Genomic DNA, 144,179 nt, shown 5'->3' on the forward strand with positions numbered 1-144,179 from the left:
AAAGCACGAGCAGAAGAGCAGGTGGAAATGAAGCCTATTGAGAGGGCACAGCTGTTACGTACACTTTAGAGTATAACACTTCAAAATAGTCTCGAGTCATATTTAATACAGAGAATGTTGGTGATGTCTGCTCATAGGCTTTTAACGCATCACAGAAAACCAAAATTTCAAGCTTAATAATGGCAATAAGAGGTAAATATGTATTTTCTATGGAAAATAACTTGCTCAAAAATAGGAATGCAAAAAAAAAAAGGAATGCTTTAGATCTGACATTAAGAATCTGTTAACTTGCTGAAAGAAAACTTTAGGGGCACCTGGGTGGCTCAGTTAGTTGTGCAGCTGCCTTCAGCTCAGGTCATGATCTCAGGGTCCTGGAATTGAGTCCTGAGTGGGGCTCCCTGCTCAGCGGGGAGTCTGCTTCTCCCTCTGCCATTCCCCCTGTTTGTGCTCTCTCTCTCAAATAAATAAATAAAATCTTAAAAAAAAAAAAAGAAACCTTTAGCCTCTGTCTTGTATTATGAAGAAAAATAGGTCATTCTTCTGGAAGATTTGAAATATTTTATTTTATTTTATTTTATTTTATTTTTTTTTAATTTTTTTATTTATTTATGATAGTCATACAGAGAGAGAGAGAGAGAGAGAGGCAGAGACACAGGCAGAGGGAGAAGCAGGCTCCATGCACCGGGAGCCCGATGTGGGATTCGATCCCGGGTCTCCAGGATCGCGCCCTGGGCCAAAGGCAGGCGCTAAACCGCTGCGCCACCCAGGGATCCCTGAAATATTTTATATAATGACTGACTTATGTCATTCAGCATGAGGCCCTCAGAGTCCATCCATATGGTTGCAAATGGCAAGATTTCATTCTTTCTGGGGCTAAGTATATTTCACTGTGTGTGTGTGTGTGTGTGTGTGTGTGTCTAATCACATTTTAAAAACCATCTGCTGATGGATGCTTAGGTTGTTTCCATATCTTGGGGTTATAAATAATATTGCATTGAACTGAGGATGCAGCATCTTTTGGAGCTAGTGTTTTCATTTCTTCAAGTCAATACTCATTAGTGGAATTTCTGGATCACATGGTAGCTCTATTTTTAACTTCTTGAGGAACCTCCCTACTGTTTCCAGAGTGGCTGTACCAGTTTGCATTCCCACCAACACTGAAAGAGAGTTCCTCTTTATCCATATCCTTGCCAACATTTGTTATTTGTTGTCTTTTGATTTAGCCATTGTGATGGGTGTGAGGTGATCTCTCACAGTGGTTTTGATTTGGATTTTCTTGGTGATAAGTGATTTTGAGCATCATTTCATGTACCTATTAGCCATTTGTATGTCTTCTTTGGAAAAATATCTTTTCAGATCCTCTGCCCGTTTTTTTTTTTTTTTTCTCTGCCCATTTTTTAATCAAACTGTTTGCTTTTTGCTCTTGGGTTGCAGGAGTTCTTCATATATTTGGGATATTAACTCTATATCAGGGATATGATTTGTAAAATCTTTTCTTTTTTAAGATTTATTTATTTATTCATGAGAGACACAGAGAAAGAGGCAGAGACAGAGGCAGAGGGAGAAACAGTCAGGGAGCCTGACATGGGACTCGATTCCTGGTCTCCAGGATCACGCCCTGGGCTGAAGGTGGCGCTAAACTGCTGAGCCACTGGGGCTGCCCAGGTATATGATTTGTAAATATTTTCTCCCACTCAGTAGGCTGCCCTCTTATTTTATTGATGGTTTCCCCTGCTGTGTGGAAGCTTTTCAGTTTGATTTAAACCTACTTGTTTATTTATGCTTTTGTTGCCGTTGTTTTCATTGCCAGATTAAAAATCATTGCTGGGATCCTTGGGTAGCGCAGCGGTTCCGCGCCTGCCTTTGGCCTAGGGCGTGATCCTGGAGACCGGGATCGAGTCCCACATCGGGCTCCCGGTGCATGGAGCCTGCTTCTCCCTCTGCCTATGTCTCTGCCTCTCTCTCTGTGACTATCATAAAAAAAAAATAAAAATAAGAAATCATGGCCAAGACCAATGTCAGTGAGCTTACCACCTATGTTTCTTCTAGCAATTTTATGGATTCAGATATTACATTCAAATTCATTTGGAGCTAATTTTTGTGTATGATGTAAGAAAGTGGTCCAGTTTCATTCTTCTGCATGTAACTGTCAAGTTTTCCCAACATCTTTTGGTTACCTTTTGCATGAAATATCTTTCCTGTCCTTTGAGTTTCTGTGTGTTTCTTTAGATGTGATGTGAGTCTCTTGCAGGCTGCAGGGAGATAGGTCCTGTTCTTTTCATCCATTCAGAAGCTCTATCTCTTGTTAGGATAATGTAGTCATTTACATTTGAAGTACCTACTGATAGACTTATGCTTATTGCCATCTTGTTACTTGTTTTCTGGCTGTTTCATATTTGTTCTCTGTTCCTTCTCTGCTCTCTTCCTTTCTGGTTTGAAGATTTTCTTGAGTGGTGTGCTTAGATTCCTTTCTCTTCTGTGTTTCCACAGTGGGTTTTTGCTTTGTGGTTATCCCAAGGCTCATATAAAACAACATATTTATAACAGTGTATTTTAATTTAATTTGATTACAACTTAAGTTTGAATACTTCTTATTTTGTATTTTCAAAGATTTTAATTAATTAATTAATTTGAGAGAAAGTGTGAGCAGGAAGACAGAGGAAGAGAGAGAGAGAATCTGAAGCAGACTCTGCACTAGGTGCAGAACCCAATAAGGGGCTCAATCCCACGACCATGAGATCATGACCTGAGCTGAAACCAAGAGTCTATACTTTTATTTGGGATGTATGTTGATGTGGGGTTCTTTGTGTCCCTCTTAGTTGGACACCCTGGGCTTCTTGGATCTGGATTCTGTTTTCTTCCCCAGGTTAGGGATGTTTTCACCTATTATTTCTTCAAGTGAGTATGTTGCCCCTTCTCTCTCTCTTCTCCTTCTGGGACCCCATGCTGCAAATATTGACTTACTTGATGTTGTCTCATAAGTCCCTTAGGCTATCTTCATTTATTTTTCATTCTTTTTTTTCCTTTTTGCTCTTGTGATTGGATGAGTTCCACTTCCTTGTCTTCAAGGTACTGATCTATTCTGCTTCATCCAGTTTGCTCTTGAACCTGTATATTGTATTTTTCCAGTTCAGTTATTGGAATTCTTCACTTCTTTGACATCTATTTGGTACTTCCTTATATTTGTATCTCTTTGTTGCAGTTCTTACTGTGTTCATCTATGTTTCTCCTGTGTTTGGTGAGTTTTTTTTGACCATTACTTTAGACTCTTTATCAGCTAAATTATTTGTTACTATTTTATTAAGGTTTTTTTTCTGAGATTTTTATCTTGTTCTTTTATTTGGAATATATCCCTTTGTTTATTCATTTTGATCGACTCTCTGTTGGTTTCTCTGCATTAGATGAAATAGCCAAATCTCTCAGTCTTGGAGTGGCCTCCTGCAGGAAGAAACCTTTTCATTTAACCCTATCTTTGCTCTTGGTTGTCTCTCAAACCTTCATCTTTGTCCAAGCAGCCTATTTAATTCTTAACAACTCTGAGTATGTGGGGATGTCTAAGACTTATTAATGTCCCAAAGGGAAGGATCTCAGTCAGCCCTTAAATGCAGGTTGACTGGAAGCCAAATCTTCAGGAAGCAGCTTTCAAAGTATGCAGGTATGTGGGAGTGAAAGCATGAGCCCCATGGAGCTCTAGAGCCAGGCTATCTGGAGGTGTTCCCAGGTGGCAGCTGCAAAACTCAGAGTTCCAGATGAGTGTATTAAGTCCTTTCTGGGAGATACCAGTGGGCTGTCACGAAGCAAAGGGAGAGTGCAAAGATGGTAAACACCAGCCTACATTCCCTGAGAGTAGCTGTATAGGGTCCTTGATGTGTGCCAGACCTGAATCTTGTGTCTCAGGCTAAAGTTCCAGGCCAAGCAAATAGGCCTCTTTCACAGAAAGACAGCATGTGTTGCACTATACTATCTGTTTAGTGACCTGAGAGTGGTAGCCTGCCAAGAATTGTCTCTCTGATTGTTACAGTCCCATGGGACCCAGTAATGCATGGCCTCCTGGTCTTCAGAACTAGGCAATCAAGGGGAGTGCCCTGAGAGGCAGCCACAAAAACCAGGGCACCAGATGCATGTAAAGACTTCCATCCAGGAGATATTGGCACTCTGAAATGCAGCAGGTAGATTGGGGGCACAAAAATGGTACCTGCCAGCTCCATCAAGTCATAGTGGGAGCATGCAAATAGTGCCCACTGGGAGAGAAAGGATTGTGCCCACCAGCTGGAGCAAGACAGAAGACAGAGGGAGAGCATGAAGATGGTGCTCACTGATCTCTATCCCTGGAAACTATCCCAGCAGGTATATATATATATATATATTAGATACCTGCCCAATGGCTTACACTTTAATATAAGCAAAACTCATGCTTCACATAAAGTCTAGGCACAGTTGGTTGTTCTGCCCTGGGTGGGTCTAAGCATATAAACCTTTTAAGAGCCATTTCTGGGCGCCTGGTGCTCAGTTGGTTAAGCATTGGCCTTTGGCTTGGGTTGTCATCCCGGGTCCTGGGACTGAGTCCCACATTGGACTCCTCATAGGAAGCCTGCTTCTCCCTCTGCCTATGTCTCTGCCTATCTCTGTGTGTCTTTCATGAATAAATTAATAAAATCTTAAAAAAAAATCATGTTTCACATAAAGTCTAGGTATAGTTGGCTGCTCTGCACTGTGTGAGTCTGAACTCTGTGTGTTGTGATCCCAGAGTCCTAGGATCAAGTCCCATATCTGGCTCCTTGCTCAGCGGGGAGCCTATTCTCCCTCTGCCTTCCCCTGCTCATTCTCTCTCTCTCTATCTCTCAAAAAATAAATTAAAAATTTTTTTTTAAAAGAGCTATTTCTTAGTTCTCTCTAGCTTTATGGCTATTACGGAAATGAGTCCCATTGGGTTTCAAAGCTAGAAGTTTTGGGTGCTCATCTCTTAGGTGCAAGGCCTAAAAGTTGGAGTTCCCAATGTGAGGTTCAAACCTTTCACTCCTCAGAAGAAGCTCCAGGTTTTGAGTCCCTTTCTGATTGTGGGTCACTGTACCAGGGTTGGGTTTACTCAGTCTCCCTAACCTGCTTCGGCGTGTTCAGTGAGCATTTGGCCAATGGGCAGGTTCAATCTGCTAGGTTTTAGGTTTATTTCAGAGGAAACTGTCCATATGTAGTTGTAGATTTTGTGTCTGTGGTAAGAGGTGAGTTCAAGATCTTCCTATGTTGTCATCTTTAACTAAAATCCAAAAATATTCTAATCTTACAACATTAATCAGCTAGGAAAAAAGTGTCTATAGAACTTTTGCAGCCAACAGACAACCCATTTTTACCCAAATGTAGTTCAAACCTCTAACTGTAGGTAAATTCATGAAAATGTAACAAACCTACAGATAGTAGCCCCAAACTCCAGACATACTTGGATTTTATAGGTGTATTGAACCTCACTAGGAATAGGAACTATATTTCTGAAAATGTAGGTACCATGCCAGACCAGTGAAAGAAATATTTTGATTGTATGATTCATTTTTGACTTCTGAAGGTGTATTTTGTAGTCAAATATTTTGTTTCAAATAACCTAATTAAAATGTAAATAATTGAAACTATTGTCCCCAGAGGCACCTGACTGGCTCAGCCAATAGACCATGTGACTCTTAATCTCAGGGTTGTGAGTTTAAGCCCCATGTTGAGCATAGAGATTACTTAAAAATAAAATCTTAAAAAAAAAGAAACTATTGTCTCCTGAAAGACTCTAAATTCCATCTTTTTTATTATTCTCTCCTATTATTTAGCATAGTGTCTATTCTGTTGAACAGATTTAAGTAAATATTTCAGATCTTTAGACCAAGAGTCAACAAATTATGCTCCAGCCAAATCCAGCCAATATCTCTTTTTGTAAATAAAGCTTTAATGAAAAACAATTATGCCCAATCATCCACGGATTATATGTGGCTGCTTTCCTGTTACAATGACAGCGTTGATTCATGAACACAGAATATATGGCCTGCAAAGGAAAACGTTTGCAGACCATGCCATACTTGATCCATATAATATCATTCATCAGCCACACCAGCAATTAAAACTTGAAAAACAAACTAAAAAAAAAAAAAAAAACAAACTAAATTTCCCTTGTTACCTTTATTCACATAAATTTGATGAAATTAGATTTTTACAACCAAAAATTAGATCAAACTAAGCTGTTTTTCATTGTCTTAATTATAGTAATTGTGATTTATTACACATCAGTAAATGGGAATTGGCAATCCAAAAAGTACATTACTGACTTATATGCTTTATGTACCATCTCAGACATGAAAAAAATATATATTGGAAAAATGTACAATCAAAACCACTCATTCAGAGAAAAAAAACTTGCTTTCAAGGATAGCAGTTTACTCTGTATGATGGTCAACTTTGAGGGTTAATCTTGCTTGAAAGTAAGCATAATAAGTATCCAGCATGCCTTCTGACACCCGGAATATCATTAGGGATCAAGTTTTGAAAACATTAAGTAATGATGTCCAGTTTCTAAGTGTAATTATGTGACTTGTAATCACCCATCAAGTCACAAGAAGTAGAGTCAAAACTTGCCAGATCCTAATTCACAGAAAAGTATTAGAGTCAGTTTGAGAGCTTACAAAGCCTACTTCTGGCTGACAATGATCACTAACTGAATTAGGGGGAAGTAGGAAATCCCAAGTGAACGGCATCTATTGTTAGCACAACAGGATTCAGAGGGAGGAAAGTTTCAACCCAAGTTGATAGTCAAGAGGGAAGAGTTTAGATTTGACCTGAAACTGACTAAAGAGCTGGCTAGAGTGGGCATGGTTTAAAAGAGAGTAGGAAAAGGAAATAGAAAGAATATAAATATCTATTTATTATTTATTCATGAGAGACACAGAGAGAGAGAAAGAGTCAGAGACACAGGCAGAGGGAGAAGCAGGCTCCATGCAGGGAGCCCGATGTAGGACTCGATCCCAGATCCTGGGATCACACCCTGGGCTGAAGGCGGCGCTAAACCGCTGAGCCACCCGGGCTGCCCAAGAATATAAATATCTAGATGGTTCAAGAACCAGGAGATAAGGAAAGGCCTGCTCCAGAGCCAGTAAAGTGTTAAACAGAATCTAGTGGATGCCAAAGTTCAAATCGCAAGCAATGCACAGGGTTCCCATTTGTTGTGCTATTCTATCTGTACCTAAGGCCTCAAGGACATTACTTGTATTAGACAAGTAAATTTTTCTCTAGAAATTGGGTTCTCTTTCCCAGGGTTTGAGTCACTTCCTGGCCACCAATTCTTTCAGGCTGGAGGCGTACTTACCCTCAACTGCATTGCTTCCAGGCCATGCAATAAGTAGAAAAGAAAAAAGGGTATGGTTTGGTGCATGTGAAGCATTTCATAAAATAGGTTGAGTGAAAATGAAATGAGTGGGTGACTCTAGATCTTAGTGATACAGACCCAGAGAATATTTGAAATTGTTGTGTTTTCTGAGTTTTGGTTTCTTCACCTGGAGAACAACGATCGTGAAGTTCCCCTCTAATTCTCAGATTCTCTGAGATCCATGGGTCTATCAGTTCTCCTTGCATTCTGAACCTCAATTGTTTAGAATGTCATTATAGAAAGCAAGCCACACTCACCCAACTTTTTAAATTTTAAACATGCCCAACCCCCAAAGATACATAACTGGGAGGGATACGTGAAGAAGAGAAATGTTTTGGCTTCAGCACACAAAGGCATGGGAAGCATCAAGGCTTGGAGTATGGCTGATTGGAGCAAAAGACGCTCACTCGCTCTTAGCTGCTGAAACTGCACACTTCTGTAATGTTGCGGGTCTCAGCACCTCATTTCCTCCTCCTGGTGTACAAATGAGACTCATGAAATCTCTGGGGTACATTATCATTATTATCATATAAGTTACTCTGACCAGAACCATTTTTATTTTCTCATACTGTGTTTTAATATTTTTACAAGTTTGAGAAAAAGACATAGTTTGAGCAATTCCTGCTTTAAAATAATAGCTAGGATTTATGTAGCTTTATAAAACATTTGACATTCATATAATCTTGATTTATCATCCCAACGGCCTTCCAAAACTGCTATTTCTGGATTTCACTGAATCCAAGGCACCATCTTTAAAAAATACAATTCTGTATCATAGCCAGAAAAGAATACTACCTTTTAAGCTATGATACACTGTGGCTTAAAACTGATAAAAAACAGTATTTCTCACCTTTTTCAGATGAGGAAATTAAAGTGGCCAAGGTCAATTAGATAACAGTGGCAAAATTGGGATTTTACTTTATACATCAGACTCTAAATGATGTATAATTTACAATTAAAACACAGACCATCCTTATCCATTTTTCAATGCCTTAATTACAGTATTATAATTTACTTTTTTACAGCAGTGAACAGGAACAAGCAACCCAAATAATACTTTATTAACTTATATGCTTTATGTACCTTCTCAGAACTGAAAAAATTTTATTGGAAAAATGTAAAATGTACATTCTACAAATGGCTTTATATGTGTGTAGCAATGTATACCCACATCACAGCTCTTCTGAGCTAGAAACTGCTAACTCCCAGAGTGGGAAGAAGGAAAACCTCTGATTTCCTTTCCTTTGCAATTTAATGTCCTAGACATCGTATTCTGTCTTGGCACCATCTTCTCACACGTCACCACCAAAGAAATGCCTCTTCTCTTTGTGTTTCCAGGAGTTGATAGCAGCTTGCTAATTAGGAAAGCAACAAGAAAAGATTAGAAGATTTCAAAATATTGAGCACATAGGCTCCCAGAGAGGGGAAAAGATGCAATCTTTACAGTTCTCTTGGAGACACACCAGGATGGGGAGCCCTTAACCCTATTGTTGAGCCATATGGTCTATTTGTTTCTGCATGTGGTAGGTGAGAGCCAAACCTCAGCTTAAAATGAGTAGGGAGTCACTGCTCCCCAAATGTTTCAGGCTTCCCTCCCTTCTCTGTCCTATATCTTTCTGTGGGACTTCCTTTAACCAATGAAATGGAAACAGAAATCATGCATATCACTTCCAAGTGGAAACATCAAAGTCAGGAAAAATGTACAGTGTCTCTCTAGTCCTGCTCTGTCATGAAAGAACCTGGAGTCCCAGCACCTCCTGTGAGCACACAGGGTGGAGCCTTCCAGTTCAGACAAGATGTGCATGTGGCAAGACCATGTAATAGTGATCTCTCTTTCCAGTGACAAACATTTCCCAGTTGTTTGTCAACATAGCATAGTCTGGCCTGCCTCAACTCATGCTTTGTTATCTTGTGCCAAGCATTAATACCAATTTTTTGTGAAATTTGCCACATCTGCAGTGTATGCTTTTGGCATGTTTTACTAAGACAACAAAGACAACAACAAAAACATTGTTGATCACACAAAAATATTTACAGAGAAGAGCTGTACAATGACCATGATGCAATAATGCTGATAATAACCAGCTCCTCTATTACTAGCCTCCCCCCAGTGCCATTCTGAATATTTTACATATATTAACTAATTTAATTTTCACAACAACATTATCTTGACTACGTTTACTGCCATCAGCTCACACAGCAGGCAGGTGGCAGAGCCTGGACTCAGAGAAGCTGGCTCTTGAGCCAGCCTCTTCCTGCAGCCCCTGGAACAAGAGGATGTCATCCCAGACCATGAGGAGAAGCGAGAGCCTACTGCAGAGGACATAATACATTTTCCAGTTCCAAGAGCATCGTATATGCAAGTTTCTCTGGCATTTTCTTTGCTGATTTGCTGAGAGCATTATAAGATTAAATGTTCCTCAGTGACTTTTCACATCTGCTAATGAATTCAGCAAAATGTTTATTGGTGACTTTGTATGCCTAATTGTGGTAATAACTTAATATGATTAAACTTCATCGAATACCAATGAAGCTATGTCTTTTCCACTGATGAAATTCACAAGTGAGATATCATGCCCTATATGTTCACTTTAAGTAACTTTCCAGAATGCTTCTTTTGATGTGTCCGCAAAGTTACATAATTAGGAAAATTAATTGCGCAGCATGTTCAACAATTTTGAGCACATCATCAGATTTCCCAGAATGGGAGTGGCGTGAAGGCTGTTGGGCTGGGGCGGTGGTGGTGGACATGGAGAGTCACTTATTGATCAGTGGGCATGGGTTGCAGTCATGCAGGATGGCCAGTTCTACTCTGCGGTACAACACCATGCCTGTCATCAACAATACCGCCTGGCGCAAATACAAATTTCACTCCTGAGAAGCATTTGCCTGTGAGGCTGGCATTTCACGTCTAAAGCCAGCTGCATCAGTAGCCACACGAAGCACACTGTGTTGATTGGTTATATTAAAAGATCCAGCAGATTTCCTTACATGATGCTAGCTGTGAAATTCCATTTTTACCTTTCCCTTATTGCTTGCGTAGGCCTTGGGGCGCTCACTGGCATCTCCTCTGCCTAGTGTTCTGCCTTCATTTAGCACATTTGTGCATTCAAAAATGCAGTTGGCATTCCTCCGGAGGATCTCATTGAATAAACACACCTACCTCCCCTCGTGGTGTGGCCCTGAGACACTTTGTTTGTCAAGATGTTCATCTAACTGGCATAGTCTGTTTCCGCTGGGGGAGCTACACCATTTGAAAGGATTAAGCAGGGTTTGTTTTAAGTCTCTTTTATATATGGCTCAAATGTGCCTTTGTATTTACTTTAAAGCTCACAAGACCCTTCCTGCGTGTTTAAACAGATGACAGACCAAAAGGCCGTTTGGGCTGCCAGCTGCTTCCTGCCTTTAAATCCCAACCTCATCAAGTTTATTTATACAAGGTGTTTTCTCAACCTACGAAGCACAATTGTGAATGCACACAGAAAGTAACATTTGCTGCTCACCTCCAGTTGTGTGTGGCCAGTTTATTGTCCATGAGCTGCGCCCCAAGAAGAGAGTTCCTACAGATGCCACCACTCCTGTGATCTGTGGGATTAATATTGTCCGTGGGAAAAATACTGGGGGCTTGAGAGGAAAAAGTCGCTTTGCTGCATCATTGTGTAAAAGAGAAAGAAATGCCACATGTGAGAAAATACAAAGTCAGGCTTGTCACCGTTGGAGATACTATGAGCCCGGGACATAGAAGGTTGCAGAAGAGCCTCCTTAGGGGTGTGCAGGAAGAACCATGACCTGACATTCCAGCAGAGGAAGAAAAAGACCCAAGAAAGTGTCCTCCAGATGAGTTCGGCAGTGAGGACACCATGGAATGAACCCAGTAACATTGTGTTTGGATGCAGATATACACACACTCGCGTATATGACAAATTGTATTATTATATATCATGATGATTAGGTAATTGTGTATAATATAGTTCTACAACTATGTAATTTATAATATCATATAATATGTAACTATATAGTTATTACTGTATATTGCAAAATAAATGACATGATAGATAATAATGATATTTAATAAATATTTAATAAAGATATTAAATGTACTATATATTCTATGTAATATATGCCATATATACTGTATATTATACTGTACATATTATGTACTATGTATCATATATTGTACGTATACAAAGTATTTATAGTATAAAATATGGTATGCAGTATAGTTACCTATATTATTACTATAACAGGCTATTGTATATAAGTGTAAAATATAAATGTAAATATAAATACATTATATAAAACATTTTAAAACATATTTTAAAAAATTAAATGGAGAAAGCGTAAATATTAGATATTTGATCTTCTCAACAAAGAAGAGTGAAATAAGACCCCAATAAAAGCTACAACTGAGTTCTGGTTCTCTCTAACTGGATGTGAAGTATTGGAAAATCGCTTGAGCCACATGGTCCAGTCTTGACAGTGAATGAACCATGAGGAGGAACCACCTCTGGAGGTCCTTTCAGAGCTTTCCTGCCACGCGTGGCCCAGTGGAGAGGGCAAGCCCAGGATTAAGCTATTCAAGAAGCAAATTATGCCCAGCTCGCAGAGTCAGCTACCCTCAGTTGGCTCCTGTGAATTACCTGTGCTTCCTCACTGAGACTTCCTCAGCCACCTGTCCTCTTGGCCTGAGACCACCAACAGGCTGAGGGAGACCCCCTCCATCTGCTCCATGGCCCCAGTACCTTTCCTTGGCTCTGGCTTCTGGAGGGATCTTCTCTACAGCCTGCCCACCTGCTGCAGGCTGCTCCATTCAGACCCTGGTTGGGAATGTCTGCAGGAATTAGATGCTTCAGGAGGTCCCTCCACCTTTGAGCCCAAAGCTCAGACTCTGCTTCAGACTCTGCTTTCCCTAATCTGGTCCCCAAGGTAAACCTGCACAGAGAATAGTTTCCATATGTAGAGCACAGTTTATCAGAGGCCAGACAGACTGAATCAAAACAGGCTTTTCTGGGGGCACTTGGATGGCTGAGTTGGTGTCACTTAGACAGAGCTCCCAAACCAGGGCTTAATACCCAACCTAATTCCAGTTTCAACCTCTCCCAGAGCTGTGGCCTTAATCTGTCAGTCGGGAAATGTTTCTTTTTTTTTTTTTTTTTTTTGGGAAATGTTTCTTTCCATCTGTTGCCCAGGTCCCCTCACCACCCCAAGGAGAGATGAGGTCAGGCGGGTGGCCAGACCCCCAGGGAACCACCTTTTCCTCTTGCTCTTAGGTCCTCCCGTTCTATAACCACCTCCTCCTGCCTGCCTGGAGGCAGTGGGGAAGGGGCTGCTGCCCAGATCCAGAATCACTGAATAAAGCCAAGGGAGGTCTTCAAATTCACCTGATCCAATGCTGTTATTTCACAACAGAAATGCAGATTCTTGGCTGAAGAATCACCCCCATAGAACCACAACTAAACAAAGTCAGGCATTGTAGGGCGAGAATGTACGTGTCCCCAGGGTGGAACATGAGCCACTGGAGCTTGCTGGAAAGAAAGCCAGCACCCCTTCCCGCCAGACGGACAGTGTTCTCTCTGGGCGCCACACATCCTGCCCTATTCTGCAAGGTCAGTTACTTAATTAAGATGGTTTATGATGTCAATCTTCCTGCATCACCTTTTCCCCTGTTGCAGATCGACAGATAAAAGTTTTCATTGTTTTGAGATAGCTTTCTGCTCTCCCATCTTCCTCTCCCCCCTTTTATTTCTTCTGTCCTCTTCTTTAAGAGCCTCACGGGCCCGCACCCTTTCCCTAGGGTCTCCGTAGCCATCCGTCCTTGCCCCCACGGCCACTCTGCCACTCTGCCGGCGTCCAGGGCAATGCCCCAGGTCTGTCCAGCGTCAAGGACTGCGCTTCCCAGCGTGTTATCCCGGTGCCTCCAGCTTCTCTGGTGGCAGACACGTCGGTGATTCTCCTCCCCTCATGCGTGAGCCAGAGCAGCTGCTTCCTCAGTCCTGTTCTGCAGCCCCCCCAGGCATCTGCTCCCCTGCCCTTGGCATTGTCTGCATCTGATTTTGTTTACTGATCCTCACTCTGATTTTGTTTACTGATGTTGTTCCTTTTAATGATTTATTTCTTTGCCTTTTTTGTAATTTTGAAATGAAAACAATTTTTTTTAGAGATACAGGAAAAGTACAAAGAATCTTTACAAAACACGGTCATATTCTCATAACCCAGATTTACATAAATATCTCGTCAGATGTGTTTCTAGGCTTTTTAAAAGAAAAGGAATAGGGGCCCAAGGCTGGTACAACTGGTGGAGTGTGAGACTCCATCTCAGAGATGTGAGTTTGAGCAATTACGTTGGGGGTAGAGTTTACTTAAAAAATTAAAACAAAAACAAAAACAAAAACAAGCAGCCCCTGGGTGGCTCAGTCAGTTGAGCGCCTGGCTCTTGGTTTCAGCTCAGGTTGTGATCTCCGGGTCGTGGGATTGAGCCTAGAATCAGGCTCTGTGGTCAGTGCAGAATCTGCTTGAGATTCTCTCTCCCTCTGTCCCTCCCCCTACTTGTACATGCGCTCTCTCGCAAATAAATAAAATCTTTTTGGATCCCTGGGTGGCTCAGCGGTTTAGCGCCTGCCTTTGGCCCAGGGCATGATCCTGGAGTCCTGGGATCAAGTCCCACATCAGGGTCCCTCTCTCTCCCCCTGTGTCTCTCATAAATAAATAAATAAATAAATAAAATCTTTAAAATAAATAAATAAATAAAATATTTTAAAAAATAAAGATTTATTTTTATTATTATTTATTATTATTTTTTTATTTATTTATGATAGTCACATAGAGAGAGAGAGAGAGGCAGAGACATAGGCAGAGGGAGAAGCAGGCTCCATGCACCGGGAGCCCGACATGGGATTTGATCCCGGGTCTCCAGGATCGCGCCCTGGGCCAAAGGCAGGCGCCAAACCGCTGTGCCACCCAGGGATCCCTTTTTTTTATTTTTTAAAAGATTTTATTTGTTTATTCATGAGAGACACAGAGAGAGGCAGAGACATAGGCAGAGGGAGAAGCAGGCTCCCTGTGGGGGGACCTGATGTGGGACTCGATCCCAGGACCCTGGGATCACAACCTGAGCCAAAGGCAGACGCCCAACCACTGAGCCACCTGGGCATCCCTAAATAAAATCTTTAAACAACATCAACATAAAGTCTCATCCTTATTCACATGGTGGTAACTGGTTTGGTATGTTTTCTTTCTATATTTTTACTCCTTTTTAAAAAATGTTAGGTACTTCCATGTATCCATTATATAAAATTGCATTTTGAAGGTGTTACTTTCAGGACAGGGCACCATGCTATGTGTATTATTCTGCTTTTCCTCTTTCACACGATGTTAACCATTTAAAAAGTCCTATGTTGCCTATCTTTTGTCCTACCAGTTTTTGGTTGGTCACATTTAGGCTTTTATTCATTTTCTATGTAACCAAGAGTCTTGTTTAATGGGATTTCTGAATATGGAACTCCACTCTCTTACCTTCTATATGGAATGTGCCCAGTTTCCCCACGGACTTGGGACACTACCTCCGTGGAATCACCAAATTCCCAAATACATCACATGCCATATGTGACTCTACCTGTATAATGTGTTTGCTTTCTCTTAAATTAATTTTTTTTTCTTCAGGAAAAGTTTTAGCTATTATTTCTTCATAAACTTTTTAAAACCTTATATTACAGAACTTTTTAAACATACCAGAGTCAGTGACCTCCTGTGTGCTTACTGCCCGGTTTCAAGGATTATAGGTTCATGCCTTCCTCCTGGTTTCCACGCCCCCCCCATTCTTCTGTTGCAAATTCCAGGTATAATATCATTCCAGACATTTCTTAAGCTGCTTTTCCACACATATTCTTCCGTATATGCTGTAGAACCATATATGCTTTGGAACTTAGAACCTAGGTTCCCCATGTATTTCAATGGAATTCGGATTTAATTTTCATTGAATATATATATTTTGGAGAATTCACATAAAATACTGAATCTTCCTTATCCATGCAATTGACATTTCTCACCATTTACTTAATGTTTCTTTTATATCTTTCAATAAGTGACAGTTTTCTATAGGAACTTCATGACCTCCATGAAGTGAGATTTTGCTGTAGTGACAAACGAATGACACATTTCCAATCGCATTTCCCATCTGGTCTTTGCACTTGTAAAGAAAATACTATGGTGCTCGCTTCGGCAGCACATATACTAAAATTGGAATGATACAGAGAGGATTAGCATGGCCCCAGCGCAAGGATGACATGCAAATTCATGAAGCTTTCCATATTTTTGGTTTGAGTGGGAAGAAGGGGCATGGATTCATCCAGATGTCTGTCTCTGACCTGTTCCAAATCCCTGCCCCTCACATTATCACTCTGCATTTTCTTTTCCCTTAAAAAAAATACTATGAACTTTGTGCATTGCTCTTGATCTCTGCAATCTTGCTGAACTTTTACTAATCTCAGTAGTGTATGCATAAATTGTCTTGGATTTTCTATGTGGACAATGACATCGTCTGCAGGAACATGAGAGTCTGCTCTACCTTCTTCCCTACAGTGCTTGCTGTTCTTGCTTTTTGGCTGCGAAGAGTAGTAATAAACGGCAGCCTGGTTTTGTTCCTGTCACGGTTGGTTGTGTAGGCTCTCCCTCTGCCTCGTGTCTTTTTCCTGCCTGATGGTTTGAGGTGTTTCCAGGGCCTTCACTTAGCCCCAGGCTGATTTCTACCTGCTTAGTATTGATCTTTGAAGGAGGCACTACTGAAGCCTTAAGCCTTAAGACCAGTGGGAGGGAGCAGGACAGCAGAATCAGCCGCAGAAAGGCCACCAAGTTCAGGGGGGCTGTGGCAACCTCCCTTCCCCTAGCCACTTGCTGTTGGGCAAACTCTCAGTTGAAATGTTGGATTCACCTTAGTTGTACCTCCCACCGTGGAGATGGTGATGGCCCTGCCTGCTTCCTGTTGGAGGGCCCATCAGCCTGGATACCCACCTGGCCCCACCACTGGGACAGAACTTGTCTCTGGGGCAAAGATGAGCCTTCTCTCAGATTGGGTGGGGTGGCCCGAGCGAACTGATGTTTGGGTTTGCCCTCAAACCTCATCTCTGGTGTGTCACGGGTCCTCAAGTAATCTACGTCTTTCCCTTTCATTCCTGATCTTGCTCCTGGGCCTGCTGTGTCCTGGAAAAGCCAAGGAGGGGAAGGCGGCCCTGGGGTTTGGAAACCTTGGGTACTCTTGCTTCATGAGCACCTTCCCATCCCTAAACCTGTCACCAAGCATTTCTGGGTATGAGAAAGCCTCTGATTCACATGACTGCAAAATTCAACTGAACGTACAATTGTATGAGAAGTCCCCAGGAGTCTGCTTTTTCCCGCTGTCACCTCAGGACATTTAAACAATTAATAGTTCACTGGTAGAGAAATAAGCCACTGTATAAGCAGTAAGTTTCTCAGTTAGAAAACAAGCCATTAGAGGAAAAATATTTTTAAAAGAGAAGAAATAGTGGGTGAGCCAAGTTTTCTTTCTCAGCTGGTCGATGAATGGCTATATGGCAACCCAGCAGTAGGCTACGATTTTCAAATAAGACCTAAGATTCAAGAAAATGCAGTCCTCAATTTAGTACTATTAAGGGTCATCAAAAAAAGTCTTTGAACAATAGAAAAGTTTCATTAACTCCTGTGTGGTTGGAAATCACTGATCAAGAAAGAGAAAGAATAAAAACTCTAATTAAAAACGTCAATTAGGAATTAAGTTACATTAGTCAGGTGAATTTATAGGTACTGTGTATGTGCTAATGGAAACGGGAAGAACCTTTATAAAGCACATTAGGTGGTAAAACTTGAGTAGGGTGGGGTTGGGAAAACATCCCAACAAAATTGTTGTGTCTTCTAGTTGGAACATGGGAGTAATTGATGTGCCCCTTTCAGTACCTTAACTGTCAATAACAGTAGAGGTAACAATAAAAACCAGTGGGCATCAATAGGACTCGGAGACCAAGCTGGCTGATCCTAAAGCTGTAGATGACAGTGCTTGGCTAGAGCCAAGATGGGGAAGGAAGAGGCAATAGCAAAACTCTGGAGGCTGGGCTGTTCCTGTGGTGGATGTGCCCTAATGTGCCTAAAATGTGCCCTAGCTTCATGGATGAGGGAGATGTAGGTTTTAAGATTGGCCTCCCCTTGTTTGGATTTCATAGTTCCAAGTAACTTGATAATAACTTGGTTTTCCATGTAACTGCTTTAGGAAGAACATGCACCATTCATGCTGATATAGGTACATCAGTCTGCATGGTAAAAGTTATCCAACTTACTACAAAATAATAAACTGGCTGGTTTATAATGTGAAAAAAAAAAAAAAAAAAGACCTAGGATTCAGTCTCTGCTCGTGTTATCTACTGGTTGTTCCTATAAGCTCTGGCTTCCAGAGGGCAGCTCTCCAGTAAGAGCTGAGATGGTTATCACCCCAGTAGTCACAGTTGACTTATTCATTAAAGTGCTAATTGCCACACATCCAAGATTCTGGATCCTGCTCGACCTTCAACGTTTTGTTCCCGTGGGAATCTCCTCAGACTGTTCCAAGAAAGTGGAGACAGTGTTGGGAGTTCCTTGCTCCTATCTCAAAGGCCCCGGTGACCTGCTTGGGGTATGGGGAGTGGGCACCATGGCTCCCTGTCTCCTCCCAGAGGTGGGTGATTTAGTGCTTTTATTTCAGGGTCAGCAAACTTAGTAATGTTTCTCTCTCTAGAAACAGATTGTTTGCTCCTGACAACTTGTTATTACTGTTGAAATGGACCTCAACTTAGGGTCGAATATCCCTGTGGTGGTACCTGATGGTCACTGGGTGTGAGGAGTAAGGACCCCATGCCCGGTCCATGTGCACCACATGTGGTATGGACAGACTCAGCACAAGGATTGAGCCCACCCCCTCAGGATAATCCGTTGCTCAGCCTCTACTCACTTTGTGTTTCTATTTTCTTCTTCAAAGGTTTAAATGACATTTATATAAACCACACCGACACATTTTTTCAAAACCAGTTTCCCTCCTTCCCTATCCCAGAAAGTTGTAGTTCCTGGCAGAGATCCTTGGGTGACATTCGTGCTGTGGTATCAGCATGAACATGGCTGACAATGGTGGTGAGAAGAATGAGAAGTGTGAGGTTCAGGGGTTCATGCACCTGCTCACCATGCCCTGCTTTACATCTGAGGACAAGTGACATCAGCACACACAACTGAAGTAGGGAGGTACCACTGTTATCCTTGTTTTACAATGGAGGAAGCCGCGGTCCACCTGGTCACAGAACCGACCTAGGGGTTGTGACTTGAACGCTTGCTCTTGTCACCACCACATCCTGGGTGATGGCTGCTGATGGGAAGTCAGAAGCTGTTGGGTTGATCTTGCCATCCAATGAGGCTCAGTGGTCAGGCATCAGTTTGGTGGCACGCTCACTGTATAGTGCACCTCCTGCTGCCCATCATCTGCTATTAATCTCCAGATGGTCAAGCCTTCGTTCAATGGGTGACCTATTCTTCCAGTCACTTGTTCAACAGATATTTGCAGAGCACCTGCTAAGAGCAGGTTCTAAGACTTTGAAGCTCCAGCGGGAACAGAACAGAAGCATATGCCCTTGGAGAAGGTATAGCCCACCTCGGACACGTGGACTATGGGACAGTGACCTTGTCCCATGTCTAATAACTAAAAGGTTATAAGTAAGATAACCACTAAAAGGGAAGAGTCTGTGGGAAGCCTGCTCCAGGCTGTGACGTTGTATGGCATTCTTGTGTATCTCAACGCCTGTATTTATTTTGGGAGCTGTGTGGCACCAACAGGAAACATACACTTATAGATATTGAGTAAACTGTGCAGGGCGCAGGGTGGGTGCCCCATGGAGCTGGGAGCACGGAATTGGCAGCTGATGTGAGGATCTGGGACAGCCCTGCCTCAATGGAAGGTGTCAGACCCGTCACAGCAATGTTCTCTGCCCTCCTCCCTACTCTGGGTCGTGGGCAGGACCATTGCTGTCATGAAGATCAGTAACCCATCTGTGCTTGGGGGAATAGGGCCCCAGAGATTTCCAATGCCTCATGCCCAGAAACAGTGATATGTTAGGTTATATGGGGGAGGAAAAGCAAGATATTTGGGCTGCCAGTCAGCTGACTGTGAGGTGGGACATTAGCCTGGGTTATCCATGTGGGCCTCACATAATTACAGGGTCCTTTCAAGCCGAAGGTAGGAGAGAGCCAGGACCCCAGGATCATGACCTGAGCCGAAGGCAGACACTCAACCACTGAGCCACACAGGTGTCCCTCCTTATTAAGCTTTCTTTAGAGAGATCAGATGTGTAGCAAAGACTCATTGCCATTCCCTTCGGCAAAATATGCCATGTAATTGCTCAGATGGGCGTGTGGTCTTCTATCTTAACCTGGACGGAGTGAATACGAGAAGTTCCATTCAGCTCTCTCTCTTTCTCATCTTCTTGGGAGAACAGAGCACAGAAGGAATGTCAAAGCCACAAGTTATATTACCTAGGACCCACCTCTGGAAGATGGAAGACCACAGACAACTCTTGTGTGCAACATTCCAGGCATGGCCCGGCCATAGGGTTTTATTTTTTTTTCTTATTTTTGCACATTTCTTAACAAAAATGCTGTCTGAAATACTATCATTTTCCTCCTGGCACAGTGGGAAGTACTCTGGAAGTTGACAATGGGTTGAGCGTACAGGGATAATTTAATAGTTTGCTTCAGAGACTGTGTTCGTGGTGAGCCCGGCAGCATTTGCTGGAGAAGTCCTCTTGTTTGGTGTCAGAAACCAACACGGTTAATAGGTGTCAAGCAAATGTTTCCCATGCACACAGCAGTGTTTACAGAGTAGAGCCAGTAGCGTTTTGAGTTTGTTCCTCCTGTGTACACATTTTGGCGCCCACCCCGGGCCAAGTTCCAGAATGTGGTAACATCTGAGTCAATGAAGCTTTGCTCCACCAACATTCATGGCTTAATCACTCTGTGCCCGATTCTCTTTTATGTCTCCTGCAGAAGGTCAAGTACGGGAGTACTTGTCTGTCTTCATGGAGTCTCCAGTTCAGACCACAGAGGTGGTCCTAGGCCCCGCTGGACCCGGGAACGCTGCCCTGTGTGAAGGCTCCCTCAGAGGTCACCCTGTTGCCCAGCAGCGACATCCCAGCTGCATGCTGTCTGTTGTCCATCTGGATGTGGTCTTTGGGAAAATGTGTTTTCAGGTCCTCTGCCCATATTTTTTTTTCAAGTTTTTTTTTTAATTTTTAAAATTTTTTATTTATTTACGATAGTCACACACACAGAGAGAGAGAGAGAGAGGCAGAGACACGGGCAGAGGGAGAAGCAGGCTCCATGCACCGGGAGCCCGATGTGGGATTCGATCCTGGGTCTCCAGGATCACGCCTTGGGCCAAAGACAGGCGCTAAACCACTGCGCCACCAAGGGATCCCAAGTTTTTTGTTTTAAGATTTTAGTTATTCATGAGAGACATTGAGAGAGGCAGAGACACAGGCAGAAGGAGAAGCAGGGGGAGAAGCAGGCTCCATGTATGGCGCCCGAAGTGGGACTTGATCCTGGGTCTCCAGGATCAGCCCTGGGCTGAAGGCGGCGCTAAACCGCTGAGCCACCCAGGCTGCCCCCTCTGCCCATTTTTTATTCAGACTGACTTCTTTACATTTGAGTTGTGCAAGTTCTTCATATATTTTGGTTCTTTCTTTAAATGATTTTTTTTTTTTGTATTTTGGTTCTTAACATCTTATCAGATAAGTGATTTACAGTTTTTTTCTGTTCAATAAATTGCCTTTATTTTATTGATGTTTCCTTTGCTGAGCAGGAGCTTTGTAGTTTGCTGTAGTCCCACTGGTTGATTTTGGCTTTCTGCCTATGGTTTCCTCTAGGGGGTTTATGGTTTCAGGTCTCATGTTCATATTTTTAATCCATTGAGTTAATTTTTGTGTGTGGTATAAGGTAATGCTCCAGTGCCCCTATTTATTAGAGAGACTGTCCTTTCTCCATTTTATACTCCTGGCTTATCTTAAACTAATCGACCATAGATGTGTGGACTTGTTTCTGGGATATCTACTGTTCTGTTGATCTACATGTCATGATCTAGGTGTCTACATCTACAGACACGTAGATCACAAAACTGTAGTTTTGTGATACAGTTGAAGTCAGGGGGCATGATGCCTCCAGCTGTGTTTCTCTTCCTCAAGATTGCTTTGGCAAACCAATATTTAATGTTCTACAGTTATATAAAAGAAGTAAGGAGAATGTTGTCTCAGTCCATTCGGGCTGCTATAAAATCATGCCACAGACTAAGTGGCTTCTAAACAACAGAAATTTATTTCTTTTAGTTTCAGAAGTTGAGCAGCCCAAGATCAAAATACCAGCATGGGGAGGTGAGGACCCTCTTCCTGGTTCACAGCAGCACCTTCTCACTGTGTTCTCACCTGGTAGAAGGGAACAAGGGAGCTCCCTGCAGCCTATTCTATTAATTTGTTTTTAAAGATTTTATTTAGTTATTAGAGAGAGAGCGAGAGCACAGTAGGCAGAGTGGCAGGTGGAGGGAGAGGGAGAAGCAGATTCCCCACTGAGCAGGGAGCCCGATGTGGGGCTCCATCTCAGGACCCTGGGATCATGACCTGAGTTGAAAGTAGATGCTTCACTGACTGAGCCACCCAGGGGCCCTTGGAGCCTATTTTATAGTGCAGTAATTGCATTCACGAGAGCTCCACCCTCATGCCTTCACACCTTCCAAAGGCCCCACCTACTAGCATCATTATATTGGGCGTTAGGATCTCAACATAGGAATTTGAGGAGACACGGATATTCACATTATATTCATGTCAAACTTAAGTACATAAGCAACAAAGTCTGTAAATCTCTTCATTTATCAACACTCGTGGTATGTTCTTTCAGTTATATTGTGACATCAATAGAATCTTTTGGCCTGGAATGACAACAGGTATATTTAACATTGTTTGCATTGGAAATGTGTTTCATTCATTTGCTTGCTCATTCATTTATTTAACAAGTATCTGTTAGATGTCCACTCCTTATCAGGCACAGCCTAGAAGCTTGGGATACATCTGTGAACAAGAGGCCAACATTTCTCTGGTAAAGCTTACATGTTAGGGGTAATTAATAAGTAGAACATACAGTAAATTAAATGGTACAAAAATAGGGCAGTGTGAGGGGGTTTCTGGGTATTTGGGGGAGGTTGTAATTTTAACTAAAATATTGAGGGTAAGTCTAATGAGGAGGTGATATTTGAGCAAAGATTTGGTAAGGTGAGGAAGCCATTATTTATAAATGTGTGATACTTGGAAGTTAAAGCACCCTCCAGCTGGGAATTACCTGTTCTCCTACCAACTTGTCCACTCAGTTGCAGTTTTTGCAAGACACAACACAGTGTAGACACTGTCTACAGGCCAATTTTCTTTCCAGCCCAGGATAATAAAAGGTAAAGCAAGAGGTGACTTGACTTGTAATAGCATGAATGACAGTAAACCTTTGTCTCTTTCTTTCAGAGTTTGATAGCTCTAGACACGTGGTAGCACAATTGTCCTTCAGGCAGAGAAGAGTCATCTGTGCAAAATGTTTTTTCCTTAAGATTCTTCTTTAAAATACATGCCATTTTCCATGGACCCATGAGGTTGGCTGACTCATAATGCAAGCAGAATATTTTCTGTCAGTGTGATTTTTCTCCTGGTGGGGAAATACAATATCTAGAAATAGTAATCTTCCTGACTTGCACTTATTTACTTCCTTGTATGTGGCTTTGCACTACTTGGATTGAACATCCATATTGCCTTAAAAAGAATGTAGAATTGAAAAGCAGAACAAAGCATAAATGTCTGACTTCTGCTGTAGCCAGTCTACATGAGTCAGTGTAATCAACACACAGAAATGAAGCTAATGTCTTTATACTGTGATGCATCATTTGCACCACTTGACTGAGTCACTCAAGCAGAGTGGCCATACTGACCCTTTGGGACTTCCATGAGTATCTGTCTACATGGTACCCATGGGTCCTAGAGCAGAAAGACCTCACCTATGCCTAAATCTCATCAAGGTCAACGAATGACTCACCTGTGACCTTCCAATTACCATGCCCTGGACATGTGGAAGTACCTCCTCCAATAAGAGAGGCCAAAGCATTTTACAACCTCGTGGGTAATAGTAATTTAGAAGAAAAATACCCCCCCATCCCCAGGCTTGAGTGGGATAGATAATACCCATCTGGAGTTTAGTTGAAGACATTTGATTTTGGTTCTGAAATTTCTCTGCCTTCTAGTTCTCACAGGAAAGTTGATAGTTAATTCTATTAGATTCATGCAGAAACATTCACATTTTAATTGTCTTTTATTTTCTTAAAAGGAGGACTTTAGAAGGCTTTAATCTGTTCTAAGTGCTCTACACAGTTCCCTCCTAGAAGTTTAAACTTTTGTAGGTTTTTTTTTTTTATAGATTTTATTTATTTACTCATGAGAGACAGAGAGAGAGAGGCAGAGACATAGGCAGAGGGAGAAGCAGGCTCCCTGAGGGAAGCTTAATGTGGGATTCGATCCCAGGACCCCAGGATCATGACCTGAGCCAAAGGCAAATGCTCAACCGTTGAGCCACGCAGGTGCCCCACCTCTACCTCTGCATGCATGGATTACAACATTGCTGCCAGCTTTCTGTGCCTTCTTTTCTCAAATTTCCTAAACATGAATTAATAGGATTTAATTTGCCAGAATGCTGAAAGTGTCTCATAGCTGAACTTCTAATAGCTAAGTAGATTAACTCATTTCCATATGGCCAGAGGGAATCCTTCACCCATTAACTGATAAAGGAACACCCCAAAACAGTAACTATCATCATTAGTATTCTCCTTATCCCAGAGGAATGCACTTAATCACATATTAGGACAAGGGTCTCCTGGTTATTTGACAACTGGACAAACAGGTTATAACCAATGCACATGTGTGTATTGTTGCTTGTATTTAGCTCTGTAGCTGCATTTACTACATTCTCTTTACTTCTTCATGTGGATCTGAGATCCTGCCCTTTTACCACAGCCTTCAAGACCCCCATGAGTGTTTCTCATAGGGCAGCTTTTCTATTTATATATATTTTTCAGTTTTTGTTTATTTGGAAATATCTCAGCCTCTCCATCTTTGAAGAGTAATCTGGTTGGGAATAGATTTCTTGGTTAACAATCTTACTTTCAGCACTTTGAATATGTGCTCTCACTGCTTCCTGGCCTCTATGGTTTCTGATGAGAAATCAGCTGTTAGTCTCCTATCTTTTTTTTTTTTTTTTTAATTTTTATTTATTTATGATAGTCACAGAGAGAGAGAGAGAGAGAGGCAGAGACACAGGCAGAGGAAGAAGCAGGCTCCATGCACCAGGAGCCCGATGTGGGACTCGATCCCGGGTCTCCAGGATCGCGCCCTGGGCCAAAGGCAGGCGCCAAACCGCTGCGCCACCCAGGGATCCCCAGTCTCCTATCTTTTGTACGGCTTTTCTCTTGCTGCTTTTAAGAGTCTCTGGTTTTGGCTTTTGACAGTTTAATCATTATGTGTGTCTAAGGATGACTATCTTTTGAATTTATCCCACTTGGGGATAAAACTTGCATATTGAGATTCTTGGATATGTAGATTAATGTTTTCCATCAAATTTGGGAAATTTAGGGGATGCCTAAATTTGGGTGGTTTAGTCGGGTAAGCATCTGCCTTTGGCTTAGATCATGATCCCATGGTCCTGGGATTGAGCCCCGCATCAGACTCCTTGCTCAGTGGGGAATCTGCTTCCCCCTCTCATTCCCCCTGCTTTCTCTTTCTCTCTCTCTTATTGTCTCTCTCAAATAAACAAATAAAATCTTTGAAAAAAAAACTGGGAAATTTAGACTTCTCAAATATTATTATTTTTTCAAATATTCTCTCTTTTTTTTTCTTCCTTCTTCTTTCCTACTATGCATATATTGGTACACTTCATGATGTCTCACAGGTCCCTGAGACTTTGTTCACTGTTCTTCTCTCTCTCACTCTTTTTTGCAGCCAGGAGTAGGCACATGATTGAGATACAAGTAGAAATGTTGTGTGGGACTTTCAGAAAATTGTTTTAGGAGTATCCATATATGCCTTTCTTCTTTCCTTCTTTCTTCCTCTTACCTAGAATGTAGATATAATGGCTGGAGCTCCAGTAACTACCTTGGACATGAGTTAACCTTAAGGACGGAGACCATCTAAGGACATTCGGGTGGCTCAGTGGTTGAGTGTCTGCCTTTGGTTAAGGGCATGATCCCAAGGTCCTTGGATTGAGGCCGGCATTGGGTTCCCCACAGGGAGCCTGCTTCTCCCTATACCTGTCTCTGCCTCTCTCTCTGTGTCTCTCATGAATAAATAAATAAAATCTTAAGAAAAAAAAAAAAAAAGGATGGAGACCATCCTCGTCAGGAGTGCTCAGCTCCTCTGCTGACAGATGACCTCCCATCCCTCATAGCTTCTTGCTGGGCCACCAGTGCCCTTGCTGTTCTGCTTGTGTAATTCCCCTTAATAGACTTTGCTCATCCATTAGGGCTGCACCTTTCTGCTCCTCCTGGGAGGATATAGTCAGTCAACCCCCATAAAGCAGAAGGACAGAGTGATGATGGCAAGAGACCAGGGTGACCTAAAGTGACTGGAAGTCTGGAGCTGTTGGGGATCCAGCCCAGTGAGTGCCCAGACATGCTGTTGTTAAAGGCTGCAGGCACCTTAGCCATTATACTGAATACATGTTGGTCTAGCATTTGGACATAGGGAGAAACACCTAGAGATTTCAGGTTCGGATGACAGCAGACACAGAAACCCATCTCTTGTGTTGGGGAAAGAAAGCCGTGTTTGTGGTAGGAGGCTTGATTTCAGTGTGGGTTCTGTTCCCCCCACACCCGCATGGGAGTCATGGAGACGTGGGCCTTATCTACAAGGACGGGTTAGGTTCCCTAGTCAAGATGTCTCTCCATTCTAAGGATCTATTTATTGTCAGTTTATTTCATTATTCAGATCTGATGTAATGCAACACAGAAACACCAGCACATGCGGCCTTGGAGATCATCTCAGGTGACATGCTAACATCAGCACCATATTTGAAGGGATTCTAAAGACTGGACCCATTGCAGTGTTTCAGCAATGGTTGCATTGTGTAGATCAAGTAGTTCCAGCTATAATTGGTGCCAGTTTGTTACATTTCTCTCTCCCCTCTCCACAGTTAGATTTGCAGGGCTCTAGCAATGTAGAGTCCTTGCCTTCAGAGAGCTTGCAGTCTTGATGAAAAACTGAGATTTTTTTTTTTTTTTTAGGTCAGAGGTAGGGCTGCCTTGGGATTTAAATAACTGAGGAGTTACAAGATATTCTGGTTGTCTAGTGAATGGAAAGGAGCACAAATATGCAGAGGCCTGGGGAAGGTGCTTCTAATCTAGCAGTTACTAGATTAGAAGAGCCAGAAGTCAATTCTGGATCCACTTCCACCTACTGTAGGGTCCTGGCAATATGCTTAGCTTCCTGGAATCCTCGGGGATCTCATCTTCAAGACATAATAGGGCTGACCTTCCAGGTTATTTTGAGCGTAAGTCAAGCAGAGCATTTGGCGCAGAGCCTGGTGTGTGGTGAGTGCTAAGTGAATGTTACTCACTAATATTGTCATTATCAGTGTTGTTGCTACATAAAGACACGGGAGTTGACCTACGTCTTAAAAAACAGGGTCATGTGGACAGGCCAAGTACAACGTGGGACCCCATGCACATGCTCCCTTCAAGTTGTGGATAAAGTTTCAAGTTACTGGAGCTGGGAGATACTTAGAAATCTATCATCCCTATTTCTAGGTTGGAGTATCTGCTCTCCAGGATTTACCATTAGAGGGAAGTGAGTATGTCTCTAAGAGATGTTACAAAAATGTCACCCTGTGGGATTCTATACTCAGTTATGAAACAATGCTTCTTATCTCTCACTTGCCAAAGTGAATTTTAGTATCTTCTTTGGACTCTGCTGGGTTACAAAGATTTCTTTGTACCTATGACTCCCTATAAACATTACTACCCATTTATGCAACTGCTTTGCCCCTTTCTTGTGTTTTTTTTTTAAAGATTTTATTTATTTATTTATGAGAGACACAGAGAGAAAGGCAGAGACATAGGCAGAGGGAGAAGTAGGCTCCATGCAGGGAGCCCGATGTGGGTCTCAATCCCCGGACAGCCAAAAGTAGACGCTCAACCACTGAGCCATCCAGCCGTCCCTCTTGTGTTCTTTTGAATTGTGATTTAAATCTTGGATTGTCCTTTAACAGTTCTGAAGTATACTTCCTTATTCACAGAGCACACGCTTCTAGATGTCAACGAAGGTTTCTACATTTTCTGCATTTCTCACAACTCTTAATATGATTCTGGGTATGGGTAAGCACTGAACACAGTTGTTGGTTTGACTTTTTTTTTTTTTGAATTCAATACGTTGCATACAATTTGACTAGGAATATGTCAGAGAAAAAATATGTTCCCAAAGTAAAAAGTACATACTGGCCTATTGAGGTGTAACACAGAGTGAAATGGGAAATCAGATTTAACACGTTCAGATTCTTGCCCCAAACAACAGTTAACATTTCCATAGTCCCAGAAATTTGCCTCTGTCCCTTCCCTTTGCCCCAGAAGCCACTACTGACAGGATTTCTATCACCACATGTTAGTTTTGTCTATTCTAGAATTTCACATGAACAAATCCTATGAATCCTACAGTACATACTTTTTGGTGTCTGCATTCTTTTCACTAAGACAATATTCATGATTATCATCTGTGTTGTTACATGCAACAGTATTTAAAAAAATTTTTTTTAAATTTATTTACCCATGAGAGACACAGAGAAAGAGAGGCAGAGACACAGGCAGAGGGAGAAGCAGGCTCCATGCAGGGAGCCCAACGTGGGACTCGATCATGCTCTGGGCTGCCCCCATGTAGCAGTATTATATGTATTTTAATACAAGGGAGTAGTACTCCATTACTCAAATGTGCCACAGTTTGTTAATTTTGTTAATATACTTTTTTGGGGATAGATCTCTATGTTGTTCCCCTAACGACTGCTATGAGTGCAGTGCTACTACTCTGTGTGCTTTTTGTGAACATGTTTGAATTAGCTTTGATAAATACCTAGGGGTGGAATATGTGGGGCCATATGTATTAATGTAAATATGTCTATAAGCAGGATTCTAGGTAGCCTGGCATTTTACATGTAGATTGGCTCACTGTCTAAAACATGCAGGAAAAATAGAAGGAAATAAAGTTCACTGGATGCATGGATACAAAACTTAATATATTTAATATTCCTGATAGCCTGAGAGGTAGATTGTGGTAACTGCACTTCCAGGCGAGAAACCAAGCCCAAAGGTTGTAATTGCCCAAGGTTGCCTGTCTAGGCATCTAGATGATGGTCCCAAGTCTGTTGAACTCCCACGTTTGTGTTCTAGCTCCAGGATCGTGCCCACTTGGGCAGTGGGGTCAGCCTGGCTGTGGCATCATACTAGGCTGAACATACAGGTTTTTGAAGCTGAATGAGAGGTTGTGGGGTTGCAAAGAGGTTACTACCAGGATCAAACCTGTTTGAAGGTACGTTTTGTTTGTCAAGTACAGAGCTTCAGAAGCTGGTGGATGAGACACCTCTGGGTGGCTCTGTTGTCTTCATGTTGTCTTCATGTCTTCATCCATTCTGATGTCTCACACTTACCATGTGCTCCTGCCTCCAGCTTAGTTTACAATCCCAAAATTTCATTCTAATCCCTACTTGAAATATAAAGAGACTTGGCACTAAGACAAAACAAATAAGCAAACAAAAAGATGGGCTGAGCCTGAGTCTTGCCTCAGCCCATGTGACTTTCCAGTGCCTTCCTGGAGGCCTCTCTGTCAGAGGGGCTTGTTTCTGCCCCTGAATTCCCTTCTCATTTTGTACCTCCTTGTACTCCTCATCACACTGTTTTCTCACTGCGTATTTGCCGTCCTCTATCTGCATTAACTTGTGAGCTCCTGACAACTGGAGATTTCAAGTGTGTATTCAGAGCATCTCCTGGTGCTTAGCATGTAGCCTGCATGACACAGACTCTGGGGACACTGTACATTATGCTGCCAGCTCTTTATCAAGTCAATTGGGCTTTCTTTTGGTGATGCAGCTTGGTTTTTGTTACTTTGGCCTTATTGCTGTGTGGAAAGCTGAATTAGTCTTCACATGTTGCATAGAAATTCCACTACATAGAAGTGTTGCAGAGAGGGTGTGATGAAGAAAGACCATTCCCTGAGCTCTGAGGGGTTACATCACGCTCGTGCCAAGAGGCTCAGGGATGTTTACCCTGTTCTGTGCAGCGGCTGGGGAGGTCAGGGAGATGGCTGTGTACTGCACTTCAGGAAGCAAAGGGTGCGGCCTGTGCTGGCCATCACCCCGGGCCCCCAGGGAGGCATGGAGGCACCCACACTACCTGTGACCAGTGACTGCCTGGCTTCCTGCTAGGAGAGACACTATCCTAGGGGAGGGACTGCAATCAACTTCAGTGTTCCCACAGCCTGGGATATTATCAGAATTGGGTTATTTTAAAGCAAACAAAGAAATGTGAGGTTTCCCTTCATCTTGAATGGATTCGTTAGATGGACTGAGTGCCTGTCCAATTTTGGATAAGTAGGCACCTTCTCCCAGGTCACTTTCCCCACACTGAGCACCCTCCTGCATATGCTCCTCCACAAACCCCAGGCATACCTGAACTTCATAGGAGCAATCCTCCTTGACAGCTTTTACTAGGTGGACTACGGTTACTTTGTCTCCTCTCAATCCACCAGTGGAATTCCTTCAGGAGTTAAGTGGATGTTGGCAAATTAGGCTAAATTTAATACTCTTCTTATGGCCCCCATAATGGTGCAGTGGGTGGCAATATCTACCAAAATTTCATATGCAGTTATTCCTACACAGCAATTCCAATTATAGTAATTTACTAGCAAATACACCACTACAATTTTTAAAATAAACAGAAAAACCATACATAGTTATTCATTGGGCATTATTTCTTTTGGCAAAATATTGTAAAGAACTTAAATGCCCATCCATGGAGAGTATTTTTAAAAGCTATGATATAGCCACCTAATGGAATCATCTGCAGCTGTGAAAGGGAGTGGGGGAAGGAGGATGGCAGTTCTTAAATTGGGGATGTAAGCAATATTGCTGTCTTGCATCCATAATCACACATACATTATTTTAAAAGTATGTGGTCAAAGAATGCTATTATAACAAGCACATTAGAAATAATTTAATTTTTTTAAAACTTATTTTGGCTTTTTTGGCATTTTTTATTGGAGTTCGATTTGCCAATATATAACACGTAGTGCTCATCCTATCAAGTGCTCCCCTCAGTGCCCATCACCCAGTCACCCCATCCCCCTGCCCACCTCCCCTTCCACTACCCCTTGTTCGTTTCCCAGAGTTAGGAGTCTCTCATGTCCTGTCACCCTCACTGATATTTCCCACTCATTTAGAAATAATTTTAATAATATTTTTCCAAATGCAAATACCTACTATATGCTCCCTGCAATGTGTTCCAAATATACTTCATAAAGAAAAATACTAAGATCAAATACTTATACATTGCTCACTAGGCACTAGGCATGGTTTCATTTATTTATTTTTTATCTATTTTTAAAAGATTTTTATTTATTCATGAGAGACACAGAAATGCAGAGAGGCAGGCTGAAGGAGAAGCAGGTCTCTGTGGGGAGCCTGATCTGGGACTTGATCAGGGACTGGGACAGGATCCGAGAATCCCAGCCTGAGCTGAAGGCAGACACTCAACCACTGAGCCACCCAAGGGCCCTCAGGTATGGTTTTAGATATTTTTGCATCTGCCCGCATTGGATTCTTAAAAACCCCCGTTTCACTTATGGGGAAGAGGAGGCGGAGGCTGCGTCAGGCCTCCCTTCCTTCCCGCAGCATCTCAGCATCCCCGCCGCAAGCTGGCCTGCAGCCCCGAGCTCGGCCACCTGACCCGCTGATCCCCCTCTCCCCTTCCCGACCGCTGACACCCTCCTTCTCAGTCCCTGATGGAAGAAGCGCGCACGTGCGAGCTGATCCGCAGGTGTTTCCCGGCTTCTGGGACTGAACGATCGGATCCTCTAAGCTGTAGATAACCGGAAAATGCTCGCTCCCTAAGGTTAAGGACTAAGATAACGGGGCGCACGGAACTGCACACGGGGGCACATGTTCACCGCCTTCCCGAGGCTCGGGTTGTTTCGGGGAGCAGCGAGGGGGCTGGAGCACACTGCGATCCGCGGCCCCGAGCGGTGACCCCCGCAGCGGCCGCCGCAGGCACGTAGGCAGGAGGCGGGCCCCCCCCCCCCGCCAGGACACCGCCCCGCAGCACGCCTGCGCGTTCCGAGCCCCCCCGCCGCGCCGCAGCCGCATCCACTGGGCACGCGCAGGAAGGAGGCGGCGCGGAGTCCACTGCGCATGTGCACGCCTCGGCCTCGGGGAGCTGGGTAGCAACACGGCCACGCGGAGCCGCACCTGCCAATCAGCGCGGCCCGGGGCGGGGCTTCGGGTCTGCGCTCCCCGGTAGGCGGCGGGCGACTTCCGGCAATAAACCTCCGCTCGGCGGTCAGGTGGGGACCCAGGGCGTCCGCGCTCCCGGCGGGGACTGAGGCAGCGCGCGCTCCAGGTGGGGACGGACCCCTCTCCCCCACCCAGCCCTCCCCGCGCCAGGTAGGGTCGGGGGCCCTGGGCACGCCGGGGGGCGGAGGCGCTGCTCAGCCGCCCTCGCCGCCTGCCCTCGGCCGCCGCCCACTCCCGCGCGCCCGCGACCCCCCGCCCCTGGCCTCCCGCGCCGCGGGCGCTTCCTCGGGGTCTGCGCGGCCCCCGACGTTGCCCGGCGCCTCCCGCCTGCGCGCCCGCGGCCCCAGGCCCTTCCTCCCGGGGACACCTGCCGCCTCCGCCCTGCGGTCCGCGCCCCACCTGCCCCCCAGCACCCCCGTCCCGGTCCTCGGCCGCGCCCCGCCTGCTGCCCAGTCCCCGTCCCGGTCCTCGGCCGCGCCCCGCCTGCTGCCCAGTCCCCGTCCCGGTCCTCGTCCGCGCCCCACCTGCTGCCCAGCCCCCGTCCCCGGTCCTCGGCCGCGCCCCACCTGCCCCCCGGCACCCCCGACCCCGGTCCTCGGCCGCGCCCCACCTGCCCCCCAGCACCCCCGTCCTGGTCCTCGTCCGCGCCCCACCTGCTGCCCAGCCCCCGTCCCCGGTCCTCGTCCGCGCCCCACGTGCGCCCCAGCACCCCCGTCCCCGGTCCTCGTCTGCGCCCCACCTGCACCCTGGCACCCCCGACCTCAGTACGCGCCCCACCTGCCCCCCGGCACCCCCGACCCCGGTCCTCGTCCGTGCCCCACGTGCCCCCCGGCACCCCCGTCCCCGGTCCGCGCCCCACCTGCCCCCCGGCACCCCCGTCCCGGTCCTCGTCCGCGCCCCACCTGCTCCCCAGCCCCCTCCTGTCCCCCGTCCTAGTCTGCCCCACCTGCCCCCCCCCCCCCCCCCCCCCGTCCCGGTCCCCGCCCGTGCTTCACCTGCCCTGCCCTCCTGTCATCGTCCACGGCTCCAGCATCCTCCCCGCACCTGGTCCTCTGTCCCCAGCCCTTGTGCATGGTTTCAGCATCCCCCCAAACCTGTCCCTCGGTCCCCAGTCTTTGTCCAAAGTTCCAGTATCCCCCCAAAACCTGTCCCTCGATCTCCAGTTCTCGTCCACAGCTCCAGCATCCTCCTCAAACCTGGCTCTGGGTCCCCAGGCCTTCTCCAAGGCTCAGCATCTTCACTGAGGCTGCTTCCCTGAGCTGGCAGCTGATGCCTTGGCTGTACATCCTTCTCTTCACCATCAATTCGCTTTCACCCTTCGTTACAGGGTTCCACTACTCTCAGTGGGCCTATTCAACTCATTTTGAAAACTCAGGCATCTAAAGAATCCTTACTTTTCTCTGTGAAGTCCTCTTTTCTTGCCTCTTCCAAATCTGTATTCTCCAGCCCTAACCATAAGACACATTTTCTCATAAGAATTCATGCTCCTCAAATGGCATTTTCCCCTCTTTATTTCCTGGTCTCTGTTTCTCTGAAGCATCTGTGACCACCTCTCAGAATTTGCAGAAAGTTCCATTTCTGATGATCAGCCATCAGTTCACTGCCTCTTGACATTTTCTGGTGATCAAGTTCCTCCGCACTTACAAACCATATTCACATTTGACCCTAAGTTATTTGGAAATCTTGTAAGGATAAGAAAGCAGTAAAAGATCAGATGCTTATGAAATTGGGGACCAGTCTTTCTTATCACAGAACGATAAAAGTTTTCTCAATTTATGTTGAAACATAAGCAAGAAGAGGAAAAGACAGTGGTTTGCCAGCTATTTTTGCTGAACACCAAACTGCCTTACTATTATCTACATTGTCACTTCTTGTGTGGGTGGGTATATGGTGCACAGCATTAACTTGAACTCTGCGCTTAAAGCTGTTATTGTCTGGAAGGAACCAATATAGGTACCACTTGCGTTTCCTTGTCCTCTTACTTAAACAGCAAAATACATGAAGCCTTTTAAAATTTATTAGAGTGTGTTTCTTGGGATGTTTTCCTTAGTGTTTTTATGTTTAGATTCGTCATTACTTTAGACTACATCTGGTGACTTAATGTAACAAGGTATCACTTAAAAAAAAAAAAAAAAAACCTCACAACTTTATGACCCGTTCTTTTCACAGGGTGCTCATGAATTGCTATTGTTAAAAGTATAGTGACAGCAGGGGCCCTGGACTGACCATCCAGAAATGGGATTCCCAGCTCCGCCACACCCTGTGCATCAGTTTCTTTTATAAAATGGAGAATTAAGGCTGTGAAAGGGGGATGGTGACATTTTCTGTCTTTCAGGGCAGTGTGGGGCTGAGATAGGACAGGTACCATGTGTGATACATATGTGCTAGGATCATCAGCTAAGAAATGCATCTTGTTGAGGGAAGACATTTCTTGGTTCTGCATCTCTCCTGTTGTGAGTTCCTTTGGCTTGGGGAAGTCCCGTATTTCTGCAGGATTCCACCCCAATCTCCTGCCACAAGAAGAAGAGATTAAGGGAAGATTTGTAAGAGTTTAGCCCCATGTGCTCTCTGACATCAGTTAGCATGAAGTGTGGGTAAAATTGCCAACCATACCAGCTATTTCTCAACTGAGTAGCCACCCTCTGAGTAGTTGGTCTTACGTGCTTGATTTTCAGGAGTCAGTTTATGTTTTAAAATATTTTATTTACTTCAGGCAGAGAGAGAGAGAATATGGGGTGGGGTGGGTGGCAGAGGGAGAAACAGACTTCCCTGCTGAGCAGGGAGCCAGACGTGGGGTTCCATCCCAGGTCCCTGAGATCCTGACCTGAGGTGAAGGCAGATGAGTAATGGACTGAGCCACCCGGTGCCCCTGCTTTTATTTTTGTGTTTGAAGTTTTTCAAAACAAATGTGATTTTAAAGTTCATAAAGTTATAGCAACTCAGGTCTTTTAGCAGGGCAGATAAATACATTTCCATAAAAAGTGATGGGTTGTTTGTTATTCTGAAAGTGTAGTAATATTTCCAATCTGCAAATTTAGATGTCTCAGGTTGGGAGTATTTTTGAAAATTTGATACCAGGCCTTTCAGATTACGCCGTGTCTTGTTTTTCTTTTCTTCTTGTGTTTTCCTGATGGCTTTTTCTTACTGTTTATAGTAACTTCTAGAGTCTGCCTTCGTTTGTGAACTGTATAGGATTGATTATACTTTAAAATAAAGCTCCATTGTGATCCAAAGAGCATATGTCAAGTCTGTGGAATCCACATGCTAAAACAAAATGAATCTTCTCCTCCGTGTTGAAGATAAAAACCCTTGAAAATGGGCTTTTAAGTTTCCCTGGTCCATGGGGCTGCACTTCATTCCTGCCACTCCATATAAATACAAACCAAGCACCTGAAATGTCAGGCTAACCATGTTCAGTTCTCACAGAAGGAGTTGCAAAAGAGTTGGTTATCTTACTCAAAACACCAAGCTGATTCTTAACTTCACAGTGAAAACTACTTAAATGTTACAGGAGTAGCTTGTGGGGCCTGAATAGAACTGTATTAAGTGGTGAGTGGGCATAGCGCTTACCTAGACAGGCCAATGTTTGTGCATCTTCAAGTGTTAAGACAAGTTTGTTAGCTGAGGAGTTGGCAGGAGGTTTCTGTCGCCTGAAGACTTGTGCTTTCTGCCTCCCCTTCACCCCACAATCCCTGGCAGGTTATTCTCAAAATAGCACTGCTCATATCACTGTGTTGCCCCAAAACATAATTATTTGGAGAATAAAGTCTAAGCGGCCTTGATACTGAAGTTTTCTGTGATCTGGCTTCTGGTCACCTTTCCAACCTACCTGTCAACCTTCCCAAAGATTTCTCTATTTCAGCCAACCAATTCTGTTCATTCTCAAAGATGTCACATGTATTCCCAGTTTTGTATGTTTTTTTTTTTTTTACCCACCATTTCTATGATTGGTATTTTTTCCCCTTGTCTTTCCATGTAATTGAGATCTAACCGTGCTTTAAGGCCAAGGTGATGCCCTGGTTTTTCCTCAGAGGTCCCAAATGATTTGCTTTTTACTGAATTTCTTTTTTTTTTTTCTTTCTGAATTTCTTTTAGTTATTCTCTTTACCACTCATTCAGTACATACATAATATATTTTTGTTTTAGATATATTTACATATATTATTTGTGTGAATTTTCTCATTTGCTGTTATCTTTTTATTTTATTTTTTTCAAATTTTTATTTAAAGATTTTTTTAAACAAATTATTTATTCATGAGACACAGAGAGAGGCAGAGACATAGAGGGAGAAGCAGACTCCTTGGAAGGAGCCCAATGTGAGACTCAATCCCAGACCCCAGGATCATGCCCTGAACTGAAGGCAGATATTCAACCCCTGAGTCACCAGGACTCCCATCAAATTTGTATTTAAATTGTAGTTAACATACAGTATAATACTGGTTTCAGGAGTAGAATTTAGTGATTCATCACTTGCACATAATGCTCAGTGCTCATTACAGGTGCCCTCCCTCATGCCCATCACCCATCTGCTCCCCCCCGCCCCCAACTCAGCAATTGCACTACTGGTATTTACCCAAAGGATACAAAAATACAGATTTGAAGGGGTTTGTGCTTCCTGATATTTCTAGCACTATTATCAATAGTAGCCAAATTACAGAAACAGCCCAAATGTCCATCCACTGATGAATGGATAAAGAAGATGTGGCTGTTGTCTATTTAGTTCTTCGACTAGATAGTACATCTTTAGGGAGGGATTACATAGCATAATAACACATCTGGCCTGTGTTTAACTTTGTCGTTGGAGTAATCTATATTTGGTGTGTTTAGCAGTATTCTGAATAGTTGCCACTTTTTTTAAATATAAGTTTTTCTGAATCCACCATATATGATACCGAGAGGTACTTTGGCAGCCATCAGCAGTGGTCCTCACAGACATTTTTCTCTCGTATATGTTTTATGAGACTACCCTGTGAGCAGCATCTGCTCTATCCTGGTATGCACTTGCCTTCTTTGGGAGGATTGGATACTATGGGAGACAGTTTTATTAGATACCTATGCAGTGACCAGATGTGGTTGTAGCTTCTGCATTTTAGGGTGATTGGTAATTTGAAACAAGTCTGTAAGATGATACTTATAAAAACAGTGCTGAGATTTAAATAATGATTTTTAAGGATCTTCTAAAATAATTTGAATGAATGAATATGTGGCTGTTAAAGATGTGGTCTTATTGGGAATCCAAGTGTAGCAGGGTTTAGAGATCCTCTTGGTTTATGGGAAGATGAGTTCATCATATATTTTACTTTAAGGAAATGAGCACTTAGAGTTGGCCCAGAAATACTGTTGAAGACTTAGAATTTCCTTCTAACTTGTCTGTTTTAAGGCAGTATAAATGTCTACCTAATAGCCTATTTTTTGTTAGTTATAATTAATATAGTTGGGAGATTATATTTGAAAACTTCTGTCTCTCAAGTACTCTGTTAGAAATACTCCACATTAGGGAAATACTCCAAGTCTACTTTGGATGTGAGATTAATATAACACATTACTCTATTGAAACTATTTTTGGTTGAGTTATCCTCTACCTTTTTGTGACTAAATCAACTACATACTGTTTCAATTCTTACTGTACTAGCTTGTTGATAGTATTTTACTCTCTGTCAATCATTTCTTTCTTAAAATACATTCATCTCTTGATTTCCTACTTCTTCTCTCAAGCTCTTTGGCTCTTCTTTTCTTTTCTTTTTTCTTTTTTTTTTTTTTGGCTCTTCTTTTCAATTCCCTTTCTTGGCCCATATATATCTGCTTGTCCCTTAACTGTCATTGTCTCTTAGAGTTTTTTCCTTGGCTCTATGTGTTCTCTGTTGTGGTATCATTCCTCTGGCTTTGGTTCCTAGCTGAATGCTGAGGATTTCCTGGTCTTGTTGTCTAGCCTTAGTCTTCTCTCTTCTGAACGGTGGATGTGTATATGCATTCATTCTCTCTGTGTTTACTGAGTTCCCTTGTGTGCCTGGCATTGTTAGAAAATACATGTACCCATCACCCACAGATCTGGGGTTGAAGCTAAGCATTGTATTTTATAAAAGCTTCCAAGACTGTACTGTTAGCGCACAGCAAGGGTTGTAAACCACTGAGCAAGAGGTACCACTCAAGGCAGTAGAAGAGCTAGTATTGGGTGTCTTGCTTTCACTAAATTGTAAGCTCTATGAAGGTAATAATATCTGTGTTGTCAGTTTTCAAGGTCATAATTTTTACACAAGGATTCTTATATGTGGATTCCAGTATAGTGCTTATCACCATGGGTTCGACAAATCTAACAGGCCCTCCAAAACTGAAATCGGTGTCTCTTTGGTGCCAGAAACTAAAATCTGGCCACCTGTGGTTTCCCTGCACACATGCAGCCAGTCTGCATGCTTGCTCCTTGCCCCTTGGGCCTTTCCTTGGGGGAACAGAGAACATGGTGGCTGGCTCCTTGGAATCCTGAGAGAGCCAGACAGTGTGTGAGATAGAAGTCCTTGACTGCTCTTGACTATGCCTCCTGAGTGCTTCTAGAATCTACCCTCTCTAGTCCTGCTGCAGAGACTCCAACCTTCTGGGGGCCAGTGTTCAGAAGCTGCCAGCCCTAACGACTCCTCTTGCCTCCAGGTGCCACCCTGCCAATGCCAGCTTCCATCCTCACAGTGTGACCTGGAGCCATTTGTAAAGATTGAATTGAATCACTTGCCTGCCGAGGCTCCTTTTTTGGGCCCCTTGTTGCCCTCAGAGCAGAGTCTAGTTCTTTGACGTGATCACATCTCCATTCTCACTTCTTAGCACTTCCTGTACCCGCTCTTACGCTGTATGCTTTGACCAAACAGGAGTACATACAGTGTATGCATCATGTTGCTTCTAATTTCTGCTGAGAGTTGTCTCTGTCCATCTTACCCAGGTGCTGTATGAACACCAGTGTCTGCTCAGCATTTAGGGCATATGCAGACATTTATATAGTAAGAACTTTATTCTTTTAAGTTAATGAATAAATGTTCTAAATGACAGGAAACTATATTTGCACATACATTCCTTCTGTTATAGGAGAACTATGCCATTTTTGGGTCAGGACTGGAGATCTCCTGGATGGAGCTGGATCAAAACAGAAGATGGCTGGAAGAGATGTGAATCCTGGAGTCGGGACCTTGACAGAGAGAATAACCCATGTAATGTCAGTCACAGCATGTAAGTTATGGCCAAGCAGAGCCACAGCATTTGCCTGCTTCACATGTGTGATGTTACCTGCTTTGAAGTCCCCACAGTGTGCCATAGCTTGTATTGGCCGAGTTTGCCCATACACAAGGCTGGTGAGAAGCCACATGTTATTTAGCTAAAGCCTCAGCCTAGTACATTGTCTGGAACCTTCCCATAGGAACCTTACAGTGATCTGAGAAGAAGGATTACCATTACCCTCATGTTATAGCTGAGGAACCTCAGGAAATCAAGATCTGGTTTTGGCAGCATATGTCTGAGACCTGTAGTAATAGTGGCTTGCACAAAACAAATCCATTTTTTTCTCTAGAAAGCCTGAGTTGGTGTAGTGACTTTGGTCAGGGATGGAAGGACATTCTGTGTGGTTGCTATGCTATCCCAAGGTGGAGTATTACCCATGGCATCTACATCATGGTCAGTAGGGTGAAAGAGGAGGATACTTGGATCACAGTTGCTCACACCCCATGGGCTGGAGTACTAGATGAAGACAGATTGGGAGTTATCAGATGAAAGTCAGAGATTGCACAAACACAGAAGCATGGTATGATAACTGCCAATCACAAGTGGTGTTTGAACATCTGGAGGTTTAGGAATCTCAAGCCCTCTTGAGTCTAGTAATTGATTTTATATATGTTTTTATTTGGTATTTGCATAATTACCAACTGTATTTTAAACTGATGGGCAATATGATTTTTCTTTATCATTTTATTATTTTTTTCATCATCAGTGTACTTTTTTAATCCCCATCACCTGTTTCCCCCATCCCCCACCTATCTCCCTCTGGTGACCCCCAGTATATTCTCTGTAGTTAGGGGTCTCTTGCTTGGTTTGCTTCTCTCTCTTTTTATTCCTCCTTTGCTTGTTTGTTTCTTAAGTTCCACATGTGAGTGAAATCCTATGGTATTTGTCTTTCTCTTACTGACTTATTCCACTTAGCATAATACCCTCCAGTTCCATCCACATCATTGCAAATGGTAGGATTCATCCTTTCTGATGGCTGAGCAATATTCCATTGTGTATGTATATATATACACCACATCTTCTTTATCCACTCATTTGTTGGTGGACATCGTGGCTCCTTCCACAGTTTGGCTGTTATAGACATTGCTGCTATGAACATTGGGGTCCAGGTGCCCCTTTGAATCACTGCTTGTGTCCTTGGGGGTAAATACCCAGTAGTGTAATTGCTGGGTTGTAGGGTAGTTGTATTTCTGAGGACCCTCCACACTGTTCTCCAGAGTGGCTGTACCAGCTTGCATTCCTACCAACACTATAAGAGGGTTCCCCTTTCTGGACATCCTCACCAACATCTTGTTAATTTTAGCCATTCTGACTGGTATGAGGTGGTATCTCACTGTGGTTTTGATTTGTATTTTCCTATGAGTCATGTTGAACATCTTTTCATATATCTGTTGGCCATTTATATGTCTTCTTTGGAAAAATGTCTGTTCATGTCTTCTCATTAAAAAAAAAAAAAAGATTTATTTATTTTAGAGAATGAGTGCTCGTGCACATGAGTTAGGGTCAGAGGGAAAGAATCTCCAGCAGATTCCCCACTGAGCTTGGAGCCCAACACGGGCTTGATCCCACGACCCTGAGATCATGACCTGAGCCCAAACCAACAATAGTTGGATGCTTAACTGACTGCACCCTCCAGGCACCCCATTCTGCTTGTTGTTCAGTTGCATTATTTGTTGTTTGGGTGTTGAGTTTGATACATTCTTTATAGATTTTGGATACTAACCTTTTATCTGATGTGTCATTTGCAAATAGTCCATCCTGTACATTTTCTTTTACTTTTGTTTTCACCGTACAGAAACTTTTTATTTTGATGTAGTCCCATTAGTTCATTTTTGCTTTAGGCCATCTGATTTTCTGACAGAAATTTAGTAGTGTTAGGCTAGAGATTGCTTTTGCAGTATTTAAATAGAAGTTAATTTATATTTCAGATTATAGTAAAGATAACGTTATATTTATTGAACTCATATTGTGGCATTTCGCTGCCATTCTGAATTTTATTTAATATTCATGGCTGTAAATTTTACATAAGGTTGGTAATTATATATGCTGCTGGTATTAGATGTTATACAGCTGTGAATTTTCAAAGTTATTTTTTGTCTTAGAGTTCTCATAGCAAATTCTTTATTTTTTTAATTTTTTAAAAGATTTTATCTATTTATTCATGACAGACACAGTGAGAGAGAGAGTCAGAGACACAGGCAGAGGGAGAAGCAAGCTCCATGCTGGGAGCCCAACATGGGACTTGATCCCAGGTCTCCAGGATCACACCCTGGGCTGAAGGCGGTGCTAAACCACTGAGCCGCCCAGGCTGCCCTCATAGCAAATTCTTTTTTTTTTTTTTTTCATAGCAAATTCTTTAAATGTAAACTTGGTTGAATGCATCTAGAAATGTTTGGTGTTTACGTGGACTCCCAGTGACAACTATTCATTGTGGAGGTTCTTGATGTCACTATTCAAGGATGGGTCAATGGGCTATGACGCATCAGAGTGAGAAAACTATAATGTATGAAGTACCCTGTTGCCACTTCTACACTGAGAGATTCATGTGACTCTGTGGGTTTTTTTCCTGATGTGTCTCCCCTTCATCCCACACATTTTAAGTATCTGAGAACAAACTGTCTTCTGCGTACACATAGATGTAGAGAACATAGGTTAGGACTATTTGCTCTGTGTGGTGAACTCCATATCCGCCTGTCTCCCTCACCCTGCCCCATGGACTCTCCTTGCCCACTCCCGTTCAAACTTCTTCCAGAGTCCTTTTGAGTAGCCAGCTTTGCTAACAGGCGCTTCTCTGCACGTAGTGGAAGTACTGACATGCCCTTACTGCCACGGCCGTGTCACCATAACCGTGGACTGCCTGCGTTGGGCAAAGTGGAATGAGAATTAGCTAGTGCTCCATCCTTTGCAGTATCTGGTGACATCCAGGTGGTCTCTTTCCCCACTCTTTTTTCTGTGTCTTTCCCCTCTTTTTCCTTGTTTTCACAAAAATGTGTGTCTAGCCAGACCTGTGGGGAGAGGACATGGATGACCCAGCCCTGCAGCAAATGTCTGATCTTTTTCTTTCCCTGGAAGAAAAAGCAATTTAACCTTGATCCTACAATTTCAAAAAGAAAATAAAACCATAGGTAACCAGCATTTCAAATCACTATGTAAAATGACCTTTTCTTCCTCTGAATATCTTTGAGAAATAGCGCTCCTGGTTCTTTGGTTTAGGATAGGCTTTTCAAAACTAGGAAAATTGTCATAAAAATCAGTTAGTCAATAAAGATTCTAACCAACTTTGTTAATTTTTTTTTTGTGTGTGTGTGTGTGATGGGCATGAAAATAGAACACTTTTAAATATCCCCCTGTTCTCTTTTTGCCTCATTTTGGGATTAAAAGTTCAGAGGAAATAGGTAAGCAGTCACACAGTTCACCATGGCAGTTCAGGGATTGTGAACCCCTCCATACTTCGAATCCTAATTAAACTTTTTTTTCAAGCAACATTCACAATATTCCAGAGGCTAATGATGATGGAGCAAACATTAACCCCTATTTCTAGTGCTTCGTTCTTCGTGGAAAAGATGTGTAGAACTACAGTGTCTTGTGCTGCAGAGCAGTTTGATATACGGGGGAATCATCTCACACCCCTGCTGAGGAGGGTTGCTCACTAGGCTGTAGACCATCTGGGCCACACATTGACCAGGATTCTAGCAGATGCAGACCGCTCAGGGACGATGAGTGTGTGCCCGTGGCAGTGTCCGTGCAATCAGATGGCAGCGGGGGAAAATAGACTGGACAAGGAGAAAGGTGAGCCGCCGAATATTCCTTGAGTTTTTGCCTTGGGGAGAACCATATTTATTAGTAATCTGGCCCCATGTCTCCCTCGGGGCATTGTTGGAACGCAGTTTTATGTCTGAGGACAGATCTTGTGTGATTTTGTAAAGGGAAGGCATTGAAGAGCTGCATCTAGATACTGCGTATCTGAGAATTGGTAGCCTTCATCAGATTGGGCCATTTTCAGTAACTCCAGGCTCAGAGGGGCTGTGGAAAGAAGGCGCTTCTTATCCTGGGAGGCTCAATGTGACAGAGGGGGCACTCAGCTCTGCCCTCATGGTGGCACTCCTCAGGTTTTCTCCCTTTGCCTTTAGGTTTTTTTAAATTTTATTTTATTTATTTATTTATGATAGTCACACACAGAGAGAGAGAGAGAGAGGCAGAGACACAGGCAGAGGGAGAAGCAGGCTCCATCCACCGGGGGCCCGACGTGGGATTCGATCCCGGGTCTCCTTGATCGCGCCCTAGGCCGAAGGCAGGCGCCAAACCGCTGCGCCACCCAGGGATCCCTGCCTTTAGGTTTTTAAGTCTTTTCACTGCATTATTTTTATTGACCTCTCCTTAACCATTGTTTCCAATTCAGGTTTGAGTATTTTTTTTAAAGATTTTATTTATTTATTCATGAGAGAGAGAGAGAGAGAGATTGAGAGAGGGAGGCAGAGACACAGGCAGAGGGAGAAGCAGTCCGCACGCAGGGAGCCTGACGTGGGACTCGCTCCTGGGACCCCAGGATCACGCCCTGCACCAAAGGTGGTGCTAAACCGCTGAGCCACCTGGGCTGCCCTTGAATATTTTTTTTTAAAAGGTTTGTGTATTTACTTTAGAGAGAGAGCATGAGGAAGGGCAGAGGGAGAGCGGCAAGCAGACCCCCTACTGAGGCAGAGCCTGTCATGAGGCTCGACCCCAGGACCCCAGGATTGTGACCCAAGCAGAAATCAAGAGTTGCACACTGTGCCAATTGTGCCACCCAGGCACCCCCAAGTTTGAGTATTTTAAGGCTTATTTTGGTCATTTGGTTCTCAGTAGGCAGAGGCATGGAAGGCATTGTAAATTTGGGACTCCATAGAAAGTATCATCAACTTCTAATAGGCCCCAGGATATATGAAGGTAATTGAATTCTTTAAAAAGCATTTTTATTTTTATTTTTTTAACGATTTTATTTATTTATTCAGAGAGACAGAGAGAGAGAGGCAGAGACACAGGCAGAGGGAGAAGCAGGCATCATACAGAGAGCCTGATATGGGACTCGATCCAGGGTCTCCAGGATCACGCCCTGGGCTGCAGGTGGCGCTAAACCGCTGCGCTACCGAGGCTGCCCATAAAAAGCATTTTTAAATTGTGGATCCTCTGAAGGAAAAAGAAAAGAGGCTGTAGTTTTGGTTCTCTTACGAGAATGCAAAAGGAGTCTCTGATCATGATGATGGGGAACATCCATGAGGTCGTGGGCTGTGCTCCCTTGGCCACAGTGCCTGGGTGAAGAGACACTCCTATGCCCCTCTGTTCAGTCAGAGAAGCACCCCGGCTGTCATCTTGGTGTTTCGCCTTGGATCTTTCTCATTACAGCTTGCCTTAGATTGTGTCTTCAGTGACTGGAAAGAAAGATGTAGGTAAGTGACGTAGTAAGTTAGCTTCAGCGTCAGACCAGCGCTGAGTGTTTCGGGCAGTATTTGTTGTTACTGCTACATTGAGTAATGATTACATATGGATTGTGAAGGCCCATCTCTGACTTTATTTTCATATTGCATTTTTTTTCCATTATAAACCAACAAAAGTCATACAGTCCTGCAGCATGTCGTAAGAAAAGACAGAGTTGTTCTTTCGCTCACGTCCTGTCTGCGTGGGTAACCAACCACATAGCTGCTGTATCGTCTGGACGTTTTGAGTCTGTGGGGCTGAGGCTGTTCTCTGACCAGTATGATTTCAGGGTCCGTCTTGCACTCACATAGCCCGGCTCCTCAGGGTTTGACCCCTCATTACTGGGGCTTCTGGTCCTCTGCATCGGAGGCCCGGCTCTGTGGTCCAAAACCATGAATGTTGGCCTCCCAGCCTTGAAGCACAGAGGGTTTCATGACCACCTTGGCTGCCTACCTCCTGTTTTCCCATGTGGCCAGCTCTCTCGTTTTGCACCTCCCTGTGTCCACCTTATATTCCCTGACCCGTTGTTTCAGCGATGGTCTTGCCGGGACCCTACACTTCCGTTCCTTTTTCTTTTTTTTTTTTTTTTTTAAATTGGCCCACTTAGCAAATTCCTAACCCTAAATGAACCAGCACGTGAGCAGCTAGGAAAGGTAAGGGGGAGAAATCCCGCCAGGGAACACGTGACGCCACCGGAAGCACACTCCTTCCTCCCTCCCTTCCTCTCTTTTTTAGAAATATTTTTTTTTTTAAATTTTTATTTATTTATGATAGTCACAGAGAGAGAGAGAGAGAGGCAGAGACACAGGCAGAGGGAGAAGCAGGCTCCATGCACCGGGAGCCCTTCGTGGGATTCGATCCCGGGTCTCCAGGATCGCGCCCTGGGCCAAAGGCAGGCGCTAAACCGCTGCGCCACCCAGGGATCCCCCTCCCTTCCTCTCATCAGTTCATTCAGACCTTTGCTGGCTCCCTAGCTGATCATTTGCGCCTCTCATTGATGCCTTCTCTCATTCAGGAGACTTGTGTTTATGGCCATGTGCTCCATGCCCGATGGGCCCCCAGTGCTGCGGCCACTCCAGCCTCGTGAAGGCTCTGACAGAGGTCCTCTGACTTCGGAGTCTTGTGGGGGGCATCTGAGCTCACACTGCACCAGGGAATCTGAAGGCAATGGGCTTGTCCTCAGTCCAGCACACCTCAGGTGTTGGAATCGGAGACTGTGTATGTGTTTGTTATTAGCTACCTCATATGAACGGAGTGTGCGTGAGCCCTCCTGGCCCCGCACACACTGGCGGGGTGAGGGCCTTTGGCCAGAGAGCTGCGGAGTGCCATACCTGTAGGCAGGAAAGACGCAGCTGTTGTGTCCCCTCCAGGAAAGAACCCCTTGCAAACAGTGGGCTGAGTCTTCCCTCTGCCCCTTGGGTGCATGGACAGAGCCCTCCGTGAGCCAGGCCTGAGATGTGTCCAGTTTCTGATTTCACGTCCTGTTGTACCCACTCGGTCCAGATGAGGAGTTCTCCATGCTGGGGTGCAGCAGAACATGGAAATCCCAAAACCCATGCCCGATGGAGCTTCCATTCTGGAGCAACAGACAGCAAGTGGACAGAACATCTTCACTGTGTGGCTTGTCTCATTTAATAAGTGCCGTGAGGGGGAGAAGTCAGTGTGGGAGATAAAAACAGTGAGGGAGCAGAGGTGGTCAGCAGGGATGTGGATGGGGTAGACTCTGAGGAAGGGATCTGTGGGGAGGAGCCTCCCAGGGGGCAGGAGCATGTGCCATGGGGGCGACAGCAGGACACTGGAGGCTGGAGTGAGCCAGGGCCAGTTGCACAGCCACTGTCCATGTGCTGTAGGGATGGGGCTTCTCTCTAATTGAGGTGGGCAGAGGTGTTCTGCACGGGGGAATGAGTGCAGCGTCAGGTTTTAACGGGCTCGTTCTGGCTGCAGTGTGAAATGGGCTGCAGGGATGCAAGGGCAGAGCACAGGTAGAGGTAAGACCCACTAGAGAAGCGGCTGTGGAGGTGTTGATGGGGGTGACGGCACAGATTCTGGGTGTGTGTTGCAGCTGGAGCTCCTGGGGCTTCTGACAGATTGAGCAGATGCATGTGCTGGAAGGGAGGAGGCGTGCAGGGAGCCCTGGGGGGACGGGGGTTCTCTTGTTCTCACAGGCATCCCCCAAGGCTGTGATGGCCAGGGCATGGGGCCAGGATGCATCTTTCGAGCTCCAGTGGAGTGGTCTCATTTATGCTCCTGCTGTCAGTGTGTGTTCATTTGACTGTGCACTTCACCCTCTCTTGCCACTTCATTTCCTGGAAGTAGTTCCAGGTCAGCACGTGTTGACTTTACCTCATTTTTCATGATGCTGTAATTCATTGTATAGATCAATAACTTATTTATCAAGTCACACTGATCCTGTCCCATTTTTTCAGTTGAGGTATACTGACACAGAACATGAGAGTAGTTTGGGGTGTGCAGCATGATGTTTTGATGTTTGTACTTGGTACGTGGTGACCACAAGGTAAGGCTCATGAGCATCTTCACCACGCATACGTTCACATTTTTTCTTGTGATGAGAACTTCTAAGATTCTCTCTCTCAGCAGCTTGCAAATATGTAGGGTGGCATCATGAACTCTAGTCACCATGCTGTGCCTCACATTCTGCAGGATTTTATATCTCACACCTGGGAGTCTGTGACTTCTGACTCCTGGTTCCTGTCTGCTGGCTGTGGTGACCAGCAGTAGCTCTGGTCTCTGTATCTGGGAGCATGGCTTGTCGTTGTGTTTAGATCCCACGTGTAAGTGAGATCATGTAATGTTTGTCTTTTTGGATCTGACCAACTTCACACAGCACAGTGCCCTGAAGGAACACCTGTGTTGTTACAAATGCCAAGATCTCATGATTTTTTACTGCTGAATAATAAATACTCTATTGCATGGATACCCTGTCCTCTGTATCAGTGTATCCATGATGGATACCTAGGTTGTTGCCATGTCTTTGTTACTGTGAATAATGTTGCAACTGAGCAGTGAGATGCAGATGTAATTTCCAGTGTGTTTTCATCTTATCCAGATAAATACCCAGAAGTGGGGTTGCCAGATGACATGGTAGCTCTATTTATATTTTTTTGAGAAACCTCCACAGTGTTTTCCACAGTTGGCTGCACCAGCTTGCATTCCCACCAATAGTGCAAGAGGGTTCCCCTTTCTCCAAGTCCTCACCAATAGCTTTTGTTTCCTGACTTGGTAATTTTAGCCATGCTGTCAGGTATGGCTCACTGTAGTTTTGATGCCCATACCCACTTTCTTGAGTCTTTTTGTATAAATGGCTGTTAAATATTGTCAGATGATTCTGTATCTGTTGTACTGATTTTTATTCTTCCTTTTGTTAACGAGGTGTATCAACATCAATTGATTTGCTGATGTTGAACCATCTTTGCATCCCTAGAATGAATCCCCATTTGATCATGGTATGTAATTCTTCTGTTATGTTGATTTCATTTGCTAAAGTGTAATTGAGGGTTTTGCATCTATACTCATCAGGGATATGGGCCTGTAAGCTTCTTCTTTCATGGTGTTCTCGACCAGTTGGATATCAAGGCAGTACTGTCCTCTTAAAGACTTTGAAAGCATTCGTTCATCTTTTTTTTTTTTTTTTTTTTTTTTTTTTTTGGGGATGAATTTGAAAAGGATCAGTTTTAATTCTTCTTTAAATGTTCACTAGGGAAGCCATCTGGTCCTGACTTTGGTTTACTGGGAAGTTATTTTCTGAATCAGTCTTCTTATGAGTAATAGGTCTATGCAGATATTCTGTTTCTTTGTGATTGTCTTTGTAGGTTGTATGTTTCTAGGAATTTATCCATTTCGTTTGGGTTGTCCATTTGTTGGTGTATAGTTATTCCCCGTGGTCTCCTATGATCCTATGTAGTTTCTGTACTATTAGATGTAATGTCTCCTCTTTTACTTCTAATTTTTATTTTAATTCTCTCTCTCTCTCTCTCTCTCTCTTTGGTGAGTCTAGCCAAAGGTTTGTCAATTTTATGTTTTGCAAAAAAACCCTCTGTTTCATTGATCTATGTCTTTTTATATTGCATTTCATTAATGCTCTGAAATTTGATACATACTTTCTTCTCATTTTCATTTGTTTTTCCTTTTTTAGTTCCTTGAGATTTGAAGTTAGAGATTTTTCTTATTTCTTGGTATAGGCATTTATCAGTATGAAATTCCCTTGTAGAACTGCTGTTGCTGCATCCTGTATGTGTTGGTGTGTTTTCCATTTTCGTTTGTCTCAAGGTAAGTTTTCTTCTCTTTTGTTTTTTTGTAATACCCATTGGTTGTGTAGTTAACAGTTGTTGTGACTCCATATATCTGTTAATTTTCCAGTTTTCTTCTTCTTCTTTTCTTTTTTTTAAAAAGATTTTATTTATTTATTCATGAGAGACACAGAGAGGCGAGGCAGAGGCAGAGGGAGAAACAGGCTTCATGCAGGGAGCCCGATGTGGGACTTGATCCCGGGACCCCAGGATCACACCCTGGGCCCAAGGCAGGTGCTAAACCGCTGAGCCACCCAGGGATCCCCTCCAGTTTTCTTCTTATTGCTTTCTGGTTTCTTAACCATTTGGTCAGAAAACATACTTGATATAATTTCAGTTTTCTTAGATTTAATAAGACTTGTTTTGTGGCCCAATATGTGATCGATGCTGGAGTATGTTGCATGTGCATTTAAGTAGAATGTGTGTGTTCAGATGCTTTTGGAGGGAATGTTCTGTGTGTGCCTGTTAGTCCCATCTGGTTTAATATATCCTTTAAGACTATTGTTTCCTTATTGATCTTCTATCAGGATTATCTATCCATTGATGAAATTGGGGGTATTATGTTCTCTATGATTATTGTATTGCTACCTGTCTCTTTAGATCTATTAATATTTTATTTATTTAGGTACTTCCATGTTGGATGCAGAAATATTTATAAATGTTGTATCTTCTTATTGGAGTGATCCGTTTATCATTATGTAATAATGTCCATTATTATAGTCTTTGTTTTAAAATCTGTTTTATGAGGTCTGTATCCCTTCCCTCAGCTTTTTCTTTTGGTTTCCATTGGCATGAAATCTCTTTTTCCGTTGTGTCATTTGCAGTGTATGTCCTTCCATGTGTAGTGAGTCTGTTGTGGGCAGCATACAGAGTCAGGGACTCCATGTCTTGTGATAGCAGAGGTTAGTTCTTCCTCATTTTAAGTGATTACTGAAGGACTTATTGCCATTTTGTTCGTTGACTTCTGGTTGTTTTGTAGTTTTTGGGTCTTTTCCTTCATTATTTGATGATTTTCTATAGTGATATAAGCACTGCTCCCTCTTAATCTTTTGTGTTTCTACAATAGGTTTTTGTTTTGTGGTTGCTACAAGGCTCACATAAAACAATTTACGACGGTCTATTTTAATTTGATAACAAGTTAAGTTGGAAGACATTCCAGGGGTACCTGGGTGGCTCAGTGGTTGAGCATCTGCCTTCAGCTCAAGTTGTGATCCCGGGGTCCTAGGACTGAGTCCTGTGTAGGGCTCCCTGCAGGGAGCCTGCTTCTCCCTCTGCCTATGTCTCTGCCTCTCATCTCTGTGTCTCTCATGAATAAATAAATAAAATCTTAAAAAAAAAAAAAGAAGCTATTCCAAAGCTTTCTATTTTTATCCCCTCATTATGTTTTTGATATCACAGTTTACATATTTTAATATTGTGTATCTGTTAAATAATTGTAGTTATGTTTGCTATTTTTGTTTAAATCTTTATACTAGATTTATTAGTAATTAGCCCACCACTTTTATAATATTAGAATATTCTGGATTTTAGTATATATTTACCTTGACCAATGAGATTCATGTTTTCATATTTTTCCTGTTATTAATCAGTGCCCATTCACATCCACTTGAAGAAGTTCTTTGAACACTTGTATGGCTAGTCTCGAGGTGATTAAATCCTTTAAGTTTTGCTCGTCTGTAAAACTTTCTCAGTTCTGAAGGCCAACTTCATTGGTAGAGTAATCTCGGCAGTTTTTTTCTTTTAGCACTTTGAACATAACATGCCGCTCCCTCTGGCCTACGGTTTTGTTTTGTTTTGTTTTGTTTTGTTTTCTTTCTTTTCTTTTTAGATTTTATTTATGAGAGACAGAGAGAGAGGCAGAGACACAGGCAGAGGGAGAAGCAGGCTCTATGCAGGGAGCCCGACGTGGGACTCGATCCCAGGACCCCAGATTCATGCCCTGGGGCGAAGGCAGGTGCTAAACTGCTGAGCCACCCAGGGATCCCCTGGCCTACACAGTTTCTACTGAAAAATCTGCAGGTCATTTTACAGGGTTTTCCTGTACACAACAAATTGTTTTTCTCTTGCTTCATAACTTCTGACAGTTGGATTATAGAGCATCTTGGTGTGGTTCCCTTTGGGGTCGTCCTCCCGGAACTCTTAAATTTGCATCCCCAGCTGAGGAGGTTTTCAGCCATTGTTTCCTCAAATAAGTGTTTTTTTTTTTTTTAAGATTTTATTTATTTATTCATGAGAGACACGGAGACAGAGAGAGAGAGAGGCAGAGACACAGGCAGAGGGAGAAGCAGGCTCCATGCAGGGAGCCCGACGTGGGACTCGATCTCGATCCCGGGTCTCCAGGATCACACCCCAGGCTGGAGGGGGCGCTAAACCGCTAAGCCACCGGGGCTGCCCCAAATAAGTGTTTTTGCCCCTTTTCTGTCTGTCCTCCTTCTAGGGCGCTTGTGATGGGAATGTTAGTGGCGGTCATAATTCCCCAAGTTCTCAATTCTTTTTTGTTCTTTTTCCTTTTTGCTTCTCTAATTGGGTGAGTCCCACAGCCCTTTGTCCAGAATTAACCCTGGCCCTTTCTCCTGCTTTCTCTGTGTGTCTGCTGTCATCCTTAGCTCTGGGGCTTCTAGCACCATTGTACATTTTCTCTCTGTTGAAATCCTCTTTTTGTTCAGTGGTTCTTCCTGCGAACTCAGGGAGCACCATAGGACCATTGTTCTGAACACTTTATCAGGTCAGTTACTTACCGTTGTTTCATTAAGGTTATTTCCCTTAGGTTTATCTTCTTTTGTTTCCAGCATCCTACTGTTTCTTCATTTTACTCAACTCTCCGTGTGGGTTTTTGTGTTTTAGAGGAAATACTCCGCTCTCCCAGGCTTGAAGGGTTAGCCTCATGTAGGAGATGCAGCTTCTCCATCAGTTCTGCCATCAGTTTGGTTATTTCTCAGACCACTGTGGTTGTCCAGGCAGCCCACCTGATTCTTAGCAGCTCCCAGTAGTTGACTGTGTGCCAGAACCAGTCATTGTTCCAGAGCGGCACGTCTCAACCAGCACCTTGATTCAGGCTGATGGGAGGCTGGACCCTTGGGCAGCAGTTTTTAAAGAAAGCAAGTATATATGGTCCTGTGAGACCCCAAGTTCAAGTCCTGCTGGCCGCATAGCCAGGGGTCTGGACGTGCCTCCTGGGTGGCAGCCACTAAAAGCCTCATGCCTGATGGGTGTTCAAACTCCTTTCCAGGTGATCTGGCGACCTCACATGAGGCAGGAAAGCACAGGTAAGCTGCCTGCCAGACTCTGTCTCTGGAGAGCATGTCAGTAGGCCCTGAGATGTGTGTTCAATTATGTGCCTGCCTCCAGGGCAGTGCCTTGTAAAAGGCAGTTAAACCTCATTCACAGAAAGGCTGGACACTTCCTCGTCAGCACAAGTGTGCTAGGCCCCAGGGGGGACCTTGTGTCCAGAGATCAAGCCTCATTGAGGGCTTGACTCTCAGATGCAAGTTGTAAATGTTGGGGTTCCCCATGTTAGGTTCAAATCCCTTGTTCCCCAGGGATAAGCTTGTGGTTGTTGAGTTGGCTCCTGATTGTGTGTTGCTGTGCTGGCTCTAGCGTTTATGGCGAGGCTATGTCTCAGCCTCTCCCACCCACTTCCATGGAGGTTCTTTCTTGTTCATTCGATGTGTAAGAGTTGTTCAGGCTCTTTTTCTCCCCCCAGAGGAAATCGTTCCTTAGGTCACAGAGACTTGACATATACAAGGGAGGTGTTGAGTTCAGTGGCCTCCTGTGTCACCTTGAACTGGAGATGATTTTCACGAGGTTTCCTAATGTGTTTCAGTGTCAGGATGAGACGCTTCCCCTCATTGCTATTCTTGTTCACAGTTGTCTGCTTTTTCTTCCTTGCTGCTGCTTCGTAAATGGACTTTATAATTAACATCCCTATCCCTAAGGAAAAAGTCTGATTTTTTTATTGGTGTCTTACCAAATTTATATATTTAAAAACTATAAGTTTTATTTCTTCTGATTTTCAAAGCATTTTATCATAATGCTTACACTAATGCTTACCCCTTATAGGTCTTAAAATTTTCTGTTTGTCTTTATAGTTTTCTTCTTGTCATTGTGAAATTTAAGTATTTGTACTTTAATTTTTCTGATAAGCTATCTTGTAGTTTATCTTGCTGATTGTTTTCTCCAGAGAACTAGCTTTGAATTTTTTAGTGCTACCTTTTTTTCTAGTTAGTGGTATTTGCTTTTATCTTTAGTATTCTTTTTCTAGCTTTTAGAATTGTATGTCTAAATTACTTTATAAGTTTTTATCAATATATATTTAAAAATATATATGTTTAATGCTAATTTAATGCTGTAATTTCCTGTGATCATTGTTACTCTTGGGTCACATAAATTATTCTCAGTTGTGTGCTCCTCATATTCAGTATTTGTGTTTGATTTTTCTCTGTAAGCCCATCCAAAGCTGAGCCACACCCTCCATCCTTCCTCTCTGTCTAGCTTAGGTTACCCGTGTTTTAGACATAATTGTAGCTGTACCTTTGGGTGGTTCCTTGTACACATACAGAAGAGAGCCTGTCATCTTGTGTTCTGCTTGCCTTCACTCCTTCAGTACTTAGGAAGTCTTTCCATCTATTTTCACCTTGATGGTAGTACATTTATAATTTTTTAAAAGATTTTGTTTATTTATTTATTCATGAGAGAGAGAGAGAGGCAGAGACACAGGCAGAGGGAGAAGCAGGCTCCATGCAGGGAGCCCGACGTGGGACTCGATCTCTGGTCTCCAGAATCACGTCCTGGACCGAAGGTGGCGCTAAACCCTTGAGCCACCTGGGCTTCCCAGTAGTACGTTTATATCGTTACCTTAGTTCCTTCTGTTTGGAATACTGACTGTTGGTTCCTACAGTAAATAATGTGGTTTGCTACTGATCACACTCCAGTTCCCTCCACCACACTTTCAGCGTGTGTTCCCTGTCTACATTATCATGTAATCATTACATGCCGTCTTGTGCCTCATAGTCCCACAAACAAATACGTAGTATTTGCTTGACAGCTGTTTGCCTCTGGCTGTTTAATCCAGTGTCTGTAGTGGATTCCTCACTTAGCTCCTGGGCTCGGCGCTCCCTGCATTGGTATACATTCATAAATTTCGTTGTGGCCCTTACCTTAAGAGTCCGTGTACCTAGATGATAGATGTGTGGCTCACTTGAATTTGTCTCCTGAACATATTTCTGGCCTGTGATCCCTGCTGCAGAACTTTTGTCGGGTCTGCTTCGCCGTTATGTGTTATGGTGCGACCTTGTGACATGAAGCAGGGAGGAATTGGTAGGGTTGTAGCTGTGTGAGTATCATGGCCTGTGCTGTGAGTCTGTCCGGTAGGACAGCAGGCCAGAGGCAGTGGTCAGCTGTGTGCCTGGGGTCGGTGAGTGCTCCCCACATCCTACGGGTCCCTTGGACTGCCTGCCAGTCTTTCTCTGTGAGAATGCCATCCTAACCTCTGAAGAACTATATTTTTTTCACTAAACCACGTGGTGTGTGGAGGCCAGTGCTTCTCCCAGGTAAACGTGGGACTGCATGGCCACCACCTTCTCAGCTCCCGTTCCCATAACATGTCTGCCTCAGATTCCTTAAGTGTGTTGTGTGAAATACTCAGGAATAAAGTGTTAACCCTTAAAATAGGTTTTTTAATCCTTTCTTAAAAATTAAAGTAAGTTGTATTTTTCCTTTTAAAATATCTTTTTGTAAGAGAGACTAATAACCTGCTGAAGCAAGAGTGACCGTAAGTAGGAAGACAAGTAAATGTGGACGTTTGGCCAGCAGGAACATACAACCTTTGGTCTTTTGTGGGGAGATGTGTGGATAAAAAGCTAAGTTTAAAGGCAGCCACTGATGAACGATGTGTAACCGAAACCGTCGTGAAGAACTGTTAGAGCAGAGATCGTGGCTCTGGCAGGCAGAGGAGCAAAATGCTGCCCAGCTCCTGCTGTGAGGAGGCCCCACTGCACAGGGCCTCTGACAAGTCTGCCTTGAGTCATTTGTCGGTGATTGTGTTCAAGGGCTTCATTGTGCTTTGTTTCATTTTGGGGAAAAGGACCAAATATGTATCTGATATTTGCTTTGGTTTATGTTTCTGATGGGGCATCACATCTGGAGAATTTTCTTTCCCAATAGCTTGTGTATTTAATGGTAGAATTGATGGCACATGTGTGTTTTCAGAATCAGCATCAACCTCGAGTAATTGTAAAGGGAGGTAACTGTGGTCATTTCCTGCAGTTGCTGTAACCATAATATCAGTGGCATAAGACAGCAGAAACGTCCTTTAGCAGTTTTGGAAGCCAGAAGTCCAAAATGGAGGTGTGGGGATGCCTGGGTGGCTCAGTGGTTGAGTGTCTGCCTTCGGCTCAGGGCATGATCCTGGAGTTCAGGATCGAGTCCCATGTTGGGCTTCCCGCAGGAAGCCTGCTTCTCCCTCTGCCTGTGTCTCTGCCTCTCTCTGTGTGCCTCTCATGAATAAATAAATAAAATTTTTTTAAAAAAATGCAAGTGTGGACGGGCCTTGAGGGGCATCCCCAGCTTGCGGTGTTTGCTGCAGTCTTGGCGTCTGTTGGCTGGTGGCCATGTCACTCCAGTCTCTGTCTCTGTGGTCACTGGCCTTCTCTCTCCTGATCTCCCCATGCCTTCTCCTCTGCCATGGAAGTTCAGGCCCCCATGAGTGATCCAAGATGATTTTTATCTCAAGATCCTTCACTTAATTACATCACCAGAGGTCCTGTTTCCAAATGAGGTTATGTTCAGGATTGGTTCTGGTCCAAGATGGTGACAGAGGAAGACTCTGGATTCCCCACCTCCAGGGACACCCCATATCCACCACTATTGACTGAGCAGTCCCTCCTGAAGAAGAACTGAGGGCTGACTGAACAGAGGATGACGTGGCAGTGGACAGGCCTCCACCTCTGATGCTGTGACCTGAGCAGGGAGTGCTGGTACCAAGGGACCCCCCCCCCCCAGCACATTGTCTGCTTGAGGGCACAGAACAAAGCTACAGTTGAAAAGATCAATGAGCTTATAAAAGAGACATCCTTAAAATTTTACCAAACAGTGGGGAGCTGCTGGAACTTGCTGGGTCTGGGTCTGGTGAGCCTCATGGTTTATGCTCCTCTTCCCCTTGATAATGTGGATAGGAGCAGGGTCCAGCGTCCTAACTGGCCGGCCACCTCACTGAGCCCAGCAGGTCCCTGAGACCATACCAGCCTCAGCCGCCACAGCAAGAGGGCTCCAGCACAGTCCTTGCTCATTACAGCTCCTGCTGTCTCACCAAGGTGACACAGGCACAGAGCGCCCTGGAACAGCCCAGACCCTCACCACGTCAGCTTCTCATGCCTTGCTAGGGTGCTCCAGGGCCTCCCGGCTGATGCCTGCTTTGGCTCCAGCAACCCTACCAGGGCACCCCCTGCACTGAGCATCCTGGGACATCCTGGCTTGTACCCACTCCACCACAGCTGTCTCATCAGGATGCCTTCTGTATGGAAAGCCCAGGGACTACCCCAGCCTGCACCCACTTCAGCTATAACAGTCCTGCCATGGTGCCCCCACACAGAGTGCCCCTAGACCCCAGCCTGCACCTCACCTTGACCCCCAGCCACCTTGCCGGGCCATTCTTTGCACAGCCTGGAGCACCCTGGTTGAACCCCTTTGGCTGTCCTGCCAGGGCATCCCCTGGACAAGAGCCCAGAGACTGCATCAGCCTGTGCTCACTTCCCTTTCATGTATTGTCCTGTTGGGATACCCACACTGGGGAGGGCCCTGGGATCCCACCATTTGTAGCCACTTCAGCTTCAGCTGTCTCACCAGGGTACCCTCTGTGTGGGGAGCCTCAGGGCTGTCCCAATCCACTCCCACTATACCTCTGACCATCGCACAGGGCAGCCCCCCCAAAACCCCCAGCCTCCACCAGCCACAGCTCTGTCCAGCCAGCCCTCATCACCAGGCACACATTCTACATGGGGGGGCAACCATACACAGTTCCTCTCCCTTAAATTTAGGGCAAGTAGCTATTGTGCCTAATTGATAAAACCAAACACAAAGTCAAACAGGGATGGGTAGATACGGGAATATGCTCCAAAAGAACAAGAGAAAACCTCAGTGACAGAACTACATAAAAACAGAGGAAAGCAGTGTGCCTGACAAAGAACTAACGAACAGTCCTACAGATGTCTACTCGGCTGGAGAGAAGGTAGGTGAGCTCGGTGAGGCCTTCAGCAGAGGTAGGAAGTGTACACAGAGCCAGTCAGAGCTGAAGAATACGGTCACAGCAAAGAAAACTGCAGTGGACAAGAAGGTGCAGAAGAATGGGTCAAGATCTGGGGGATGGGGGATGGAAAGCGCCCAAGCTGAATAGCATGAAGAGAAAATGACTTTGAAAATGGAGGGCAGGGTGAGAGATCTATTGGACATATCCAGCGAACAAACATTCCCATTAAAGGAAGGAGAAGAGGTAGAGAAAGGGGCACAAAACCTGTTTGAGGAAGGACAAGGTTACATGCACAGGAACTGGGGTGAGCATATAGACTCGTTCTCAGGGGCCGCATTCTCAGGGGCCGCTGTGTGCCTGGTTTCACACAGTGTGTAGGGTTCTGACGTCACGCAGTTGGGAAGATGCTACATCTTCCCCTCCTAAGGAAAACCCTATGAATGAGAAAACATATGGATTATCTTGAATGTTCTAAATCTGTATCATACTCAGAAAAAAACAGGGGTGATTGGGAAGGGGTGGGGAGTCGGTGAGACGCAGGTACAGCTCCAGATTGACGGGCTCCCTGGTCTGAGTGTGTGGCCTTGCCCACGTGGTGGGAGCAATGGGGGGCTTCCTCCAGAAGCAGTATGCACACTGCAGGGGGTCAGGGACATTCCGCATCCTGCCTGAGGGGAGCCTGTCTGGGAAGAGCTACTAGCCGCACCAGTCACAGTGGGATCATCCTGAGGTGTTTGCCCTTGAAATGACGTCCCATCTGGGGCTTGCCTGAGAATAACCGGAGGTGGTAAGGGAGCCAGGAAGTGAGTGGAGATAGGGATGACGTGAGGTAGCTACACCTTGGGAATGTGGTAAAGCACACCTGACATAGACCATTTTACAGTGGGAGGTACCCAGCTCCGGAGTATTGAGTGCATGGACGTCCCCACGCCCTCCTCACTGCTCAGCCTGCAGGACTGATGCTCCAGCCCCCTTAACCGACTCTGCACCCTCCACCGCTGTTTTCTGATGCCTCGAGCTCCACGACCCCAGGTCCCTCAGATACTCAGAATCCCATGCAGTTTGTCCTCTTATGACTGCTTGCTTCCCTTGGAATGATGTTCTCAAGGTTCTCCCGTGTTCCAGTGTGTGCCCGGATTTCCTTCTGTTTTAAGCTGAGTAATGCCCCATAAGCATAATACCAGCTTTGTTCTGCTTGTCCAGCTGTGTGCACAGACAGGAGGTGGCTTCCCCTGTCAGCTGTATGAGCATGGAGTCCAGACGTCTTGTGGAGACTCTGCTCTCACTTCTTTTAGGTGTATACCCAGCAGTGGGATTGCTGGGTCAGATGGTGGTTCTGTGCTCAGTTTCTGTAGGAATCACTGCAAATCTGTGTTTTCTAAACAGGCTGCCCTCCTTCATTCCCACCAGCACAGGGGTTCCTGTGTCCTCGTTATTTTCTGGAGCTTACGTAGCTGTCCTACGAGGTGGGAGCTGACTGCTCACGGTGGTTTGCATTTGCATGTCCCTCTTGACAAGTGATGTTGAGCATCTTTTCATGTGCTTATTGGCCCCTTGTGTGTTTTTGGAGAAATGTCTTCATTATACACATTTTTAATCCAGTTGTTTGGTTTTTGTTGTTGAAGTTTCTGCTGACTTTTAAATCCTGGTTGGTGATGTTTATGTCACTCATGAAACCACAGGTGATAAGAGCATTTCCTATGCATGTGATCGGTCAGTGGCTTATGTACATGTGAAATCAAGCACTGTTGAATTTACAGTATTAAATGTTGAATTTTAATTTTGGAAGCATTTTTCTTTCTTACCAACTTTCATATATATGTTTTTGACCTGTGAGTATGAAAACCACTGAAGATACACTTTGTGAAAATGGCATCTAAGTTTCTGTAGAGAGCCTTTTCTCTTGATTATCCGTGTGGACCCAGGTGGGGCATGGTGACTGGTTTGGGCCTGGGGGCCTGACTCAGTCCAATGAGCGCCTTTACTGCCTGCACAGCCCAGCAGGGATGGGGAGCCCCAGGTGCCATGGTCACACCGCCGGTTATATACCTGCTGGAGGGACGAGCATCTGCAGCCACACCTGCTGTGTGTGTGCGGGGTAGAACGGGATCTGCCGGGCTCCCTCCAGGGCAGGGGCAGGGGGCCACCTCCTTTGTCCCCTCGTCTGGCATCCAGTGTGGTTTACACGGCACAATTTGTAGACAACAGTCTGCGCTTCTGGGTGTGCTCGTGACTCTAGTTAGGAGAGCTGCGCTCTTCAGGTTTGAAAGCTGCTGTGTTCAGGATCTGAATCCATGACAGCCGACTTGTGTGAGACGGAATGTAACACCCAAGGACCAGCCACTTTCCACGAGTTCCCACCACTGCGTGTGAAGCTTTTGTATGTTTTTGTAAACATACTTGTACTTGTCATGATTTACAAACGGTTGTCAGTGTGGTTGGAGTCTGTGCTGACTGTGATAAATGGGTTCCCCTGGCATGTGCAGCTGCATTCATTAAATGTGAACACTAGTGAGTGGAGGAGCCATCACCGCTTTCTCGGTGAGTGTGCTGGGAATCAGCAGCATTAGCCTGTGGCCCTAGCATCAGACTTAGACCTCCACCAGCCAGCTTGTTGCCTCCAGCATTAGCCTGTGGCCCTAGCATCAGACTTGGACCTCCACCAGCCAGCTTGTTGCCTCCAGCATTAGCCTGTGGCCTGAACATCAGACCCGGACCTCCACCAGCCAGCTTGTCGGCTGTCCACAGGGCCTCCCCCTGATTCCAGACCAAAAACCAGCCAGTGTCAATGTGTTGAAAATAAAAATTGTGAGCATCTTTACTTTTGAGGGGGTGGACTGCTGTGTACAGTTATTTTTTTTAACTATAAATTGCCTTTTAAGAAAATGTTTTCCAGTTGTTTGGTTACTGCCTTAAATTGTTTCCTTATTTTAGCCAAAAGGAAAAAAAAGGGAAAGCTTTTAATTAGATGCACTTATGGGAAAATGAACAATTTCCTTCACCTGGCTTCAGTTAAGTGTCATAACAGTTGGCACTGTTTGGTTGATGCTTCCTAGGAAAGCGTTGCTGTGCAGCGGTGGTGCTGGTAAGGCCTGTGAGCCTGCAGAAGATGAAGGGAATGCTGGATCAGGAATATGGCGCATCATGACTCAGTGTTGGGCATCCTGTTCTCCCACTGATCTCTCCCCAAAGCATTTCTGTGGTGTTTATCATGTCTGTGTTGTTGTGAAGTCTCCATTGATGGCCGTATAGAACCTCTGAGAGAGTCTGAAACTTGTTCCACCCTTCCTGGTATGACATTCCCAAAAGAACCAGGATAGATCTCAGACTTGTCAAAGCAAACAACAGATGAGACGTTAACCTCATAACTTCAGACCTGTGATATGCTGCTTGCAGAGTTATTGGTTGCTTTCAGAATTCAACATGATTTTTGTTTTGGTCTTCTGGATTGCAAACCGATGTTATCTCTCTCTTTTTTTTTTTTTTTTAAATAAAAGCCAAATGAATATCTCTCTGTAAAAGTATTTAATAAAATGTATCTTTATTTCAGTATCTTAAATAGTGACGATGAAGAAATATTCAGTAATGAAGAACAGAAATACACGTCCAAAAAGAGGAAAAAGGATCATTTTAGAAATGATACAAATACTCAGTGTAAGATCATTTTTATTAATGATTTTATGATGTTTTTACTTGTTTTATATATTGATATACTACATTATTCTGATAATGCTATCTCAAGAAATAAAAGACAATGCGTGAATGATAGCTCTGTATCCAGTGTTGCCCGCTGACTTGGTTATCAGACCATTTGCAGCGTAACTAGTAAGATTTGCAAAAACAAAAGGTAGCAAAACCTACAAAGCAGCTCGTGCATCTGAATGACCAAAATGGTCGTGAGTTCAGTGACCAGTTCACTCCCAAGCAAAGAGACCAGACTGCAAGGTGTCTTGCTTTTGGACTCCTCTGTCGGAGACCCGGCCAGAGCTGGCCAGGAAGGGCTGGACACGTGTAGGCTGGGCGGGGATAGGGAGCCTCCTGGCGATAGCTTGTCTCCATGACAGGCTGCATTCCTCCTGAGGCGCAGCCTGGAGTTTCTGGGAACCGTCTTAGGGCATTCAGGCTACTCAATAAGAACAGGTTCTGTGGAGAATAGAGTGTCACAGTCCTTGGGTGTGGGTCTGAATTACATGAAAAAGGCAACAAGAGAAGAATTATTAGGACACACAGAATTAATTCCTAATCACAGGTTTGTAGTTAACTATAGTTTTATAGTTTGGTATTACCACAGTTGTTAGTAGTGCTAGTTTTCTTTTAAGTTACAAAGACTTGGGGCTGCCTTAAATAATTTTTCATGTAAAGATATTTCAGCATCTCTTAAAATGATGTCAGGAAATAGAGCAGTTCTGTTGACATTTAACCAAGTGAAAGCATCTCTTATTTATATGTCAGATAATTTTGTTAGCATGTACAACTGTTGAAGTTCCATAAAAATCTTCATTTTAAATGATTTGCCAGATTTTAAAAGCAAAGTTAATTTTTATTCTAGGTTTTTATCGTGAGAAATGGATCTATGTTCATAAAGAAAGCACAAGAGAAGTAAGTATTCTCTTCTAATTAAGAGTATATTTGGTGCTTCTGTTGAATATGTAATGTCATATTAAATAAATTATTTCTTTTGCAGTATGAAATCTATGATTCACATTCTAGCAGATGAAAATATAGGACCTTTGAAGCGGTGATTCGTGTGTGCATGTGTGTGCATGCACGCGTGTGTGTACATGTGCATGCGCATGTGCAGTGTGTGGTTAGCGTCCCCAGTGCAAATCTGAATCCACCAAAGGCTTGTGTTGGAACAAGTATGGACCCTTAGATGGTTTGACATTTTTTCCCTACCTCTCCCCAAAAGCCACTGGTGTGAGCCTCTGGTGCTGCTGCAATGTGTGTCCTTGCTCCCATGTGCTTTGGGTGGTGAGAACATTGGTGGCCCCCATTTAGAACCAATGCAACGTTGTAGATAAGTCTGAACCTGTCAAGAGCTGTGTGAGCCCTTCCCGCTCCTGTCTTTTGCCAATTTGGCTGCAGCTTTTTTTTATGAGCCATGGGTAGTTCACTTCCATTCTGTTTTTTTCTCTGCTCAGTATCCAGGGAGGCTTCCTTCATTTTGCAGTATGAGAAACTCATTTGCTGTATTTTGCAGCAATTGGGGAGCATAATTTAGGGAGTAGTTGTTTAGCATAGATATAACATTCCAGAAGTGTTAATAATGGATGTTCTGCTATGGCTCTGCTCCCTAGAAGCTTAGGAGCTTCTGAGCCAGAAGACTGATTTGGCCTGTTGGTGATGGGTAGAACTGCTGTGTGGGTTTGAGATTGCTCTAGGCTCACACACGCTCTGAGTGAGGCGTGTCAGAAGCGCTTGGTAGAATCTGATGGCTGGGGCTTATGAAAGACTGTCTAGTACTTCATCTGCTGTGTTACCACACCAAGTACAGAGTAGACACCCATTCAGGGGAGCATAGTGTGAGTGTGAGTCTGCAGAGGTGTTGTGTGGGCCCTGGGACAGGGACACAGCCAGGCTTCGGGGGGCTCTGGGCTTCCTGTACTCAGCTGCATCTCTGGCTTAGCACCTGCTTCAGACCAGGCACCTCTCCTGCTGGTCTGCACGGCCCGCTGTGGCTGCCCCATAGCCTCTGAGGTTCCATGTGTGGTTCTGGGCCCACCAGACTCAGGTGGGCTCGTGTGGCCCAAACATGTGTTTTACAGTCTGTGAATCAGATTTAATTCCCCAAAAAAGAAGAGGCCTCTGTGACACGAGTGGCTGCCTGGGAAGGAGTCTGTGTCTGTACCAGCATTTAGAGCTCTGTTCATTGCGAAGAAAAGGGAATTAAAGTAGAGATGTCAGCAGTGATTGACTTCGGATTATAATCTATAATTAACCTTTGCTTCCTGCACAGCTCCCAGGAAAACAGTTTGCATATAGTAGATATTCATTAATAATGTATTTTGTTTTAAAAACATGTGTTTTGTTGATTTGTGCACATATTAGGATTGTTCTTGGGATTTGGGCACAAATCCAAATAAACCTTCACGGGACATCCTAGGTCTGAGACTCAGGTGTGCGCTCCAGCTGCTTTGCTAACCCCTGTCCTGGTATCGGTTAGAGATGCGAGGGGTAATCTGTCACCTCCTGTGTCTAGGATTATCACCAGCTCCTCTAACCCCACAACTATGACTTGAAAGTCTCTATATACTCTCAGGATTTCAAATACAGAAGATGGAGTTTGAAATGAGTCCTGACACCTCGGATACAACCCTGTGCAAACTGTGTAGAATGTAGGATATATTGTGAGGGATGCACAGCTGAAGTAGATGGCAGTGTTTTCAGTACTGAGAACACATCCCTTGTGTTCCATGTCTTCCCTTGGACTCTGGGACCCGTCTTGTCTGACAACCAGCTCCGGGGTTTCCCCAGCTGGAAACCGTACATAGTCACCCCCTGACTCCGGGCCTTGGTCCTGTGCATGGGGCACCTTCCAGACCCACAGAGGAGTTGGGTGTTCCAACGTGTGTGTCTGCAGCAGACACATCTTCACAGCAGCTGGGCAGATGATTTGTGTATCTGTAGGTGCTTAGCTCAGAACACATCCCATTGTGATTTCAGTTCCCAAGCTCATCCCGACCAGAGAAATCAACAAGTTATTTAATACATATTTGGCTTTATCTCAGTAGTGATGTAAGTAAGAATAGCAGAGTATAATGTCCTGATTATAAATGACTTATATTTAGCATTGCGGTTTTACACCATGCTAATCTAAATGTAGAATAAATCATAAAAACAAATGCCCTTTGCTGAAATTAAAAAAAAATTCCACAGACTAATTCGCATTAACTGTCACTTTATTTTGACTAATTGACTGATGATGGATTTCAACTGTTTTGTGTCTGTTTTTCCAGAGGCATGGCTATTGTACTTTGGGAGAGGCTTTCAATCGCTTAGACTTCTCAAGTGCAATTCAGGATATTCGAAGGTTCACTTACGTGGTCAAAGTAAGTCTTCCGTTTCAAAAGCCATTTGATGACACTTGATGGACTGGGTTTTGAAGGTGACAAGTGTAAATATTTAAGACGCTTCTGGCATTGGTGCAAAGTTGTGCTTGTTTGGTAGCAGAACAGAACATGAAGAGTGAGCTCGGGGTGACAGAAATAGTGGGGTTCTCTCCTGCCGTGGTGTCCCACACGCTTTCTCCCAGGGGCATATCATGTTGCAGGTTTCGCCCAGCCACACACATAGGTGCATTGCTGTGGGAGACCCAGAAGGGCGCACACAGGCTCTTCCTGAGGTTCCGGCCTCATGATTTCACGTGTATTTTCTCCTCTGTGTTCCTCACAAGCATGAACTCTGCTTCATAGACAAGCAGCAAGCTGGTAGGAAAAAGGGAATTGATATACAGTGGATCTCCACAGAAGCCTTGATTGTGTTGATGATCTATTTGTAGAGGAAATTTTTATCTTGGCTCAAAAAGAATGTATATCATGTGTTACATGCATTGTAGACAAAATGTAAGCAATGGGTTGTGATGACGTTAATTTTGGGTTTTTAATAGGGCTGAGATATTAGAAATATTTTCCTTGTAACGCTTTTTAGGAAATGAAAAGTATTGGGATACCTTGGTGGCTCAATGGTTGAGCATCTGCCTTTGGTTCAGGTTGTGATCCTGGGGTCCTGGGATCCAGTCCCACATTGGGCTCCCCCGCAGGGAGCCTGCTTCTCCCTCTGCCTGTGTCTCTGCCTCTCTGTCTCTCATGAATAAATAAAATCTTTAAAAAAATTTAAAAAGTAGTATTAGTGGCAGGACAGATATATTCGGGGTTAAATCACTTTATACCTGAGGTAATAGTACGTGTTTGGTTTGGCCCCAGAGTTTGCCAGGGTGTCCTATGTGACCAGCATGCAGGGCACCTGTGTGCCACGTGCTTCCTGGGAGTCCTGTGCACTGGGGCCCGATGGGGTGTGTTCTGATGCACGCACTGGCCAATGGGGCACATCTGTCATTCACCATCTCTGGGTGAGGCACTGCATTTGGACTCATCCAGTTCAGAGTGTCGAGAATCCAGGGGCCAGGAAACAGTGTGTTAGCACAGAGGTCTCTGTTCTAGTAAATTTTTCTCCGCGGCACCATCTTCAAGTTTGGGACACCCTGAGTTGTTGTGTCCTACTAACCACTTTTGAGCACCCCACGCAGAAGTAGAGGGACTTCATTGCAGGGGTGGACTAGGAGTTGTGCAGGGGCGTGACCACTCTGTGCTCAGATGAGGCACATCTGTGGGCCAGTATTCTTCCTTCCTATTGCCTGATCCTCCTCACTATTTGTTCATTCTGTCTGCATGTCGCACTTTTGCCTGCTGAAGAGCCTTTCCTCATGTGTCTTTCGTGTTTTTGAAAATGAAAATACCAGCGTTAGCCTCACCCTAACCATAATAGCTGTAAAATTGTATGTTTCCTCTACTGATTGTTTTCTGATACCTACAAAATGCATAAGTATAAAGTTAAAATGTGTCACATGCATTGTCAATTGAAATGGTCTCGTGCCCTTCTAGAAGTACCGCCAGTCTCTGAGTTGTCCTGTGGAGATGGTGTGCACGGGACTTGGTGACCCGAGAAGGTGCTGAGGCCGTGTGTGCGAGGCTTGACAGGCTTAGTCACTGCCCAGCAGGAACCTCACCTCTTATCCCCACCCCTGCCCACGTGCACCCCTCCATAGACCAGCAGGGTTGGCTTCCAAAGAGCCCATTTGCTCATGTCCACCTTCTGCTAACAGCAAAGACAGACACCAGCCGTCAGTGATGCTGTGCATCAGTGCACGTGCCACTGCAGACACCTGCTGTGGGGCCTTAGCTCCCTCCCTCCCTCTGGCACCTACCCTGCCCATGCCGGCTCTCCTCTCTCCCAGTTGCATTATGTTTTCACCTCCAGAGTAGCTTGGGACCCCCCTCCCCGACTCAGCTCTGCTCACTGCCACCCTCTCACAGAGATGCAGTGTCTCCATGTGCTTGGGTGTGAGGTACTCCTTTTTTTTTTTTTTTTTTTGTGAGGTGCTCTTGTTGCCTAGCAGGGCGTGTGCTCCTTGACCTGTGCTGATGGCAGATGACCTTGACCTCAGGAGCCACTGAGTGGAGTTTTGTGATGCTTTAAATGTGTGTAGCAGCTCTTCCTACATCAGCAGCTAGGAGGATTCCTGTGTTCTTCTCAGGAAGGTGATTTCCCGTAATTAATGCTGAGCTGTCTGCACTCATTGATGTTGAACACATGTAAGCAAGATGTGAGGCAGCAGTGGTTTTGAAACCTTTGATAAAGAGTTTCCTTATGTTTGTAAAGGTGTTCAGGGATGGTTTTCCTGAGGATGTGTATAAAAGAAAGGAAGAATATTCTATATGAGATCCTTTTGTTCTCCTAAAGTCAGCAATTTTAAACTGAGACTAGTCAATAATTATTACATTTCCTGAATAAAAATTATTAGTTATCGTCCAGTTATACATTGTGTTGCTGAGGTAAAGATAAGTAGTTTTGAGTGGAGGTGTGACCATTCCTGGCATTATCTGTTAATACCTGAAACATTTTCTTATCTAGGTTACTTTAATAGTTTTTCCATAATTTTTCTCTGATTTTTGAGGAATTAATGTTGCTTTTCCAAGCTGTACTCAACTTTTTATAGAAAAGAAAATAATTTTAGGTGCCATGTACTCCAGACACCCATAGCTGTCCTAGGATTAGGGCTGAACCATGTGTCACCGCCGCACCTACATGCTGGCAGGAGCTCCAGGGATGCCTCCAAGTGGCAGTGAGCAGTGCCTTGGAGAGCTCTGGGAGGTTGGTAGGAGCTTGTCCCACTCTCCTGCACCAGGGCAGGTTCCTGAATTCATGCATGTGGGCAGGTGCATGTGCCTGCATCCACGCAGCTGGGGAGCAGGAGTTCAAGCACCACTTGTTGCTCTAGGCTAGCACGCACACACACCAGCACTCATAGCACTGGCAGCCCCAGACCTTGTGCACGTACTTGTGAGATCACTATCCTTCATCATCCGTGTTCAGACTTCATGAGCGTGCTGCCCCGTACTAGCTTCAGGCTAATCAGTCATCATGATGTCAGACTGCTCTTCAAACCTACCTCCTATTCAAAACCAGCTTCTTCCTCTTATAATAGTTCATGACAATTGTCTTGGCCAGTTACTAAATAGCCTTAGCATAATGTATTGAGCTGTTAGGGGCATCTGGAGAACTCAGATGGTTGAGCATCTGCCTTTGGCTCAGGTCATAATCTCAGGGTTCTCTGGTCGAGCCCCACCTTGGGCTCCCTGCTCAGTGAGGAGTCTGCTTCTCCCTCTCCCCCTGCCTTGCCACTTCCCCTGCTTATTCTCTCTCTGTGTGTCAAATAAATAAAAATTAAAAAAAAATATTGAGCTATTAAATTTACTTTCAGAAAGTCAATGCAAACTGAAATATTTTCACTAAGTAGTAATTTTTCTCTTATTAACTATCTGCAATTATTATTTCATAATATGCCCTGAGAAATTTCCTTATTAATAAAAAAAGACAAGTCAAGTTGCAGCTTGGATTTGACCCTTGGTGAGTGAACAGTTCTTAATATCTGATCCATGATTCTGCTGACTTTCACTTACCCATTTCTAAGTCATGTATAAGTAAATTAAATGCATTTTTGGTCAATTTTATGAGCTTACTTTCATTAAAATAAAGACAGATTTGGTGGAATTTTGAAAAGTTTACTTAAGAAAATCAGCCACACACTTGGAAATGTAGCAAGCCAGCACTTTCAGAGAATCTTCTACACCAGATTCCAGCCACACTCTGCCATCAACACTTGTCCTCTCTGTGAGCGAAGCCACATTGAAGGAGATGGGCCTTTGCAGATCCAGCCATGCCCAGGCTCCACCTCCCCAGTCAGGGCCTCCCTCCTGTGTGGGCAGCCCATGGATGTGGGTTTGGTCATTTGTCCAGTGCATTGGTCATCACTGCCAGACTCCCCTGAGCCCCAGGAGCATAGGGACTCCACCAGCTTTGCTCACTGCAGAGCCCCCAGTGCCCAGTGTGATGCCACCTCCATCCAGGTGGAATGAAGGTGCGCTGGCAGGTAGCTGGCAGCCAGGACAGCAGTATGTAAAGATGTAGGGATTAGTAACACAAAGCAGGTTCATCCTGTAGGCGTCTGGGTTACCCCCTGTGTCCTGTTTCCTGCAGAGTCCCAGGAGAACAGCAGACTGCTGGGTCCCTCAGGACAGGTGGTGGCTTCTGGGGACCAGGCATACGTGGACAGTGGGGCAGCATCTGGGGACAGTGGGTTGAAGGGCTATATGTATGTTTCAGGAAATTTGTGAAAGCAACACAGGGCAACAGTTGAAACTTGCAAATGTTGGATATGCTGTATTTCCTAAAGTAGGGACTCCGTGGGGAAAATCTGCTCAGGAGCATAAAGTGTTTATGCCTTAATTTGTGTTACATGGAAAGTGTACCTGAAGTCTGTCCTTCTGGCCTTGCCACTATCTCTGGTGTGTTATTTACCTTCTTCTGCTTCCATGTGGTGATTCTCTAATTGGATAGGCTTTGTAGTTAGAAGACGGTATATGCTCATGAGGGAATGTGGCCCCAGGCCATTGTACCGCCACCACCCTCCAATGGGTGGCTGTACCTCCCCTCCATGGCCCCATGTGGCTGTACGTTTCCTTCCTCCCCCCAGGAATGTGCCTCCCTCTCCCCCACAGGTGGCCACTGTCCATTTCTCGGCTATTCTCCAGGAAGTGTTCTCTTTCCTAAACAAATGTGCCTGCCTATTTATATTTTTGTGGCAACGCACAAAATTTTAAGTCCCAGGTATTATTCTGTGATACTGAGAATGCAGCTTAAGCTCCTTTCCAGACAGGTGTGTTCCTTGCTTGCTATGTCCTACATTTTCCTAGACAAACAGTGTTTTTCTTCTAATAGTGTCAGAGTTGGTTCTTCATTTTAATTCTTTGTGCACTTGTAATTGGAACCTGTCTTATATATGGACAGTTTGGTTGAAACTTAAACTTTATTTAAAACCTTTCATGGGAACATCTGTTTTTCTCTGTAATGGTAAATTTAATATTTAGCTTCTTCCAACTTGAGTTGGTCTGTCATTCCCAGCATATTAAGGCTGAGTCACCTGTGGGATTTCCATGCAGCACTTCTGTGATGTTGAGGACAGGTCCTGTACTGTATTCTTCCTAGGTTTATGAAACTTGAGTGCACCCTCTGCAATTTAATCACAGACATACGTGGTGAGTGGTATTGCTAACAAACATTCCACGTTCCCCAGGGCTCGTCACCTGCTCAGGGACAGGTGTGGTCAAGGACAGGATGTCTGCAGACCTAGCGTCTGTGGTCTTAGGCCCCGACTCATCCTGCAATCATGTGAGAGGAGTTTGTTAATCCCTCATCACACTAGGAGAGGAGAAAATATTCATTAAATGGCTATGTTTCTATGTGGCTAACAAAGGAATCCATCAGGTTAGTCACTGAGAAGTGGGTCATGGGAGATTCCAGTTCAGGTAAGATGGTGTCTCACAGGACAGCGTGTCCTGGGGCAATGGTGTTTCCCTGCAGAGGTGGTATGTTCTAAAAGCACATACAGTGTTCTGAAAGAGAATTTCAGCAGCTTCCTGACTCATTAAAGGGCGGAAACCAGATTTCTGTAAGGGGTTGTCCAGGAATTGGACCAGGAGGAGAAAACAAGTTGGGATCACATGGCTCTAGCCCCCAAGTAAAGATGTGGTGTGGATGGCCAAGGATGCTCATACCCAGGACACCTCCAAAGGCCTACAGCTAGCCCATGGTGCCCACATGAAAAGTTCAGAGTTTTGGAGTTTCACTTATGTCCTTTACTGGTGGGTACTTCCCTTCTGACCATTCCACATTCCTGCTGCATTTGAATAATCAGAATTATCACTTTTTCTAGGAAATATATCCAAGTAGTGACTCTGCGGGGTGGAATAACAATCCCTAAAAGTGTGTCTACATGGAGCCTTAAAATGAGAAGCCAGGGCAAGGCGGGAAGGACTCTCCTCTGTGGCCCCTGGGAACTGAGGTGCAATGGGAAGGGCCCTTCCCTTTAAATAGCAGTGAGGATAAGTCAAAAGCCCTCTCTGGCTAGAATATTTTGTAATGTGGATGTTTCTGAGCTTTCTCCTAATCTCTGTGGAGGACTGTAGCATCCCCAGTTTATACTGATGCACAGAGGGAGGGGTAGAGGTGGGTAGTGGGCTGGGAGCCTCACTGCCCCTCTGCGTTCAGTCTCTCTCATTTCCTTATCGGGGGTCCTGGGCACATTTCTGAACCTCGCATGTTGGGCCTCTGATGGGTTTAGTATCTACCTCCAAGGGCTGCCATGGGGAGTGCGCTAATTAAATCATATCCTGCTCTGTGTCGGCTGTGTTTACACGATCTCTTCAGGGTGATTTGGACAAAGGGGCCACAGCTGTGGACAGGGCCATTTATGCCCCAAGATGTAAGGATGGGAGACAGGCGGGGACAAGGAGCCAGGGGGACACCACATGCGCCGCTGCCCCAGTACCGACAGAGAAGACTTGACTGTGTAAGACCTCACTGTTCTTAATTTTAGGAACTTTCCCTTTCAAAGAAAACAAGGGACTTTCCTAAATGTGCCCTATGACATCTTGAAATAGTGTCCTTTTGAGGTCAGTGAGACTGTTGAAAAGGACTCTAAGGTTTCCAATCCTGTTGCAGCCAGACCTTTGCTGGTCGCAGGTAAGTGATCACCATGTTGGAATCCTCTTGCCCCACCCCAAGCACTTCGACCAGCACCTGGAGGTCGGGTGGTGGTGGTGGTGGTGGTGGTGTCCTCCCCAGAGTGGGCGAACAGGGACAAACGAGCCACTGTTGATGGGAATTGTGTGGTGTCTTAGGCCAGTTATTTCCTACCATTGCTAGGTATTTACCATGAGTTCTGCTGAAGGTACAAACTGGCTTGTAGGATACTCTACAGTAATTAAATTTTTGCTGGCTATTTTACTGAACCTATGGTTTCTTCTCCTTTCAAGGAAACTGGGTATTTAGAAATGGAGAAAGTTTGTTTTTTATTATAAAACTAAGATTACTTACAAAAGGATATCTTCTGTGTTCCTTAGGACGAAACCTTTATTTTCCTTAAATCTTCCTATTGTCGATTCGAGAATTGGCTTCTAACTACAAGTGTTTGCTAACTCTTCTCCCCACACACCGTGTTGGATTAAAGCATACTAGCAAAATATGTGAGTTCCCCTAAAAGCTAGATTCTTTACAGAGGAAGGACTGAGAAATGACAGTGCAGGCCCCATGGAGATGGCTGCTTTCTGTTTTTTTCTTAATTTTTACTTCACTACAGAATATGTTAAGTACAGTATGGTACTACCATGGGCATTTACGCATCTAGTGTGTGACTTGACAAGTAGGACACTCCTGACGGTCCGGCAGTCGACATGCCACCACCTGTGGACATCTCTGCTGCTGACTTCTGCCTCGGAGGTTGAATCTCCTGACTTTCCTGTTTATCGTTCTGTCACCTTTGGAAAATACTTTTATTTGTGTCTTTGTTTAAAATTGTATATTAGTAGAATAGTATTGTGGTTTTGAGAAACACATGTGTTCCATTCAGTATTCTGCGAGATGTCAGTTTACAGTCAAAAGAAGTGCTCTTCAACGGACCTGACACTTTGACCTTAGTAAAATTAAATTCGATGTTGTAGTTCTGACATTTTTAAGTGATGTGGCATAAATTGATGATTGTGGTAGATGGGTATGTCCTGGCATGAGAACACTGGGAGTGTAGACGTTTGTTCTTTAGAGGGCAGGCCAGCAGAAGCATGTCCTTCAGAAACCTGAAATGTCCCTGTCACAGGTCTACAGGGACCAGCGCCAGCTTTAACTGTCCGCCTGCCAGTGTTATCGGTGAGACAACCTGAATGATGAACAGAGCCACCGAGGGGTCCTGTGACAAGAGTAAAATTGTAAATTGTGACACAATATAATTTAAATGAAATAGCAGTCCTTTCTTCGCCACTTCTAGAAGTCTGTGAATAAGACAAAAGGCCTGAGGATGTTAATTCCCAAGGAGAGGGAGAGAAGGGACAAAGCAAGAAGTGGGAACCCTGACTCACAAACTATCTGCCCAAGTCTATGTCATTGTGATGCCTGTTGGCCTCTGAGCAGAGGGACAGGGTCCCCTGACAGCAGCTCAGACTGCAGGGGCGCATCCAGGGTCAGGGTCATGGTTCTCCTCTGGCTCATGACGGCTGCTTAGCATATTCTGTGTTACAGAGTTTCAATCATGTTCCCTTTTTGTTAAATGTTAAATTGAGAAGATTTTTAAATGATCACATTATGAAGTTTTAAATCACTGAAGGCTGTTTGAAGCTGGCAAGTGGGAGCGACACATGGGTGATAAGATCAGGAGTAGAAGCAGGACTGGGCCTGTCTTAGGCATGTCTGGTTTGATGTGATGGGACCTGAGGGCTATGCCCTGCAGTGTGTGTGTCTGTGATCGCTGTAGCAGAGGACACTTATGGAAGCATATTAGAGATCACAGGATGATTTCCACCAAGATCATCATGTGATCCTCCTATATAAAATATTAGTTTTGGACTGCTGCATTCTACTTGGGTTTCTTTTCTCCTTCTAGAAACCAGCAAGGTGAACAGGAGGGAGGGTGGAGAATCCCATGTTCAGGCAGGTGTAATTACCAAAAGCAGCTGCGATTGGCAGAAATGGTCCCCATTTCTGAACAGGTGTGTTGCCACTTGGCCATGGAGGCCTGGCTCTGGGTTCCCTGAAAATCCTATTTGTGGAGGGCAGCTTTCTGGGCAGCATTGTTGGGGTGAGGAGCTTGGGAGGTCCTGTAGAACAGGTATGGGAGAGGGTATGAGCAGAGGCGTGAGTCCACTAGGGAGGTGCGTCAGGGAGTCCGTGACACCGCCACCTGGTATTTCCGATTGTCCAGGAGTGGAGCTGTGAAGTCGGACCCCATTGGGGGTGTGGGGAATTAGACCGGGGTCCTTAGGAGCACAGGAGGCATTGGTGGGGCAGGTGAGGGGCCCAAGAGGAGTGGACACTGGGAACCAGGGTAAGTGACAGAGGAGGCAGGGGTGTGACAAATGGGAAGGAGGACACAGAGAGGGTGAATGTAAGGGGGAGACAGAAGGTCCCCCAGCTGCAGATGCCATGGGAGACAGCAAAGGGAAAGGTGGATCTAAGGAACATTTAAAGACAGTGTTCAGGAGAACTCACAGAGGTATGAATCTGGAGTCTGCCCTTTGAAACCGTGTCCCACCCTCAAAAATAACTGATCGCCAAAGACTGTGACAGGCATGGGGTCTCTGGAGGGGACAAGCCAGCTCGGTGACAGGCGTGGGGTCTCTGGAGGGGACAAGCCAGCTTGGTGGCGGGTTTTTTGCTTCCACATTATGTAACGCACCTCCTCTCCTCTCAGCTCCTGCAGCTAATTGCCAAATCCCAGTTAACTTCGCTGAGTGGTGTGGCACAGAAGAATTACTTCAACATCTTGGACAAAATTGTTCAGAAGGGTAAGATGATGACCACGTGTTTGATAGCAAGTGCAGTGCGAGGAGATGGGGCTCTTCTTCATTCCTCAGTATGTATGTTGTCAACAGCAATGATGTCCAGTGATGCTGTCGTGTTGGGATGGGCTATTACCACAGGACAGTGAAGGATCCCTGGGTTTTAGAGAAGTTTCACCTCGTTGAGGTAGCTGGTCTGTCTACCTTAGCCATGTGACCCCATAACTGTGGCTGTGGCCATGGCGTAGTCACTAAGGTATCAGACGAGCCTGTGGCTTTATTCTTAATTTAAGTCCATCTTGGTCACTTACTGGCCAGTTGTAAAAAGAACTTTCAGTTTCACAGTGAGTTAATGTATGTAGGTGAATTGCTGATTACATGTGTAAGCTCGTCAGGATAAGTATAAAGGGAGACAGACACTGCCAATTTTATAGCGAAAATTGTAGATGCAGCCAGGAAATATTTAATGTTCTTTTAAATTTCATCATACTTGTGGTATCTCAAAAAAAGATGCCAGTTTGGAGTTGCAGTGAAATTAGATCATTGTTATGGTGGTAAAATACACATTTTTGAGTTTACTGTTTTAACCATTTGTAAGCACACAGTTCGGCTGCATTAAGCACATTGTCCACCTGCCACCAGAAGGTCCTGTGGTCCTGCACTGACCCCCTCCCCTTGCACCCTGGCTGCTCCTGGTGCTGGCACCTATCCAATTTCATCTTTGTTAATGGACTCCACTCTGAGCACAAGTGTGTGGGATGTGGGGTCCATCCCTTCACGACGGCTCCCTTTCCTGCACACAGTGCCCCCTGAGTTCGTGTGTATTGGGGGTTAGGACCCCGTTCCACTTCCATGGGTGCCCATGCACTCTATTCATCTGTGCTGTGTGTGTTCTTGTGCGTTCCAGTCCTCGACGACCACCAGAACCCCCGTCTCATCAAAGACCTCCTCCAGGACCTGAGTTCCACCCTCTGCATCCTCATCAGAGGGGTTGGGAAGTCTGTGCTGGTGGGAAACATCAACATCTGGATCTGCCGTCTGGAGACCATCCTCCGCTGGCAGCAGCAGCTGCAGAACCTGCAGGTCACTAAGGTACAGGGACACACTCATGCGTGAAAGGTGCTGGTGGCTTATTGGAATGTTTGTTTTCAGATGGATTTGGCCCAGAAGGCCCTTGGATAGCTTAGATTGCTTTTGGGTAGACAGTAGAGATGGTTGCTTCTGAGAGGAGAACAGGTATTGAGTTAGTGTGCTGATTTGCCTTCCAGGAAAATGAGATGTTTTGGGCTAAAACAACTGCCCGTGAGTCATGGGTGCCTTGCCCTGCCAGCAACTCCAGGGTTCATGCTTGCTCATGTCCCTGCGGTCCTTCACTGCTGTGTGTGGCTCTCCAGCAGAGTGCACTGGGGGAGAAGATGGTGCACTTGTGTAGGTCGTTCTGGTCAGGTTTATTCCAAGAGCTAGTTTCAGCAGGAGTGTTAACACCATTGACTCCAGTCAGCATCTCAGGTGGGATTTGTGCCTCTCTGGGACTCTGTAAGATAAAGAATAAACGGAACGCATTTCTCAGTGCCCAAGAGATCACCCTTCAGTCTCCAGACTGCCCTCCTAGAGGATGTACGGTGCTGGCTCACCCAGGCCTCACACAAAGCCAAATATTTTCAAAAGTGATCATGGAAAGCCTTAGTTTTCAGCTATTTACCATCTAAACCTGAGATTTACAGAAGAGGAGAGGTTCCTTAATTACGGCCTGAAGTCATGAGTACTCCGATGTTCAATGTCTGTGAGCACTATGCAGACTGAACAGAAGTAGGTCTGGACGTGGTCCTGCAGTGCCCTGAGCTGTCACACACCTCCTGTCCCCCCACGGCTGAAGGCTGTAATTGGAAGGTCTGTCTGTGACACGCACGTGGTGTGGAAGCCTCATACAAGTGGCCAGGCCACGCACCCAGGTCCCCCTCGTCCCTCATGTGGCCAGCCTGTGTGGCAGTGCCACTGCAGCTAGTGAGCTGGGGGCAGGCAGCCAGCAGGGGTCTGTGGTCAGGGTCCTGAGCAAGAGCTTGTGGCTGGGAAGCTGCAGGCGGGGCTGCTGCTGTGTATCATTTAGACAGAAGTGTGTGTTCACTATGGGCAGGAGGGCAGAGAAGCTGTGGAGTTGGGCTGGGACGCATCACAATGGGGAAGGAGCTGAGGCAGGGTCATTCCTCTTCACCTCTGCAGCTCCTGGACCAAGAAGGCGCTGGCTTCCTTTAGGGTCTTCCTTTCATTCCCACCAGCATGGAGCACGCATGGAGGGAAGGCAGCAGTGGGGACGACCCCCTGACCTGGGCCTGGCTGCACGCTCAGAGCTGGCTTTCCTGTGGCCTTATCCCCTGTGGCCCCAGCTGGAGGTGATGGTCATGCTCACTCCTCACAGTGGAGGTGTGGGCCTGTGAGCCAGTGTGGCGGCTCCAGTAGCAGCTGGAAAACCAGGGACGTAAGGCCTTGTGGGGAAGAGAGCTGTGGCCAAATTGATGGGAACCTGAGTTCGGGGTCACTGTACGTTGGGAGCCGAGCAGCCTGACTGGGATGGCAAGGGCTGTGTGTGTTCAAGGGTAAGGCCAGCCCATGTGCGTGAGGGGCCTTGGTGCATGAGTCCTGGGCACCTGAGTCGGGTGCAGCCCATGCAGACAGACCCCTGGCCACCACTGTCTGCTGGAAAGTGGTGAGAACTCCCTGAGGCAGCGATGAGCAGGAAGTGGAACAGCTCTCAGTGGCCCCTTATGCGCCAGGTCCTCTGTCCTCAGTCGCCTATGCGCTACAGTAGCGTGAAGGCCTGGCATGAGGACAGAAGAGCTTCCATGAGAATGGGGATCGCTGTGGTTGGTGTGCTAGCAAGACCTCCCGAAGCCGTGTTCCTTCACACATGGTGACATGATTACGATTACAGGGTTCCTGATGAGAAATGGCTTAGCTAGGCAGTGGGGGGCTGAGCTGAAGGCCCTGTGGCCCCCGACAGACTGTCCAGCCAGACGGCTTATGCCCCTTCACATCGAGTCATAGCTGTTCCGAAGGAAACTGCTGGCATTTCTGCTGTGCTATCTTGCTGGCGGCCACCACAGGGCTGGGTGTTGCAGCACCAGGCTCTCATGCCTTGTGCATCCAGGGTTTTTCCTACCACCTCGTGTACCCCGATGAGCCTCGTGATGTTAGCAGCAGGATGTTTATGAGCTCCTATGTGATGTGGAAGCTCCTCTTCCAAGAAGCACAAAGCAGCAAGTCTGAGTTGTTCCTGTAACAGTGTGAAGACCTGGCCAGGGAACACGCACACATGTGTGCTCTTCAGTGTGCACTCTGCTGTGCACCGGCCTGCGAGACCCTGTAACCACACATGCTCCGTGTGAGCCCCTTGTCCTTGCTCACACCATGTAGCTGATCGGGGGTGCAGGTCCATGTGCCAGTGGGATGGCAGGATCTGAAATGACACATGATCACATAGCAAGTGACATCCGGGGCACTGGGCTGTTCCATAGACTGGCAGCCAGTGCCGAGGACCACATGTCTTGGGAGTACGGCTGAGGGGCTACGTCCTCCCCACACACACAGTGCCAGGAGAGCACTTCTCTGTCAGGGCGGCCACATGGCAGCGATGAGGACACAGAGATGGCACAGCCAGTCTTTCATCACCTCATCGCACCCCACCCCAGAGATTTCTCCATGGAAGTGCACTGTATGTGGGGATGCCAGGACTGCTCATGTCCCTGCGGTCCTTCACTGCTGTGTGTGGCTCTCCAGCAGAGTGCACTGGGGGAGAAGATGGTGCACTTGTGTAGGTCGTTCTGGTCAGGTTTATTCCAAGAGCTAAAGAGAACAGAAACCAGGAAGAAGCCAGTCGTCCTCAGGGCTGACCACTGAGGGCAAGGACACTCAGCCATGTCAGAAGCGTTCAGGTGTGGCCAGGTGTGCAGGCGTCCCCGAGTCCTCAGGACGAGCAGGCTTATCTAACCTTGGCCATGCTCCATCAGAGACCTTGCCCCGTCTGTTGCTGGGAGATTTCCCTGGTGAGAGGTGGGGGGCGGGGTGTGTGCCCAGCTTGGGGCTGAGACATTGTAGTCTGCATCCTGCCCCTCTGTCCCATCCCGCCCCCTCCCATCCCTTCCCTCGCCCTCTCATTCTCTCTCTCCCCTCTCTCCCCTCCTGTCCCTCTTGTCCCCTCCCTTCCAATAGGATGATGCACAGGTCCTTTCTCAGGGACACACCTGCAGGCTTGTGGGAGGGAGGGTGCGGCTTCTCCATATGACATCAGATGCTTACAGCTGGATGGAGCCCTGGTGGTAGGTCAGTGGCTTCATCTCCTCTGTCCACAGGCCCTCCGTCTCTCTTTCTGGTCTTGGTGTCGTGTCTGACGAGTGAATCCTGCACTTGGGGGGTCTGGAGGAGCCGAGGGTACAGACTAGCTTCTGTTCCCCTCAGCCTATCCTCCAGGGTCCCCATGTGGCCAGCTGTTTCTGGATACAGGTGTGGGGCACAGGACTCATGCTGCCAAGTGTGAGGGATGGTGACACTTTGGTCATAACTCTTCGGTGGTGTCACGTCGTGAAGCACCTGTTCTCACTTGGCCACTAGGCCCTCTTGTAGCCTGATGCTCCCAGGCATCATGTGCAGTGAGATGCTGTCCACTTCCCTTCCAGCAGGTGAATGATGGCCTCACGCTCAGTGACCTCCCATTGCACATGCTCAACAACATCTTGTATAGATTCTCCGACGGCTGGGACATCGTCACGCTCGGCCAGGTGACCCCAACGCTATCCGTGCTCAGCGAGGATAGGCAGCTGTGGAAGAGACTGTGTCAGTACCACTTTGCCGAGCAGCAGGTGAGTGTGGTGGCCTCGGGGCCACAACAGAGCATCAGGTGGAGGGGGGCTGGCATGTGCCCCTCGCCCATCTCTAGTGACCACACGTGGCTCTCCCAGCCCCCCTGGCCGTGCCCCATGCCTGTAGACCCAGCTTTGGGGACTAGCTCGAAGCATGTTTGTGTGCGGCCCGCTAGGCATTCCAGGGTGCTTACTCCTCCTGCGGGGCTCTGTGAGAGTCACACGCACGTGTGGGGCATCTGCTTTGTGCAGGGCAGCAGGGCACAGGTTGAGGAGCCTGATGCAGCACATCCCGTCAGAGACAGGTTTGGGTGCAGCTGGGACAGAAGGGCAGGAGGACAGAACTGTGGATGCATGGCCCAGGGGAGGCTGTCACTCTTGGGGGAATGGGGGTGGGTGGGGGTGTCTGAGTAAACAGAGGTTGCCTTGGTACGGAGCAGAGCAAACTGTCTGTAGCCCTCAGAGTCTCGTGGATGGGGGTGCAGTGACCATACCAGGTCCTGGGGTTTTCCCAGCAGGCTTAGAAGAGCCACAGAAGAGCTGGGAGCAGAGTATGGAATCCAAGACACCATCCCCCTCCAGGAGGAGGGGGGTGGTCAGAGGAGAAGCCAGGGCACTGGGGCTGGCTGGTGCAGCAAGTCTCAGTAGCTCTCACCCTGGGGACCAGACGAGGAGGTGCGTGAGCTGTTGTGAGGTGTCCAGAGGGCAGCGGGCAGGGATCGCTCTTCAGCTGGATGAGGAAGGTGGCTCCAGCAGCTGAGTTCAGGGGTGGAAGGGGCACAGGCCCCTGAGAGCCCAGAAATGCTGCCAGGGGTCCTGAACCATCAGCTCAGCAAAAGTCCATGGGGTTTAGCTGTTGGGAGCCTGCGGGGACCCTGGAGAAAACTGAGGTAGATTTGTTGGAGTAGAAACAAGTCAGGATAAACTTGAGCTGGGAAGAAGTATTAACTTGTAACCTCTGCATAGGAGATGGTGGTGTTGAAATGTTTGGAGGGGGGGATGGGAGAAGCCAGGAGAAGGTTCTCCAGGATGGAGGAGGCAGGTCAGGCTTGCCTTGGGTGCTGGCTTTACGGTGCTGGTGGGGATGTTGGAGGATGCGGGTCTGCTGGGCTGGGATACATCTGAGTGGCTGCTCCAAGTCACGCCTCGCTGTTTTTCCAGGGTGGGAACTGGAGAAGGTCCACCGGCCATTTATGAGTCCATGCATGTCCTTAAATAACCCGGGTACCCTGCACCAGCATTTCCTGTCGATGCTTATCGTGAGCGGTCGGTGCCCACGGGTGACCCTGGCCTGCACATGCTCTGTATAAAAACAGTCTCCAAAAAGGTTGTGTGTCAGGGCTCAGTAAGGGACAGGGAGATGCTGAAGGAAGACAAGTACGTTGGGAACGACTTGACAGCAGGGTGGGAGGGAGCACACCTGCCCACAGAGTGGCCAAGGGGCATGAGGTCACACTGGGAACAGTGGCTGCCGGGCATCCCCACAGGAGCTGTGGCACGATGTGGGGCTGGCGGGGGACAGGCTGGGAAGCGAGCCCACAGATGGGAGTCTTCTCTTCACGGTACTTGAGGACAGGCACATCCTTGGAGCTGGGCCTGAAGCTGTGTTTGCTCCTTTGTCAACCTGTCCTCTTTTCTGGTTCTGTTAGAGACAGGAGCCTGTGCCTCTGCTCCATGGGAAGGGCATAACCGGCCCTCAGAGCCCACGTGAGGTGATGTAGGTGTGCAGGTGACGGTCTTTAGTTGTAAACAGGGGCCTGCTCCTCAGGGCTGCCATCAGGAGGAGCCGGGTGATGTTTGAACCCCTGGGGCCCTCCTCCCTCAACACGGCCCCAGGAGCCCCTTCGGGCTTCTCCACAGACACACAACGTGCCTCTGGCCATGGGTGCACTTCCCAAGGCTGAAATCCTTCCCGCATGTTCTGCCCTCTTCACATGGTGCCCCATCTCCTCAGGAACAAACGGCCGCCCTACATGGCCCCTCACCTGCCCCCAGCCTGGCACAGTTCCCTGGTCTGGAGAACCGTCCCTCTAAGTGCTACCATGCTGCTGGCCATCTGTCGCCCCCCGGCCATGGCCTGCAGTGCCACCCTCCGCTCCACAGCTGCTCAGCATCTGCTCTGTGCACGGACCCCATTTCCGCTGGCCATTGCCCTGCTGGTGGACGTCTGTGTTCTTTCCACCTTGTGGCTTTGGTGGATCCTACAATTGTGAGGACATACACGTTTTTGTGTGGATGTTTGTGTTCATTTCTCTTGGGTGGACAGCTAGGAGTGGAAATGCTGCAGGTGTCAGTTTGGAGGAGCTGCTATGCTGTTGCCCCTAGCAGCTGCACCACTGCACCTTGCCGGCCGCCGTGCACGTGGCTTCCGGCGTCTCCGCACCCTCACCAGTCAGGGCTCATGGTTACTGGGTTTTCTATTGCAGCTGGCCTAGCAGGCGTGCACCTCATTCTGCATCCTTGGTGATGGAGTGTGGCACCCCAGCCACCTCTGCACCAGGTCCCCTGCCCTGTTAACAGTCGGGTTGTCTCCTTCTTACAGAGATGCGAGTGTTCCTCCTGTGTTCTAGGTACAGGCTCTTAGATACCTTGCGTGTGTGACGTAATTTTACCTTACTAGAGATTGTGGGGAAGTCTAGACCAGAGTGCTCACAGCTGCCACGTGCTGTCCCACCGTGCACACGCAGTGGTTCATATGGTTAGTTCCTCACTGATTTGGTCCGTGGGCGTTTGAGTTCACAAAACTGGATGTTCCACGCACCACGTCGTGTTGTCACTGACATGTTGTGAAACCATCTGCTGGTTCTCAACGGAATTTTGTCTGTCAGTTTTGTAGACATCTGATCCTTTCAGAGAAGGGCCACGTGGAGTGGAAGCTGATGTACTTTGCCCTACAGAAGCACTACCCGCCCAGGGAGCAGTATGGGGACACCCTGCATTTCTGCCGGCACTGCAGCATCCTCTTCTGGAAGGTAACCATCTCGGACGGTTCAGTGTTGGGGAGGCAGATTCTTTGTGTCTATTTTAGGTGTCATGGTAGAAAAAAAATGGGGAATTATAATGAGAAAATGGGATTTAGGACACCAAATATTGGGGCTGGGCAATAGATTCACGGAAGTAAAACACAGCTTGTGGTTTGAGTCGGAAACATTGGGAAGCGAAGTGTGTGTTTCTGCCTCTGGTAGATGTTTGCTGGTAAGACGTGTGTCCCCAGGGGCAGTGGGGTGCCTGGCACCTGGTCCTGGGTCAGTGCTGGGTTCCTGTCAGTGGTTCTGGGCACCATGCCAGCCCTGAGCCTGAGAAAAACGGGCTGATGTGTCCCTGTGCTTTACAAACCTAATGCTCCTTAGCGGGTACCCCAGGCTTGGCGTCCAGTCCGGGGCCCTGTGCCCCTAGTGACCCTTCTGCTGGCATCTCCTTGTGACTCCCCTTCATGCCAAGCCCCTGCCACACGGAGGTGACAGCCTTTCAGAGAGACACGGGGTTTCCTTGTTTGATCAAAGCTGAACCAGAGTCTCCTGACTCACACTTGTAGTCGGAGTACCCGAGACACTGGACACCCTTCACCCTGCGACCTCCCCTTACACAGACCCGGGCTCGGTCTGTTCACGGTCGGGAGGAGAGCTCATGTCACAGTCTCCTTGACCGTGAGCACGTTTATGTTGTGAGATCACCCAGCTCGTTCGGAGGCGAGTGTGATCCGTGTGCACATCCTGCATGGGCGTCCCCCCCCCCCCCACCCGGTGCTCCTGGGGGGATGGCCATTGACTTCCGGTCACACCATCCCTGCTTATTTTTTGCTCTACGTTTACCTGTAACTTGTTACATGGATCGCATGGCAAGCTCTAGATTGTTGGAACAGAGACGAGCACTTGAGATTTTCTCTCCTCAGAGCACATGTAGATAGAGCGTGCAGTGGTGTGGAGCGTGATTCCTGCGCTACTTCAGTGGAGGCTTACTGACTACAGGGAAGGGAAGCAGCAGCACCTCTCCTATGCCCTGTGCGCGAGTGCCATGAGGGTTTATTTCTCAGTCCCTGATATCTGTTTTAGTATGACTCTCATCTCGGAATTAAAAAGACAGTACGTGTTCCATGTTTTACAGTCGTAGTTGTTTTGTAGAACACGGTTCCTTGAGGGCAGAGCGTCGGGGAGCAGGCCTGTTCCTGACTGGGTCTGACGAGTGAGTCCTCGAGCCCATCAGTCGGGGAGTGGGGCTACTGGCCGGTGCGAGGGGGCCCGTGTCACCAGTCCCAGGGTGCAGGCCCCACCACGGGAGGGGGTGGTGTGCACATCACACACAGCAGGTGCTTGTGGACATAGAGGAGTGGGGGGTGGGCGTGTCACCTGATGGGACCAGGCTGACCCACTCAATGTGGTTCCTCCTCCGGGAGTATCACTGGCACCAATGCACACCCACCATGAGGACCTCACCGTGCTGTTGGAGTCTGTGCCCAAGTGGGATCTGGTCTGGGCCTCACAGGCCCCTGGGAAGGCACCCTTCCTCTGTGGTTCCACGGCGGCTCTGTTCCTTCTCCTGCCTGCTCTGCAGCTGGATTTCTGTCCTTCTCAACTACCTGAAACTCCAGTGGGGAGGGCTGGGGACTGGACGGAAGGAAGCCAGTTAGAGGCCAGGACTCGGGGTCAAGACTGTGTTGTGTCTCTTTGTCTTGGTGCATTTGCCACCCAAGTACGTGCAGCAGCCGGTATTGACGCTGCTGGTCTGGGGTTTCTGGTAGAATCAGGATCCGTCTCAGCAGATCCGCGATGAGCAGCAGAGCCCACGTGTTGGAGCGGGTTCCTGCACCTGCTTGAGTGCTGTGCCCACAGGTTGCACCAGTGGCCCGCCCTGGTCTCTGTAGTGAGGCCAGCTTGCAGCAGGCGGGCGGGGTCCCACTCATCCTGACCCCAGCGGGTGGCGGGCAAGGGTGGCAGAGGCAGCAGGCTGGCGCAGACACAGCGTTGACAAAGCACAAATAAGCAGAAAGGAAAGTAAGGTGGAGAGTGGCTGTGTGACTCCTGGGCACGTGGCAAAGCAGATGCTGGGATGTGAGGGAGAGAATAAATGACTTTCCAAGATGTGTTAGAAATGTTTTCCGTACAAACTGTGGGGACATCAGCCTCACTTTGCGTGTGTTGTGTGAAGTTCTGAGGAGTTCGGTCAGTACTCCTCCCTGTCTCAGGGCCATCTTCAGGATGGATGGGGGGCGGGGACATGCTGTCTTCTGCGTGTGCTCACGGCCCAGCTCCATTACCAGCCGGTTTCATCCACACGTGGATCGTCATCATCACACCGGATGCTGCGAGCAGCCTGCTCTCTCTAACACTGGTTTTCCTTTCTCTCCCCTCCCTGCACTCCTCCCGGTTCTTTCTCCACGACCTCAAAGGACTGCCGCCTTGCTTTGTTGTTCAAGGTACCTCCTAGACCAGGCCTCGAGTCGCGTCCCCTGCATGCTCCCCCGCCGGCCGGGGCTCTCGGCACATGTGCAGCCTGCCGCGGGAACCACCCACCCGAGCAGCTCACAGGATGTCCCGTGGGCCAGGGCTTGAGGGGCAGGCCCGGCCTTAGGGGCGTGGTAGATGTGTCTGTGAGATTTCAGCCACGGTGCACATGTCAGCACCTCGTGGGCCGATGCAGCGTGGCCCCCAGCTCCCTCCGGCCTGTGTTCTTTGTCAGCCTTGCAGAACGCCTATTCCATTAGTCATTTCTCCTGATAAATAGGACCCTGGTTTCCAGCTGAGTGCGAGCTCCCCGGGGGCGCCCAGCTGTTGGGGCGGGCGTCCAGGGACCAGGCGGGAACCAGAGGGACAGCGCAGAAAGGGAGCTTTGGGGCCACCTGTCTGGGGACAACCCCCGTGGCTGCCTTTGTCTTTGTAACACTGCTGCTGTGTGTCCTCCATGCGTCGTCGTGGTGGGATCTGGGTGCGTCAGGACCGCCCGCTGGCAGCCGCCCTGTGGTGACACCTCTCCCTCCTCCCGCAGGACTCGGGGCACCCCTGCACCGCCGCCGACCCTGACAGCTGCTTCATGCCAGTGTCTCCACAGCACTTCATTGACCTGTTCAAGTTCTGAAGGCGCCCCGCCTGCTGCCGTCTCGCCATTGCTGCGCTGCAGCCAGTGAGCCAGGGGGACGCCAACACGGAGAACACTGCTCCCCTCCCCGTGTGGGTGTGGCAGGGCTGTGGTGTGGGGTTTTTTGAAAGGCAGTTGGGGAACCCAAGCAAAATCATTTCTACTTTCTAAAAATCCTCTTCATTTAAGTTCATTAAGGTTTGCAACATTGTGTATTTATAAATATAGTTCAGTAAGATTCTGGATTCTTAGCACCACATTCTGTGTGGGACTGACACTAACAGCTAATACTGTGCTTCTTAATGTCACATCATAGTTTCCTGATTTTGTAGTAATGAGGGGCAGGGGACGGAACAATTGATCCTTGTAAATATGGGGTGCAGAATATTTATTTTTCTTAATATGTATTTTAAGTGCATTGGTTTTGTCCAAGTGAGTCTTGTTCGGATGTGGAGTGGACCTGGGCAGCAGGTGGAGCCTTGAGCTCAGTGGTCAGGCTGTGAACGGTGCACGTGGGCTGTGGCCAACAGGTGTGGATGGCACGGCAGCCGGTGCAGCCTCCATGTCACTATCACGGACAAAGTAATAAATCCTGTTTATCTGCTCATCTGACTTCATCCATTTTGCATCTTACTGAAAAAGTAGTGTCAGTGGTTTTGATATCATTGATTTAAACCTATTTTTAAAATAATGCATGTCTATTTTAGATAATTTTGAAAATAAAGGTGTATGAGAGAATATATACAGTCACCCATCATCACTGTTCTGCCACAAAGCACTGTTCCCCTCCCATTGGTCGTGGGAGAGCAGTGTGAGCCCATCCTCCTTCAGTTTTTTTTCTAAGTGTATTGAAATGGTTTGCAGTTTTGCGTATCTGTAAATAAAAATTCTGGATTTTCACTATCACCGTCTGTGTTGAACTGGTGCCGAGGGCCAGCGAAGTGCTTCCCGCCTGATGACCACTTCCCTGTGGACGCGGCGTGGAGCCCAGGGCCTCTGTGGGGCCAGGCGGAGCTTGTCCTGATGCCTTTGGCGTCCTGTTCATCTCTTTTCCTTTTACAACCAGCCATTTTTTCAAAAGCATTTTTGAAAACGTGGGTTTTATTGGCTACTTACCCTCATGGCCAGCAGGATGCTGATCGTTAACCAGAGTAACTGATGAGCAGCCTGTCAAGAGCCTGTCTGCAGCTGCCTGTGTCCTTGAGACTGACGAGGAGTAGAACCTGATGTGCCACACAGTCTGAGGAGGAGTCTTCTCTCCTGCACTGTTATTCTAAGTGAAGGATAAGGTGTGTTACCAACTTTTTTTTTTTTTTTTTTGTTAAGTTACCTAATATATGTTCTTTGCCTGTTTTCGGTTTGTTGTATTAATTTTTTCTTAAGAGGACATTGAAGCTTGAGCTCTCATGAGCACTGCCATTGTGTCCTGGTATCTCGGCGCCGCAGGCAGCGGATGTGGCAGGACACCCTGCAGTGCACGGAAGGCCCAGGTGTGCGAGGCCCAGATGTGCGTGTGAGACTGGGCTGGGGGCGGTGGTGGCTTTTCAGCATCATGGCGGCTGTCAGGCACCTACAGACAGGGTGAGGTGCAGAATTGTCATGAAATCACACACTGGAATGGTGTTTGTGAATATGGGTCTGTTGGGGGACCTCCCAGAGGTCAGAACGGGGAGAGTCAAGGACCTTGTCTCACATGCCTTCAGCCCCTAAAAGGACCCAGCTGAGGTGTCGGGTTATCCTCAACATGGGACACTCACCCCTTTGGCCCCAATAGGCACTGCCAGCCAGGAAGTCCATCTAGACGCAGCCTCCCCTCGCCCCTTTCCAGGCACAAAAAGATGTTTCTTTCCTGGTCCATGGACACGAGGACTGAGGTGGCCTTTGTGACAGCTCACCACGTACCACAGTTGACTGCTCAGGTCTCTGTACTGAGAACCAGGTCTGCTTTAGGACAACGTTTATGGATCTGACTGCATACAACTTGTGCCATAAATACCGCCCTTAGAATCCTATACAAACACCCACATAAAATGCTTCTGTGTTTTGTGCTTGTGAGCTTGCTGGGCTCCTTGACAAACTCAATCTAGTGGTAGTTGTGTCATTTCCTCATGAGTGGTTACCAGCAGCTTGTGTGTGGCGCCCTGATTGCCCGGGCTGGAACCTGCAGTGCCGAGCTTGCAGCAGAAGCAGATGTCAGGGAAGGCTTTGTCTTTTCTCTCTGTGAGGTTGGCTGTGTGGTTTTTGTAGATGCCTTTATCTGGTCGGGGCTAAACCTTCCAGTCCTACTTTTTTGAGGATTTTTTTAAATCATGAAAGAGTATTCGATTTCATCAGGTGTTTGTTTTGTTTTGTTTTGTTTTGTTTTTGCATCTATTGAGATTGTGTGGTTTCATTCTTTATCTTGCTTCTGTGGTGAATCACATTGATTGATTGTTGTTTCTTTAAGATTTTATTTTTAAGTCATCTCCACACCCAACGTGGGGCTCAAACTCACAGCCCGGACATGAAGAGTCACACACTTTGCTGACTGAGCTAGCCCAGTGCCCCACGGTTGATTTTTGTACATTGAACCATCCTTGCATTCTGGGCTCAAGTGCCACTTTGTACAGTTGTTGGTTTTGATTTGCTATTGTCATCCTGAGGCTGTCTTTAAGGAAACATTAGTCTGCGCTTTCTGGTGCTGCCTTCATCTTGTTTTGGTGTCAGGGTGAAGACGTCTTGGCAGACTTAGATGAGCTTGCCTTGGAGGTGGTCCTTCTGCTGTTTTGGGGAAGAGTTTGTGAAGGATTGGTGTTAATTCCGATTTAAACATTTGGTAGAACTCCACATGAGTCATGGTTACTAAGGAGTGGTCTCGTTCTTGAAAAATCCTTTCTCTTTCAGAGGCTAAGGCCACCCTAAGATAAATGGTCATGACATGGACTCTGCTGCTTGGCTCCATAACTACCAGCAGGAAGGGGTGTTGCCCTCTGAAAACCAGTCTCAAGAGGCAGAAGCTCTTGTGTTTATGAGATGTAACGTTACTTCCTTCATGAACTGTGTGCAGATGCATGCATGACCCCACCCTCCACCCTTCATTCCTACCTTGTGCAGCACTAGACGCTGCCCAGTGAAATGCCCAAGGGCTGGGCACAGGCACCAGGAAGGCCATTAGGACCTGCCTGCCCTGGGCGCCTATCCAGTCCCCTTACCGTCTACTGTCTCAATGGATTGGATTACCCTGGATGCAGAATATACCTGGAATCATATGATACTTGTCCTTTTGTGACCAGCTTGTTTCACTTAAAATAATGTTCTCAGGGTCCATCCATGCTGTGGCCTGTCTCAGGATTTCATGACTCTTTAGGGCTGAATAATGTTCTGTTGCATGGATAGACCAGGTTTTGATTTGTTCAGCTGTGGATAGACATTGCCTGGGCTTCCAGCTGTTGACTGCTATGAACTTGGGTGTGCACGTATCTCTTCAAGACTCTACTTTCACTTCTTCATTGCAATACGCATGAGCAGAATTGGTGGACCAGATGCTAATTCCATGCTAATCGAATTTTGAGGAACTAGTATACTATGTTCCACAGACACACCATTTTATATCCCACCAACAGTGCACAAGTGCTTGTTTCTCCACATTCTTGCCAACACTTATTTTCTGGAGTTGGTTGTTTTATACAGTGACCAGCCTAACAGGTGTGAAGTGGTGTCTCCTGGTGTTTGGATTTGCACCTCCTTGGTGATTAGTGGTCTGGAGCACCTTCTCACATGGCCATCTCTGTGTTGTATTTGGAGAGATGTCTATTCACATCCTCTGCCCATTTTTTAGTCAAGTTGTGTGTTTTTGTTGTTGAGTTGCGTGAGTTCTCTGTATAGTCTAGAGATTAACTCCTTATGGGTATGAGACTGGAAGATATTTTCCCCCCATTCTGAAAGTCACCTTTTCACTGTTGTGTCCTTCATGCATGCAAGTGTTAATTTGATAGAGTCCATTTCCCTTTGTCCTGTTGGTGGCTGAACTTTTTGTCTCCTATCTAAGAGATCATTGACAAATTCAAGGTCATGAAACTTTCTCCCTGTTTTTTTTTCCCAGGACTTTTACAGTTTTATTTAGCTTATATGTTTAGGTCTTTGGTCCATGGAGTTAATTTTTGTGTATGGTGTAAGTTAAGGCCCAGCTTCATTCTACGATATCTAGTTATCCCAGCACCATTTGTTGAAAACACTGTTTCCCCCACTGAATGGTGTTGGCACCTTTGTCGAAAATCATAACTGTGTATGTGATGGTTTATTTCCAGCCTCTCTGTTCTCCCATTGGTCTGTGTGTTCTTATGCTAGGACCAAACTCTCTTCATTCTTGTAGCTTCATAGTCAGTTTGGAAATGAGGATATGTGAGTCCTCCAACTTTGCTCTTTTTCAGGATTGTTTTGGCTATTTGGGGATTCCTTGAGAGTCCATGTAAATTTTAGGATTTTTTTCTATTTCTGCAAAAACCACTATGGGCTTTTGATGAGTGCATTTAATCTACAGATCACCTCGAGTGGTGTTGCCATCTTAATAATAGAAAGTCATACAGCCCATAGGCACAGGCTGTCTTTCCGTTTATCTGTGTCTACTTGCTTTAGGCCACATGCTATAGTTTTTAGTGTACAATACTTTAATCTCTGTGACTCAGTTTATTCCTACATATTTTATTCTTTGTTGCTGTTATAAATGGGATTTTCTTCATTTTCTTTTGCAATTTCTCATTGTTCACGTAAAGAAATGCAACTGTTGTTTTTATATTGAATTTTGTATCCTGCAACTTGCCTGAGCTTGTCTGTTCCATTTATGATGGTGGTTTTTGGTTTTCTTGGAATTTTTTTGGTAGAATCTTTAGGGTTTTCTACAAATAAGATCATACCATATATAAACAAATAATATGACTTCTTTACTGTTGAGATGCCTTTTCTTTTTCTTGTCTAACTGCTGTGGCAAAGACTGAGTATGATGTGTAATAGGAGTGGTGAGAGTGGACATTCAGACTGAATGAGAGTCTCATTCAGTAAGTGTAAGGTCTTTTTATCCGTTCCTTAGTAAGTGAAGGCAAATTTCTTCTATTCTGGATCAGTTATTTTTTTTTTAACCCAATGCTTTTTCTGCATCAATGGAAATGTCCATGTTCTTCCCCTCATTCTATTAATGTGTGTAATAAATTTTCGCTCGGTGGGTTTTATCCTCTCCAGTAGAGGATTGACATCTCTACTGTTATCCTAGAGCTGCCTGCTTCCTCCCACAATTCTGTCACTGTTGGCTGCAGGTATTTTTATAATTAGTTATATCCTCTTGATGGATTCTTAACTGGTTTTTATTTAAACAACATGAAGATGATGAAATTATAGGATGTCTGGGATTGACTTTTTTTTTTTAAGATTTTATTTATTTATTCATGAGCGACACACACAGAGAGGCAGAGGGAGACACAGGCAGAGAGAGAAGCAGACTCCCTGCAAGACCAATGTGGGACTCGATCCCAGGACTCCAGGATTGTGCTCTGAGCCAAAGGCAGACGCTTAACCACTGAGCCACCCATGCATCCCTGGGATTGACTCTTAACATCATTGCTCAGTCAGGAGTACCTAGATAAAACAAAATTGAATCATCACTCAGGCCAGAAGGATGGGTACACACAGGAATTTATACCAAGGGCTCAGCAAACTTGTTCTGAAATATATTGGGCTTTGTGGGCCACATGCTCCCTCTTACACTTGCTCAGTTACAACACCGTAATGCAAGCAGCCTGTCCACGAGTGAGTGTGCCGTGTTCCTGTCAAACTTTATGGACACAGAGATGTGGATTTCATATACTTCCCATGTGTCATGAGATACGAGTCTTTTAAGTTTTTTCAACATTTAAAACTGTAAAAATAATTCTTGTGGGCCATGCAAAAACATGTGGTGGCCCAAATTTGGCTAGCAGGCTATAGTTTTGCCAACTCATTACTTGTAATTTTCTTTTCTATGTTTGAGATTTTGCTTTTTAAAGTACTTACTACCTGTTTTGTTTTAAGTGCAAAAGTAATATATGTTAATTGTAAAAAATCTTTCTTAAAAAGCCAACATAGAAAATTTAAAGTGCTGCCCATGATTCTACTCGAGGGATTTATTCATATTTAGATAAAATTTCCCAGTATTTTATATTATTTTTGAAGACCCCTAAACTCCCAAACGTAACAGAACTGTGAGGACATGATGCCCTCCTCAAGTGCCTGGAGTCGTGTGTCTCCTACGAGACAAGCTCTCCTCACGGGTTCCTCAGGAAAGCTGCCTTTCTTGAGCACTGCTTCTCCGTGTTAAGCTTTTAAGAAACTTGTGGTGTCTCCAGCTTGCCTCCTGAAACAGTTCTGAAGTCTCCAGGGAGGAGACTTTTGAAATTTCAGTCTCCAAAGGAAAAAAAGAAACCTCATTCTCAAAACTCCAATGAGTGAATGGTGTTTCCCATCATGCCATTTGCTTCCAGACTTGTTAGCTTTATCTAAACTTTGCACTTTTTAAAATCCCGTATTTTCCTAAAACCCCAACACTCATTTTGATTTAGTAAAGGAAATTACAGTCAATAAAAGTAATCCCAGAGAGATCAATAATAATCATTTGTTTGGAAAGCCACCACTCTACCCAACCTTTATACTCAAATGACAGTAACTCACCTGCAATTCTGGAAAACCATGCAAAGACATTAATTTCTAACTACATACATTTTTCCACTCAAAGTGACAGTGAAGCTGCTGCCAGAGCACACAGGAGAGATTGTGGACCAGGAGGCAGAGGCTGTAAGGGTCTCGCAGTGTGACCAGAACCTCGGGGGGCAGGCTGGCTGACACCAGGCAGCGAGCTGGGGTGTGCAGTCCCTGTAGGAAGCCATGGGCAGTTGAGAAACGTATGGTGTGCTGCCCGATGCTGGCGACCACCCCGGGGAGCTGTGACGGCGAGCAGCACACCTCCCAAGGCACTGGCGGGGCCGACTGGCCTTCAGCCCCTCCTCCACTGCTGTGGGGACACCTACCTAACCCGTCACTTGCTGTATTTAACATTTATGCCGTGTAGATGGCACCAGACTCAATTCATGCACCACATCCTGGTTTTGAGGAAAAAGTTAAAGGAGCTAAAGAGACATTTTCCAGCCGACTGGAAAAATCTGCATATATACGGTTATAGGGAAGCAGTAATTCTGTTGGTTGAGCTGGTGATACAGTAGCGATTCAGGGGAATAACCTCATTTTTCGAAGTGCGTGCTGATGCTGATAGCATTTAGGGTTGAGACGTCCTGACGCTTGTAGTCTACTTTTAAATGCTTAAATAAATGTACCTACATTTTGAAATAGCCCAGCCGGCTACTGAGTTAGTCACAATCAGGTTGCCCGTCACAGAATGTGCTTCCTTCGTTCGTGAAGAGGGAAGAAGAAGAGCCATGGGTGGAAGTTGCCAAGATTGACCGACGAGCAGCCTTGCGTCCGTGACGCGGTGGAGGACGAACGGGGACGTGGCGCTGGCTCTGCTGCCGTGCCTGACTGCGGGACGGTGCAGGCCCGTCACGGGAAGCCCCCGAGCACCCCTGACTGTGGCTGGGGCGCAGATACCCTGCCAGGCAAGCCCTCCACTGAGAGGAGGGCGGTGCTCGGAGGCTCCAGGGCCACTGTCCAGGAACGAAGCCAGAGACCACGTGCCACCATCTCAGCGATGCAGAGGCGCCACCAACGCTTCACCTCAAAAATAAAGACATTTGGAAGAGGAAGGGTTTGACTTTAGAGTCCTGTTAACAGAAGAAGCCCCTGGGCAGCCTGCATTTTTACCTCCAAATGTAGCCTCTTTGCTTCGAGCCCTTGACGGGGGTAGTTAGCTTCGTCACGGCCACCAGCGTTCTGTGACGTGCTCCATCAGCCCATGGGGCAGACCCTCATCCGCACCTGCTGCCAGAAGTCCTTGTTGCCGCCACCGCTGCCCCCCCCGGTGCACATCTGAGCCACAGTGGGAACGAACCAGACCGTGTGCCCCAGGGGACGCAGGGAGTGAAGTGGGATTGGTTGTCAGGGCTCCCCCAGCCAACCAGAGCGATGGAGAGGGAGCCGCCAGTGCCGGATGACCAAGTGGGGGACGCCCCGAGGGACTGCAAGGCCTGCCGGAGTCCCCTGCAGAGGAGGAAGCAGATGCCCAGCACGCAGCGTGGGTGCTCCTGAAATCTGCTGCTGCGCGGCTGCCTGAAGAGTTACTCAGGGGAGCCTCGCTGGGCGTCCACGTTAAAGCTGGCCCTACGGTCACCCGAGGCTCATGGCCTCTGCGGCAACACTTCCAGCCCCTGACACCATTGGGGCGCCTCCTCCTGCCATGTCATCAGAGAGCCACTAGCAGCCTGAGGCCTGTCACCCCTCCTTTTGTCTCTCACAGCACCGTGTCCTCTCCTGTCCTCACAGAACGAAGGCTGAGCTCAGGACGGTGGGGTATCTGAGAAGGACGCATTCCCAGGACGTCTACTGCGGCCTGGCTGTTCATCCACCACTGTGTGTAGATCCTAAATTACCTGTTATGGGTGCGTGCAAGGAGCAAGCAGTGTCTGCAGGGCTCGGCTGGGGCCTGGGAGTGTGTTCATGAGGGGCGACTGTCCACCACTGTGTGGGAGGCACCCACACACAACAAATCACAAGCACCCCAAGAACTGACGTTGGGGAGCACAGATCCTGCGACCCTCCAGAGCTTGCGGTGGTAAATGGGAGCCTGAGTGGGAAGGCTTGCTGGAAGATGCTACCGGGACACAGACCACCCTCGGCCCTGTTTCTGTGAATCCCCTTGTTCTTGGGATACTGTGGCAAGGCTGAGCGGATCCTCTGGGATCCTCCAGGAGGGCGCAGCTCCAGCAAACCAATGTCCACTGGACCCAACAGGTGGGGTGTAGGGGCGAGCTTCCTGAATAGAGCCCTGCCTGCTGCTCTTTTGTTCCGGCAAAGAACTACCCACTGAGGAATCAGCATAAGAACCAGAATATGGGTAAGTAGCTGGAAGTAACTTGGGAGAAAGCTCCCTGGCCACCCACAGCCCCCGCCCCACGGTGCAGGGCCACATGGGGCCCCCCCAGGCCTCCTCGCCGATAGTACACGGACTAGCTCTCCTCCAGACAAGGCAGGCCCTGGGGGAAGACAGGAACACAGTGCCCCCCACACCTCCTTCCCACAGAGCCCCGCTGGCCCTGCATCCCTGGTTCTTGGGGTCCCTGCCTGTCTTCTCGGAGCAGGTCACTGTTCCTCAAAGACTATTTCCTAAGACATGGTGATCTTCTCGAAAGAGAAAGTACTCCCGTTGCTGGGATGCTCGCGGTTTCTTAGCCGCGGCTGAAGGGAAAGCTCCCCTGTGCCCCTGAGTCTCTTACCCAACTGTAAAACAGCCCTTAGCGCAGGCGTCCCCTGGTTCCTCATGGACAGACGGACGGACAGACGGACAAAGCAGACAGGTCAAACATGCAAAAGATACGTCTTGAAAACTTATGTTGAAATTGGCCATTTATTTATGAAAAAGTCTACATGTGTTGTTTGCATTTTAAAATGAGGTTTGAGGGATCAAGAAAAGTGCCATCAGCGTTTAGTGACAAAAGTCCCCGGAAGCATTCACCCCAAAGTGGATGCCAATAACCATGCAAACTAATAACAAAAGAGGAAATGAACAATACTTTTATTTTTTTTTAAGACCTCAGCACTGAGAATGAATTCTACCTCCTTCGAAGCCAGTCACTGTCCTTTACGAAGTGAGCACAGTAGGAGGCACACGGACCACTCGCCCTTTGCACAGTGAAGTCGTGTGTTCACAGAATCAGACAAAAACCCCGTTCTCATTGACCTGTGAACAGCACAGCGTTGCTTTGGTAAATTCTATCAAGAAAAAATACTTTTCTCCCAAAGCACATCAATAAATACATTAAAAACCACAAACATACTTATATTCATTTAATCAGATTCAACAGAAAAAGCTTATTTTGACATTAATCTTGGTAGATAAGAAAAATGTGATTTACAGTGCATATTCCAACTCCGATCTGGCTTTGTCTTCAGATTTTGAGAAACGATAGGAAGGAGTGTCGCCAGCCTTGCGTCACAGATTCGCACGGAGGTGAGTTACAGGCACTTAGCGTCCCCACACGCGAGTGCGGCAACGTGCGGCGGGTCTCGGGGTCCAGACTCCGCTCGGCCCGCGCCCCAGAGTCCCGGACCTGGGGTTTCCTCCCCTGCGCCTCCAGCGGCAGCGGGGCCACAGGCTACCTACTGAACCCCTTCCCTGAGGAGACAAGGCTTTCCAGCTAGTTAACTTGACCACCACCAGCATCACAAAACACAGCCTCCGGCATCTCAAGGTTCTAACAAAACGGATTAATTTAATGCCACTTAAAACAGGCCCCCCATTAAAAACTCAGTCAAGTAAGCTACTTGTTCTATTAAAAAAAGGTGTATGGACAGATGGACGGAGGACAGACTGACGACATTACCACTGGGAGTCCCGCCAAGGGCCGGCGCTGGCTGAGCAGCACAGATGTGCCCGCGGAGCAACTGGAGGACCGCGTTGCCCACCAGAGGCGTGCACGGTGTCATTGGAGGCTTCTGTGTTTAACCCAAACCCCTACAGCTTCTCTTTCAAACCACCACTGCCTGAGACTGACGTGGGCGCCGCCTGCGGACACGGCCGTCCTGCCAAGGAGATCCGAGCCCAGAGCGTGGCCTGCCCTTCCTTGGCGTCCAGCCGGAGCCGCGGCAGCTTGCTCGCTTTGGAAACCAAACACCTGGACATTATAGAAAAGAGGCACTTGCAGTATTTTATATACAGTTTTAACTCCATCAGCAAGTTAGTATTTTCCAAAAACAACTTGAGTATTAAGTAAAACTGACCCACACTTCATGGTTTTCCTTAACCTGCAATCAAAGAACATGTTTTCAGAAGAACATAAAGGTCAGGACAGGTAGGATTAAACCCTAGAAGAACCGTCCACCGTGCGCCCTGGAGACGACTCCTCCCAGGGCCAGAGATGAAGATGCTCTGCCGAGGTGGCGTTTCGTGCTTGATCAGATGTAACCCCGGCTTCCCTGGTATTTAACATGAAAAGAAGTTTAATCTGCCAGGTGAACACAATGTAACATGACCTTTGGAAGGTTGGGTTGACAGCTGGAGGTCAAGCTTCTGGCAACGCAGGAGCGCCCCGCACAGCAGCTACGGGCGAGTGTCACAGGCGCACACGGACACCACATGCAGGAGACAGGGATCCCGGTGGGGGACGGGGAGCCTGGGGAAGGACGGCACGCACAGATGCTCACACCCGCGTCCGCAGACTTCCCAGCGAGGCCGCTACCTGCTGAGGCTCTCCCGTCGGCCCACGGAGGTGAACAGACGTGGGCACACGGGGAAGACCAGGGGACTGGCAGACATACAGACATACACGGCACGATGCAGCAACCTCAGACCCTGCACAGAGACAGACAGAAAGAAGACATGGGGGTGACGCCGGGGGTCTGGGGACATGGGGTCTGTGCATGTCACTCCAGCTCCTCCCAGTTGTCCGTCAGGTGGCCTCTGCTGTGCCGTCTGATGCCCACCAGCTTCCCCGCCGACCGCAGGCTCCAGCGGGAGCTGTTCCCTGAGCTCGCCAGGCTGCTGTACTTGCTACAGCTCTTGCTGTCCTCCTCCCAGCCTGGCCGAGGAGGACGGCCGCTCGCCGCATCCCCTGGGGGATCGGCCGTCACATCTTCAAGAGCGAGTTTTGGAGGCTCCCAACCTTCAATCTCATCTGGTTTCTTAGACTGTATGTTCTGTTTTAAAACCAAATTGTCCCAGAATCCAGGCTTCTTCTCTGTCTTCAGCTCTTCTCTTAACCGTAAGTTAGTTCTGTAGGAGACAAGACAGCTGGTGTTGGTGACCCAGTGACCTCAGAGCCACGATCAGTGTCTACTTTATACACTGAACACTTTTTAAAAGTTTAAGTCACTTAGAAAGTGAACACAGATCTATAATGTAAAACTTTAATTAAAATTAGTAAAGAAGAGTTACCCGCTACATTAGTGAAACCATGAAAACCGTATTTTAAGGCACCATTCTTCACTATACGCAAGCAACTCTCACTGAATTTATCGTCTCATGTTTAAATATGCTTTTAAAAATTCCATTTATAATAAACAGCAATAGGTCAGTTTAAATATACTCAATTTTCTAAAGTCTTTTATAAAGCTCAGTAATCCTTTGCATTTTTAACTTTTTTCCCTTAATTTTCTCAAGTTAGCAAACATCTCAAGCATGGCTAGAGGCTGCCTCAAGGCCAAGTTCAGTTTCCAGTTCTTTTTTTTTTTTTTTTTAATATTTATTCATGAGAGACACAGAGAGAGAGAGAGAGGGGCAGAGACACAGGCAGAGGGAGAAGCAGTCTCCATGCAGGGAACCCGATGCAGGACTCGATCCCGGGTCTCCAGGATCACGCCCTGGGCTGAAGGCAGGCGCCAAACCGCTGAGCCACCTGGGCTGCCCCAGTTTCCAGTTCTGAGTTCAAGAGCTCGTCTGGGAAACTTTCACTTGTCCCACGACCTCTCGAGGTGCTGTGGCTGCCCCTGTGACCTTCTCCAGGGGTACACCTCACTCTCTCATCTCCAGAGCATCAGAATCAGTGCAGGGCATTTCTGTCCACTCCCCAGGACGGAAGCCCCAACACTCATCATGCTGTGATGACGTGCCTGCCGCCTCTGAGACCTCCCACCTGAACCCACGGACACTTACCCTTTGGACTTGGGGGATTTACATCTTTCCAGCAGGTGCTGTTCATCGTCTTTGTTAAACAGAGAAGTCACTTCTTTCCAACCTCGGAAACTTGCTCCTTGAACCTAACAGAAGATTAGAAAAAGATCAACTCTGATGTAGGAAAGAAACAGGTGACCAGCCCCATGCGTCCGGCACCACCCCCCGCAGGACTCCAGGTTCCGACAGGGACTGCCCTGCACGCCGTCTTGCTCCACTGCCTGCTGAGCGGTCTTCCCACATCTCTGCTGCGGACCCAGTCCCCGCAGCTCCCAGCAGGCTCCTGCTGGCCCCAGGGGACCAACTTGTGCCAGGGGCCACCCTCGGCAGCATGGCTGCTGGGCCCAGGGCCCTCTTGCCTCCCCACATCCTTACGGAGGCACATCGGCTTGCTGGGTGTTGATGGAATCGGTCTCTATCCCATAGTCAGGCCCTCCCCTGAGGCCAAGTGCTCACAGGCTCCTTCCCTGAATTTCAAATACTTGGCAGAGACTTTTGCTGGGTGCAGGCAGCAAGGGTAATGGGTCTTCGCGGGCTGATGTTTGTCCCCACCACATCCTGCCCCCTCAGCTGCCCCAAGGACATGCACCACGTGGGCTGAGACACTGTTCATATGGACCATTCACGGGGCAGTGGACCATGAGACCACAAGCCCCAGCCATCCTCTGAGCACTCCTGACAAATGAAGGCAGCTCGGCGGGAAACAGGACAGCACGTGCTGGTCAAGGGCGCAGGGGCCTGCCCAGTGGGACTCGGTGTGTGGGACAGGAGCCTTCATGGCCAAGGACGCAGGACTGTAGTCATCAGTGCAGTGCAGACCCAAGAGCAGCAGAAGGGTCCCTGGCACACATGACAGACTACTGGCCATGAAAACCCAGGAAGTCCTACATCTGAGACAGATGGACAGAGACCACTGTGCTGTCAGAGAAAGAGCAGTGCCATCTGACCGCACCTACACGTGGAATCAAAATAGAGCCCCAATCACCAAACTCCTCCCCAGAGAACTTAGACTGGTGGTCGCAGGGGGTGTGTGGTGGGGGTTCGGAAGGTGGGTGGTCTGAAGACCAGACTGCAGCTCACAGAGGAACCAGCACTGGCAGCATAGCAGAGAATGCTCATCACAGGGACAAATGTTTCTTTGTTTTATAGTGTGTCTGAGAAGATACAGGTTAGCTGAGCGGCTTGTGGGGTCTTTTCACAGCAGACGTAAATCTGGGGCAAGTGAGTACTTAGAAGAGGCGGAAGTCCCACCAAACTACCTGGAGAAGATGCAAAATGGAAGCACAGACACAGACAAAGCAGAGGAGCCCCACAGTGAGCGCCCGTGACACTGAGGGCAGATGGAATCGTGCACAGCCGGGAGGGGGGCCCTCTTGGCACCTGACTCTGTGGTCCTGAACACCCCTCCCAAACTGAGCTCTACTGCTGCCTCCCACGCTGGTATCTTCTGTATCTGGTGCCAAGAGGGACCTGAGGGGATGTCACTTGGCCTATGACATGACTGCAATCACCCCACAGGTCCCAGCGGGCCCAGCCTGACCTCAAGGGAGCCTCCATCCCAAATGTCATTCTCAAGGACACTAGCAACCGGGGCTGTTTATGAGGACCTGAGTTCCTCCTGGGCTGGGGCCCAAGTGTGGGCTGTATTAGAGGCATGGTGGGGGCATGTTCATCCTGTCTGGGGGCAGGACACTGTAGCAAAGGCCAGACAGGCCCAGTGCCTCCTGGAGACACTGGATTGGGGCTACAGAGTTCTTTACAGCTAAGGTTGCGTTCAGGAAGAAGGGACAGCCGAAAAAATGAGAACAAAACAATGTGTTCACTAAGAACCTGGGCTGCAGAAATGAGGAAGTGCATTTCAGCATAGAACAAGGCATCCCCCTTTAGTGCACACCTCAGCTGCACCCCACTTCACACTCCGTGAGGAAAAAGCTATGAAATCATCCATAATTGACCAAAATTCTTTCTGCTGAGGTGGCTTAGCAGAAGTACCTGTCACCAAACATATTCAGAGAGGCCAGATGACCTTTGGAGGCAGCATGAAATCTAAAACACGCCCTCAAGCACATGTTGCACTGGCCCCACAAGATTCCAAGTTCCAAGTACAATATATTGGATATCTTTGAACTATCACACAGAAAATTCAGAATAATACCTTTAACAATGCACAAGCAAAATGAAAAGAAACCAGGAAATAGCCCAGAACTGAATAATATAATCCCTGAAGAGAAAAATTCAAGGGCTTCAACAAGTGACCTGACAATTCAGAAAAAGAAATGACCCAATCCAACTAGAAGATCAAAAAGAAGAACGCATCAAGAAAGCCTATGGGAATTAACGGGGCACAGACAAAGAAATACTATCTGCATTACAGGAATTCCAGAAGAGAAAGAGAATGTATATTTAAAGCAATAATGATTCAAAGCTTCCAAACCTGGGGACAGAAATGGACGTGCAGATTCATGAGGTGCAGGGGACCTCGCACTCGTTGAACCTGAGTAGGGCTGCAGTGAGATACACTGTAGTTACATTGCCAAAGACAAAGAGAGGACTTTGGGAGCAACAAGAAAAAACAGACAAGTTACATATAAGGAACCAACCTCATATGGAATGATTTCTCACCAGAAACTTTTGGGCCAGGAGAGAATGGGATGGTGTATTCAAATTATTTACAAAGAAAACCCTGTTAACCAGGAATTCTATACCTGGCACAGCTGTCCTTGAGAAATGAGGGAGATAAATCCTTGCCTTAACAAACAAAAGTGGACAGAGCTCACCACCACTAGGCCTGCTTTCCGTGAAACACTAGAAAGGAATCTTCTAGGCAGAAATGCCAATTAACATTATAAAAACATGAGAAGGGAACATAAAACTCACTGGTAAAGGTCAATTTACCTTTGCTCGATTAGTTGCTGGATTCTATAATATGGTCATAGTACATCATTCACTTATAACTTTAAGGTTAAAAAAACAGTAAAAATGACCATAACTATAACATTCTGTATTAGATACACTATGTAAGAAATATGTAAATGGTAGTCTCAATAACCTACAATGTGAAGGAGACGGGAAGTAAAAGTGTGAGTTTAGGAACGCTACTGAAGTTGTCATTAGTTGGTTTAAAACAAGATGATGTAACTTTCAGATATTTTACTAAGTCCTCACAATAACCACAAGGGAAAAGCCTGTAGTAATTACACTAAAGAACATTATAAAAAATTAAAGCATACTGATACCAAAGACCTCAAAATATAGAAATGGGAGGCAGGATAAAAAGCAAGGAACAATGTATCTACAAAACAGCCAGAGAACAATCAACAAAATGACAATAGTAAGTCCTTATCTACCAACAGTTAAATATTAAAAAATAAAATTCTCCAATCAAAAGACATAATAACTGAATAAATAAAAACAGAAGATCCAAAGATATACTGCCTACAAGAGACTCACTTTGGTCACAAAGACACATGTAGACTGAGATTGAAGGTATGGGAAAAGATACTTGAAGCAAATTGTAACCAAAAAAAGTAGGAGTAGCTATCTTTAGATCAGCCAAAATAAACCTTAAAAATGGTAAAAAGAGACAGAAAAGGTCATTATATAATAAAGGGGACAATCCATCAAGAAGACATGACAATTGTGAATATGCATCCAACATAAGAGTACTTATGTGTATATATATGTATATTTTTTACTGGAGAGCTAGGTGTATTTGTCATAAATTAGGTCACGATAGAGTACCTATATATATTATGCAAAAACTAACAGCTAAAAGGAAAAAGAAACAGTAATATAATAATAGCTGGGGAATTTAATGCCTTATCCTCAATGAGGAATCATCTAGACAGAGACTCAATAAGGAGACGGGATCTGAACACTGTAGACTAATGGACCTAGCAGACATACACAGAACATTCTGACAACAGAACACACATTCTTCAAGCACATGTGGAGTGTCTTCTCTGATCACAATAGTATATAAAAAAAAAGGTATAAAACTGGGTGGCTCAGTCAGTTGGGTGTCTGCCTTCAGTTCAGGTCATGATCCTAGGGGACTGAGCCCACAATGGGCTCCCTGCTTAGTGGGTAGTTGACTACTCCCTCTCTTCCCCCTTGTGTCCTCTCTGTCTCTGTCACTATCTCTGTATCTCTCAAATAAATAAAATCTTTTAAAAAAATTAAAAATAGGGGCAACTGGGTCGCTCAGTGGTTGAGTGTCTGCCTTTGGTTCAGGTCATGATCCCGTGGTCCTGAGACTGAGTCCCGCATCAGGCTGCCCACATGGAGCCTGCTTCTCCCTCTGCTTGTGTCTCTGCCTCTTCTCTGTGTCTCTTATGAATAAATAAAATCTTTAAAACATTAAAAATAAAAAGTCACCCAGGTGTTCCCCTTCCTCAGTCGGTTGGGCATCTGCCTTTGGTAGCTCAGGTCATAATCCCAGGGATGAAGCCCCATGTCATTTCTCCCTCTCCCTGCCACTTCCTCTGCTTGAATGCTGTCAAATAAATAAATAAATAATTTAAAAAGTCTCCCAGCGACACCTGGGTGGCTCAGGTGAATGTCTGACTCTTGACTTCAGCTTGGGTCATGATCTCAGGGTAATGGGATTGAGCCCTAATAAGTTGGGTTCTGTGCTGGGTATGGAGTGTGCCTCTCTCTAAAATAAATAATATCTTTTGTAAAAAAAAAGTCTCTGAAAAACGCCCATGAATAGCTGGCTTCACCAGTGAATTTTACCGAACATTTTAAAAGAATTAACACCAATCCTTCTCAAACTGTTCCAAAAACTCAGAGGAGGAGGAGATGCTCCCAAATTCATTTTACAAGGCCAGCATTATCCTGACAGCAAAGCCAGAAAAGGACACTTCAAGAAAAGATTATGGGCCAATACCCCTGATGAATACCAATGCAAAAATTCTCAGTAACCACTAGGAAACCAAATTCAGCACATTGTAAGAATCATTCACTAGTGGGATATATATCTGGGATGTTAGGATGGTTCAAATACGTAAGCTAATAAACACAGCCCTTCATAAATGAAAGAATGCAAGAAAAAAATCATATCATCATCTCATACACGCAAAAAAAAAAGCATTTAACAAAATGCAACACCCATTAATGACTAAAGAAAAATTGGTATAGAAAGAATGTAGCAACATAATAAAAGTCAAAAATGATAAACATCCTACTCAATGGTGAAAGGCTGAAAGTTTTTCCTCTGACACCAAGAACAAGAAAAGGATGCCCAGTGTCACCACTCCTAATCAACCTGGTCCTGGACAAGAAAAAGAACAGACATCAGAACTGGAAAGAAATGTATAAAACTGTCTCTATTTGCAGAATATCTGATTTTATACAGAGACGATCCTAAAGACTCCAAAAACAAACAAACAAACAAACAAACAAACAAAAAAACCCAACCCTGTTAGATCTCATCAATGAATTCAGTAAATTTGCATGGTACAAAATTAACATTCAAAATTTAGTAGCCTTTCTCTACGCTAACAATGAATTTTCCAAAAAAGAAATAAAATGTTCCCATTTACAACAGCATCAAAAACAATAAAATGCTTAGGAATAAATTTAACCAAGAGGTGAAAGAGCTCTACACTGAAAACTACAAGACACTGGAGAAAGTGAAGAGGACAGAAATAAATGAAAAAGTATCCTGTGCTCATGGACTGTACCAATTAATATTGTCAAAATATCTATGCTACCCAAAGTCAACTATACTTCAGTGCAATCCCTAAAAGACCTCAATGCCATTTATTTTTTTATTTTTTACAAAAGAAGGAAAAACAATCCTAAAATTTTGTATGGAACCACAAAGGACCCCAAACAGCCAAAACCATATTGCTAAAGAAAAACAAATGTGGAAGTATCACACTCCCTGACTTCAAGCTATATTACAAAGCTTTATTAATCCAAACACCATGGTACTGGCATAACAGCAGACACACAAACAGAATCAAGAGCCCAGAAATAAACCTATCCATATACAGTCACCTACTACTTGACAAGAGGCCAAGAATAATCAATGCAGACAAGACAGTTTCCTCAGTAACTGGTGTTGAGAAAACTGGACTACCGTCTTAAGGCATTCACAAAAATTAACTAGAAATGGATTAAAGACTTAAATTTAAGAGTGGAAACCATAAAGCCCCTAGAAAAATCAGGACAAAAGCTTCTTGATGTGGGTCTTGACAATGATTTTTGGAGCGTCAACACCTAAAACACAAGCAGCAAAATTAAAAATAAACAACTGAAACTATAAAGTTTCCACACAGCGAAACAAATGATCAATAAAATGAAAAAACAGCCTACAGGATGGGAAAAAAGTATGTGCAAACCATATATCTGAAAATGTGGTAATATCCAAAATATTAAAAGAACTCTTCATTACTCAGTAATAAAAAAACAACAATCCTATTTAAAAATGGGCAAAATATCTGAATAGGTATTTTTCCAAAGGAGATATAGGTACATGACAAGGTGCTCCACATCCCTCATCATCAGGGAGATGCAAATCAGAACCACACTGAGTCACCACCTCACACCTGTTAGAATGGCTAGAGTCAAATAGGAAACCACAGGTGTTGGTGAGGCTGTGGAGAAAGGGGAACCCAATTAACACTGTTGGTGGGAATGCAAGCCACTCTGGAGAACAGTGTGGAGGCTCCTCAAGGAGTTAAAAATGGAGCTACCATGTGATCCAGCAACCCCACTCCTGGGACTGATTCCAGGGACACAAACCCTAAGTCAAAGAAGTACCTGCACCCCCACTTTCAGGGAAGCATTATTCACAAGATCCAAGATAAGGGAACAACCTCAGTGTCCACTGACCAGAAAGAAAATGTGCTACACACACACAACAGATTATTTGGCCATAAACAAGAGGGGAATCCTGCCATTTGTGACATGGATGGATCTTGAAGGGATTATCTAAGTGAAATAAGTTAGAGAAAGACGAATACTCTAAGATCGCACTTGTTAGGGCAGTGAAATTGGATGGAGGGTGTCAAAAGGTACAGGCTTCCGGCGAGAAGAGAAACCAGTGCTGGGACGGAAGGCGTGGCACAAGGACCACAGCCAGCTTTGCTGCCGACACATCTGAAATGGTCAGTAGATCCTAAAAGTTCTTGTCATGAGCAGAAAAACCACGTTTCTCTACATGAGATAATGGTGTTAACCGAACGTCGTGTGGCTATTTCAAAGCACGTGTGATCAGGCCCCTCCACTGACGCCCACTGCTGCCTACCAGCTGTGTCTCCTTTGCACAAAACACAGAGCCCGTGAGCCTGCAAACTCCAGGTCTTTGCTCCAGGAAACAGGCCCTCATGCAACCAAATGAAACTTCTTGAAGCACCATCCTCAGACTTCAATCTTACAACTCATCATCTTAAAATTTTAAACAAAATGTCCCAAAGTTACTTGAAAACCAAACAGTGTCATTTGCATTTTCTTCTGTTTTTCCTCAAATATAAAATTCTGGCTTTAAGTGTTTCAATTATCTAAATGCAGCCCATGCAAATTTCTCATCTCAGCTTCACCAGCATCATGGGCAACCCAGAAGCTTCTGTTGACAGAACTGACAAAGCCATGGCTTCCGTAGCCCAGGCTGCCGTGCTGCAACTCTAGGTCCAAAGCATAATCAAAACACACATTTTAGGGGCACCTGGGGGGCTCAGTCGGTTAAGTGTCTGCCTTCAGCTCAGGTCATGATCCCAGGGTCCTGGGATCCAGCCCCATGTTGGGCTCCCTGCTCAGCAGGACATCTGCTCCTCCCTCTCCCTCTGCGCCTCCCCCTGCTCAGTCTCTCTCTCAAATAAATAAATACAAACTTTAAATCAAAAAAACCCACAAATTTTTACCACAGCAAGAAAAACCACATCGAAGCTGAGTGGTGGTGAAGGAGCCACAGCGTTTCAATGGTACCCATGAAAAACAGAAAGGAACGCAGGGCCCCTGGAGACGACGTCCACAGCCCAGCGTTCTGGTCGGTTCCATTGATGCCACGTAACTGCAGGCACGGGTCTAGTCCAGATGTGGTGTAATGTCAATGCTTAATAAAAGTAATTTAATGTGTGTACTTTTGAAAGGTATTTAAATTCATGTCAGGGGAGAAAACTGAAAATCTTTGTTAGTCCAGGTATCCCCATGTTGTGTTAGGAAAATGCTGTTCTAATTATGTGGTGACGGCGTTCAAGGCCAGTGTCACAGTTTATCTCACGAGGTGTGAGGTGTGCGAGCCAGCGTGTGACTTGGTGCGAGTGATTCGTGCGCGTGAATTAGGGAGCACGCCCGTCCCCTTCGTTGCCTGTGGGCTGCACACACGAGTCCAGGGTTCCCCCCGAAGGGCCTGGCCCCGCGCAGCACCAGCCGCAGGTACCCCGCAGCCTCCTTTCCAAGCCCCGAGCGCCCCACGTGGGAACAGGCTCCGGAGAGAGCTGGACCCCGCCGAGGCTTCCGGTTACGGTGTAATCTAGAAAGCCTAATCATTCTTCACGCTGTTCTAAGTTAGAGAGCTCTCGACAGTCTTATATTTAGACACTGAAGTTCTTGAGAAATGGGCAATCCTGGAGAAAACTGGTTGCATCGCGCCGTCCATGGAACCGGCAGGTGCCAGCGCCTTGTACGGGACGGAGCCCCAGAGCAGGTGCCGCGGGAGGGCCGTGGAGGGACAGGACAGCAGGGAAGACAGGGAAGAGGCCACAGTGAAGGGACCAGGTGTTACTGAAGAGATGCCAAGTCAGATGGGAGCGCGAAGTGCGAGAGAGAAACGCTCCGAACAGGAAAAATGAAAACATAAACTGAGAGACAGGGTCAAGATACTACCTACCGCATCTGATACAAGTTTCGCAGAATGGTGGAGAACGTTCCCGGATTGAAAGCAGACGTGGAGCAGCACCCCTGGTTCAGACAAAACCTCTTTCCAAGCCCAGGCGTACATGGTGACAACAGGACAGCACGCTAACGGGAAGCACAGAGGCACACGCGGGGCGGCTGCTGAGCAAGACGGTTCCAGGAGCTCGGCAAGAGCTCGCACAGCCAGCATGCCCCTGGGCAGCAGCGGAGGCCAGAACAGGACAGGCTAAGGAAAACAACTGCATCTAGAATGTCGTGTCACAGCTAACATTATCAAAGCAAGAAACCACAAGAGAAGAGAGCCACTTCCCAGCCCATGAAAGACGTCTCTGCTGCTACAGGAGCTCGTCCTCCGAGTGCTCAGCTTTAAAATGCCAGAGCAGGGAGGAATCTGTTTATACACAAGAGTGTGCCGGTCTCTACAGAACTGACTCCACAAAATGTAGATTGAACACTGACCTTGGAAACATGGGAGTCAGAGATCTTGAGAAATAGCTTAAAATATTAAAAGTGATAAATTCTGGAGAGCAGAAATCATGGTGGGGAGGGAACAAGTGGAGAACTGCTTGATTCAATTTTAACTTAAGAGTTCTTTTTGAATCTGAAAAACAAAAAATAAGCAAAAATACTGGGACAACTGCCATATATAATGATAAAAAATCCACTGACCTCTCCTAGCCACAGCAATTAGACAACAGGAAAAAATAAAAGGCATCTAAATTGAAGCCAAAGGAAGAAGTAAACTTTCAGTATTGGCAGATGACATGATACTACATATACGAAACCTGTTTTGTATATGCAAGACTCCAGCAAAAAAAATTGCTGGAACTAATAAAATGAATTCAGTTAAGTTGCAGGACACAAAATCAACATATAGAAATCTGTTGCATTTCTATATACCAATAATGAAGCAGCAGAAAGAGAAATTAAGAAAATAATCCTATTTACAATTGCATCAAAAATAATAAGATGCCTAGGAATAAACCTAACCAAAGAGGGGAAAGGCTTTTACTCTGAAAACTATAAAACACTGATGAAAGAAAAAAAAATGACACAAAGAAATGCAAAGACATTCTGTGCTCACAAATTAGAAGAACAAATACTGTTAAAATGTCTATACTACCCAAAGCAATCTATGGAATTAATGCAATCTCTATCAAACAATCCTAAAACTTGTATGGAACCAGAAAAGGCCCCAAACAGCCAAAGCAATCCTGGAAAAGAAAACCAAAGTTGGAGACATCACAGTTCTGGACTTGAAGCTGTATTACAAAGCTGTGATCATCAAGACAGTACAGTACTGGCACAAAAACACATAGATCCATGAAACAGGATAGAAAACCAGAAATGAACACAACTAACACAACTATATGGTCAACTAATCTACAACAAAGCAGGAAAGAATATCCAACGGGAAAAAGATAGTCTCTTCAACAAGTGATGCTGGGAAAATTGAACAGCCACATGCAGAAGAATGGAACTGGACCATTTGCTTTCCCCATACACAAAAATAAACTCAAAATGGATTAAAGACCTAAATGTTAGACCCCAAACCATAAAAGTCCTTGTAGAAAGCACAGGCAATAATTTCTCTGACATCAGCCATAGCAATTTTTTTTCTAGCTATGTCTCCTGAGGCAAGAGAAACAAAAGCAAAAATAAACTATTGGGACTACGTCAAAATAAAAAGCTTCTGCACAATGAAGGCAACAGTCAACAAAACTAAAAGGCAACCTACAGAATGGGAGAGGATATTTGCAAATAACAGATAAAGGGTTAGTATTCAACCATATGAAGAACTTCTACAAGTCAACACTCCAACAATCTGATTAAAAAATGGACAGAAGAGGGCAGCCTGGGTGGCTCAGCAATTTGGTGCTGCCTTCAGCCCGGGGCGTGATCCTGGGGTCCTGGGATCGAGTCCCGCATTGGGCTCCCTTCACGGAGCCTGCTTCTCCCTCTGCCCATGTCTCTGCCTCTCTGTGTCTCTCATAAATAAATAAATGGGGTCTTTTAAAAAAATGGGCAGAAGACATGAATAGACATTTCTACATAGTCTGCTGGAGATTCTCTCCCTCTGGCCCTCCCCCCACATGCACAAGTGCTTGTTCTCTAAAATAAATAAATCTTTTTTTTTTTTTAATGGGCAGAAGACATAAACAGACATTTTTACAAAGAAAATATACAGATGGCCAACAAACACATGAGATGTTCCACATCACTCATCATCAGGGAAACCACAATGAGATACTACCTCACATCTGAGAGAATGGCTAAAATTAACAACACAGGAAACAACAGATGTGGGCAAGGATGTGGAGAAAGGGGAACCCTCTTACACCGTTGGTAGGAATGCAGCTGGTGTAGCTACCATAGAAAATAATATGGAGGTTCCTCAAAAAGTTAAAAATAGAGCTACCCTTTGACCCAGCAATTACACTGCTGGGTATTTACCTAAAGGTTACAGAAACACTAATTCAAAGGGATACATGGGATGCCTGGGTGGCTCAGTCAGTTAAGCGCCTGCCTTTGGCTCAGGTCATGATCCCAGTGTCCTGGGATGGAGCTGCATATTGGGGCCCCTGCTCAGTGGGGCGTCTGCTTCTCTCTCTCCCTCTGCTCCTCCCCTGCTGCCGCTCATGCTCTCTCCTTCTCTCAAATAAATACATATTTTAAAAATGTAAAAATCAGAAAGGATACATGCACCCCTATGTTTATTACAGCATTAGTTACAATAGCCAAGCTATGGAAGCTGCACAAGTGTCCATGGACAGATGAATGGATAAAGATGTGTTCTGTATACCCAAAGGAAGATTATCCTACAATAAAAAAGAATGAAATCTTGCCATTTATAACAACATGGATGGAGCTAAAGAGTATTATGTTAAGTAAAATAAGTCAGTCAGAGAAAGACAAATACCATATTTCATTCATTCATATGTGGAGTTTAAGAAACAAATGAGGAAAGGGGAAAAAAAGAGAGGGGGGTGGGGAGCAAAGCAAGAAACAGACTCTTAACTACAGAGAACACACTGATGGTTTCCAGAGGGGAGCAGGATGGGGGGATGCGGGAAACAGGGAGATTAAGCAGAGTGACTGTTGTGTGGATGAGCACTGGCTGTTGTGTGGAAGTCTTGAGTCACTCCATTGCACAACCGAAAGGATATTATACTGCATGTTAAGTATGCTAGAATTAAAATTAAAACTTATACAAAATTCCAAAGACTTCAACTTAAAAATATAAATAAATAAATAAATAAATAAATAAATAAATAAATAAATAAATAAATAAAATAAAATAAAATAAAAACAGCCAAGTAGAAAAATGGGTAAAACAATGGGAAAAGCAAGAATCTTCTGAATACAGAAAGTATCTTCTTGTTTACAGGAGACGATGGTGACCTGAGACAGGGACTAGGTCTCAGCCCAGCCATATCAGGTTATCTGTGCAAGTTTCATGTATCTGGTAGAGATAAAAACAAAGGCTCCTAAGAGACACCGTGTGGCCTTCAGAGCTCAAAGGCATCTTTGTTGTCCGCTGACCTTCTGGTCATTTAAACAGCTTTCCTATTCTGCCCTGGGCCCTGCCCCTCAGCTGCCAGAAGACGTTCTCCCAATCTCCGTTCTCCCAATCTCCGTTCTCCCAATCTCCGTATAACACCCAGGGCCTGGGTTGCGAGCATGCACAGTGGGGCTCCTCACACTCCTCACACTCCCTTTGACAGGCTGAGACGCTGCACTAGGGGCAACATGGTCCTTGTTTTCTTAGTTCTCTTTCTCTCATTTAACCTTGGGATACAGCAATGACGTGTTTACTGAGTCCTGAAGCCAGAAAAGTGTGTTTTACTGAGTCCTGAAGCCAGAAAAATGTGAGAGAAAACAGAGTCCCTAATATATATATTTACAAGTGAGCTGAGAGCTCTTCAGTAAGCTGAGGGCATCTAGTTTACGTCGTGCTCAGAGAAGTGCATCGGGGGCCCTGCAGTGAGTCCCAAACCAACCCACACACTGTGTTTAATACCCACATGCTGTCAGGAGGAAGAGGTCACCTCTTTAGCCACAGGTGACCTATCAATCCCTTCAGTGTAGCCAGTCTACACTCTGAGCTAACCCACTTTGTATACTACCATTCACATTTTAGAACAATCAACCTAAAGATCTTGGTACCGTTTAAACTCTAACACACAAAAACTGGTGCTTGAAGACAGTGACAAGATAATCATTAAGACAAATGAACTTGTCTTCTGTGTTAATGCACATTTTGGAACCTAAATTTAGTAATAATTCATTCAGAGCTTTGAAGCAGCATTTTTAAATCACTTCCCATCCCTAGGAACTTCTCCCTTATGTCCTGTATAATACCTACTTCACTGACAGTGGTAATTACCTCCTGAGAGCAAGGAGAATCTGGAGAGTGCGGAAGAGGGGATTTTTATTTCCCACGTCTAATTGTTTAGCAAAGTGTTTTGTGGAAATGAAAATTAACCTTCTTAAATGAAGAGTAATAGTCAATTTATGTACAATATAAATCCTAACGTGATGTAACTGCGTATGCCAAACACGGGAACTAATGCACGTGGAGCGCCTGCCCACCGAGCAAATGGGCCCATAGCTGTAAAGTAGCCTGGCTGTGGCCTTCCTTGGAACAAATACTCTTTTGTTCAACAGGTGCTGAGAGCCACGAATTCAGCAAGGGCACAAGATGTTCTGCACAAACCCACGCACACCTGTTGCTGGGCACTCACTGGCCCAGGGTCCTTATGCCCGTCCTCCTATAAAACCCAGGGGTGGAGGGCCTCTCAGGAGGAGGAGCGCGGTTGTTCACAGTGACGAACGGTGCTATGGTCTGCAACCTTCAGGTGTTGGGCCATGGGGTGGTGTTCAGATGTGGAGCCCTCGGGAGGCAGGAGTTCATGAGGGTGGAGCTGCCACCACGGGGCTGGTGCCCTAAGAATAGAGACGTACTGCCACGTGAGGACACAGCCATAGCAAGAGGTCTGCAGCCTGGAAGAGACCGTCGCCACAACCGGGAGACACGAATTTAACTGTGAGAATTAATTTCTGTGGTTTAAGCCACCCAGCCCTTGGTATTTTGTTACAGCAGGCAGAACAGACGAAAACAAAGATGCTTAAAACTTCTCTTCTGCTTGTAAGGAACTAGGAAAAGCAATCCCAATGAAGAAAAGTGATCCATTATTTTGTAAACCAAAATCCAAAATATGGAGATTTCTTTTTACTAGAAATATTTCAGACAGATGGAATTTAACTGCTATGTTGCCTGAAACTAGTGGAAAAATCCCACCTACTTCCAATAAAGTCTCTGAATTCCTCCTTGATCTCAGCAGTGAGAATATATAAAAGCAGATAAAACCCAACGTGATCAGATCATGAATACTTCAAGGAGGCTTAGGCTGAGAATAAAAGAAAAAAATGATTATTCTCAAAGGCCAGACTTGTGCACAACAGCACACAAATCAAGAAACAAAGTGTAAACACCCTCCAACAAACAGCCCTCAAAGGCTCGGGCCTCACCAGGTGAGCCTGTAGCAGTGCTGGCAGCTTCGCCCAGAACGGGAAGCCGTGGCCAAGGTCCACACAAACCTAGCAGCCCAGACAGGTGGGTGCGGGCTCCTCTCTTCCTCCTGCCCTTCCCCTTCCAGGGCCCTTCTCCACTGTCGCGTGGGGCAGGGCAGAGGGATACTGTCAATATAGGAACCCAAGACTCCAGGAGTCCCCTGTGCTCAGCCTGGCACGTGGCACCCACGGACACATCTCACCAACGTCTACCTTCTACAGCAGGCAGGGCACTGGTTCTCCTTCCTCCCTGCCTCTGACAGTGCCACCCCTGCCGTTCTCTGCACGTCCCTGGACTGCATGGAGTATCGTGAGCAGCACAGCACTCCCAGGCACCCTACCCACCAAAGGCCTTCACCCCACTCCTGGAGGCAGTACAACTCTCAGAGCAGCAAGAGGGGCAGCGTGACCCACAGCAGCATCTAGATCTACTGAAGGAGGAATGCTCAGAAAAAGCAAAATGGTCAAACGAAATACCATCGTCCTTTTGCTCCCTGGGCTTTCTTATTTTCTTATCTATTATGTAGGTCAGTTTATGGATGCAAGTAAAAGGAGGGTCCATAATCCTGCCAAAACTTTTAAATTCTAGTCCCCTGTTCCACAGCTGGATGAGAAGCTAATCATATAATCATATAATCACTAATGATACTAAAATTTACATTTGCAATCATACTACCAAAATAATAGTAAGAACCTAACTATACTAAATGTCAAATTAGAAGAATTCCAAATAGTATAAAGATGCCAAAAGAAACATGTGTGAAACTCAAACCAAAGCTGTAATTATGGTTTATAAATCACAGCAGTGTTCTACGTTACTGCTATAAAAATGAACTTAAAAGGTAGTTGCGGGATCCCTGGGTGGCGCAGCGGTTTGGCGCCTGCCTTTGGCCCAGGGCGTGATCCTGGAGACCCAGGATCGAATCCCACATCAGGCTCCCGGTGCATGGGGCCTGCTTCTCCCTCTGCCTATGTCTCTGCCTCTCTCTCTCTCTCTGTGACTATCATAAAAAAAAAAAAAAAGGTAGTTGCACACACAGGGAGAAGCAAACTGAGAGGACCCCAGGTATCTGCGCAGCTCATCAAGCACTAGGCTCCTAGGATAAGGGAACCACTCGGAGAGAAGCCTGCCATGGTCTCCACCTCCATCTCTAGAGCCCTGGCTCAGAGATTTCACCTGGGGGAGAAGCAGGACATAAGACAGAGCTATAACCAGCAACAGCAGCAGCATTTGTAGCTATGGAAGAAAAAGACTCACTTCCCAAAGGGATTGACTTCATTTGCAACAGAGCACGGAGAAATTTATACGTAAGGGTGCTCTCAAGAGCCAGGGAGGTTGATACACGCTAGACTGACCTAGCTAGCTTGCAGAAAAGAACTAAGAATAAACTCAGAAGGGGCCCCTTAGACTCAGAGCCATTATCAAATAGAAGCCTCAGAAATGATTTCCTCTAAGGAGCCAGTGTGACTGGTTTGTAGAGAAATTCATACCCAGCATATTTTGAAAATAACAAGAGCAATCAGCTGGCAATTAGTGGAGTTTAACAGCCAGATGTTGTCAGAAAGAGAGGGAATGGTCCCTCCCCATCCCAGGTGATGTGGGCATGCCCACAGCTGGACTCCCTGAGACATTTAACACTGGGGGGGGGGCGGGGGGGGCATGACACTCATCCCTAAACAATCCAGCTACTCCTCAAAGAAGTAAAAATAGTAGCAGTAACCAGAGTAGAAGAGAAGGATAGTAGCCAGAGTTGCTACCACAAGTATTTTAAATGTCCAGTATCTTCACAAAAATAGAACAATCCCAAAATCTGCATGGAACCACAAAAGACCCCAAATTGCCAAAGCAATCCTGACCTGAGCAAACATCAACAAGCAGGACTATATCAAGTTAAAAAGCTTCTGCACAGCAAAGGGAACTAATAGCAAAATGGAAAGGCAGCTTCCCAAATGGGAGAAAATGTTTGCAGATCTGCTACCTGATAAAGGGCAATATCTAAAAGATATGAAAGAACTCATACAACCCAACAGCCACAAATCAAACAATCCAAATAAAAAAATGGGCAGAGGATCTGAATAGACATTTCTCCAAAGAGGACATCCAGACGGCCCATAGACACATGAAAAGATGCTCCACATCACTCATCAGGGAAATGCAAATCAAAACCACAATGAGATCCCACCTCACACTTGTTCAAGGCTGATATCCAAAAGATAAGAGATCACAAGTGACGGGGAGGATGCGGAGGAAAAGGAACCCTCATGCACTGCTGGTGTGAATGCAAGCTGGTGCAGCGGGAAAACAGTACGAAGGGTCCTCAGAAAGTTATAGAGCTGCCATATGATCCAGTAATTCCACTTCTGGGTATTTATACAAAGGAAATGAAAAAAATGCAACTTTGTAGTATCTCCTGTATCTGTACTCCCATGTTCACTGCAGCATTATTCACAGCACCCGAGACATGGAAACAACATAAGTGTCCAACAGAAGATTAATGGTATAACGAGGTGTGTCTGTGTGTGTAAATAATGGATATTACTTAGCCATAAAATAGGAAATCTTGTCGTTTACAACAACATGGATGCACCCTGATGGCATTATGCTGAGTGAAAGTGAAATAAGTCAGATAGAAAGACAAACATCTTAGGATCTCCCTTGTATGTGTAATCTTAACAAACACACATACAACAAGCTCCTAGATACAGAGACTAGATGGGTGACTGCCAGGGCTGGGGATGGGGGTGCAAAATGAATGAAGGTGGTCAAAAGATAGACAGGAAAATGTTCAGCTACAAAATAAGTCATGGAGATGTAATGTACAGGACAGTGACAGTAGTTAATAATACTGTTTGTTGTATATTCTTTGGTTCTCACCACAAGAAGAAAGCATTTTGTAACTGTGTATATACTGTAGTGATCATTTTTCAATATATACAGATGTCAAATCATCACACTGTACACCTGAAACCAATATATTATGTTAATTATTCCTCAGTTTTAAAAGATAAAATACAACATCCATTTTCCAACAAAAAATTTTGAAGCAGCCAAAAAAAAAAAAAAAAAGCATATATGACCCATACATCGGAAGAAAAGTAAACAACACAAAATGCCTGTGAGAGACCCTGATGTTGGATTTAACAACAACAACACAACAAAATAGCCATTATAAATATGTTTTAATAGCACTAAAGGAAAACACCACAAGAAGAAAATAAAGGTCTGATGGCAGCATTGCACCACATACAAAACACCACTGAAGAGGCAGACATATCAAAAAGAACCAGATGGAAATTCTGACGTTGAGAAGTATAATGAATGAAATAAAAATGTACTGGAGGGTCTCAGCTGTAGGTCTTAATTTGGAAAATGAAGAATTATCTATCTTGAAGATGGATAATAGATTATGCAAGCCCAAAACCAGAGAGAACAAGAATGAAGAGAAATAAAGAGCCTAAGAGAAATGTGTGATACTAACACATACAGAACAGAAACCTCAGGCAGGAGAAAGAAATTAGTAAGGAGATTCCAAAGAAACAACACAAAATTTCCCAAATTCACCAAACACCAAAAATCTATACATCCAGGAAGCTTAACAAACTACACTAGGATGAACACAGAGATCCACAAACACAACACATAGTAAAACAAAGTCAGAGTGTTCTGTTTCACCACCAGCTGGTTCACCATAATACAGTTCAGGGTTCGTCTCAGACTCCACAGTGAAGGCTCAGTCCTTTTCAGGAATGACCTGACTTCAGGCATCCAGGGCCAGGGATACTTCTGACTCAACAGGGATAAATTCAGGGGCTCCCACAATGCCTTCAGGTTCAATAACTGAAAGAAAAACTCACAGAAGGAAGGAGATCACTACACTTTAAGACTACAGCTGTATAAGACAAACAACTGGGCAATACCATTGCCAGTGAGGTGACGAGACACAGAGGAGGAGGCCCGGAAGGCAATGCTGAGCCTCCTGGGTCTCCTCTAAGGAGTCAGGGCCAGCTCATCACTCCCCAGGAGTCATCAGGGTGCTCAACGTTCTTATCGGAGTTTTATCACATGGGCATAAAAATTAAATCAGTGGCTAGAAGTCAGAACTCAATCTCCAGCCTCTAATCACAAACTTGCCCTTTCTGATAACTAACTCTCATCTTCAGTCACTTTATTAGCATAACAAAAACTCCTAACATTGAGGAAATCCAAGGATTATACAACCTCCATGCTAGGAATCAGGGGCAAAGACCAGATATATATTTTTTTATTACCCCACACAAAGACAGGAGAAAATCTTGAAAACGCAAGAAAAAAGTGATTAGTCACTTACCAAGGAAACTCTAGTAAGATGACCTCTTAGAAAAAACAATCCTGCTTAGGCCTTAAGCAGGATGATATATTCAAAGAGTTCCACAAAAAACTGTCAAATAAAAATCTTCTACCCAACAAAGCTATCTTTCAAAAAGAAAGATGAAATAAACCAAACAAGTTTGCAAGACTGTGTTGCCTTACAAGAAACAGTAAAGGAAGTCCTTCGAGCTGAAAGCAAATAACACGTACAGTAAGGAAATCCACATGAAAAAAAACAGAGCACTGGGGCAGCCCTGGTGGCGCAGCGGTTTGGTGCCGCCTGCAGCCTGGGGTGTGATTCTGGAGACCCGGGATCGAGTCCCACGTCAGGCTCCCTGCATGGAGCCTGCTTCTCCCTCTGCCTGTGTCTCTGCCTCTCTCTCTCTCTGTGTCTATGAATAAATAAATAAAATCTTTAAAAAAAAAAAAAAAGAGCACTGGTAGGGTAATTATTTAATTATACATAAAACATAGCATAAGTGCCTATTTTTCTTTCTTCTCACAACTTTCATAAAAAAGAATGCATACAATATGTATACAACATAATGTTGGGCCTATAACATACACAGACATAATGCATGTATCATTATTTGCCAATAACAGCATTAATGAGGTTGGTGGGAGAAAAACCATATTGGAGATACAGATAAAAAGAAAACTACAGACAGTGAATAAGAAGAAATGAAAATGTTCCATGAGAAAATATACACAATGCAATTAGAGAAGCGAAATAGACATGAGACACAGAAAACAAACTGTAAAATGGCAGATATCAACTGGATATAGCAACAATACTATTACATGTAAATGCATTAAAAAGAATTATGGATCATGGCTCAGTAGGAATTATCCCAGGAATATAAGGTTGGTTCAACATATGAAAATCAATATAATAAAATCATTACCAGAAAATAAAAAACAAAAATTATATAATTATCTCAATAGATAAGAAAAAGCATCTGATAAAATCCAACACCCTTTCATGATAAAAACATTCAACACACTAGCAAGAGAGGAGAATGTTCCCCTGGTAGAGTGTTATAAATTATTTCTACTTTTTTCCTTATATATGTGTGTAAAAATTTTATATAAACCCTATCTTGAGCACATGTAACTTTCCTAACCAGAAATTATTTAAGTGTTTTTAAGACACACTTTTATGTATGGTCATTAGTGCAAAGTCTGTTGTTCTGACCTACTATCTCATGTTATTTAAACATATACATTGAAAGTAGTCCATTCAAGTTTCAAGTACAATTTGCATAGAGAGTTATAATAAAACTGTCACTGTAGGCTCTAAGTATGGTAGCAATAAGTTTTAAGTGTTTGGTTTATGTTTTGTGCTATTTTTTTTAATCAATTTTTTTTTAAAGATTTTAATTATTTATTCACGAGAGACACAGAGAGTATGAGAGGCAGAGACACAAGCAGAGGGAGAAGCAGGCTCCATGCAGGGAGCCTGATGTGGGACTCGATCCCGGGACTCCAGGATCACACCCTGGGCTGGAGGTGGCGCTAAACCATTAAGCTACCCAGGCGTCCCAATGATTTTTTTTTTTTTAAAGAACTTCCTCAGTTTGACAATAGTCATCTAAGAAAATCCCATAGCTAATATCATACTAAGTGGTTAAATATTGAAAGCTTCTTCCCGAGATCAAGAATGAGACAAGTATTCCTATCTCACTACTTCTAATTAACACTGTGATGAAGGAGCCAGCCCAGCAACCAGAAAAAATACAATAAAAAGCAACCATATTTGAAAGGAAAAGGTACAACTATCTGTATTTTAATAACATCATATTTTACATGGAAAATCTTAAGGAATCCACCAAAAACATATTAGAACTATAATAAATAAGTTCAACAAGTTGAGAGAATACATGGTCAATATACAAAAATCATTTGTGTTCCTATACACCAGCAATGATCAATCAAAAAAGAAATAAAAAAACTTCATTGACAAACACATTAAATGGAATATTTACAAAAGTTGAAAATTTCTTCCCTGAAAACTACAAAATATTATTGAAATAAAGTTTTAAAAGATTTGAATAAACAGAAATTCATATCATGTTCAGAAGACATAACACTGTCAAGATAGCAACGTCCCCAAACTGATCTATAGGTTCAATTCAACCCCTTATCACAATCCTATCTGACTCCTTTGTAGAAAATGATAAAGCGATTCTAAAATTTGTATGGAATCACAAGAGATTCCAATAGTCAAAACAATCTTTTCAAAAAAAGTAGGACTCAACTCACACAAAAAAAACTTACTACGAAAAGCACATATAAATACCAGAGGGAAAAGGGGATGGGCAGAATGAGTGAAAGGGAGTGGGAGGTGCAGGCTTTTAGGGATGGGATGAAAAAATCCCGGGGATGAAAGGCGCAGCAGAGGGAATACAGTCAGTGCTGTTGTAATAGTGCTGTATTGTGACAGAGGGTAGACACACTTGTGAGCACACTTGAATCACAATGCTGTACACCTGAAATGAATGTAACAATTTGTGTCAACTACACTAAAAAATTTATTTTAAAAAAAGAACTTACTGCAAAGCAATGGCAATCAAGACAAGTGTGGGACTGGCACATGAATAAATAAATAGATGAAGAGAATTAGATTCCAGAAACAAACCCATATATCTAAGTCCAACTGATTTCCTTGAAGGGGGTGAAGACAATCAAATAGGAAAAGAACAGTCTTTTCAACAAACGATGCTGGGACTGCTAGAGCCACATGCAAAAGAATGAAACTGGACCCTTACCTCACACCACATATACATATTAACTCAAAATGGATCAAAGGTCTGAATGTAAGAGCTAAAATTATAAGACACTTAAAAGGAAACATAGGGGGCAAACCTTTAAGACGTTGGATTTGGAAAAGGATTCCTAGATAATATACGAAAGCCAGGAGCAACAAAAGAAAAACAGATAACCTGGAGTTCATCATAATTTTTTAAAATTGTGCCTCTAAGGACACCATCAAGAAAGTGAGGACAACCACAAAATGGGAGAAAATATTGGCAAATCATACTATCAGATAAGGAACTCAAATCTAGAACATATGAAGAACTTTAAAATTCAATAATGAAAAGAAAACCTAATTTTTAAAAATGAGCAAAGCACCAAAATAACCACCTGTCCAGAAAGTTGTACAGAGGCAACAAGTACATGAAATGATACTCAATACATCAGGAAAATACAAATCAAAACCAGAATGACATGCTACTTTGAAGCCACAAGGATGAGAAATCAGACCCTCATTCATTGCTGGTGGGCGTGTGGCACCCATAGAAAACAGTCCGGCAGGTTCTTATGACTAAACACAGAGCTACCGTATGACCCAGCTTTGTTCACCAAGCTGCTATAAAAGAATATTAGAGATAGGTGGCTTATAAATAACAGGCATGTGTTCTCCAAGTTTTGGAGTCTGGAAGTCCAAGATCAAGGTAGCAATGGGTTCTGTGTCTGCTGAGGGCTCACTGATGGTGGTCTTAGAACTGTGTCCTCACATGTCAGAAAGAGGCAAGGGAGCTCTTTAGGGTCTCTTCTATAAAGGCACTTAAGCCCATGCAGGAGGGTTCTTATAACCTACCCATGTCCCAAAGGACTCAGCTCCTAACACCATGGCACTGGGGATTAGGATTCAACATATGAATCTAGGGGAGGGGGCAGATACAAATATCCACTCTTAACGGCACCCAGCAACTGCACTCCTAGATATACACCCACCAAAAATAAAAACATAGGTCCACACAAAATCTTTTACACAAATGTTTACATCATAATAGCCACAAGTGGAAGCAGCTCAAATATTTGTGGTAGATTGATAGAACAGAATATTATTTAGCGATAAAAAAGAACGAAGTATTGATAAATGCACAATATGATTGAATCTTTAAAAATTAAGTTAAGTGAAATAGGTCAGGAAAAAAGCCCAGAAAAATAGACTGAAATCTTTGTGATACAAAATTAGATTAATGGTTGCTTAGAGCTGCATGGGGAGGGGAAATAGTAGACTGCATAGCTTCAGGATGGGGTTTCTTTTTGAGGTCACAAAAATTCTGTCCTAAAACTGACAGATTGTACACATCTACGAATATATCAAACCATTAGTTGTACACTTTAAGTGGATGAATTGAATACTATGTGAATGATATTTCAAGAAAGCTGTTTAAAAGGGAAAAAAGAGACAGTTCTATTTGCAAAATGCTGTGAGAGGACGATATCAAACTCAGGTCCAGAGAGATCTCACCTCTACGACCAGCAGTCAAATTCTAGGAGCAGAATGCCTGAAATATCTGCTCATAGCTCAAAAGCAGACTCCTAAGAGCAATCTTACAACAGCAAATAGTTCATAATCATATCACGTATGTATTACTCATTTTATTCATGTATTAATGCCTGAGCAAGAGTGTCAATTACCATTACTGTTATATATGTTCCCATCATGGTCACATGATGGCACATACAGTGCCTACAAAGCTTCCACACAATTAACATGAAACACTATTTGTTCTAAATACGAGATTTAATACAGAGAACTAGCTGCATACAAAATGCTGCAAGAGTGACGGAGAAACGGGAGGCCCCTAAGGCCTCTTTGGATCCCATACACACTCCCATGACACACGAGGAGCGGGAGGCCCCCAGGGCCTCTCTGGATCCCACACACACTCCCATGACACACGAGGAGCGAGAGGCCCCCAAGGCCTCTCTGGATCCCACACACACTCCCATGACACACTAGGAGCGGGAAGGCCCCCAGGGCCTCTCTGGATCCCACACACACTCCCATGACACACTAGGAACGGGAAGGCCCCCAAGGCCTCTCTGGATCCCACACGTACTCTCCCATGATACACCAGGGGTGGGAGGCCCCCCAAGGCTGCTCTGGATCCCACACGCACTCTCCCATGACACACCAGGGGCGGGAGGCCCCCCAAGGCTGCTCTGGATCCCACATACATGCCCATGACACACCAGGAGCAGGAGGGCTCCAGTGCTTCTGTAGATCACATACAACTAGGACACTGGGGAGCTAGAGGTTGCCAAAATCATTGTTGCTCTAGATCAACCTTCTCTGTCCCAATCCTGAGATCAAGTTGCCTCTGACAAATGTGTTGACTCCAGGAAAACAGTACGTTAGCCCAAATGTGTGGACATATGAAGAATCCCACTTAGCTACAAAGCCACACCATGATTGATGGAATATATCAGTAAAATGGACCCTTAAGCCCTTTCTCCTCCCCTCCCCAATCAACTCCGTTCCTTATTCAGCACTCTCCTTGGAGCACCAAGGGTAGGGCGACTGGTAGGCCCCAAAGAGCAGGGGAAGCGTGTTACCTGAGAGCACAGGCTCAGGGAGCCAGACATCGTGGCCCCGCAGCCTGCTCCCACCCTCCCCTTTGTAGCTGACACCAGGGGGCAGGACAGAGTTCATTCCTAAGGGGGAAGAGTGACCTGAAAATGAAGTTTGTCGTTTTGTAAAATGAATGGACTGAAACTTGATGGAATTTACCCAGAAACAAAAATCTAGAAAAGGGAGAAGTTTACAATTCAGAATTTATTATGCTTTAGCTAATAGGTCTGAGTAAAGACACCATCAATCCTGGGAATGCAGGTCAGGCTTCAGGGCCAAAATTAGCCGCTTGGAAGCATGGTGGGACCTGTCCTCAGCCTGAAGTTCAGGAACCCAAGGGCAGTGACCTCTGACCAGTGACAGCACTGCTCCCTCCCCAATTCATCCTCACTCTAAGCATTTTCTCTGACATACACTTTCGAGGGTTTTTAAATACTCACTAACCAATCCCTGGGACAGTAAAACAAAACAAAACAAAACAAAAACTGTATCTGTAATACTATGAAATCTCTCTCTGAATTGAACTACTAGTGTCACTATTATCAAGGCAGCATATATATTAGCATGTTTAAAGTCCTATCCAAGTAAGTGACATGCTAGCCAGCATAGCCCAGGGAAGTCAGAAGGAACATGTAACAGCCCTCTAGCATTATTTACTCAGTATTATTCTCTAAGTTCTAATCAGTATAAGGCATAAAGCAGAAATGTGTTAAAACTACTGGAAACGGAATTACAATTATTATTATTGAGACTATATAATGAAAAAATGGAAAAGCATCAAGTGAAGAACCATTAGACCTAAGGAAATGGCTAAATAGAAAAAGTAGCTTTATTACAATTAAAGACAACAGGTAAAAAGCCATTCAAAAAAACATTAAAAAATATTTTTAAAAAGTTGCATATACTCTTAACCAATTATATTAAAAAGAAGACTTGAGTAAATGATGATGATAAAATCACCTTTGGAAATGGCAGATGACAGTGAAAAACATTATTTCTTCCTACACTACTCTGCCGGCCTGGTAGGGTGACTTCGCGGTGGGATGGAGGACGAGATCTGTGGTGGCCCCAGGTCACACAGGCCTCAGAAGACCCAGATCCAGGCCACTGCGCTCCCCCAGGTCTCCTGAGACACAGTCAGCTACTGCCAACACCAGCACCGTGCCATGGCCCCCAGGAGGGCAGGACACAAGAACAGAGATAAAATTCAGGAGAAGGAGAGGAAAATCCACAGACTGAAAGAAAATACTCACAAAAGACATACCTGACAAAGGACTATTGTCCAAAACATACAAAGAACTCTTAAAAGTCAATAAGAAAAAATTGAAAACCCAATCTAAAAATGGGCAAAAGACTTGAACAAACATCTCATCAAAGAAGATATACAGAGCAAAACTAAAAAGGTAAATTCCTATTTCTCATACAAAAACAAGACCGGTTCCCACTTCCGTGTGCGAACAGAAGTAATAAAGAAGGCAGCGCTAACTGGCATCCAGTCTTAGCGGGGCTGGTGTGCTCATCAACAGTAGAGGACACACGGCACATTTATTTCAATGAAAATATTACACACTAACTATGGATCTACAGACGGTGAATAAGCATAAGATGGCCAATATCGTATGTCGGGATGCCTGGGAGGCTCAGCAGTTGGGTGCCTGCCTTCGGCTCTGGTTGTGATCCTGGGATCCGGGATCGAGTCCCACATCGGGCTCCCTGTGAGGAGCCTGCTTTTCCCTCTGCCTGTATCTCTGCCTCTCTCTCAGTCTGTGTCTCTCATGAATAAATAAATAAATAAATAAAAATATCATATGTCATCAGGGAACTGCAAATTACAATGACATACCACTGTACAACAGTTAGACCCGTCAAAACGGAGAACATTTCCTAACACCAAGCGCAGGTGGAGATGTGCACCAACAGCTCTCGCTCACTGCTGGTGGGAATGCAGAATGGTACAGTCGCTTTAGAAGACAGTGTAGCGGCTTCTTACAAAACTAAAGACTCTCACCCTACAATCCAGCAGCTGCACTCCTTAATATTTACCCAAACAAGTCAAAAACTTATCTCCACTCAAAAACCTGCACATGAGTGTTTATAACAGCTTCATTCATAATTTCTAAAACTTGGAAGCAAATCAAGATGCCCTTCAGTTGCTGAGCTGATAAATAAACTGTGGTCTATCCAGACACTAAAAAGAAAGGAGCCTTCAAGCCATGAAAAGATATGGAGGAGTGTCAATCTGACACTAAGTGAAAGAAATCAATCTGAAAAACGACACATGGCATGATTCCAACTAGACCGCATTCTGGAAAAGGTAACACTACAGAGGCAGTTGGATGAATGGTTCCCAGAGGCTAGGGATAGGAGAGAAACAGGCAGAGCATAGAGGGTTTAGGGCAGTGAGACTACTTTATATGGTACCACAGTGGTGGACAACATCATCACACACACATCCAAACCCACAGAGCGTGCACTGCCAGGAGTGACCCTGATGTAGATCGTGGGCTCTGGGTGATGACGACATGTCCACACAGGTTCATTGGATCAGTGGGGATGGTGATGGTGGGGAGGCTGGCAGGGTGCAGCCTGTTGGAAATGCCTGCACCTTCCCCTCAGTTCTGTTCTGAATCTAAAACTGCAATCCCCCCCCTTCCCATAAATAAAGCCTATTAAAAACAAAAAAGAATAGAAACCCGGCTCAATGACACACCAGTTAAAAAGTGAACAGGGAAGGACAGACATTTTCAAGTCTAATAATAGGTACCTCGGAGCCCCAGTTAGTAAACGCAGCACAGCACTGTAGGAAGAGGCCAAGAACACACAGAACTCCAGAGAACAGACCCCAACCTATAGTGATTTCAGTACACAATGAAGTGGCATCAAAAAGAGGATAAAAGAATAATTTTTTAATGGATTTAAAATAACTGGTAATCTATTTTGAGGGGGAAAAAAGTTAAATCCTTATTTATACAGTGGACAGCAAAATAAATACCACCCCGATGAAAGAGTTATTCCTTTTAAATGAAGCCATAAAGGAACTAAAAGAATTTGATCTCAGGGAAGGAAATGCCTTTCTAGGCATAAAAGCAAGAGGGGGAAAAACAAAGAGAAATACAGACATTTTATTATTTTTTAAATTTCTTAAATCATTTACCGATCTTGATAAAATGTCTAATTTGAAATTCATACATATTTATATCAAATACTGGGTGTGGCAGAGTAAAAAATATTTGGTCTTTGTCCTGGTTTCCTGGCACAAGCTTTTAAAACCCTTGGAATTTACAGCCTTTTGTATGCTAATGATATGGCTGGGGAGGGGGCTAGATAGGACTGGTCACCAGAAAACCAGCCACCATCCCCTCCCCTGACCGACAGGAGGGAAAGCCCTGGAAACTGGCCAGTGATTTAATCTATCATGCTTGGTAATGGAACCTCCATAAAACCTCCTAAATGACAGGGTCTGGGGAGCTTCCAGGTTGGTGATCATATCCACCTGCTAGGAAGATGGCATGCCCAGAGAGGGCACGGAAGCTCTGAACCCCTCTCCCTACACCTTGCCCACTCATCTCTTCCCCGTGGGTGTTTCTGAGTTTTATCCTTTATAATGAATAATAATGAATAAATACGTTTATTGATATAAATATAACGTACCTCTAACAAGACACATGTACCTGATGTTCACTGTGGCATTATTTACGATGGCCGAGATACGGAGGCAACCCAAGTCTACACTGATGAATGAATGAATGCGTAAGAAGATGTGATGTGGGTGTACTCGCATACACACAATGGAGTATCACTCAGCTATAAAAAAGGAATGAAATCTTGTCATTTCCAGCAACATGGATGGACCTACAGCATATTATGCTAAGTGAAATAAGTCAGAAAAAGACCATATGATTTTACTTCTATTTGGAATCTAAAAAAAAAAAAAAAAAAAAGGAAAAAAAGAAAAAAGAATGAGCAAATAGAAACAGACTCATAGATACAGACAACAATCTGTCGGTTGCCATGGGACAAATGGGGAGGGAAGAAGAGGTATAAACTTCCAATTATAAAATATTAAGACAAGAGGGTGTGATGTACAGCACAGGGAATATAGTCAGTAACACCGTACAACTTGGTATGGTGACACAGGGTGGCCAGATTTAGAGCAGTGATCATGCCACAATATACAGAAATGCTGAATCAGTATGCTGTACACCTGAAACTAATATAATATTTTATATCAACTATACATCAATAAAATGAAAATAAAAATAAAGTAGAGATTAGCAAATAATGGTCTGCAGACTGACCCAGTTGTTTTTGTAAATAAAGTTTTATTGGAACACCCAAGCTCATTCATTTACATACACTCTATGGCTGTTTGTCAGCTACAACTGCAAAGCTGTAGTGACAGATGACAGAGACCATGTGGCCACAGAAAAACTTCAACTATTTATTCTCTGGCCCTTTACAGTAACAAGGTTTAGGATGCAGAATAGCTATTTGCCTCACTTCACAAGCTTGGTGACACAACTGAGACCCGGATCTGACAAGGACTTTGTCAACACGCCTTGCTATGTACTGCTTTTCCCTGGTTCCGGTGAATTTATCAATCAAATTACGAGTTCTGAAGTGGAGAGCCGGTCCCTGCAGAGTCCTGATCGTGCTATAAGTGATGAGCATTTCAGCGTGTCCGCCCTCACCACGTCACCCACTAGGCGCTTCAGTTGGCAGTCAGAGGTGTCATCCTACTGCTCCTAAAGCCACGTTGCCCTCGGACTTCCCTGTTGCTCTTAGAGGTGACATCTTGGTCCTGATCTCTCCAGTCACCCCTCAGGCCTCGACCTTCACCTCCCAAGGCACAGACTCCCGTGACGCACCTGGGCAAGCTCACTTCTTCCGGCCTGACTACTCCGGCTCTCCTTTCACATCCGGGCAGCCACACCAGAATCCAACCTGTTTTACCTGCATTTGCCTCTAGTCCCTCCTCCTTAGACAAGTATTCCCTGTACATCATAAATCTTTAATATTTACCTAAAAGGCAAAATCTGAACTCCTTAATGGGGATTTCCCAGATCTCCACCATACAAACTTCTCCTGCCAGTTCAACCGCATTTGCTGTGCCTTTCGCGATATCCTTCCTCAAGAGCCACTTTAAATTCTAGCTGTTCCTCCTCAAATAAGTAAAAAGAAAGTGGTGTACAAAGAAGAGGAGAGTCCACATGACAGCTCTTTTCTCACCATGGCCTACGCTTCTCACCTGCTAACTCACCAGAGGACGGCTTACCACCCACGGAGGACTTCTATGAACACTCAAGTGGTACAAAACTTAGGTACCACAAAAGCAAGCTGTGCTATATGCAGGGACAGGAGCCAGAGCAGCGTCACCACTGTTTCCCTAAGGCATTCATCACTGAAACCCTAAAGTGTTTCTTTATATAAAATATCGATATTTGGAAAATGAAAAAAAAAATGGCATCACAAGTTTATGGTAACCAAATAAGAGACACAGTGTAGTAAAAAACATACACTCTGAGCACGTGGCTGGCTCGGTAGAGTCGTGAGTTCCAGCCCCACTCTGGGTGTGGGGCCTACTTAGAAAAAAGTGTGTGTGTGTATATACTTATATATATATGTATAGTATATACATCTCTATACTATATATAGTATATATGTACACATACACACACACACCCTTCTACACATATATAAATACACCCCAGAGAAACCTGGGTTCAAATTCCTGTTTGTGACTACACAACTTCACACGAGGTTTTAGCCTCCCTGAATTCCCTGAATGTCAAATACTGTCAATTGTCATTGTTGGAGGTAGCGCTGTAGTAAAAGTGGCCTTGAGCACTGAATTACAACTCCTGAATCACTGTTCTTAGGAGAAAGATAGGGTCAGGTTTCTGTGCGCCTCTGGTCACATTTCCATCAATCAACTAACACATAACCTTGTTTGTGTGTGTTCTGTAAGCGGACACTTACTTCATGCGGACTGATTCATTAGCACTGAACTTGCACCTGAACAAAGCTTGTTTCATGAGTGTTTTCTCCGTAAGGCCCACGGCAGCCTTCCCGCCCCAAGGAACACTGGGCAGCACTTCCACGCTCCGCTTGGGGGCCGTTCACAACGGCAAATTCACCAATACAAGATACAAAACGACTGCAAACAGGCGCCAGCAAGGCTGCGGAGACGGGGCTTGTCGAGCGGTGTGCAAGCTGGGCTGAGACGGCGGGGCCAGGAGCAGGTGCACGGGTCACCATCTAGGCCAGGGCGGCTCACGTGAGGTTCCCCCTACAGGTGAGTAAGTCCCGAATCGGGGAGGCACAAGGACTGAGTGTGCCCCGTCACAGGGTTACCGTGGGGATTGGCAATAATGCACGTACAGTGCTCAGCACAGTACCCAGCACATGGCAGGAGCTGGCATTTATCCCCCAAACTGAGACAGTCACCTATTTCTAAAAACATCTCTATTAAGTATTCCACTTCCTGCATACCACAACAAGCACCCACAAGAGGATTCAAAATAGCTTCCAAACACTAGAAGCAATTACTCTCAGCCACTGAGGTTAGACAGTAAGGAATTCATCCAGAGTACCGTACTCCCACCTACAAGACTCGAAGCTAACCCAGTTTTCTTCCCTTACAGAACACGCATTAGCACCCTGGGACGTGAAAAGCCCACCTCCGTGTGTGCTTACCTTGCTTCTGCCCCGCCACCTGGGTCCTCCTGTCCTCAGCATCTGGATAAGCACAGGTGAGAAGACTTTCGGGGGTGAAAACTCAGGTTTCTGACTACCCACACCCCTAAGGCCACACTCGATGTGTGATGAAACGCAAGCAAAACAATCCGCCTGCCGCGGACAGATAGGAAATCAGCAAAGGCCACCAAGTTCTTGTGGCTGCCCCAAGTCTGGACCTGGATTCGTTCTTAAGTAACAGGTGAGAGCCCTCCTGACCTTCAGTCTTTGGTTTTTATTCCTAAAACTGGGGTTGATTAGCCCCTACAACCCACTTTAACCCCAAACCCAGATGTAAGGCAAAGGCCATGCTCCCCACTGGGTCTTTGTTCCCCGCGACTTAGCTGTGGGGTCCCCTATCTGAGGAAGGGCTGGGCGCAGGGAGATGCAGCCAACAGGCACTCTGCTCGGTCCCTCCCATCTCATCTCGTGCTGAAACCCACACAGCCCAATGCCACTGGGACACGGAGTGGGGGTTATTCAAGAATATTCTAAGTCATGCTACCTTAAACTCTAGTAAAAAACAGTGAAAGTAAAGCTTATCAATTAGGACTTTAAACTCTTAGAGAAGTAACAGTTTTCACCTAAATGCTTAACACTAGCATTTCTAGGTGAACATCATACACAGTAGTAGGCCAGGGCCCAGGGGGCCTGACACCAAGCCCAAATCATTTGTCCTCACATCACTCAATGTGCTAAGGGACAGGGCCTCGGCCTCAGGACCTGCCTGGCTAAGTACTGGGAGGCCCCAGGGGCCAGCAAGCACCAGAACCTGTTGGCCCTGTAGGCCAGGGTCCTCTGAATGTGGGCGAATTTGGGAGCTGTGCTGTCCACTCACAACCCTAGCTGCACAGGCTAGCACAACTGAGGAACTGCATTTCTAGTGATCTAAATGTCAATCTAAAAACACACTCAACTCAAAAAAATAAAATAAAATAAAATAAAAATATACTCAACTCAGTTACTGGAAAAGTTTTAAGTGTGTTTGGATAAGACAATCTATGTTTTTAACTGCAAATTTTATAACATCTAAATATTTATCAAGTATTTTTGATGAAATGCTAACATCCAAATTGAGACATGCTGATCAATGTAAAACATACACCGGATTTCAAAGACTTAGTATGGGAAAAAATATCTTATTCACAAAATTTTTTTAAAGATTTATTTATTTGAGAGAGCACACGTGTGAGAGAGTGAGCATGTAGGCAAGTGGGGGAGAACCAGAGGGAGAAAGCAGTCCTCAAGCAGATTCCCCACTGAGCACAGAGGGGGACTCGATCCCACGACCCTGAGATCACGCATGACCTGAGCCAAAATCAAGAGCCGGATGCTTCACCAACTGAGCCGCCCAGGTGCCCCACACAAATTTTTATATTGCTTACATATTAATATAATTAATACTTTGGTTTAGAAAACTGCACTGAAACTAATTTCACCTTTAAAAATTTTTTTAATGCATCTACTAGAAAATTTTTGTTTTTTTTGTTGTTGTTAGGTAGCACCAAAGTAAGAGTATCCTCAAACTCTGTGATGAGTTAACTGAATCGAAGGGGGAGGACTGATTTACCTTTCCCCAGCTCTGACTCCTCTTCCCCTTCCCTGAGATAACTAGCTTCACTTCTAGAAATTTACCCTCAGACAAGTGAAGTGACTTTCATTCCATGTTATAACAGAAACGGATTAGAAGTAAACCTCCTAAAGGTCATCAACAGGGGATTACTCCCTAAGAAGTCAATCTACCCACACAAGCATATACCACATACACAAGAAAGAAGCTCTTCATAGATCAGTATGATTGCAAGTGTTTAACGGTTGGTAAAGCCCACGTTCTGTACTAAAAGCTCACCTCTTCCCAATACACCTTCCATCCCCCACAGCACGTATCTTTTGAACAAGGGGTTCAGAGAACTCGCAACTACCTAGGTTATTTTCTTCCCAAACTCCATCACAGCAAGCTTCAAAGAGCCTTCCTACCATCACAAGAGATGACTTTAGTGTCAATGAAACTAAGATTTGCCAGCCCTTAGTTCTTCCTATCTCCAAAGCAGGTTAAAAAACAGCTAGAATGTTCTCTGATTTAGGGGCAGGAAGAGGGGGAATACCTTCATGTAGAATATTTGTGAACCTCTTCAAAAATTTTTGTTTAAAGATTTTATTTATTTCTATGAGAGAGAGAGCATGAGCAGCAGGGAGGGGCAGAGGGAAAAGCAGACTCTGCACTGAGCAGGGAGCCTGACATGGGGCGCCATCCCAGGACCCGGGATCATGACCTGAGTAGAAGGCAGACGCTTTACTGACTGAGCATCCCCTGGTGCATCCCCTCCTAAAATTATTAACATGAAAATATTGCAAACATTCTCTGAGGTTTGTTTTTAAAGGCATTAATATTAATTTAGGGGCATCTGACTGGCTCAGTCTGTGCAGCGTGTGACTCTTGATCTCAGGGTTGTGAGTTCAAGCCCCACGCTGGGTATAGAGATGACTTAAAAATAAAATCTTCATTTTTTAAAAAATAAAATCTTTAAAATAAAATACAGGCATTCATTTAAAGCTAGCTAAGGCCCTTTACAGTCCAGCTCAAGGTAGCTAAAGAACCATATCAACAGCCTTTAGGGGAGCCTCTCTGAACCTCCCTCTCTGCTACGCATCAAACTGACAGGTAGATGTTTTTAAAAAGGCTCAGCAACCTCAATATCCATCAGAAGAGACCCCATTAAATTCTGACATTTCATATTATGCAGCCTTAAAATTGAAATTCTTTTCGGCCACAGTACTGAGAAAGTGGTCCAGTAATACACATATTATTGAGGGGACAATTTAGGATGCAGAGAAGCTTGTAGTCAGAGAGCAGATGTATGATTTTGAACATACGTTTACGTATGTGCATAAATATTTCTCACGGGTCGCTATACAACACAGCAACAAGACTTCCTACCGGAAAGTGGGAAGAATTTAAAGCTAACGTTTAAAAAAAATAAAAAATAATAAATAAATAAGTAAATAGAGCTAACATTTAACATCCGAAAATCTACTACTATGTGCAGAACATGTTTTTTAAATAAACATGAGACTCATGAAAACTTGCCTCTTAAACTACTGCCGTGACTGATTCACTTTACAAACCTTATTGTTAGATTTTAATACAATCAAGTGCCTGTTCATGACCACAGGGACCAACAGCAGAGGAGCAGCTGCGGTTGTCCTCGGTGTTACAACTACCGTGGTAACAGCTCAGTGCTACCTATATCCCAGAACCGACCTTGCACACCTCACATCTCAAACTTATTCAAACTTAGCATTAAGCTACTTTTTTCTTTTTAAACAAAACACAGATTATAGCCATGTGACCGGATTTCCAGGGAAACAGACCGGCAGACAGGAATGCCAACCGAATGGGGTCCTAGAGCAAGGCAGCACCACCCCCACCCCCCCACCCCCAGCCGCTGACTTTCTGGAGACAAAGCTAATGAGTCTGCTGGCCTGAACAGATCCACCAATCCCTCCCCACTGTTAACTCCCACTTCTTTTAACTTTAAAATAAAATTTTGTAGGCAGAAGTTTTACAGTAGACTTGTCATGAATTTTAAAATTTAACTCTAAGAAGAACTGGCTTTGGGATAAGAAGGAACCCTCCTGCAGGATTTTTTTTTTTCACTCCTGCAGGATTAACTCAATGTGGAGTATGACTAACCCATCACAGTTACTACAGCAAAGCGTTTCCACACTAAGCCACACACACCCTTAACAAAGTAACCCAAAAAGCACAGCCCATCTCACTCCCAGAAGAAAACACAGGACAAAACCCCAATGGCTCTGGGCACAGCCATGACTTCTGAGATACTACACAAAAAACACAATCCATGAAAAAAACAAAAAACAAAAAACAACTGACAACCTGGGCTACATTTAAATCAAAAACTTCCAAAATGCAGTAATAAAATTAAACTTTTTAAACTTCTGCTATGTGAAAGACACTGGCAGGAGAAGAAGTCAGACCACGGACTAGGAGAAAATATTTCAGAGACATCTCTGATAAAGGACTGTTGCCCCACATGCCGCACCGTCAGGGAAAGAGAAGCCACCAGACCCCACTGTGTGCCCATCAGAGGCCCCATCCAGGGCGTTGAGCACAGTGAGTGCTGGCGAGGCCAAGGAGGGACTGGCAGAGACTCGCACTCACCTCTGGCTGGACACAGACAGTGGCAGTTTCTCACAAAACTCAACCACTTCTTACCCTGGGGACAGCGGTCCCTCTTGGGCGTTTAACCGAGTTAAAACCTGATGTCCACACAAATACCTGCACAAAGGTATTTACAGCAAGCAGCCTCATTCCTAAGGGCCCAAACCTGGAAATGACCACGACACCCTTCTGCAGGGGGTGGATATGTGGTACTATCAGACAACGAAATGTCAGTTAGGGCTAAAAAGAAGAGCTCTCAAGCCAAGAAGAGACAGAGGAACTGCGAACACATATTGCTAAACAAGAGAAGCCAGTCTGAAAAGGCCATCCTGTAGGATTCTAACTCTATGACCTTCCGGAAGAGATGACACCATGGACACAAGGTAGAGGATGAGTCAGGAGAACAAGGAGGTTTTTAGGGTAGTGAAATTATCCTGTGGGGTACTCTGATGGTGGATGTATCTCATATTACATTGTCAAAATCCATGGGAAGAACCACTCCAAGAGTAAACGCCAGTGTGCATCAGGTGGACTCCCGGATGATGGCAGGCCATGGACTACAACAAACGGGAGGTTGACAGTGGCCGGGGGCTGTGGATGTGCAGGGACACGGAGTGTGGGGGAGCTCTGTCTTTTCCATTCAACTTTGCGGGGTACCTAAAGAATGAAGTCTATTAAAATAGGAAAAAAAATACACTGTGAGCTAAGTAAGATGACAATCCTGTAAGAAGAAAGAAAATGGGGTTTTAGGACTCATTAAGAGACATGGAAGCAGAACACAGCAAGGATTGAGTTACATTTTGAGAGTTCCTCCAGAAACAACACTTCTGGTCTTTGACCGGTAACAATGATGTAGGTGCTAAATAATCCCACTGGCGCAAACAACACAGAAGTCCCCAACGGTAGGCTCAAGAGCTGCCGATGGGGATGGGGATGGGGATGGGGATGGGGCAGTCCGCAGGTTTCGGGGTTACAGAAGTTATAGGCAGGATGTGCGCTGACACCGTCCCCGAGTCCCCGAGGCCCCGGGACAGGCCGGTGGGACGCAGCCCCGGTTCAGGGTTAGCCAGGGCCGCCTCCGGGATGGACTCCCGCAGGCTGCAAGGTGGGGACCCAACGACCTCCGCACAAAAGATAACCGGTCATCACTCACTGCCTAAAAGTCTGCGCAGCGGCAGGGCTTTCCAAACATTTAACAACAACAAAAAAGAAATTTTATGACCCACGTCATTTAAAAAAAAAAAAAAAAAAGGAGCTGAGTTTTGACCTAAATTTCATAGGGCGAGAAAAAGAACCCTGCACTGGACAGGGGGAGGGGTGCACATATGCGCCGCACGCAGGCTCCACCTGGGATCCTTTTTAATTAAAAAATTCTGAGCATTCCAAGCATATCTCCCAGCTCTTCCCCTTCTCCGTACGAAGGACACCTGCCTTCTTCCTGCAGACAAAGGTTTAAGGACAGGAAATACTCATGCCAACAAGCCTGCGGTCTGCGAGCGCTCGCTCAGGTCGCGGGCAGGCCCTCGGCGCCCCCCCCAGCTCCCCGGCGCCCCCCAGCCCCGGCGGGCAGGTCCACTCGGGCAGGAAGGCCAGCCGGCCAGCATGCGAGGCGCTGCCCCGGGCTCCCGAGCTGGGGGGTCGCCGAGGACGTGGGCTCAGCGCCCGGGAACTTGGAGGGTCCGCGCGGACCCCAGCGGCGCGGCCCGGGCCCCACCTGCGCAGCGCCACCTGTGCGTGCCGGTCCGGGAGCGCCGCCCCGGCCCCCTCCCCTCCCCCTCCCCCTCCCCCGCCCGGCCCGGCCCGGCCTCCCCTACCTGCGCGGCGGCGGCGGCGGCGGCGGGCGGCCCCCCCCCCTGCAGGCCGTCCTCCTCCTCGGGGGGCTCGTCCAAGAGCACCCGGCTCCGGCTCAGCTTCCACATGCTCCGGGGCGGCTCCGGGGTCCGTGCGTCCAGGCGCGCCCCTCCTCGGCCGGCCCGCAGCGCGCGGACGCTCAGGGCTGCGGCTCCTGCGGGACCGGGACGCGGCCAGTGGGGCAGGGCGGGGCGGGGCCGGGGGGGCGGGGGCGGGGGCAGGCCCACCCCGCCCGGCCTCCCCAAGCCCCGCAGCCGCACCCCGCCCGGCGCCCCCGGACAGCCCCCGACCCAGGGCGGCCGCCCCCTCCCCGCCCGGGACCCCGACCCGGCCCGACCCGCCCCGCCCCCGGGCCCGCGCTCCCCCCCACCCCGGCCCCGCCGCGGCCCCGCCCCCTCCCGAGACCCCGCCCCTCCCGGCCGCCGCCCCCCAGGGGCTCACCCCGGCCCCCCCTGCGGCGACCCGGTCACCCCGAACTGCCCCCCGCCCCTCACCTTCATTGCCCCCATCCCGGCCCCCAACCCCCGGCCACCGCTCACCCTCGGCCACCGCCTCCCGGGCTGACCCCCTGCAAGCGGACCCTCTCCCCCCGGGACTCCCCACCCCGCACCGCCCCCTCCCTCGCTCCCCCTCACACCTGGGACCCCCTCCCCCTGGAGCCCTCCGCACCCCGAGGTGACCCCTTACCCCAGGACCCCCGCGCCGGGCCGCCCCTCCTCCCGGGGCCCCGCCTCACCCCGGACCCGCCCTAGGACCCGGGCCGACCCCTCACCCCGGGCGCGGGGCGCGGCCAGGTCGGCTGGCGGCGGCGCGGGGGCGGAGCCGGGGTGGCCAGGCTGCGGTCGCCATGGCAACGGCCGCCGGACGCGGGGCGGGCGCAGTGCGCATGCCCACTGCCCTCTGCCCGCCGGGCTCCCGCCCCGAGAGGGAAGGCGGCGCGCGGGCTGCTGCGACCCCTGCGGGAGGCCTGGGCCCGGGCTGCGGCGGGGCTCGAGGGGCCGGGGCTGCGGGGGACCCGGGGCGTGGGGGCGCCCGGCGTCCGGCCGACCGGCCTGCCTTCCCCCCTGGACCCCGGACCCCGGACCCCGGCTCCCGGACCCCGGCTCCCGGCTCCGCAGGTGTGCGCGGCCGCAGGTGTGCGCGGGCCCCGGGACCGGGAGCCTGGCGCTGGGGCTGTGCCCTCGGCCCCCAGAGGCGGATGGCGGTGTCCAGACGCAGGCCCCCACAGGGCAGGGGCAGCTTTGGGAGGATCCATGGTGGAGGAGGTCCAGGGAAAGCAGCAGGACGGCCAGAGCCGCCGGGTCGGAGTCACGCGAGCCGCAGTCACCCTGGGCGGTGCACAGGCCTTGGAGGACCGCTCCGGGCCCCTCGCCCTGCAGAAGCCCGTCGAGGCCCCGCTGCGGTTCTGGGGCCTGAGCACCTAGAGGATTTTCAGCCCCTTTTGACCATTGACAGACAAGATGTGTGCGTGTGCCACACGTGGTGTAGGTTACAGGCGATTGAGCTAAGCTAAGACCGGGTTACGATCACTGGCCTGGGCCCCAGCCTGGACCGTCAGGGGACCTACCTGGAAGCAGAGGATCTCTTGCCTCTACCGAAAGTCAGAAGTAGGAGAGACTCTTCACACATTCCAGAGTACAAAGTGACTTGCATTCCTGTCTCTGAAAAGAGCCAAACCATGAAATACAGAAAGATACTCAAATCCGGTTGTGATCAGGGAAATCCAAAATAAGATATCCACCTAGCAATGGATGCTACGTAAAATCAGAGAAGGACAAATGCCATATGATGTGGAATTAAGAGGGGGAAAAAAAAACAACAAAAGAAAAATGGCAACTCAAAAAACCAACGTTAGCTCTAGCGAACAGAACAATCAGATGGTCACCAGAGGGAGGTGGGTGGGGGATGGGTGGAGTAGGGGAAGGGATGAAGGGGAGCACCGCATTGTTGCGCCACTACATTGTATTCTTGAAACTAACATAATAGTATGTTAACTATACTGGAATTAACATTTATTTATTTTAAAAAATATTTTATTTATTTATTCATGAGAGAGGCAGAGACACAGAGGGAGAATCAGGCTCCACGCACAGGAAGCCGGACCCGGGACTCCATCCTGGGTCTCCAGGATCACGCCCTGGGTCAAAGGCAGCGCCAAACCGCTAAGCCACCGGGGCTGCCCTGGAATTAAAACTTAATATAAGAAGATCCCCGCCTATCAAAGTGGGTAGAACAAACACTGATAAAGACATACCTAGTGTTGGGAACAGTGTAAGGAAGCCCTCATCAGCTACTGGCAACAGTGTAAATGGTACAAACTTTTTAACATTTAATTTTTTTTAAAGATTTTATTTATTTATTCATGAGAGACACAGTGAGAAAGGCTGAGACAGAGGCAGAGGGAGAAGCAGGCACCCTGCAGGGAGCCCAATGCATGACTTGATCCTGGAGACCATACCCTGAGCCTAAGGCGGATGCTCAACTGCTGAGCCACCCAGGTGTTCCTGGTTCAAACTTTGAGAGGCAAATTTGATCTTTTTGTGAATAGCTATCAGAAGTCTAATGTGTAAACTCTCCTAAATTTGTGTAGGGAAACTTAATTTGTGTAGGGAAACTTTTTACTCTATGCACTACAATATTGTGTAGGGAAACTTTTTACTCTATGCACTACAATATTGCCTATATTTTCACACCAAATATAGATTCGTGTATTATTTGAGTAATTTAAAAATATATTTTATAAAAGGAATCCAGAATCCTAGGCTTTTGTAAACACTTTCTTAAGGTTTGTAACTTTACTACAAATAATAATAATAATAATCAAGGGTACTTTTGGGGTTTTTCCAGTAGTGATTAGCAGCGGAACATTTAAGATGAAAAGCAGATCTGAGTTTGTCTTTGGGAAAGGTCTACAAGAGCCTTAAGAACAGACCCACTGGAGATAGGCACGGGGTCCTTACAGGGTTAGTGGCTGAGGTCTGGAAAGGGCTGAGGTGCTGAGCAGGATAAGCCAAATTTTAAATAGTAGCCAGCTACCTGGAAAGTGAGACCATGTGGCAACAAACCCACAGATCCTCACTTTACATTCTCAGTAGGTCACCAGGATCATGAGATAAACAGTCATGCACATACCTACTCCACCCACTCCCAAATATCTCTGGGGTCACCAAGCACAAATATTACAAAATCATGTGAGAGCACAGAACACTTACTAAAGAATAACCAGTAGGGATTAAATTTAAGAACTTCTTCCTGGGAACATATAAGAATGTTAAAAATTTATATGTACACACACCTTTTCAAACCAGGTCAAACAGGCTTGGCCTTCGGGTTGGAAAGTCTTAAGAAACAGCCATACATAGACAATGTGGCAGAGGTGATGGCATGTACTACGGACACCGTGCGAGTTTGCACCCACGGTCCCATGGGGGCCTGTCAAAATAAACACAGTGCAAACACAACACTGAGAAAAGTCAAACACCATCAAGCAGAGGTTACAAAACAAAGCCAGGATCCAAACACAGCGCTTTCAAGGACACTACAAACAAAACATGGAAAACCAACTGAGAACACTTCAACAAATAACACAGATCCTTTTATTCATGCAGGAGGGGCTGGGGCCTGTGCTCAGACTGCTGGTTTCCTTTCAGTTTGCTATAACCACGTTTCGGTGCTTTTAAAATCATTGTGACACTGTAACCCCCTGCATATCCAGGAAGGTCTCACAGAGAAGGCCAGACTTAATAGATCAAAAGGCTACATTCCAGAATAGTTTAAGCGGCACTTGCAGTTATTTCTAGGAGAGCAAGCAGGGCGGGATCTCCAGGGTGGCAGGAGGTGGAAGGCCAGGAGGCCTGAGCAGCAGGCAAGAGGAGTGCCATCTTCTGTGGTGGTCATCTTCTGTGCTTATCACAGGTGGCCATCATCTGTGTGGAGCTTTGGGCATCCTGGACCTCTGAGCAGCACTCTCCACCTCCTTTGGCAATCTGACCCCTGGGCCACTTACTCACTCCCTTATGATGTTTATACAATTAAGTCATGCTATTAGACTTTCTAAGTGGTGCACTTCACACAATCCTGGGTCACGAAAAGACAGCTTTACACACAAGAATTCATTTCTGTATCCAGAGAGATGTGGTTAGGAACCTTCCATGCACTGAGCCCTCCTTAGGAGGAAGAGCTGAGAGAGCCCCTGAAAATCCATCAGCGGTCAAAGTTGCCATTCTCGTCTGAAGGCTCAATTTGGTGAGATGTTATTCTGGCAAAATTAATTTTAAATGAGAAAACTTTCTGGCAACCAAAATTATTTGGAGACTAAAGGAGCTGCCTCAGGAGAGACTGAGTTCCTAGACCAGGCCGGAGATGGTAGCAGACTGCCAGTCCTCTCGACTTGGAAATCCTGTTTTCCATCGAAGTGGGCCGTGTTTCCTGTCTTGGATGCAGTCCTCAGAGGCCCAGGAGCCGCGATGCAGGCTTGCCTGCCAGCCTGTGCTCCCAGCTCCTTCACTTCGGGTACAAATTAAAATAACGGTCTGTCCCCGTCACACCGTCTCTAGCTCCCATACATCTGTTCCTAGCACAGGGCTGAGAACAAAGTCCATGCCAAACAAATACTCTCTGCTTGGTCCACTATTTCTAACAGTGTGAGTAGGAGTAAAGGTGGGAACTGACAGTAAAGGTGGGAACTTCACACTGTCATGTCTGGGGAGGATGCTGCGGGACTGAGTGATGAGATCCCATTTTTGTAGTGACGGAAGTTTTTACAATACATATACATCATATACTGTATATCCATGAATTACATATGCAATATGTTCACAGAGCATTTGCTGTTTTGAATTTTTAAGAAATCTCTATAAAGAATTTGCACAGAGAAAATTGACAACAGGCTCAAATGATTGATTTGTTCTGATTTATTTCTTATGTTTCAGGTAAAAAAACCCTCCAGTGACCTCAGCAATTATATCCAAATATATACCTAGTGATGACAAATATATAAAAACTCACATTCCTGCAATTAAACATAATGTACACCAAAAATATCACAAACACATATGTGTTTATGTGAAATTTGTTTTCTGATTTGGCACTGTTCTGTTTTTCGGGTTAAAAAAATCCCTTGCAAATAGAAATAACTTTGCCCTTGATTTACTAAGCCTGTGACTTTGGGCAAACCACGGGAACGCATATTGTAAAGCACCTGCTCCTACTGACCTGAGTCAGACTTGGTGCTCCTGTAACACAAGCCCTGAGCAGTGAGGCTCCTCCCAGGTCTCACCCTTCAATGTCTGACCTTTAGCGTCGGCCCTGTGGGGCCTGTGTTGCCTGGTCTCTGGGGGACCCCATCCTGTGTCCCAGCAGATGCCTCACCACCCCCAGGTGAATCTGATGGCCTGGCTAGCCCTCAGCCCTGAGCGAGAAGCCTGTGAGGTTGGTCTGACAGAGCCATCAGCCCCCAACACTTCCTCCTCGTGTCTTCCTTCCCCCACCTGCTCCTGGGGTGCACACTCTACTTCCCTCTCGGTGTGTGGGCCTTGGACCCCCACAGTGGTCATGCAGATGGAGCCCCTCCCACCTTCAGCACACATGTCTCAGAGGGGCCAAGGGATGGGGACACAGCCTCTGTTAGAGGGGAGATCACCCTCCTATCCCAAAAGTAAGTGTGAGGGCACAGGGGCCTTGACCCCTTGGCCCCCAAGCCGCCTCCCTCCAGGCTGCCTGGATGGTCACCTAAGCTCAGTAAGTGTGCCCCTTCTGTCACCAGACCCAAGGCCAGCGCCTCTTGTCACTCCTGGAAAGGAGATGTTAGGAGCATAATAACACACGACAGTGCCAAGAAGAGGGTGAGGTGCCCTTGCTGACCACAGAGGCTTTGCTTCCAAAGCACATTATGTGCCTGGTGCCTCATCTGAATCATCGCCCACATCTTACCTAACAGGAGCCATATTAATCTTTTTTATTTTTATTTTTAATTTTTTAAAAAGATTTTATTCATTCACGAGAGACACGCACAGAAACAGAGAGAGAGAGAGAGAGGCAGAGACATAGGCAAAGGGAGGAGAAGCAGGCTCTATGCAGGGAGCCCGATGGAGGATCTGATCCCTGGACTCTGGGATCAAGCCCTGAGCCGAAGGCAGACTCTCAACCACTGAGCCACCTAGGCATCCCTTATTCCTTTTTAAATTACAATCATTTAAAAAGGTTATTCTGTATTTAGTTATATGTATACATTTTTAAAAAACGGAAACTCAGAAACATGCATTTTTAAATAAGCTGCTGTGGCAGACAAGAGAGCGGAGGTAAGCCAAGCAGCCCACCTGGGGAGGCAGCTTCACCAGCTGCTGGCTCTGTGATGAGGGTCCCTCATGCATAAGTAGGACTGGAGTAACCCTGGGTGCTACCTCTTGGGTAGCTGGGGGGACCTCGGAGTCGTGCCTGGTGCACAGTTAGGCGCTGGGGCCCTAGTGCCAGCATCCAAGGACCTGCTGAAGGATCACCCTGAGCATCCACATCCACACCCAGATCAGAACAAGCAGGAGATGGAGCTGGGGCAGGCCTGCGGGGAGCGGAGCGGGGCGGGTCAGGATGCGGGATGTGGGCTGTCCTGGCCTCTGGTCCCCCTCCCCGCAGACACCTCCCACCCCACCACCCGCTGTCTGGGCCACGCCCGCAGCAAGCTGTAAGCTCTGCATCTGCACCAAGTCTCCCAGAATTGGTCTTGTTCCTTCTCTGGGGCAGCCCCTGTCAGGCAGCAGGGCAGTGGGGGCATCCCCTAGAGGGCAGTGGGAATCCTGCTGCTTCCACCCGTCCTGACAGTGGGCACCAGTCAGTAAAAGCTGCCCCAGAGCCTGCACACTGTCCTTAGATGGGCAGAGAAGGGTAGGGCCTGGGGGGGCAGGCATTAGAACTGCTGGCCACCGTTTTTTGGGGTCTTAGGAAGTTGTAGGGGAGGAAGGCCCTCCCACTCCACACCCTCCTGGGCTCTAGAGCTTGGGACCCTGAGACAGGAAGGGTGACAGGAGAAGAGGGGCATGTGTTCACGACCCTGGACTGCAGAGTGGTTTGGGGCCTTGGCTTCACTGGGGGTGAGGTTGGGGGGCTTTCTGGGAGAGTTACAACTTTAGGAGACGCAGGGCCCTGGGGAGAGCACTGGGGAAGTGTGGCCTTCTGTGACAAAGCCTGGGGTGGGTCAGACTCCAGGGAGGTGATTGGTCACAACTGGTTCCTGTGGGGGGTCTGTCCTCAGGCAGAGGAGGGACATTCAGGGAAAGCCTCTCCAGGTGCCGGCTGCTTTTCCAATGCCTTCTGCTCAAAGTCGTCAAGCAGCAACTTTTGGGGTGTGTGTCCTGACCTCCTTCAAGCTGAAATGGGGACACTTTCTGCGAGGGCTCACCCAGGGCAGGGTGATGGAGCTGGGGCAGCTTTTACACGTACAGGGCCTTCTGCCCACCTTGACTTACACATGCACACCCCACACACACGTGCACACACACACACACACACACTGACGCACCCCGCAGTGCAGGAAACACCCCTCTGCACTGTGTCCACGACGTCCTGTGTGGAAGAACCAGGTAGACTTGACGGTCCGCAGCGCCGGCTTCCCCGGACCCATGAGTGAATCCCATCTCACCATTGGATGTGTCATTTTTTAAAGATGTTACATATTTTTTTAAAAAATCTTTTTAAAGAAGAAAAACAGCAGGATAATAATTAGAGCCATCGACAGGGGCTGCTGACCTTCCTACTCTGTGCAAATTCCAAACTCGGAGAAAGCGGTGACCCCGGAGGCCTCAGAGCCTGCTCAGAAAGCTCTGGCAGGGGACGTCCGGAAGCCGAAGCCCGTCGTCCACACGGCCTCCGCCCGCTCCTTCCGTTCTGCATTTCCCGGCTTGGCCCTGTCTGGGCGGCATTCTTCCTTCCTTCCCTCCTTCCTTTGCTTCCTTCCTTTCTTCCTTCTCCTTTTTACCACCGTGCTTTTGAAAGTCGTCTACAATTTCCTTGTTCCTTCTCATTCAGCTTAATAGTGATACATTTACTGTATTGGTGTTAAAATACTCAACATCTTTAAAAAAATTATTTATTTTTCTCTGCTTACCAGAATAATGCTCGTTTAGAGTAGGCCAGTTGGTAGACTCTGAAGAGCCCAAAGCCGCTAGACATCATTCAATTTGCAATAACTTAATAACCAAGCTGAGCACCTTGGCACTTCAAATGCAGGAGGCACAGGCCCTAGTTCCACAAGGTTCTGTGGTTTGAAACCATAGGGCTTCCCAAGGCCCTGCGGGGTCCACTCCTCCCCCTGGAGCCCATCTGCATCTCTAGCAGGGCTACAAGCTCACAATGTCCCTCGGTGCTCTGGGGGGTCCCCCTCCCTCCCGCCTCCCACAGGCAGACCCCCCCGCCAGCCCACAGCCTGGCCCTTGGGAGCCTGAGGAGCTGGGCCTGCCTCCTCCTTCCCATGGCAGGGGTTCCCGTTACTCATTGTCGTCCAGCACTGTGGGCCACACAGACCCCTTCCAGGAGGCCTCCTGAGACGTCTCCCTGCACCTCTGTCGTCAGGGCAGGATGCACCTGCCATGCAAGGTCTTGCTCACAGCTTGCAGTTCTCTGCAGGTCGCTCACCCCAACTCAGCGGCCTTCTCTCCTGGTCTCCCCGCAAATTTCCTCCCTAACTCAGTTTTGCACACACTCTCCCAGCTTGTTCTGGAGCTAAATTCGGTCCCTTAAGTTAAAGCACGTCAAGGTCCATGTGAGAGGGATGGACACGGGGCCACAGGGGCGCCTTCGGGGTGCTGATCCTCGGCACAGATTAGCCAGGAATCCCACATGATGAGCTCAGGGACTAACCACGGGCAAGCTGGTGCCCACAGGTTTGACAACAGGCAGGAGTTATTTCTCCGAGGCAGGATCGGCTGAGAAGAAGGAAGAGCAGAGGTCACTGTGGTCACGCTCGTCTACTGAACACGGTTCGCGGAAGGCCTGTGTCACAAAGCACAACCAGGGCTTTACAACACCTCCGTGCTGGCGAGAGGGCTTGATCTCCACGGGAGGACAGGAAGGTCGAAACATTCCACCTTTTGGGAGGCAAAATTTACCCACTGAGATAAAGAGACCAGTCGGGGTGTGGCACAGAGTTCCCGTTTGAAAACAAATCCATGGTTTGCCGGGGTGCCAGATAGAGTCATCTTTGCTGTCCTTGGGCTGTCCTTTCAGAGAATAGGTCCCGTCGCCAGACCTTGGAAACAGGCTTGAAGGCCAAACAGCATTTTGTTCCTTGTGAACTAAAGAATCTGTCCTAGAGGGATCCCTGGGTGGCGCAGCGGTTTGGCGCCTGCCTTTGGTCCTGGAGACCTGGGATCGAGTCCCATGTCGGGCTCCCGGTGCATGGAGCCTGCTTCTCCCTCTGCCTGTGTCTCTGCCTCTCTCTCTCTCTCTGTGACTATCATAAATAAATAAAAATTAAAAAAAATATGTTTAAAAAAAAAAAAAAAAGAATCTGTCCTAGAACCCTAAACACACAAACCCAGCAGGTCAGAGACATCATTGGCGATGTTTTCTTTTTAAAAACACAGCCCATGAAAAAAAACAAAAACAAAAACAAAAACACAGCCCATGGCACTAATAAATACATTATATAGCAGATCATCAGGAAGGCTTTATTTAACGCCCTGATGGTGCAGTCA

General features: G+C 46.0%; 2 protein-coding genes and 1 non-coding gene across 13 annotated transcripts; 2 read left to right on the top strand and 1 right to left on the bottom strand.

The window, feature by feature from the left end:
• The first annotated feature begins 15,598 nt into the window (after window positions 1–15,598).
• LOC140616669 (U6 spliceosomal RNA) lies at window positions 15,599–15,705 on the top strand. Its single transcript, XR_012017075.1, has one exon. It is a non-coding gene; the product is annotated as a U6 spliceosomal RNA (small nuclear RNA).
• A 6,681-nt stretch (window positions 15,706–22,386) lies between these two features.
• On the top strand, window positions 22,387–85,697 carry FBXO25 (F-box protein 25). 11 transcript variants are annotated; one of them, XM_072796420.1, is made up of 11 exons: window positions 22,387–22,534; window positions 39,074–39,214; window positions 60,813–60,916; window positions 61,812–61,861; window positions 64,219–64,311; window positions 73,779–73,872; window positions 74,774–74,958; window positions 78,537–78,719; window positions 81,548–81,691; window positions 84,106–84,132; window positions 84,702–85,697. In XM_072796420.1, the coding sequence occupies exons 2-11, from the start codon at window positions 39,081–39,083 to the stop codon at window positions 84,789–84,791; spliced, it is 1,104 nt and encodes a 367-aa protein (XP_072652521.1). In that variant the 5' UTR covers window positions 22,387–22,534; window positions 39,074–39,080; the 3' UTR covers window positions 84,792–85,697. The 11 variants fall into 11 exon arrangements, with proteins under 11 accessions (XP_072652521.1, XP_072652516.1, XP_072652518.1 ...); XM_072796415.1 differs by lacking the exon at window positions 22,387–22,534 and adding an exon at window positions 31,163–31,275 and having other exon boundaries at window positions 78,540–78,719; XM_072796414.1 differs by lacking the exon at window positions 22,387–22,534 and adding an exon at window positions 31,166–31,275.
• Window positions 85,698–94,289: 8,592 nt separating this feature from the next.
• TDRP (testis development related protein) lies at window positions 94,290–135,315 on the bottom strand. Its single transcript, XM_072796426.1, has 4 exons — window positions 135,266–135,315; window positions 134,457–134,647; window positions 97,552–97,655; window positions 94,290–96,672 (listed from the first exon to the last, which is right to left on the bottom strand). Exons 2-4 carry the CDS (start codon window positions 134,559–134,561, stop codon window positions 96,324–96,326), a joined length of 558 nt encoding a protein of 185 aa, XP_072652527.1. The 5' UTR covers window positions 134,562–134,647; window positions 135,266–135,315; the 3' UTR covers window positions 94,290–96,323.
• Window positions 135,316–144,179: the final 8,864 nt, after the last annotated feature.

The sequence above is a fragment of the Canis lupus genome, chromosome 24 (genome assembly GCF_048164855.1).
Source record: "Canis lupus baileyi chromosome 24, mCanLup2.hap1, whole genome shotgun sequence".
Lineage (NCBI taxonomy): Eukaryota > Metazoa > Chordata > Mammalia > Carnivora > Canidae > Canis > Canis lupus.

What these genes read in the sequence shown, in the direction of transcription:
- FBXO25 (XM_072796420.1), top strand. Translation starts at nt 39,081, where the DNA reads ATGCCATTTTTGGGTCAGGACTGGAGATCTCCTGGATGGAGCTGGATC. An exon ending in ATAAAGAAAGCACAAGAGAA is followed by an intron (nt 61,862 to 64,218) that starts GTAAGTATTCTC and finishes CTGTTTTTCCAG; the next exon opens with AGGCATGGCTATTGTACTTT. An exon ending in GGACAAAATTGTTCAGAAGG is followed by an intron (nt 73,873 to 74,773) that starts GTAAGATGATGA and finishes TGTGCGTTCCAG; the next exon opens with TCCTCGACGACCACCAGAAC.
- TDRP (XM_072796426.1), bottom strand. Translation starts at nt 134,561, where the DNA reads ATGTGGAAGCTGAGCCGGAGCCGGGTGCTCTTGGACGAGCCCCCCGAG. An exon ending in CCGCCGCCGCCGCCGCGCAG is followed by an intron (nt 97,656 to 134,456) that starts GTAGGGGAGGCC and finishes ATCTTCTGTTAG; the next exon opens with GTTCAAGGAGCAAGTTTCCG. An exon ending in AAATCCCCCAAGTCCAAAGG is followed by an intron (nt 96,673 to 97,551) that starts GTAAGTGTCCGT and finishes TGTCTCCTACAG; the next exon opens with AACTAACTTACGGTTAAGAG.